The 144,179-nt window shown below is 41.6% G+C and overlaps 3 protein-coding genes across 6 annotated transcripts in view; 2 read left to right on the forward strand and 1 right to left on the reverse strand.

Annotated features, from left to right (window-relative positions):
* Window positions 1-44,284: 44,284 nt before the first annotated feature.
* ap1ar (adaptor related protein complex 1 associated regulatory protein) lies at window positions 44,285-56,720 on the reverse strand. Of its 2 annotated transcripts, none has more exons than XM_023990125.2 (10): window positions 55,326-56,720; window positions 49,863-49,911; window positions 49,729-49,755; window positions 49,547-49,572; window positions 49,336-49,432; window positions 48,929-49,027; window positions 47,574-47,638; window positions 47,383-47,456; window positions 47,051-47,173; window positions 44,285-46,850 (listed from the first exon to the last, which is right to left on the reverse strand). In XM_023990125.2, the coding sequence occupies exons 1-10, from the start codon at window positions 55,394-55,396 to the stop codon at window positions 46,555-46,557; spliced, it is 927 nt and encodes a 308-aa protein (XP_023845893.1). In that variant the 5' UTR covers window positions 55,397-56,720; the 3' UTR covers window positions 44,285-46,554. The 2 variants fall into 2 exon arrangements, with proteins under 2 accessions (XP_023845893.1, XP_023845894.1); XM_023990126.2 differs by having other exon boundaries at window positions 47,574-47,632; window positions 55,326-56,719.
* Window positions 56,721-82,811: 26,091 nt separating this feature from the next.
* Window positions 82,812-103,640, forward strand: LOC111965809 (gamma-aminobutyric acid receptor subunit alpha-6-like). Its single transcript, XM_023990127.1, has 9 exons — window positions 82,812-83,194; window positions 83,428-83,546; window positions 84,566-84,633; window positions 87,776-87,996; window positions 88,216-88,298; window positions 90,007-90,150; window positions 90,458-90,610; window positions 98,077-98,333; window positions 100,059-103,640. Exons 1-9 carry the CDS (start codon window positions 83,109-83,111, stop codon window positions 100,611-100,613), a joined length of 1,686 nt encoding a protein of 561 aa, XP_023845895.1. The 5' UTR covers window positions 82,812-83,108; the 3' UTR covers window positions 100,614-103,640.
* Window positions 103,641-118,711: 15,071 nt separating this feature from the next.
* LOC111965810 (gamma-aminobutyric acid receptor subunit alpha-2-like) overlaps window positions 118,712-144,179 on the forward strand; it is a 58,076-nt gene continuing 32,608 nt past the window's right edge. Inside the window, exons 1-7 of one of the 3 annotated variants that reach the window (XM_023990128.2) lie at window positions 118,712-119,027; window positions 119,548-119,632; window positions 120,625-120,740; window positions 132,667-132,734; window positions 138,012-138,232; window positions 140,900-140,982; window positions 144,072-144,179. The exon at window positions 144,072-144,179 is cut by the window's right edge and continues 36 nt beyond it. In XM_023990128.2, coding sequence (XP_023845896.1) covers window positions 119,562-119,632; window positions 120,625-120,740; window positions 132,667-132,734; window positions 138,012-138,232; window positions 140,900-140,982; window positions 144,072-144,179 — 667 coding nt within the window. In that variant the 5' untranslated portion in view covers window positions 118,712-119,027; window positions 119,548-119,561. Of the gene's footprint in view, window positions 119,028-119,547; window positions 119,633-120,624; window positions 120,741-125,329; window positions 125,536-128,488; window positions 129,454-132,666; window positions 132,735-138,011; window positions 138,233-140,899; window positions 140,983-144,071 lie in introns of those variants that run through there. The other 2 variants (XM_023990129.2, XM_070444236.1) reach the window with 2 other exon arrangements.

Consider the following 144,179-nt stretch of genomic DNA (forward strand, 5'->3'; position numbering starts at 1 on the left):
ACAGTATAACTTTTACCCCCCTCGCCCCAACCCGGGCGCGAACCAGGGACCCTCTGCACACATCAACAACAGTCACCCACGAAGCATCGTTACCCATCGCTCCACAAAAGCCACGGCCCTTGCAGAGCAAGGGGAACTACTACTTCAAGGTCTCCGAGCAAGTGACGTCACCGATTGAAAGGCTATTAGCGAGCACCGCCGCTAACTAGCTAGCCATTTCACATCCGTTACAGTAGCACCAGTAGTAGTACTAGTAGTAGTAGCAGTAGTAGCAGTAGTGGTAGGCCTAGAAGCAGTAGTAGTAGTAGCAGTAGTAGCACCAGTAGTAGGTGTAGTAGTAGTAGTAGTAGTAATAGCAGTAGTAGTAGTAGTAGTAGTAGTAGTAGTGGTAGGCCTAGTAACAGGAGTAGTAGTAGTAGTAGTAATAATAGCAGTAGTAGCAGTGGTCGTAGTAATAGCAGTAGTAGCAGTGGTTGTCGTAGTAGTAGTGGTCATATTAGTAGTACAGTATTATTATTATTATTATTATTAGTAGTAGTAGTAGTAGTAGTAGTAGTAGTAGTAGTAATACTAATACTAGTAGTAGTAGTAGGCCTAGTAGTAGCAGTAGTAGTAGTAGCAGTAGTACTGTAGTAGTAGTAGTACTAGCAGACATTATTTCGTTACAGTAGTAGTAATCAAAATAAGCATAAATCCACGTGTGCACAAATCTGCTCTTACAAATTCACTTAGCCATTGATTTAAACACCCTCCCATAGATCAGCCAAGGAGAAACACAATGGGTTTTAAATCCTTTTTTCGAATGGCTGACTTGACATGGGGGACCCACCGCTGTTGTGTTGACATACATTTATTTCAACAACCCAGGCCCGAGAGGAGATCACACCCCATCCTACGCTAATTAGGTGGCAGGTAGACTAGCGGTTAGAGCGTTGGGACAGTAACTGACTAGATATCCCTTTACTTTCCTCTTAATTATTAACTAGCATGCTGGGCTAATGGTCTGTGTAACTTCACATTACAACCATGAATATGAATGTCAGGGAATACATTTGATCTATTTTCCAATTGGTTGTGGCAATTCTAAGCCTATGCATAACATTTTACAGATCATTGAGGCTGACAATGTAAATCAGCTATTTTTAGTCATGGCTAGTACAAATGCATCGAGAGATTTGTGAAGATGGCAATGAGTAACACATCTGATATCGAATGGATAAATAGGATAAAAATACATTTAAAAAAAGGCCTGTCACTTCTTGCTGGAAGCAACATGGTTCCAAAATCTTGAGATGCTATTTACATATTTCCTAACAATATGGAACACTTTATCTTGGCAAGACATCTACCTCTCTTCCAGACACCTGTCAGTGATACTGTAGTTCTACATGTCCATATGCATAGGCATGAGATCATATTTTTGACGTCTGTTCAAATATGATAACTTTTCATCACCCCTCTCTCTGATTGAGGAATGTATAATCATGAGTTGAGAGAGATTGGGTGGTACACTAGCTAACATTTGCATCTAGATTGTAGAACATGAAAAACATGCAAGGCAATAACCCACTCACAAGCCAAACGCTAATTGGATAATAAATCAGTCCCAAATTACAGTGGCCCAAGGCTGGAGACGTGGGCGGGGTGTAAGGGTTGTTCTGTCAATGACAGAGTCTCCAGCTTTACCCCTGTCCACGATACACACCCCCCCCCCTCACCCCCTCCTCAATTAGGGAGACTTTGCCGTGAAGTTCAGGGGTTTACGGTGGGATATTCTCTGCCGTATCTCTTGTGGTTAGGGAGGGGGGGAAAAACGTACTCTGGAGAAGACATATATGAATTGGAGATCACAGCCTTTGGCGAGATTTATATCTTTACAGGAGGGGTTCCCTGTGGGAATGGCACTGGCTCTGATTCTATGACCTCTGAACATTCAGCCTGAGTTTTTTTACAAAGTATCTTGTCAGGAGCCCGGGAGACTTTAATTCAGCCTGTTCCTGCCTTAACTGCCTSGGCAGATGTTTATGAAAGAGTCCGGGTCCGCCACTTAGCACACTGATGGAATACATGTGGCAGGCACCTAGCTGCTAACATACATAGTAACATGTGGAAAGCCCATCAGAGACTGCATGCATTAGCTCCCCCTTCTTAGCCAAGGCATGTTTGCAGTATTTCTTTTCAAACTTGGACGTGGCACCCATACTGTATACCATACTGTGTATCTTTACCCAATGGAATACGAAGCATGTTGGACGTGTTTTCCGCTGTGTATGTGTGAAAAGCTAGGAGATGTAGCAACCTAACATCTTAATCTACAAACATAATGATAACCACTGTAGAAACAGCTAACTAGCTTGTTGACATTCCTAACAAGTTCGGATTGTCTGCTTTCGGAGAGAGGAAGTGTACATTGGGACAAACATGAATTGAACTGTGCACTCAGACTATACCTACAGTACTGTGCGGTTTGAAGGCTTTTTGACATTTGGACTCTTCCTTTCCTTTCAGTCCCTTTCACTTTTTCTTTAAAAAGGGTTGGTGTCATTGGGAAGGTAGCACTAAGAAAACCATGGAGGATTTTGCAAGGGTAAAGTTGCGAAAACGGATTAAACCCGAATCCTGATTGGCATAGAATCATAACACACATCATCCATGCTTTTCTAACCCAGGCCGCTTTACCTCAAATCCAAACGGATAACAATGGCTGTGCTACCATTTGAAAACTCGTATCTGGGACTCATTTACATCCAGGCACAATGTAAATGTCAAACTGCTCTCTGCCTCATTAATTATAAAAGAGGAACATCATTTAGATCCCCCAGCTTGTGTGGCATTTTTCTGGCAATTAAAGGACGAGCAGTTATAATTTGAAATGGTGCTCTTCAGGGTGTAATATGCATATGATGAATATTTAAATGTGATGTGGTATGACTGCAGTTAACAATCAGAGACAAATTCCAATTGCGGCTCTGACTATTTAACCAACGTCTTTCACAGTTAACGTTCAAGTCAGGACTTGCCTTCCCCTTGGCTAAACAAGATTCATCAACATAATTTTACCCAGATCACTGTCCTCACATACAGTGGGTGATTGGGGGTAATAAGTTGTCAATTCATAAGGCCTCATTCATTAACCCTCCTGCTGTGTTCCAGTCAAATTGGACCGGTTTACAAGTTTTCTCTCTGAAAAATGTAGTTCATTTAATCTGATTGTCATAAGTTTCCATGACTTTGTCCACACAGGGCATCTGAACACACAAAATACATTTTGATGATTTTCATGACATTTTGGGTGTTTTATTTAACTTTTGTACACCTGTGGTGTCACCTGGTCAAAAATGACCGGTCATTAGAAATGAATGGGTGAGACAACAATTAGTGTATAAAATTGATTTCAGGCACATGCCTATTCATCAAATGGACACACTTCCTCTCCCAGACCCCCACGTGCATGTGTGTTTGAGCGCACACACACCTCACTCCCCTTCTTGACTTCCATGGCAACCCCTACGGGAACCTTTCCCCAATAGAATCTTTACCCCACGGGAACCACACCTGTTGGCATTCTCACAAACAATCGCAAAATTGTTTCAATAATATATAGAACTTTTCTCGCAGCTCTGGTATATAAAGCTTTTTTGAGGCCTTGCTCACAATTCATTCTGTGGCAGCACAATGATCAAATGATATACTGTATGTGAGGCTCTTGATCATATCTTTGATCATGAGACTGGTGAGGAGGGGAAAGTCCTTGTTAAACTTTGACACAAATCTGTCTGTGATAAATAGCACAATATGCTTCATCTGAGTATTTGTTATAGTCAAAATAATCCATACATTATGCTTTTTTTACTCAAAAACAAGTTGTATGAGCTCAGGTCAATGAGGCCTACAGGCCATAAATAGCGAATAGAAGTTCAAAACTTGTAATGTTCACAAGAATTTAAGATGATAAAAAGATCTAACACAACATTAGGTGATAATATATGTATTAGTATGGATTTATAATCAGCTATAATGGGGAGGTCATTTTGGACCGGGAACACAGAATTAATTAACATGAAACGAACACAACAGGAGGGTTAATCTTGCAGCACACAAATTGTCAAAGTGTTTACATCAGATACATTTTTTGGGATGTGGACAGAATTGCGTTGTTGTTCACCTAGAAATATAACACAAAGTATGCCCATGTTGCTTTGCAATTTCTTCTAGTCTTAATGAAGCATTTCTAAATCACTCCCAATGAGCTAAGGCATATTTCAGAAAGAGATTGTGTGGGCCTCTGGGAACTGTAGTCATTGTTTGTGGCCCTTTTAAGGTAATGGTGCCCCAAGACATCCCATGATCTGACTATGGCCCCGGTGTCTGCTATTGATACAGCTCTTATTGGTTAAGGTGAAGGTTAAAGTATAAGTAAAGCATAGTTGATCCATTGAAAAGAAAGGGAAAAACATGGAGCGGTGAATCAGTGAATACCATTATCAATGGTCTCTGCGTATTGAGAGGCACCAAGGGCATCAACAACAGCTTGTTGTTTATTGTTGCCCCACTGTGAGCTGCTTTAATAAAGGCATGTAAGGGGCTGCATAGATGGAAAACAATATTCTTAATAGGCCATAGGCTAATGTTTTTTCTCTGCTGAGAGCCAGACTGTTGTGACCTTTAAAATTCACTGAGGAGCGGCAGTACTCCTGGGGCCCTTGAGAGTGGCGAAGCCTGAGGTCAATACAACACGAGCCAAGCATAATTTGACAACGTTGCGGGGGGCCATACATTTGCAATTTCTGGTATTACCTTTATGGAAGTTGCACAAAAACATGCTGTTGTATGTTATGAGGAGCCGTACTCAAAATCTGCCTTGCATAACAGCCTTCTGGACAATACTAATGAATGTGAACAAAAACATAGTACTGATGCAATAAATATAGATAAACAAACAGCTCTCAAAAATCTGTTTAGAATCTCTGTCATTGGACCAATCGAAAATATCAGACTTTACATTTAAGCTGTGGCACATGGCTTCAGACTGTGTAGTAACAGCATTGCCAACCATTTGCCAACTTCTTCCTACAGCATACTGTATATGATCCTCCAGCCAGTCAGATCATTTCAGCCATGGCTACTTACGCAGGAATGGGCATGCCCTCCTCTTCTAGGAAGATGTCATGGATCTGTGATTTCTGTACTAACATGATCTTCGTTAGCATTCTCTGACTCTGAGGTTGTTTAATTTAGTCTGCTACTGTACATCCAATCCCTCAGACAGCAAGTTGATGTCAGGTAGACCCCATCTCTTTATTAATGAGATACGGATAACTGGAAATCATATGGATAACTGGAAATCATATGGATAACTGGAGGTCATATGGATAACTGGAAATCATATGGATACCTGGAAATCATATGGATAACTGGAGGTCATATGGATAACTGGAAATCATATGGATAACTGGAAATTATATGGATAACTGGAGGTCATATGGATAACTGGAAATCATATGGATAACTGGAAATCATATGGATAACTGGAAATCATATGGATAACTGGAAATCATATGGATAACTGGACATCATATGGATAACTGGAGGTCATATGGATAACTGGAAATCATATGGATAACTGGAAGTCATATGGATAACTGGAGGTCATATGGATAACTGGAAATCATATGGATAACTGGAAATCATATGGATACAAAATAAATAATTATTTGTAACAGAAAGAAGAGCTAGAAAGCTCAGTGACACACAGAGAGAGAGTGAGAGAGAGAGACAGAGACAGAAAAAGACAAAGAGAGAGCGACATAGAAAGACAGAGAGAGAGACAAAGAGAGAGAGACAGAGAGAGTGACAGAGAGAGACAGAGAGAGTGACAGAGAGAGAGACAGAGCGACAGAGAGAGACAGACAGAGACAGATACAACCCAAATGTATGCTTATTTATTTTCACTTTTGTACTTGAACTATTTAACTACTTTAACAGTTTGCACATAGTCACTACACTGTATATAGCCATAATGACATTTGAAATGTGTCTATTCCTTTGGAACATTTGTAAGTGTAATGTTAACTGTTCATTTTTTATTGTTTATTTCACTTTTGTTTATTATCTATTTCACTTGCTTTGGTAATGTAAACATGTTTTTCCATACCAACAAAGCCTTTTAAATTGAAATTGAATTGAGAGAGAGAGACAGAGAGAGAGACAGAGAGAGACAGAGACAGAGAAAGAGAGAGAAAGTGAGAGAAAGTGAGAGAGAGACACTTAGTGAGGAGATGAATAGTGTTAATGCTGCCACCATCTCCTCATTATCCCGCCGAAATCTAAAGCTTGATAAAAAAGTAAATCAAAACGGTGGCACTGTATAATACATGTCATTTATACATTAAATGTAGTCATAAAAGGCAATCTCTCATGCGTTGGGTCATATTGAGGGAAATCGAAAAAAGTATTCTTGCATGTTTTGTCACAATATTGTTTTGAGTGTTTGTTTTGGACTGATGYCTGACTAAGCATTCCACTCAACGCATCGTCAAAGAGTGCGGATTAAGATTTCATCAAAAGTGCACGCAGTGGCTTGGAAATAWAGTGACGTTCAAAAGGACGCAAATAACTAGTAGGAAAACCTTTCGTCATCATTTTGATGTCGCTACATTGACTTTAAATTCAGTACAACGTTAGCTAGCTAGCTAGTATTGAGGGGAGGCCAACTGTATTGAGGGGAGGCTAACTGTAACGCTTCTCGTGGGCTGAAGGCAGAGTGGACCAAGGTGCAGCGTTTAAAGTGGTCATGATTTAATCCCAAAAAACAAATCGAACAAAAACAACAAACAGGAGAACGAACGAAACCGAAACAGTTCTGTCTGGTGCAAACACAAAAACAGAAAACAACTACCCACAAAACACAGGTGGGAAAAGGCTACCTAAGTATGGTTCTCAATCAGAGACAACGATAGACAGCTGCCTCTGATTGAGAACCACACCCAGCCAAACACACAGAAATAGAAAACATAGAACACAAAACATAGAATGCCCACCCCAACTCACGCCCTGACCAAACCAAAATAGAGACATAAAAAGGATCTCTAAGGTCAGGGCGTGACACTAACGTTAGCATTGCTAGCTAATTTTGACAAATTTTGCTAGCTAATGACAACATTGCCATCTGTCTAAAGTAAATTTGACAACATGATAATGCTGGCAAAGTTGTTTCCTACTAAATATTTGACTACTTTAGCAATGTAATTGTATTTCCAGGCACTATTGTGTAATTTAGACAAAACAGAATGACTGGGTTTATCATCAATTTAGGGCACCATAATGGCGCCGCCTGTAGAGGGCGGCTTGAGAATGTTCATAACAATGGCATGACGCGGCTGAGTGACTGAGGTGCAACCTATGAATAAGCATAAGTGCTGATTAAATGATCCCCCTACTATGAACTAAGTTTATAATGAAATACTTTAGTCTGTGTCTAAAAATCATGCAATACACTCTACAATGTCTGCAAAGCGCATGTGAATTATTTTCTTTCTAATATTTAGACGCTAATATGGCCTTAGAATGTAAATACAGTATACCACGTTGCTGATATTAAGACAACATATGACTCAGTACTATCCCTCAAGCGTAGCCATTTTCCAAAAAGCACCTCCAACAAAGCATTTTTATCACTAATCTTTGTTGTCAATTAATCTTTGATCTGGTTGAAGTTCAAACTGTACCTGCAATGTGCATTAGCATTTTCCTTTGAGGGAGCCTTTACCTTCTTCCTTTCCCATTTAATCCAATTCATTATGGAGGGCCCCTTTGGTACCCTGGCGCTGTCAGGAGAGACAAAAGCACTGCCGAGTATGGATGTGGTTTTGTTCCCCCAGATTTGAGCTGCCATCCCCCGGGAAGTCGTATCCCCTGGAAGAAAAAAACGACCTGGAGCTATTGTGTTCTCATCCTCCATGGGAAGAAAGGGAAAAATATGAGCACTGAACTACAGCAGATTGAATGACACACACTCAGCATGGCAAGACAATATGCTGCAATTATGCTGTAATTGAATAGGTTGGGCAAAGATAGTTAAATTAGGGACTTGAAAGTCTTTAACCAGAGTTTTCTTAGCTCAAATATCCTACAAAGACAAATGAAAACTTAAAACATCCATRCTCATAGATTGTAATATCAAATTAGATGTTTGATATTTAAAAACATATTGTCCATATAGAAATTGAATCTCCTTGAGAAATCTAAATTGTACCTTTCAGAACCCAAATTCCAATTTGTTAAACTCATAACCATTAGCTTAATCTAAAAGAGCAATGGCTTGCAATGAGTCCACAACGCTCAAGGCCAAACCAGGAAGGTTGGCAACCCTCATCTGCAGACTGCACTCTTGCACAGGGGGACATGCATGAGTGTTGGAAAATGATGACTCCAGGGTGGGCCGTCAAACATGCAGCCTTCATAATCAATACAACAAACCATGACACCGTACAGTTACATCGTTACCTCAGCAGAGGGCTGTCAGTCACTGCCCTCACACACTGATACAGACGTGAGCCCCCAGTGTCTTACCTGTCATACTCTCTTTCACTATACCAATTACTCAGTGTGAGTGGTAGATGGAAACATGAAAGGGTCGGATAGACACAGAGGTCATTGGTATTGGGGCTCAATTAGCAGCAGAAATACACATGGGATCTGCCATCGCCCACATCATGTATAAATAGAACCACTTACCTCTCTGTGCATACTGTACCATCAAGAGGGCTGACCCTGGTGGTCTGAGGACAGTCTGTGTTGTTACGGGGGGGAGGTGGGAGAAGACATGCAGCTGGTGAAGGGAGGGAGGGTAAGGGGAGGGGGGAGAGATATGAGTACTATAAATCAGTTATGAAGAATAAGGAACTTGTTGAGTAGGAAGGAATAAAGGTGCTTGTTTGTGTAGCATAGGTGGTTAGGTAAGCTACGCTCACATGATGAGTAATCTTGCTTGAGACCTGAAGACTAATATTTTCTCCCAGAGCCATGGTTTTAGCTCAGGCTATTGCTGTCTTTAGGCAAAAGGACAAGCCTGATACCCAGTTGGTTGTAAAGATAGGCTTGTAGCAGTTATGGGAAATCATTTTTATTGGAACATTTACTAAGCAGAGGTACAAAAAAATGAAATATATTCTGTACCAGCAAGATAACAAGGCCAGAACACCGTGGTATAAAAATTATGTGCCACTAACACAGCAATCAAATGTGATCTTATTAAAGGGCACTAATGGCTTTGAGATGTGTCTCATTGTCCCTTCAGACAGGCTTCTGAGTTTGTTAGGACTGACATCAAAGGTGGGCATGACTATGAACATCAGTGTTCTGTTCATTGACATCTCGCATAATTCCACTTTGAAATAGACTTAGAGCTTACACATCAAATGTGGGGAAGCAGCTTTTCACTGTCGGCTGCAATTCCTTCCAGCGTGGCGGATGGGTGGATGGGTTCTTGTGATGGGAATTGCTTTAGTATTTAATCCCAGTGTTAGAGGACACCATCTGGCATTAAATAATTCAGGCCCCCACACTACCATCGAATATCAAGTCTAGTCGTCACTGCATCTCTAAAGGAGGGTGACAGCTACTCCTGATAGGGACAAACTGATATGGGCAATTCCATGGTAATGGAGACTCAGATACTTATCTTAAAATGTATGCTAAACAAAAATCATTGATTTCAAAGTTTAACAAACCATACAACTCTATGCACAAAGACCAATTGAACAATTTACACTGAACATTTTACAACAATATCTTAATTAAGATTCAGCGATATCTGCAGAAGAATGGGGTGTCAGCTATGACATGACACATTGACTTTAAAAAAATCTATTTTGGTTATTGAACTACAGTAAGTGAAGGAGATGTACAGCCGGACCAGACCATATCTGAACAATTCACAGACATCTATGTTTCACAAGTTTGGACATCAAAGTAGAGCTCAGTAGAGTTCAGTACTGTACAGTAGAGTTCAGTGGAGTACAGTAGCATTCAGGACAGTACAATACTGTACTATATTCTACTTTTCTTTACTGTACTGTACTGAACTATATTTTTCTTTACTGAATTCTACTCTCCTTTTTTTACTGTACTGTACTGTCCAAACTTGTGAACACAACTGTTGGCGCCATTTTAGAGAGGGCAGCCGTGCTTCTAGCTCTTAGGAAACTTTTTTTAATGTATTATTTCTTACATTATTAGCCGTGAATTTATATTGTGTTATTGCATACAGCCAGGAAGAACTATTGGATATCAGAGCGGCAGTAACTCACCAGCACTACCAGCATTACGACCAGGAATACGACTTTCCTGAAGCAGATCCTTTGTTCGCGTCCCCCAGGGCAATGGAATTGATTCCAGAGGCCGACCCAAAACACAGCTGGCAGAGGAGGTACTCGGAGTGGTCTTAGAAGGCGCGTACACCACCCACCGCTTCCAAGTATATTATTCGCTAATGTTCAGTCCCTGGATAATAAAGTTGATGAGCTCAGGGTGAGGGTTTCTTTCCAGAGAGATATCAGGGATTGTAACATACGCTGTTTTACAGAAACATGGCTCTCTCGGGATATACTGTCTGAGTTGGTCCAGCCAGTTGGGTTCTCAGTTCATCGCGCAGACAGGAATAAATATCTCTCCGGGAAGAAGAAGGGCGGTGGTGTATGTTTCATGATTAACGACTCATGGTGTGATTGTGATAATGTACAGGAACTCAAGTCCTTTTGTTCACCCGACCTAGAATACCTCACAGTCAAATGCCGACCGTATTATCTCCCAAGATAATTATTTTTGGTTATAGTCACAGCCGTGTATATCCTCCTCAAGCCGATACCACGACGGCCCTCAAAGAACTTCACTGGACTTTATGCAAACCGGAAACCACATATCCTGAGGMCGCATTTATTGTAGCTGGGGATTTTAACAAAGCAAATGTGAGAAAAAGGCTACCGAAGCTCTATTAGCACATTGACTGTAGTACTCACGCTGCTAAAACACTCGACAACTGCTACTCCAACTTCCGGGATGCCTATAATGCCCTYCTCCGCTCTCCTTTCGGCAAATCTGACCACAACTCCGTTTTGCTCCTCCATTCCAATAGGCAGAAACTCAAACAGGAAGTATCCGTGTTAAGGACTATTCAACGCTGGTCTGACAAATCAGAATCCACGCTTCAAGATTGTTTTGATCACGCAAACTGGGATATGTTCAGGGTAGCTTCGGGGATTACATTGCTGAATATACTGATACGGTTACTGAGTTTATCAGGAAGTGTATAGGAGATGTTGTAGCCACTGACTATTAAAACCTACCCTAACCAGAAACCATGGATAGATGGCAGCTTTCGCGCAAAACTGAAAGCACGAACCACCACATTTAACCATGGTAAGGTGACTGGGAATATGGCAGAATACAAACAGTATAGTTATTCCCTCCACAAGGCAATCAAACAGGCAAAATGTCAGTATAGAGACAAAGTGGAGTCGCAATTCAACGCCTCAGACACGAGATGTATGTGGCAGGGTCTACAGACAATCATGGACTACAAAAGGAAAACCAGCCATGTCCGGACAAGCTAAAGACCTTCTTCGCCCGCTTTGAGGATAACATAGTGCCACCGACGTGGCCCGCTTCCAAGGACTGTGGGCTCTCCTTCTCTGTGGCCAATGTGAGTAAGACGTTAAGTGTGTTAACCCTCGCAAGGCTGCCAGCCCAGACGGCATCCCTAGCCACGTCCTCAGAGCATGCGCATACCAGCTGGCTGGTGTATTTACGGACATATTCAATCTCTCCCTATCCCAGTCTGTTGTCCCCACATGCATCAAGATGGCCACCATTGTTCCTGAAACCAAGAAAGCAAATGTAACTGAACTAAATTACTATCACCCCGTAGCAGTCATTTCTGTCATCATGAAGTGCTTTGAGAGACTAGTAAAGGATCATATCACCTCTACCTTACCGGTCACCTTAGACCCACTTCAATTTGCTTACCGCCCCAATAGACCCACAGACGATGCAATCGCCATTGCACTGCACACTGCCCTATCCCATCTGGACAAGAGGAATACCTATGTAAGAATGCTGTTTATCAACTATAGCTCAGCAGTCAACACCATAGTACCCTCCAAGCTCATCATTAAGTTCAAGGCCCTGGGTCTGAACCCCGCCCTGTGCAACTGGGTCCTGGACTTCCTGAAACAACACCTCCACTTCGCTGATCCTCAACACTGGGGCCCCACAAGGGTGCGTGCTCAGCCCCCAAGAAGGCCAAAAAGATCATCAAGGACAACCACCCGAGCCACTGTCTGTTCACATTGGTTTTTGGTAATGGAATTTCAAGGCATAAGCAATTTTTCTTAAACATTTCTCCAAAACGAAATATAATTGTTGATATTAGTCAGCAGGGGTCTTTACTTCAGTAGTATTGCATTGTTATGTATTTATAATACCTTTTAAGACTTTTCCTGGTAGATGACTAGACTAGAAATCAAAGCCTTTGCTGATTCCACATTTGTCGGATGGAAAATGGTTAAAACATTTATTTATGCCTTAATTTATTAAACATAGACTCCTAGCTTTCATTTGACACCCAACTTGACATGTTCCTATGAACTGGTATTGGGTCCTTTTACATGGAAATGCACATTATGCTATAAAACGCAGGCAGTGGAACACACATATACACAAGCATGCCATGGATCATTGCTGCACATGCTTCTCAAGATAGTAGAACAAAGACTATAATACAATACATTCAATTTTGCACGTCTCCTCTTGACTGTACAGTACACTATTAAACGTGCTTAACTCTAACTAAAAGGTATCAGTCAGTGTATTGCATCTTGAGATGGCTATCACAGATGTTTATGTTTGTTGGCGCCAATCTACCCCATCCCTTTGACAGTTTTAGCAAAACAAAAAAACACTATCACAAATAAAACGACATTCAATCCGTTAGGTTATCTTCCGAATGCACCACAGACACAATCAAATGAGTTAAATTAAAATGGTAATCCATCCACTAATGGCGTATATTTTTTCAGTTTTTATTCATTATGGAGATTTAATGCAGGGGAACAGCGATGGGCGATCTTTCTTTATTAAAACACAAGCATAAAGATGCTTTTTAGGGACCTCGGAATTGACTTTGGTATGATTCAATGTGTCATAAATTCAGACATAACAGAGCAAAAGGCACCGCGTATACTTGTCTAATTTAAGCATCTTCCCAGCTTAAACATATCTTAATGAATATTGCTATAACTTACACTATGTTATTGTAGAGTAGGAGGGAGGATATGAGAAGAGTGGTCAAGACCTATAGTCTTCCTATTATGGCAGAATGCAATGGGCTCACTCTGCACAGAGCATTGTAATTGAGATGCAATAAGTATTTAATAGCGTATGTGACTGGTGGATGTGCAGGAGGATTCTTTAGTTGATATTCATCCCACACACAAGGTTACGGCTTTTTTTATAGAGCGATTCAAATTTCATAATTGAACATTTGCTTTCATCAAACTCATTCCATTGTCATAATTATTCCTGTTGCTGTTCAAAGCTACTGGAGAGACACAAATTACTTTTCAGATCGCATGCAGTATATTGGCATGATGAGSAAGAATATTGTGTTGATACACACAAATAAGATCTGCTGCAGTTATGAAAAAATGTAAGTTGTCGAAACAATCGTGAATGAAGACATCCTGGTACCTCTCACTGGGAGTGGGCAGCCCTACAGTACTTATTTCTCTCTTCATTCAACACCCCTCACTGCCACACAAACGTGCCAGTCAACAATTACTCCAGCTTTAACAGTAATGGAGCTCAACATACCGTACCAGTCAAAAGTTTGGACACACCTACTCATTCAAGGATTTTAACTTATTTTTTACTATTTTCTACATTGTAGAATAATAGTGAAGACATCAGCATTATGAAATAACACACATGGAATAATGTAGTAACCAAATCAAAATATATTTTAGATTTTAGATTCTTCAATGTAGCCACCCTTTGCCTTGATGACAGCTTTGCACACTCTTGGCATTCTCTCAACCAGCTTCTTGAGGAATGCTTTTCCAACAGTCTTCAAGGAGTTCCCACATATGCTGAGCACTTGTTGGSTGCTTTTCCTTCACTCTGCGGTCCAACTCATCCCAAAGCATCTCAATTGGGTTGAGGTCGGGTGGTTGTTGAGGCCACGTTATCTGATGCAGCACTCCATCACTCTCCTTCTTGGTCAAAAAGCCCTTGCACAACCTGGAGGTGTGTTGGGTCATTGACCTGTTGAAAAACAAATTATAGTCCCACTAAGCCCAAACCAGATGGGATGGCGTATCGCTGCAGAATGCTATGGTAGCCATGCTGGTTAAGTGTGCCTTGAAATCTAAATAAGTCACAGACAGTGTCACCAGCAAAGCAAGCCCACACCATCACACCTCCTCCTCCATACTTCACGGTGGGAACCACACATGCGGAGATCATCCGTTCACCTACTCTGCGTCCCACAAAAACATGGCGGTTGGAACCAAAAATCTCCAATTTGGACTCATCAGACAAAAGGACACATTTTCCATGGTCTAAAGTTCATTGCTCTTGTTTCTTGGCCCAAGCAAGTCTCTTCTTATTATTGATGTCCTTTAGTAGTGGTTTCCTTGCAGCAATTCGACCATGAAGGCCTGACTCACACAGTCTCCTCTGAACAGTTGATGTTGAGATGTGTCTGTCACTTGAACTCTGTGAAGCTTTTATTAGGGCTACAATTTCTGAGGCTGGTAACTCTAATGAACTTATCTTGTGCAGCAGAGGTAACTCTCGGTCTTCCTTTCCTGTGGTGTTCCTCATGAGAGCCAGTTTCATCATAGCACATGATGGTTTTTGCGACTACACTTGAAGAAACTTTCAAAGTTCTTTAAATGTTCCGGATTGACTGACCTTCATGTCTTAAAGTAATGATGGACTGTTGTTTCTCTTTGCTTATTTGAGCTGTTCTTGCCATAAGTTGGACTTGGTATTTTACCAAATAGAGCTATCTTCTGTATATCATCCCTACCTTGTCACAACACAACTGATTGGCTCAAAAACATTAAGATGGAAAGAATTTCCACAAATCAACTTTTAACAAGGCATACCTGTTAATTGAAATGCATTCCAGGTGACTACCTCATGAAGCTGGTTGAGAGAATGCCAAGAATGTGCAAAGCTGTCATCAAGACAAAGGTTGCTACTTCAAAGAATCTCAAATATAAAATATATTTATATTTATTTAACACTTTTTTGGTTACTACATGATTCCATATGTGTTATTTCATAGTTTTGATGTGTTCACTATTATTCTACAATGTATAAAATAGTACAAATAAAGAAAAACCCTTGAATTAGTAGGTGTGTCCAAACGTTTGACTGGTACTGTATAATTAATCAGATGTATATATGCTAAWACAAAATATCTAACAAAGTGTTGAGGTTAATTATGCGTGGACTTCTCTGTAGCACTGATTCAAAAGGCAAGTTATTATTACATGCTATTAACCCAGTCAAGATACAATGTTAAGAGGACATTTCAACATTGAATAAATGTTGCAGATACACTACATGACCAAAGTATGTGAACACCTGCTCGTGGACAACATCTCATTCCAAAATCATAGGCATTAATATGGAGGTGGACCCCCTTTTCTGCTATAACACTCTTCTGGGAAGGCTTTCCACTAGATGTTGGAACATTGCTGCGCGGACTTGCTTCCATTCAGCCACAGGGGCATTAGTGAGGTCGGGCACTGATGTTGGGCGATTAGGTCTGGCTAGCAGTCTGCGTTCTAATTAATCCCAAAGGTTTGCGATGGTGCTCAGGTCAGGGCTCTGTGCAGGCCAGTCAAGTTCTTGCACACCGATCTCRACAAACCATTTCTGTATGGACCTCGCTTTCTGCACGTGGACCTTGTCATGCTGAAACAGGAAAGGGCCTTCCCCAAACTGTTGCTACAAAGTTGGAAGCACAGAATCGTCTAGATGGTCACTGTAGGCTGTAGCGTTATATTTTCCTTTCTCTGGAACTAAGGGACCTAGCCCAAACCATTATTCCTCCTCCCCCAACCTTTATGTATTCGGGCAGGTAGCTTTCTCCTAGCATCCGCCAAACCCAGATTCATCTGTCAGACTGCCAGATGGTGAAGTGTAATTCATCACTCCAGAGAACACGTTTCCACTGCTCAGGAGTCCAATGGCGGCGAGTTTTACACCACTCCAGCAATGCTTGGCATTGCTCATGGTGATATTGAGATTGTGTGCAGCTGCTCAGCCATGGAAACGCATTTCACGAAGCTCCCGACAAACAGTTCTTGTGATGTTGCTTCCAGAGATAGTTTGGCACTCGATAGTAAGTGTTGCAAACGAGGACAGACGATTTTTACTCGCTACGCGCTTCAGCACTCAGTGGTCCCATTCTGTGAGCTTGTGTGTCCTACCACTTCGAGGCTGGGTCGTTGTTGCTCCTAGACATTTATACTTCACAATAACAGCACTTACAGTTGACGGGGACAGCTCTAGCAGGGAAGAAATTGGATGAACTGACTTGTTGGAAAGGTGGCATCCTATGACAGTGCCAAGTTGAAAGTCTGAAGTGTTCAGTAAGGCCATTCTACTGCCAATGTTTGTCTATGGAGATTACACCTGTCAGCAACGAATGTGGCTGAAATACCCAAAGGGGTATCCACATACTTTTGTATATATAGTGTATATTTTAATATTTTAATTACTCTTGAGAATGCAATTAAGTATGTATTATTCAGAGTCCCACTACTCCCATACACAAACACATCTTCCAGAATCACGGTAACATTTTGAAGGATAATTGTATCCCAAAAACCACATAGGGGTCCTGAATAAGAAGATGTATGATGGCAGTAGGCAAAAACAAGTAGGAGGTTGTTCAAATGTACTTAGTTGATAGCTCTAGGCGGTTAAAATTGATAACTTGGCACTTTGTAGGAATCCTGGAGGCTACAGGGTGTCCCCATTACATAATTTGCTTGGCAGTGGCCTTATTTTAGGCAATAATCCATACCCCCTCCCTCTTAGATTCACCGCCCTGGGTATAGTGTTGAGGATGTCAGGCAAAGATGTCCTTCTTTAAGAACTTTTAGTTAAAAACTGGATTTTTTTTCTTAAATTCCCACAGTACTTTTCTCAACTTTTTGCCCAGTGCAGCATTTGCAGTCAAGAGCAGTAGCTCACTGTGCTAGTAGTTTACTGTGTTAGTAGTTTACTGTAGTAGTAGTTTACTCTGTTAGTAATTTACTGTAGTAGTTTACTGTGTTAGTAGTTTACTGTAGTTGTTTTCCTGTAGTTAACTGACTCTCTGTAAACAGTCGATCAGTTGATGCAGCATGAAATCCTAGTCTTTCCATCGTACTAATATGAACATACTACCCCACATGCATATTCTACATACTAAAACGACCACACACTCATTATACTATAGGCATGTAAGGGATTACAAAATTGTAATCCATTACGTTACCAGCTAAATGTATTGTAATCAGATTACAGATACTTTTGAAAAACTAGATGATTACTTTGAGGATTACTTTTAAATTCAGAAAGGATGTTTGCGAAAAGAATCTTTGACACTCATTTTCAATCAAATCAGCATTGAAAAAAGTTTAAGTGTGTTCCACCTGAGCGAGTCTGACCACATGTCAGAGACCACTATAATGACACACCAAATGTATTTCGATGAATCGCGGGAAAAGAGCAGGAATAGGCTTTTGTTGGCTACAGTCCAAGCTATGTCTTCCAATGGTGCGACTGCTGTCGGCATCCAAAGATTATCCAAGTTGAATAAAGGCATGGAGGTAAGGATGACATCAGTGGTGTAGTCTACGGCGATACAGATATCACGTATTATTGATATCTACAAAGCGCATTGATGTGAATCACACTGCTGCTCTCTCATTTAACTATTTGTGTTTTACGGATTGTGGTTGTTGTGGATGGCTGTTCACAAAACTAAATGTGTATTTCAACCCAATAATGGTGGAATTCAAGAAGTTTAAGCTGCCTATCAATCACTGTTTTTGAAACCAGTGGACTGCCAGTGAAAAATGCGCTCTTGCAACAGCTGCATAGTGCAGATCCAAGCCTATGGAATAACAGTGGGCCTTTTATTGCTCAATCTAATTCATCCTGATAAATAAAAATCCATAGGCCTCATGGACACATGATCAAACTTCCATATATATATATATATATATTCATTGATTCTTGAAGAATAGAACATATAAATGCCTCATGAGCTTAGTTCAACTGTCGAGAACGAGTACCCAAAATATAAGCTTGTTTTATTTCTAATGTTTGTAAACATTGTAAATGTTAATAAAGACTGTATAGCCTCATAACATGGTTAAAACAATCATTTGTTTTTCATGGATGGTCAGTCCTTGCATCCATAGCTCTGTTAAGTAATCTGAGAGTTTTTGCATTTCTCCAGGCCCATCCCTCAGCTTTTTTACCAAAATAGAGACGGGTGCCATTTTGCAATTGTTTCATCTGTGTATTTGCCCTTTAAACAGCTGCATATTATCAATATATCAAAGTGTCACGAACAAAAAGATAAACAATAGGCAGCATATGGCATTGATTTTTCACATGTAAATAGCATTTTTCAGTAGTGCTCAAAGCATGTCATTCCATGAGCACAACATTTATTTTTCAACTCGAATCAATGAGCCCAATCAGTCCTCAATGACAACAAAATCATAGACAGCAGAGTAGGGCTGGCTAATAAGTTCTTAGTTTTGGGGTCATGCTCAGGTAAAACAATTTGGATAATCTATACTTCCAAGTCCTATTCTTGAAGATCAAGGGGTTTAACATTTATTGGAATAACTGGAATTCTGATAGACTTAGTTTTTTATTGTAAAGATATCATTTAATCGTATCATTATATGTAGTAGAAAGCGATGGGTTAGAAGAAGCCTACATAACCAATCCATAAAGTACAATTTAACATCCATATATGGCCAGCTATGTAAACTTTAACATTGGTTTATCCTGAAATAGATGTCATTCAATTGGTAACATACATTTTTGTCTTCTTCTAATGTCTCTTAAGGGGGAAATAATCTAAAAGTAACGGTATGTAATCAGATTACTTTACTGAGTGTGGGTAATCCAAAAATTATGTCACTGATTACAATGTAGGACAGGTAACTAGTAACTGTAACGGATTACATTTAGAAACTAACCTACCCAACTCTGGCCATAGAGATAGTATGGAGTTATGCGATTCCGAACAAAGCATGAATGTTCTACAGCTCCTCAAACTCCAATTCTATAAGTGTGTGGTTAATGGTTTGTAAACGTATATCCCAAAGCGCTCATTTTGTACTACCGTTCAATGTGTGACCGGCTATATCAAATGAGCACCTAAGAGGCAAGCTAAACAAAGCACCTAATTCTCCTAGGCGTACTGACAGAACACTAGGGAGAAACAAATCACCCAGCTTTAAAATGAATGTGGCAGATTACATTTGACTTTCAAGAAAGGGGAAAATCGATTCCCTTGATGAAATTCTGCAACCGAGAGAGAGAGAAAATATTCCCATATCATAGGAAATCTAAGAAAAAGCTAAATGCTAAGAGAAAAGGAGATAGCCCAGGAATTCGCCAGAGACCATAGAATAGAGAACAGAGAAGGTTAAGACAGCCACTAGTTGGCACATCTACCATGTTCATTAGGCACTGACAAGTCAAGAAGGTGCCATATTCAACCATAGAATATGATGCTTTTCTCAGCAAGCTCTCGGAGTCAGGTGATTTCCCCAACCATAGACATCACACGCGCATCAATGTGGCAGATGGCAATGTGTTAGGATTTTGAAGACAACCAACCCGTCTATAAAAGCTGTCAAAGTTATATCTGCCATGTAATGCACTCCCTATTAGCCATGATGCTGGGAATTGCTGCAGTGCACATCTGATCTGAGGCCTGTCAAATCTGGACCTGACAGGAAAAAAACATCAAAGTACCTCATTTTGGCACTTCCACAAAAACTGGATGAATCATTGTCTCACTTATGCAGTGGTTACACATCCATCCTAAGAATCCAGATCTGATTTTCTTTCAACATTCCAATATTTTTTCTTGACTGCACACTCAGTTTTACATGTGACCCATATAAGATTTGCGCATTCACACTGATGTAGTAGCCTCTGAAGTAGCACACGGATGCAATGCTAATTTCCTGTCACTGTTGGGGTGGTTGTCGTGGTTACGGCAGGTAACGTGCAACAAAAAATATCCACTTCAGAGTTGAAATAATCTGATCAGAGCGTCCAGACAGAGGTCGCATATGGAGGATGGGGTTTGTATCAGGAGTCAGATCCACATATGTAGGTGGTATAAATTTGAAGTCTAAAGATCAGATTCCAGAATTCTTTGTCGTTGCTGTTTACACATTACGGAAAATATGGGTATCAGATATGCAAATAATTGGCAAAATTTCTGAATTGGGCTGCCTGTGTAAACGCAGCCTTAGGAGTTAAAAACAAATATCACTATGATACAGTTACACTGAAGACTGTTATACTTTCCCCTATTGTAAAGGTACATCAATTTAGGAAGAAAGGAAAAAGGTCAATTTTTGTTCTTTGCCTTTGCCTGTCTCCTTTGCCCATTATTCTGTTCAAAATTCTTCACGTTCTGTCAAGGTGTTAGTTATAGGGATCATGGCTAGACAGCAGTTTTCAAGTCTTGCCATAGATTTTCAAGCAGATTTAAGTCAAAACTGTAACTTGACCACTCATGAACATTGGTAAGCAACTCCAGTGTCGATTTGGCTTCGTGTCGTAGATTATTGTCCTGCTGCAAGGTGAATTCATCTCCCAGTTTCTGGTGGAAAGCAGACTGAACCAGGTTTTCCTCTAGGATCTTGCCAGTGCTTAGCTCCATTCTGTTTATTTTCATCTGCCCCAGTCTTCGCCAATGTCAAGCTTACCCATACCATGGTGCAGCCACCACCATGCTTGAAAATAAGGAAGCAGTTACTTAGTCATGTGTTGTGTTGATTTGCCCCAAACGTTAGGTTTTGCATTTAAACCAAAACATGTACCCCTTAGCATGTTTTATTTGCAGTATTACTTTAGTGACTTGTTGCATACAAGATGCATGTTTTGKRATATTTGTATTCTTCTTTTCGCTCTGTAATTTAGGTCATTATTGTGGAGTCACTACAATGTTGTTGATTCATCACCAGTTTTCTCCCATCACAGCCATTGAACTCTGTAGCTGTTTTAAAAATCACCAATGGCCTCATGGTGACATCCCTAAGCAGTTTCCTTTCTATCCTGCAGCTCAGTTCAGAAAGAAAACTCCATCTTTGATGTGTCTGGGTGGTTTAATACATAATCCACAGCATAATTATTAACTAGATCATGCAAAATAAAGAGATATTCACTRCCCTTCTTTGAGGCTTTCTAAAAGCTCCCTGGTCTTCGTAGTTGAATCTGTGCTTGAAATGCAATACTTGACTGAGAGAACTTACAGTGTGTGTGTGTGTGTGTGTGTGTATAGGGGACAGAGGAAGGGGTTTTCATAAAAAAAAGTCCATATAAGTCCATATAATTTATGTGATTTGCTATGCCAAATTTTACTTCTGAACTAATTTAAGCTTGCCTAAACAAAGGGGGTGAATATTTGAGTAACGACAATATTTTAGTTATTACATTTTTATTAATTTGTTAAAATAAGTTGAATTTTCTTTTCACTTTTCACACGTTATTAAAGGTTGCAAGATCGAATCCCTGAGCTGACAAGGTAAAAATGTGTCGTTCTGCCACTGAACAAGGCAGTTAACCCCCTGTTCCTAGGTCGTCATTGAAAATAAGAATTTGTTCTTAACTGACTTGCCTAGTTAAATAAAGGTCAAATGTAAAAATAAAAATTAAATTAAATGATGGAATATGTTGGGTTGATCAATGACAAAAATTACACTTAAATCTATTTCAATCCCACTTTGTAACGCTACGAAAAGGGGTGTAGACTTTCTATAGGCACTGTACATCCGAATATTAATCTGTAATAACCTCATTGTGATTTGAGATAACCGTTGTGGGGTCTCTAGTGTCAGGTTGGAAGAAACTTGCATGAACCATAAACTTGACAGAAATAAAAGATTGGGGGATGTGGTCAGTGAAAAAATTGTATATTGGCTATAACAGTATGAATATCATAGAGGTTCAACATAAGCAACAAAATAATGATTCAAACATAAACAAATTAATATTTTTGTCAGAGCCAACAGTCCAAAGAACAAATCCACAAAACCTTAGTCATACCAGATCCTCCAGTTTGGGTCTTTGACTTTTGAAAGGTACTTCAAGTCCAAATCCAAGGAAATGTCCCCCAAAGCAGAGTGGAACATAGGCGAAAAGAGGCCAAAAATCCCGAACAAGTAGAAAACAATGCTCTCCCCAAACAATGGACCTGCAGCCTAAATTCAAGATGGCATCGGTAGGTTGGACACGCCTCCAACCACACCCATACCTGTTGCCGCCTTCTTCTTCTTCTTCTTCTTCTTCTTCAGTATAATGGCGTTATATGCGCATTCCGCCACCTACTGTACATTTGGAAAATTATTTATTTTGCCTTTATTTAACTAGGCAAGTGAGTTAAGAACAAATTCTTATGTTCAATGACGGCCTAGAAACAGTGGGTTAACTGCCTTGTTCAGGGGCAGAACGACAGATTTTTACCTTGACGGCTCAGGGATTCGATCTTGCAACCTTCCAGTTACTAGTCCAACACTCTAACCACTAGGCTACCTGCCGCCCCATAATAAAGATCCAAAAAGGAAAAAGTGCGGAGTAAAAAATTTAAAATAATAAAAAAATCCATACAAACTATCAATAACGAAATGCTAAATAAACTAAATCAGCCTGATTTTCTGTTTTAATCAGGTCCCTACACAGGCTCAGAAGGACCCTGTGATGGCAGGACATTTCCTGGCAACAGTATTCCTTGCAGTGATTCTGCCTTTAAGTCTTGGAGGCTCAAAAACTTATTGGCTGCAGATATAATGATGTCCAGCTTCTTGGACTTCTTGGACACTTGTGCAGTACAATTAATAACTCTGGCTATACAGTGCATTTGGAAATTATTCAGACCCCTTGACTTTTTCCACATTTTGTTCAGTTACAGCCTTGTTCTAAAATGGATTAAAAAGTTATTTTCTCTCATCAATCTATACACAATACCCCATAATGACAAAGCAAAAACAAGTTTAAAGAATTTTTGCAAAGCTATATAAAAAAAAAGGAAATATCACATTTACAAAATTATTCAGACCCTTTAGTCAGTACTTTATTGAAGCATCTTTGGCAGCGATTACAGCTGTAGATTTGTGTTCTTGGGTATAACGCTTCAAGCTTGGCACACCTGTATTTGGGGAGTTTCTCCCATTAATTTCTGCAGATCCTCTTAAGCTCTGTCAGCTCTGTCAGCGGCACAGCTATCTTAAGGTCTCTCCAGAGATGTTCGATCGGGTTCAAGTCCGGGCTCTGGCTGGGCCTCTCAAAGACATTCAGAGACTTGTCACGAAGCCACTCCTGCATTGTCTTGGCTGTGTGCTTAGAGCCGTTGTCCTGTTGGAAGGTAAACCTTCGCCACAGTCTGAGGTCCTGAGTGCTCTGGAGCAGGTGTTCATCAAGGATCTCTCTGTACTTTGTTCCGTTCATCTTTCCCTCAATCCTGACTAGTCTCCCAGTCCTTGCAGCTGGAAAACATCCCCACAGCATGATGCTGCCACCACCATGCTTCACCGTAGTTTGGTGCCTGGTTTCCTCCAGACGTGACGCTTGGCATTCGGGCCAAAGAGTTCAATCTTGGCTTTATCAAACCAGAGAATATTGTTTCTCATGGTATTATAGGCTGACCACACCGCTCGTGTCGCGTGCGCGAGCGTTGCAAAATCATTTTTGAAATCTATGTTATTCAATTATTGCACCCACACTGCTCGCGCGTGCCAACGAGCGTCTGTGTTGCCAAGGGCTAAAATAGAAGTCATTCCTATTTCTGACGCAGATCGCGCTGCAAGTCCTGCCTCTCCAATCTCCTCATTGGTTTATAGAAGCAGGTACCCACGTGCCATCTCCTCATTGGTTATACCCACGTAGATGATTGAAAGACGAACTGTTGCCGGTTGTCGTGGTAATACTGTGAAAGTTTAGATGCCAAACACCATAAAAGTTAAACGATGAAAAAGCCTGAAAGGAGGAGAGATGACTAGAAACGATTCGGTTGACCGTTTTATGTGGGGATTAATTGTCGGAGTAGAGGACCTTGTGCATTTCAGGTAAAATAACAACCTAATGTTTATATCCCAGGACAAATTAACTAGCAACAGCATGCTAGCCAAATAGAACAAATTAGCTAGCAAGTGCAAAGCTAACTAGCTAAATTGCCATAAATGTTTAATGCTTTTCGAACTGTCCCCAAATTAATGTCATTGGTTCAGAGTTTGTTTTGATATTTTAACCTGCGTGTCGTGATCGCGTTTGGTGTTGGGGGACAAAATAAATGTATGCACGATGGCGCACGCGCGCAGCCGGTTTGGGTTCCGTGTCCGAGTCCTTTAGATGCCTTTTGGCAAACTCCAACCGGGCTGTCATGTGCCTTTTACTGAGGAGTGGCTTCCATCTGGCCACACTACCATAAAGGCGTGATTGGTGGAGTGTTGCAGAGATGGTTGTCCGTCTGGAAGGTTCTCCCATCTCCACAGAAGAACTCTGGAGCTCTGTCAGAGTGACCATCGTGTCCTTGGTCACCTCCCTGATCAAGGCCCTTCTCCCCCGATTGCTCAGTTTGGCCGGGAGGCCAACTCTAGCAAGTCTTGGTGGTTCCAAACGTATTCCATTTAAGAATGATGGAGGCCACTGTGTTCTTGGGGACCTTTCAATGCTGCAGACATTTTTGGTACCTTTCCCCAGATCTGTGCCTCGACACAATCCTGCCTCGGAGCTCTTTGGACAATTCCCTCAACCTCATGGCTTAGTTTTTGCTCTGACATGCACTGTCAACTGTGGGACCTTATATACAGTGGGGAGAACAAGTATTTGACACACTGCCGATTTTGCAGGTTTTCCTACTTACAAAGCATGTAGAGGTCTGTCATTTTTATCAAAGTACAACTTCAACTGTGAGAGACGGAATCTAAAACAAAAATCCAGAAAATCACATTGTATGATTTTTAAAGTAATTAATTTGCATTTTATGGCATGACATAAGTATTTGATACATCAGAAAAGCAGAACTTAATATTTGGTACAGAAACCTTGTTTGCAATTACAGAGATCATACGTTTCCTGTAGTTCTTGACCAGGTTTGCACACACTGCAGCAGGGATTTTGGCCCACTCCTCCATACAGACCTTCTCCAGATCCTTCAGGTTTCGGGGCTGTCGCTGGGCAATACCGACTTTCAGCTCCTCCAAAGATTTTCTATGGGGTTCAGGTTTGGAGACTGGTAAGCCACTCCAGGACCTTGAGATGCTTCTTACGGAGCCACTCCTTAGTTGCCCTGGCTGTGTGTTTTGGGTCGTTGTCATGCTGGAAGACCCAGCCACGACCCATCTTCAATGCTCTTACTGAGGGAAGGAGGTTGTTGGCCAAGATCTCGCGATACATGGCCCCATCCATCCTCCCCTCAATACGGTGCAGTCGTCCTGTCCCCTTTGCAGAAAAGCATCCCCAAAGAATGATGTTTCCACCTCCATGCTTCACGGTTGGATGGTGTTCTTGGGGTTGTACTCATCCTTCTTCTTCCTCCAAACACGGCGAGTGGAGTTTAGACCAAAAGGCTCTATTTTTGTCTCATAAGACCACATGACCTTCTCCCATTCCTCCTCTGGATCATCCAGATGGTCATTGGCAAACTTCAGACGGGCCTGGACATGCGCTGGCTTGAGCAGGGGGACCTTGCGTGCGCTGCAGGATTTTAATCCATGACGGCGTAGTGTGTTACTAATGGTTTTCTTTGAAACAGCTCTCTTCAGGTCATTGACCAGGTCCTGCCGTGTAGTTCTGGCTGATCCCTCACCTTCCTCATGATCATTGATGCCCACGAGGTGAGATCTTGCATGGAGCCCCAGACCGAGGGTGATTGAACGTCATCTTGAACTTCTTCCATTTTCTAATAATGCGCCAACAGTTGTTGCTTCTCACCAAGCTGCTTGCCTATTGTCCTGTAGCCCATCCAGCCTTGTGCAGGTCTACAATTTTATCCCTGATGTCCTTACACAGCTCTCTGGTCTTGGCCATTGTGGAGAGGTTGGAGTCTGTTTGATTGAGTGTGTGGACAGGTGTCTTTTATACAGGTAAAGAGTTCAAACAGGTGCAGTTAATACAGGTAATGAGTGGAGAACAGGAGGGCTTCTTAAAGAAAAACTAACAGGTCTGTGAGAGCCGGAATTCTTACTGATTGGTAGGTGATCAAATACTTATGTCATGCAATAAAATGCAAATTAATTACTTAAAAATCATACAATGTGATTTTCTGGATTTTTGTTTTAGATTCCGTCTCTCACAGTTGAAGTGTACCTATGATAAATATTACAGACCTCTACATGCTTTGTAAGTAGGAAAACCTGCAAAATCATCAGTGTATCAAATACTTGTTCTCCCCACTGTAGATAGGTGTGTGCCCTTCCAAATCATGTCCAAACAATTGAGTTTACCACAGGTGGACTCCAATCAAGTTGTAGAAACATCTCAAGGATGATCAATGAAAACAGGAAGCACCTGAGCTCAATTTTGAGTCTGATAGCAAGGGGTCTGAATACTTATGTAAATAAAGTATTTCTGTTTAAAAAAATATATAAACTTGCAACCATTTCTAAAAACCTGTCATTATGGGGTATTTTGTGTAGATTGATGAGGAAAAACATATACTTAATCCATTTTAGAATAAGGCTGTAATGTAACAAAATGTGGAAAGAGTCGAGGAGTCTGAATACTTTCCGAATGCACTGTAAATGCTACAAAATCCACCTTCTTCCCAACAAGTGTATCTAGATCACTTGATTGACGTATAACATTTGCATCCACCGCCATATCTTCTTCAGAACTGTGGCCTCTTGCCCCTTCAACTCTCTTCACCGTCTCCACATAAGAGATTTTTTTGCACAGCCCTGATACTTGACAACTCAACCTCTTTCACCCTGACAAAACACTCAGGCAATTCAGAAATATGATCCCGACCCACAGTTGCAACATTTTACATTCACATACTCTTCAATAACATATTCCTTCCGTCTGCAAAGACTTGACACATGGCCAAACTTTTTACACTTCTTGCATTGCATCGGGTTTTGCACGAACACTCTTACAGCGTATCTTATATATCCCAGCTTTACATGGGGTGGTAAATACTCATCAACATCAATAATACAGATACACGTTGCTCCTTTTTCCAAGTCTCCAATTGGGTCACGTGTACTAACTACTCCTGGACATGTTTTGTCTAAGATATTGATCATCAATGTCCAACGGGACAGCAGGGAACACCTTTCACCTCTGCCCTTCTCTGAAAATCAAAGATGTCCACTTCATGCGTCGATAATTTCACGAGCCACAATGCGCACTCTTTTTGCTCTTTAGATACACACGATATCAACACCATACCACTCCTGGTTACTTTTACTGCGTCCACTTACACCAACGCCTCTTCACCATCCTTGTGACGTCAAAAGGGTTTCCCAAATAAACATCCTTATCCAAAAAACATACTCCAACAAGCAACAATCAGACTCATTTTCCACAACAGTTGTCCACTAATCTTTCTCGCTAAATGTACTCTACGTGCATTCAACTTCAAATTACACTTCTGCTTCTGCCATCTTCCCACCAGTATTTTCCTTTGATTGGACTAATACCTGTAGCCTTAAAGGCGTACTACCTAATATACAATTATCAGCACAATATAGGCTGTTAACATACTGTAGTCTTGGTAAAGTACATACATCAAAACATAATTTTCCTAGTTTTATCATTTTATTTATTTTAGGGAAAATGTTTCATTTAATTTTCACTTTATGCTTTCAGGATAATAAAAGTGTAGTGTTGGCAAGACTCATCTAATAAACTGGATGATAGGGCCATAAATTACCGCACATCTCATTAACTGAAATGTTTCTGAGCAATGATATTGAGATGTGTCCATTCTTTGGACCCCGTCCCCTCCTTTGGAACCTATGGTGTTTTCTCTATGAGTATGTCCACGATGGGCACCACCATTTTGATGGACAGTGTCCTTTGAGCGCCACAGTGTCCATTGAGCTCCACATGAGATAAGGGGGCTCTCTCTAAATTAATCACGAAGTTCCAAGCATTAGAACAGTCCAGAGAAGAAAAGACACTCTCCTGTCAAAACACCATCCATGTGGCCATTCAGGGAGACGTGCATTTGAGTGGCAGTTTCCCGGGAGACGCAGTCGGGGGGAAAAAATAATGAAGCTGAATGGGGAAGAAATACTCCTTTAAGTCTCAATGGACTCTCAATGAGATGTTGAGTGTCGCCTCCTACGCTCTGAGTCCGTCCCAAGGAGAGTTCTTCTCCCATTCCTGCCCTTTAATATTGGATTTTGGGTTTACTGGGGTGATATGAGCTCCTCATACTGTAGGGCCTTATTCATCAACATTAGATTACTTAATAAACTATGGGTTTAATACATTTATCTAATTTTATCCATGCCTCATGGCAGAGGTGTGTCATAAGAACAGAGGTTTTCACTCAGCAAATGTCAATTATTGTATTTTAACTCAATGATGTCAATAATATGGTTCTGGTGAATTGTAAGGACTCTGATACACATTGAAGAGTTCCAAAACAGCAATCATACCTCAAATCCTTTCTACAAATCCCAGTGGACTAAACAGAAATTGCATTATTTTTTACTCAAAACACATGGTGGCATGGCCAACAGAAAAAATACTCTGTGGATTTTTTATTTAACTTCTTGTCACAGATGGCCCCATTGGAGCTGTGCCTGTCAGAAACAAAAGAGCTACACCATTTGAGATGACAAACATTTCTGCGGTGCTCCGTCTACCAAGGAGGCCGCCAGAGCTGATGAGGTACCTATTGTGCTTCGAGGCATTCATATATCTATGGTTGCTCCAGCAATAATAGACTCCAGGGAAATAATCTCTGCAGCAGCAGTCCCATAACCTTTTCCGTTGCACCCGTGGCAGCCCTCAAGAATTGCATCCTCATTGAAATAAGATAATTACTTTTTTTCTCTTTACACAAACAAGGACAGAAAATTAAGCCTAGTTCAGTCTGCAACTGGTAACTGGTTTTTCCACTATACATTCCCTCATTAAATCCAGAGATAAGTCTGTGTGTATGTTTGTGCCTGCAAGTATGTGTGTGTATGCAAATAATTATTATTGCAGTAATTTGGTCCTTTTGTCTAATAACAAAGGCAATGGGATCTATGAATACACACTTTTTAATCCACACTGGACTTCCCCTCACAGGGCCGTGTTAACCCATCATGAAGACAACTGAACCTTTAATAAAACTGTGTGCTTCGATCCACACTAGCCAGCGATAGAGGCAATTGCTTCTGGCTAAAAATGGACTTGGAAAATTACCCCTGAATGCCTTTTTACCCTCCACATTGTCTTGAGCTGGCGCTTGGATAACATGTAAAAGGTCAAAAATAGAAATTTGTTGTAATGTCAATATTTGTCAACTTCCTCATCCGTATCTAAATTCAATTAATTGACCTTTCATGGGGAAAATAGTCCAAGCTATCCTATTGTTGTCACCCCATGTGCTCTCTCTCTATCTCCCTCTCCAATGCCTACAGCTGATTTCATTATACACATTCAGCATACCGCAAACCGTGGCAGTGAGGGAGGTATTTGGGTCTATCTTCTATAACTGTTGAAGGTGACATTAGTATTGTTTTGGAACCAGATGTGATTTCTATTGACAGCAGTAGTCTGACATGACAGTGCACCCTATGGTATAAAAAGGAACTACACTTTCAAATACATGTTCTGTATTGGACCAGGAGTTTTTCCCTGACCATGTGACCATAGCTTGAGAAGGTAGTCTCAACCTATTGGAGGTAATAAAGACCCACAGCAAAGAAATCTGTAATTTCTTCTATTTATAGGGCATTATATAATTGTGCTTCATAATGCATTATACAACCTGGCCAGAGGACTTTATGGGTATAGTTTTGCTAGACGTTTATGAGCAGTTATAAACCCCCATCTTTTATTATGATGCATAGCTTATAAATCATTATGAATACAATTATAATGCACAGGAAGTGTGCAAGTGTATTCTTTTAAATGAAACACATTTTTCTTTTACCACATCCCTTGCCTCCACACTTGGTCAGACCAAAGGTCTAAAATGGGAATCATTATGTGGGAGGTCTCTTTATCCTGTGGCAGACAAGTTGCTGCCTCCAAATCCATTAAGCAGAAAGCCCTCTTAAGACCTTTGGTTTGCAGAGAGGCCCAGTTTCCCTGTGTCTTTCTGGAATAGGAACACTTCACGTTCTACAAATCCTGTCTGAAGATTGAAGGACGGCACTTTAGGGATGTTTTTTAATAGAGCCAGCACTATTGTCATCCTCTACCATTATGAAGGACAGCCATTAAAGGAGACAGTCATTTTGTTTTTGCAGTTGCATGATGTAATGCAGGACACAGATATGAAGGTGAAGTAAAATGAAAAACAACATTTTATTTGTCACATGCTTCGTAAACACAGGTTTAGACTAACAGTGAAATGCTTACTTAACCGGTCCTTTTTCAACAACTCAGAGTTATTCAACAACTCTAAACTATTTTATTAAAATAGTTTCACAAGGAATAAATACACAGTGAATAATGAATAACAATGACGAGTAAAAAGGAAAATACTGGGGAGTACCAGTACCGAGTCGATGTGCATGGTGCGAGGTCATTGAGGTAGCTATGTACATATAGGTAGGGTTAAAGTGACTAGGCAACAGGATAGATAGTAGACAGTAGCATCAGTGGGTAGCCATTTCATTCACTATTTAGCAGCCTTGTTTAGCAGTCTAATGGCTGGGAGTAGAAGCTATTCAGAGTCTTATTGGTTCCAGACTTGGTGCACTGGTACCGCTTGCCATGCGGTAGCAGAGAGAAAAGTCTACGGCTTGGGTGGCTGTAGTGTTTGACAATTTTGGGGGGGAGTGTCTCTTACACAGCCTGGTATAGAGGCCCTGGATGGCAGAGAGATCAGCCCCAGCGATGTACTGGGTCATACTTTGTTGTGCCTTGCGGTCGGGTGCCTTGCAGTTGCCGTACCAGGCGGTGATGCAGCCAGTCAAGATGCTCTCAATGGTGCAGCTGTAGAACTTTATGAGGATCTGGGGTCTCATGCCAAATCTTTTCAGCCTCCTGAGGGGGAAGAGACATTGTCGGGCCTTCTTCACAACTGTGTTGGTGTGTGTGGACCATGTTACCATCAGATTTGAAAAAAACAGGTAAATACACCTTATGGAACAACGGGAACTGTGAAGAGACACACACACAGGTACAGACACAAGCGCTAGCACACGCACTCTACACACATGTACAGTACATTGTAATATTGCTGTATGGTGGTATTATACATTTTGTATTGTAGATATGTACAGTAGTGGTGGAATAATGTTATATGATGTTCTGTTTTATATTTTGTTTGATATGTCATGTAAGTGTTATAATGTGTTTGGACCCCAGGAAGAGTAGCTGCCTTGGCAAAACGGAGAATACCATCGTGTTTGTGAGAGTCTCATCTTTTCAAACCGTTTGGAWGCTACAGACATTTGTGAGAAGACCAATTTTCAGGATGTCTCATGGTCTGAAATTTTTATTATGTTACTTAGATTGACGCATAGGTCCGTCAATAGACTCTTAAGGATTGAATTAACTGCATTAAAACCGTCACAACCCGCAAGCTGTTCTTTTCTGTGGATGTTTTATTTAGATATTGATACAAAACCATGCCATTGCTTAAAATTCACTGTTATTACATTATCTGCAAATGACAGAATTGGAGCCTTCTGTCGGTTCATTCTCGTCTGTCTTTATTTTACACCTCTCTCTAAAATGACGTGCAAACTTTGCTCCGATAGAATTATGGTTTTGCTTTTAGTGTTTTGAAAAGGGGTTTAATAAGTTCATCATTAGACTTCCCAAACCGTCCTCTTCGTGCCATAGAGGACTCCTTCTTCTTCCAACAGCTGTAAGGTATCAAGCTGACCTTGGGAAACTTTGAGAATCGTACTCATTTGCACCAAGGTCAGCACAGATGCAACTAGAAAACCCACACGCACAGGCATCACATCATCCTTAACCAACCCCCCTGCCCCTTCTCCCCTACCAGCAAAGAAAAAGAGAGACCCTCTTTTTGTGTTGTCTTCGTTGTCATGAGTGGCTTGAGAAAAAGGGACCCTTGATGGCCTCTTGAGGGAACAGAGAGTTGAAATAGCCTGCCGCCTCCCTCCCACCACCACTGTCTATTCATTATTGTGTAACACTGCGGCTGTCTGATATTAACAGAACAGACATCCAGTGTTCTTCTGACCATGCCTTAGCGTCCTACTTCATCCTTTATGCTTCAGCACTGTAAGGAGCGCATTCCATTTACAGTCCATGAAATGTTGCATTAACTGTCTTTGTTTGGTTTGGTTACATTATGTTCTCAAAACTGTGAAAAAATTATATATTATCTTACTTTCTCGTTATTTAAGCATGCCGATGCGTTGACTGGCATTGCTCAACCAGTCTAATGAAAATAAACAAGGCTYGCATACACTGGTCACGCTCTCGAGAAGCCTCCTCGTGCACAGAGCTTCACCTGTGAATTCTTCCCCAATGCCCCTGAGACATATGAGACAAATCCTACCGCTACCACCAATTTAACAGGAAAGAGTGAGAGTTGTTACAGGGAATTATACCGTAGCTCGTAGGTGGAGAAGAAAATGCTCTCATAACATGGCAATCCAGGTGAAAATGGTGGGGTTTTAGATGTTAGAGAAAGGTGACATGAATAGGAGTGTGGTGGTGCTCATCTTGGCATTGGAGATGGGGGTTGGGGAAGAAAATACCCTTAGCAGAGGCGTGCATCTGTGTGCAGGCATAAATATTGAACAGGTGGCTTGTGTGGCGGAGGGAACAGCGCTCCGAGGGGTAATTCTATTCCTAAAGACGCCATTCACACTTAATGGATGCCAATTCCCAATGCTAGTCCCTCGCCACTTATCAAATTCACCCTTCATATCCCACAGTGCTTTCCCTCTTGTGTGTTTGTCCAATAGCAGATATTGGGTGTCCCTTTCTGTTATGTTACATCATATCTCATTCCAGAAAGCCAATCTCATTCCAGAAGGCCAGGTTCGCTATCTCCACAAATAGGTTTTCCTTGGGATATCTGATTTTACAACAAGCCAAATGCATAGACCTAAATGTGCTGAGATAGATACAGTATGTTCCCTGTGGAGGTGTTGCACACACGGTTCCAGATGGTGGACAACCTTTTCATTTCAGGAATACATTGAGAAGTAGCCTACAACATCACAGATCACTTGAATGGACAATGCCTTTTTAAAAGGTCCAATACAGTCAAAATTCAGATTTCCTGTGTTTTATATCATATTGTTCAACAGCTGTTGAAACTAGCACTTTAAAAACGTGACAAAATTAGAGCAGTAGCTACAGTAGGTTTACACCCAATCCAAACAATCCAATCCATCCAATCCAAACAGATTTTTATGCAATGATTCTAAAATCCGCATTATGAAAATACGTTCATTTTCCTACCATTGGCTGTTTCCACCAAATGGACTTGTTGTGGATCAAAATCAATGCGTGATGACGTTGTGCACACAAAATGTACTTTTTCGCTCAATGTGTTCCAATGTGTTTCCATTCCATTTTCAACACTACCGATAGTTTTGTCACAAAAACTGTTGCGTTAAATAACAAATGTGCCTACTCTGGGCTTGGCACTTGCGCTCTAGCCAACAACTCAGGTAGGCTAGTCTACATGATGAGATTATTAGGGATAAGAGAGAGAATATTTGTCAAACGGCAGTCAAGCATCGATCATCATGTCACCAGAATCAGACCCTCAATATTTATTGGAAAGGAGTATCAAGATCACCAGTGAAGTTCATTATAATTTATTTCAACTGTAGCCTAATAAAATCCATTCGTAGTGGGAGGACCACTCCAAGTTTACTTTGATATGATGTCCCCATCTGCTAGCCTGCTAGCCGTGCCTCCAGCTTGCCTAGCTACTCACTGGACCCTATGATCACTCGGCTACACGTGCCTCTCTCTAATGCCAATATGCCTTGTATTGCTGTTTTGGTTAGTAATTTTGTCTTATTTCACTGTAGTCTCCAGCCCTGCTCAATATGCCTTAGCTAGCCCATTTGATCCACCCCCCACACATGCGATGACCGCACCTGGCTTAAATGGTGCCTCTACAGACAAAACCTCTCTCATCGTCACTCAATGCCTAGGTTTACCTCCACTGTACTCACATCCTACCATACCTTTGTCTGTACATTATGCCTTGAATCTATCCTTCTGCGCACAGAAACCTGCTCCTTTTACTCTCTGTTCTGAATGCACTAGACAACCAGTGCTTTTAGCCTTTAGCCGTACTCTTATCCTACTCCTCCTCTGTTCCTCTGGTGATGTAGAGGTTAACCCAGGCCCTGCAGCCCCCAGCATCACTCCCATTCCCCAGGCGCTCTCATTTTTTTACTTCTGTAACCGTAAAAGCCTTGGTTTCAAGCATGTTAACATTAGAAGCCTCCTCCCTAAGTTTGTTTTATTCACTGCTTTAGCACACTGCCAACCCGGATGTCCTAGCCGTGTCTGAATCCTGGCTTAGGAAGGCCACCAAAAACCCTGAAATTTCCATCCCTAACTATAACATTTTACAACAAGATAGAACTGCAAAGGGGGCGGAGTTGCAATCTACTGCAGAGATAGCCTGCAGAATTCTGTCATACTATCCAGGTCTGTGTCCAAACAATTCGAGCTTCTACTTTTAAAAATCCACCTTTCCAGAAACTAGTCTCTCACCGTTGCCGCTTGTTATAGACCCCCTTCAGTCCCCAGCTGTGCCCTGGACACCATATGTGAATTGATCGCCCCCCATCTATCTTCAGAGTTCGTACCGTTAGGTGACCTAAACTGGGACATGCTTAACACCCCGGCCGTGCTACAATCTAAGCTAGATGCCATCAATATCACACAAATTATCAAGGAACCTACCAGGTACAACCCTAAATCCGTAACCATGGGCACCCTCTTAGATATCATCCTGACCAATTTGCCCTCTAAATAAACCTCTGCTATCTTCAAACAGGATCTCAGCGATCACTGCCTCATTGCCTGTGTGCGTAATGGGTCCGCGGTCAAACGATCACCCCTCATCACTGTCAAATGCTCCCTAAAACACTTCAGTGAGCAGGCCTTTCTAATCGACCTGGCCTGGGTATCCTGGAAGGATATTGACCTCATCCCGTCAATAGAGGATGCCTGGTTGCTCTTCAAAAGTGCTTTCCTCTCCATCTTAAATAAGCATGTAGAAAAAATGTAGAACTAAGAACAGATATAGCCCTTGGTTCACCCCAGACGTGACTGCTCTTGACCAGCACAAAAACATCATGTGGCATTCTGCATTAGCATCGAATAGCCCCCGCGATCTGCAACTTTTCAGTGAAGTCAGGAACCAATATACTCAGTCAGTTAGGAAAGGTAAGACTAGCTTTTCCAAACAGAAATTTGTTTCCTGTAGCACTAATTCCTAAAAGTTTTGGGACACCGTAAAGTCCATGGAGAATAAGAGCACCTCCTCCCAGCTGCCCACTGCACTGAGGATAGGAAACACTGTCACCACCGATAAATCTACGATAATTTCAATAAGCATTTTTCCACGGCTGGCCATGCTTTCCACCTGGCTACCCCTACCCCGGCCAACATCTCAGCACCGCCTGCAGCAACTTGCCCAAACCCCCGCTTCTCCTTCACCCAAATCCAGACAGCAGATGTTCCAAAAGAGCTGCAAAATCTGGATCCCTACAAATCAGCTGGGCTAGACAATATGGACCCTCTCTTTCTAAAATTACCGAAATTGTTGCAACCCCTATTACTGGCCTATTCAACCTCTCTTTCGCATCGTCTGAGATCCCCAAAGATTGGAAAGCTGCCGTGGTCATCCCCCTCTTCAAAGGGGGAGACACTCTAGACCCAAACTGTTATAGACCTATATCCATCCTACACTGACTTTCTAAAATCCTAGAAAGCCAGGTTAATAAACAGATCACCGACCATTTCGAATCCCACTGTACCTTCTCCACTATATAATACGATTTCCAAGCTGGTCATGGGTGCACCTCAGGCACGCTCAAGGTCGTAAATTATATCATAACCGCCATCAATAAAAGACAGTACTGTGCAGTCGTCTTCATCGACCTGGCCAAGGCTCTTGAATCTGTAAATCACCCCATTCTTATCGGCAGACTCAATAGCCTTGGCTTCTCAAATGACTGCCTCGCCTGGTTCACCAACTACTTCTCGGATTCAGTGTGTCAAATCGGAGTTCAGTGTGTCAAATCGGAGGGCCTGTTGTCCGGACCTCTGGMAGTCTGTATGGGGATGCCACAGGGTTCAATTCTCGGGCTGACTCTTTTCTCTGTATATATCAATGATGTCGCTCTTGCTGCTGGTGATTCTCTGATCCACCTCTATGCAGACGACACCATTCTGTATACTTCTGGCCCTTCTTTGGACACTTTGCTAACCTCCAAACAAGCTTCAATGCCATACAACACTCCTTCCGTGGCCTCCAACTGCTTTTAAATGCTAGTAAAACTAAATGCATGCACTTCAACAGATTGCTGCCCGCACCCTCCCGCCCGACTAGCATCACTACTCTGGACGGTTCTGACCTAGAATATGTGGACAACTACAAATACCTAGGTATCTAGTTAGACTGTAAACTCTCCTTCCAGACTCAACAAAGCCTCCTTCACTCATGCCGCCAAACATACCCTCGTAAATCTGACTATCCTACCGATCCTTGACTTTGGCGATGTCATTTACAAAATATCCCCCAACACTCTACTCAGAAAACAGGATGCAGTCTATCACAGTGCCATCCATTTTATCACCAAAGCCCCATAAACTACCCACCACTGCGACCTGTATGCTCTCGTTGGCTGGCCCTCACTACATATCCGTCGCCAAACCCACTGGCTCCAGGTCATCTATAAGTCTTTGCTAGGTAACGTTCCGCCTTATCTCAGCTCACTGGTCACCATAGCAACACCCACCCGTAGCACTCGCTCCAGCAGGTATAGTGCACTGGTCATCCCCAAAGCCAACACTTACTTTGACCGCCTTTCCTTCCAGTTCTCTGCTGCCAATGATTGGAACGAATTGCAAAAATCTCTGAAGTTGGAGTCTTATATCTCCCTCTCTAACTTTAAGCATCAGCTGTCAGAGCAGCTTACCGATCATTGTACCTGTACACAGCCAATCTGTAAACAGCACACCCAACTACCTCATCCCCATATTATTACTTACCCTCTTGCTCTTTTGCACCCCAGTATCTCTACTTGCACATCATCATCTGCACATCTATCACTCCAGTATCAATGCTAAATTGTAATTATTTTTGAACCTATGGCCTATTTATTGCCTACCTCCCTACATTTGCACACACTGTACATAGATTTTTCTATTTTTCTTATCTTTCGTGTTATTGACTGTACGTTTGTTTAAGTGTAACTCTGTGTTGTTGTTGTTGTCGCACTGTTTTGCTTAATCTTGGCCAGGTCGCTGTTGTAAATGAGAACTTGTTCTCATCTGGCCTACCTGGTTAAATAAAGGTGAAAAAGATGATGGTTATAATATCAATATTTGCGCATAAAGACGTTTCCACCGCCATTTCCCGCATAACTTCCTGTTTCTATCACAGCTGTCGTGATTTTTTTTATATGCTATGACTTTACTCACATAAAAACTGTGGATGGAAACAGCTGATTTTTTATGGAATATCTACATAGGCGTACAGAGGCCCATTATCAGCAACCATCACTCCTGAGTGTTAGCTAATCCAAGTTAATAATTTTAAAAGGCTAATTGATCTTTAGAAAAACCTTTTGCATTATGTTAGCACAGCTGAAAACTGTTGGTCTGATTAAAGAAGCAATAAACTGGCCTTCATTAGACTAGTTGAGTATCTGGAGCATCAGCATTTTTGGGTTCGATTACAGGCTTAAAATGGCCAGAAACAAAGACATTTCTTCTGAAACTCGTTAGTCTATTCTTGTTCTGAGAAATGAAGGCTATTCCATGCGATAAATTGCCAAGGCCTCCAGAGTTCCTCTATGGAGATGGGAAAACCTTCCAGAAGGAAAACCATCTCTGCAGCACTCCACCAGTCCGGCTTTATGGTAGGATGGACAGACGGAAGCCACTCCTCAGTAAAGACACATGACAAGCCCGCCTGGAGTTTGCCAAAAGGACCTAAAGACTTTCAGACCATGAGAAATAAGATTCTCTGGTCTAAGAAACAAAGATATAACTCTTTGGCCTGAATGCCAAGCATCACGTCTGAAGGAAAACTGGCACCATCCCTACGGTGAAGCATTGTGGTGGCAGTATCATGCTGTAGGGATGATTTTCAGCGGCAGGGACTGGGAGACTAGTCCATATCGAGGGAAAGATGGGTCACTTAGAAATGTCTATAATTTGAAAGAAAAGCACATTTTTTGTCCATTAACATAACATCAAATTGATCAGAAATACATTGTAGACATTGTTAATGTTGTAAATTACTATTGTAGCTGGAACAGCTGATTTTTTATGGAATATCTACATAGGCGTACAGAGGCCATTATCAGCAACCATCACTCCTGAGTGTTAGCTAATCCAAGTTAATAATTTTAAAAGGCTAATTGATCATTAGAAAAACCTTTGTCAATTATGTTAGCACAGCTGAAAACTGTTGTTCTGATTAAAGAAGCAATAAAACTGGCCTTCATTAGACTAGTTGAGTATCTGGAGCATCAGCATTTTTGGGTTCGATTACAGGCTTAAAATGGCCAGAAACAAAGACATTTCTTTCTGAAACTCGTTAGTCTATTCTTGTTCTGAGAAATGAAGGCTATTCCATGCGATAAATTCGCAAGAGCTCCAGAGTTCCTCTATGGAGATGGGAAAACCTTCCAGAAGGACAACCATCTCTGCAGCACTCCACCAGTCCGGCCTTTATGGTAGGATGGACAGACGGAAGCCACTCCTCAGTAAAAGACACATGACAGCCCGCCTGGAGTTTGCCAAAAGGCACCTAAAGACTTTCAGACCATGAGAAATAAGATTCTCTGGTCTAATGAAACCAAGATATAACTCTTTGGCCTGAATGCCAAGCATCACGTCTGAAGGAAAACTGGCACCATCCCTACGGTGAAGCATTGTGGTGGCAGTATCATGCTGTAGGGATGATTTTCAGCGGCAGGGACTGGGAGACTAGTCCATATCGAGGGAAAGATGAACGGCGCAAAGTACAGAGAACCTGCTCCAGAGCGCTCAGGACCTTAGACTGGGGCGAAGGTTCACCTTCCAACAGGACAACGACCCTAAGCACACAGCCAAGACAACGCAGGAGTGGCTTCAGGAAAAGTCTCAATGTCCTTGAGTAGCCCAGCCAGAAACCGGACTTGAACCCATTCAAACATCTCTGGAGAGACCTGAAAATAGCTGTGCAGTGACACTCCCCATCCAACCTGACAAGGCTTGAGAGGATCTGCAGAGAAAGAACGGGAGAAACTCCCCAAATACAGGTGTGCCAAGCTTGTAACGTCATAACCAAGAAGACCCGAGTCTATAATCGCTGCCAAAGGTGCTTCAAGAAAATACTGAGTAAAGGGTCTGAATATTTCAGTTTATTATGCTTAATACATTTGCAAAAATTTCTACAAACCTATTTTTGTCATTATGGGGTATTACGTGTAGATTGATGAGGGGGAAAACAATTGAATCCATTTTAGAATAAGGCTGTAACGTAACAAAATGTGGAAAAAGTCAATTACTTTTTCCAAATTTTGTTTTGTTCCAACCTGAATTAAAAATGGATTAAATTTAGATGTTATGTCACTGGCCTACACACAATACACCATAATGTCAAAGTGGAATTACGTTTTTGAATTACGTATTCAAGCCCTTTGCTTGGTAAACCTACTTAAGTTCAGGAGTAAACCATTGCTGAACAAGTCACATAATAAGCTGTATGGACTCTGTGTGCAATAATAGTGTTTAGCATGATTTTTGAATGGCTACCTCATCTCTGTACCCCACACACACACAATTATCTGTAAGGTCCCTCAGTCAAGCAGCGAATTTCAAACACTGATTCAACCACAAAGACCAGGGAGGTTTTCCAATGCCTTGCAAAGAAGGGTAGCTAGGTAAACATCAAAAAGCAGACWTTGAATATATCCCTTTGAGCATGGCAAAGTTATTAATTCACTTTGGATGGTGTATCAATACATACAGTCACTACAAAGATACAGGCATCCTTCCTAACTCAGTTGCTAGAGAGGAAGGAAACCGCTCAGGGATTTCACCATGAGGCCAATGGTGACTTTAAAACAGTTACAGAGATGAATGGCAGTGATAGAAGAAAACTGAGGATTTTCAACATCATTGTGGTTACTCCACAATACTCAACTAAATGAGTGAAAAGACTGTACAGAATAAAAAATATTCCAAAACATGCATCCTGTTTGCAATGACCTTTATGTCCTGAATACAAAGGATTATGTTTGGTACAAATTCAACACATCACTCAGAGTTACTCTTCATATTTTCAAGCGTAGTGGTGGCTGCATCATGTTATAGGTATGCTTGAAGTCGTTAAGAAGTTTTTCAGGATAAAAAATAAATGGAATGGAGCTTAACACAGGAAAAATCCTAGAAGAAAACCTGGTTCAGTCTTCTTTCCAACAGACACTGGGAGATGAATCCTCCTTTCAGCAGGACGATAACCTAAAACACAAGGCCAAATATACACTGGAGTTGCTTACTGTACCAAGACGACACTGAATGTTCCTGAGTGGTCTAGTTACCATTTTGACTTAAATCGGCTTGACAATTTATGGCAGGACTTGAAAATGGCTGTCCATCAATGATCAACAGCCAACTTGGTTGACAAAGCTTGAAGAATTGTAAAAATAATAATGTGCAAATACTGTACAATCCAGGTGTGCAAAGCTCTTAAGAGACTCTAAGATGTAATCGCTGCCAAAGGTGATTCTAACATGTACTGTATTGACTCAGGGCTGTGAAAACTGATGTAAATTAGATATTTCTGTATTTCATTTTCAATAAATATGCCAAAATTTCTACAAACGTGTTTTCACTTTGTTATTATGGGGTATTGTGTGCAGAAAGGTGATTTTTTGTTATTGTATTTTTTTWATTTTATTCAGGCTGTAACACAACAAAATGGGGAATAAGTTAAGGGGTATGAATACTTTCTGAAGGCACTGTAATTGAGGACCATGTTTACATCCAGCCTATAGCTTCGATAATACAGAGCTGTCAGAGCACATCGTTGAGAACAAGAGAGAAAAGAAGTGAGAGCGATCATGGAGGGGGTGAAGGGAGAGGTTAGAGGGTGGCACAGGGTTGAGGGTTGGATCCCCGTGGAGGTCCATGTTCACATTGAGTGGAAGACCATTGTGTACACAAGGGCTACTCTTACACTTGGAGAAAGTATTAAATATTAATAAGGATCGGCATCCTGTCAACGGAACAGTTGTAAATCATGCAGCGCGTCAAGATCGCAGATTTTAGAGAAACAAGTAATGTCGGTACACATAAGTGTCTTATATCAGCTGAAAGCTTAAATTCTTCTTAATATAACTGCACTGTCCAATTTACAGTAGCTATTACKGTGAAGAAATGCCATGCTATTGTTTGAGAGCTCCTAACTAAATTCACCTCTGAAGGTGAAATGTGTACTTACATTCTGAAATCTTTCTCTGATTTATCATCCAAAGGGTCCCAGAGATAACGTTAAGTGTCGTTTTGTTAGATAAAATCCCTTTTCATATCCTAAAAAAGTCCATATAGCATGCACGATCAATTTTGTATTTCCACTCGTTCAATTTGCAAAGAAAGAAATCTGTGAAAATCTCACCCTAAACGTTATTTCAACGAGTCAAATCACGTTTGTATGTATTCCTCAGAGATCCTAGAAGGTAACAAGACTTCACTATATCATTAAGGGTGTAGTATATCCTATAGGACACCATATTTGGTCAGAGGGCGACGCCTTCATGGAATGCTGATGACGCGGGCGGCCATCACTTGAACGACTGTATCTTTGTCAAATAAGCACCAATCAGGGTCAAACAAAGATAGCTAGATAGCCGATGAACTGGGCTTTACGGGAGTCTCCATGTATATGTTGTAAAATGTAGCTACTAACCTTGTACGACAGCATGCCTTTTCATTTTGGACAAAATTTTTAAGGATATTCAGTTATGAAATTATGAAAACTGGTTGTTTTGCAAATGTTGAACTTATAATATGGCTACTAATACTTGGAAAGCTAAATCAAAGTCCAAGTATACAGATTTGATGATATTCTTGCAGAAAAATGCGAATGTCTCCCACGATTTGCCCAAATGTACCTGGGGACTTCACACTAAAAGTCTTGTAGTTCACTCATACTTCAAGTTATCCATCGGAAACTTTGCACACACACTGCTGCCATCTTGTGGACACTATTGGAATTACAACCCGTATGATAGCTTGAACTGTGACCTTTCTCTTGCATTTCAAGATGGTGATAGAAAAAAACAATAGTTTTTTTCTTTGTATTTTCTTCTACCAGATCTATTGTTATATTCTCCTACATTCACATTTCCACAAACAAAGTGTTTTCTTTCAAATGGTACCAAGAATATGCATATCCTTGCTTCAGGGCCTGCGCTACATGCAGTTAAATTTGGGTATGTCATTGAGACAAAAATCTGAAAAAAGGCTATCCCTAAGAAGTTTAAGTCACCTATGACATTTCAGGAATGATAGTCTTCAACTTTTGTATTGATTTAAAAAAGGCTCCAAACAGTGTAACATGGGTAACAATCAAAAAGGTGTATGCCATTTTTGTCCCATATGTCCCATATGTGACCCTTGAAGGGTCACAAAAAAATTGAAAGAGTAAGAAAATAATTGCTGTTGCTGTATGGACTCAATACGTGACTTTACAATAAGAGTCACGTCTGCTGTTGGCCAGAAGGAAAATGTTCTACTAGAAACCGTATTGCTATTTTTAGGTGCCATTTAAAATAAAGAACAATCTCTCAAAGTAATGATCATTAACAGTTCAAGAAGGTAAAGCATTTACTGTGACAGTACAGTACTTTCGTTATCCAGGAAAAGGAAGCTTTCAAAGTAATTCAGTAAAGCAGAGCTCTTATTGTCTGAGCTGTTCTCTCCTTTCATTTATCTCCTGCCAGCTCCCACAATCCTTTGAGGGAAACTAGGTTTTCGGGTGCAAGGCTTTGATTGTCTCTAGTCTGCCATTTGTCTTGATTTTCCTCACCTTCACATTTCCATGGTGGAGGTTAGGAAACAACATTTTGTCCGAGGCAAGGTGTTCCCACACTGGGTAAAACACACACACCATTTTATTTCATAATGTTCTGACTGGAAGATAGTGCTCAAAATTCCTTCCAGTTACAAGATTTGCTGGGGTACAGTATTTTGTCTGACATGTACAGTATCTGGTTGCCAAACAGTAATAAGTAATAGCTTCCTTCTAGCCACTTGGGACATTTTGTAGAGTGAGTAACTGGGATGTTGTTGATCCATGGACTACAGTTGTCTTTCAATAAGGGACTGTAATTCAGGTTACTTACTATATATATATATATATATATATATATATATATATATATACTTAATCTCACAGAATGCATGTAGCAATACTGCCACCTGCTGGAGATTTCACGACCCATATGTTTTTCGTGTTCTGTATTACATTGCATCAGAAATTGATATTTAGATAATTTGGTAAAAGACAAACATGTAACTAAAAATAACAATTATACAATACACTAAAACTACACTGTTTATACAGCATTGTGCATTTTGCCACATTACCTTCAATTATCACAGATTAAGGTTTGTAGGATTTATTTTAGTTGCAATCAAATTTAACAAAAAATGTCATACGGTATTAACAGAATGGCACAGGTGTTGATACATTCTGTTTGCAATAGTATTCAAATAATTAAAGGCTCATGACTATAGGTGTAATCCTAACCTGTGAACAATGAAACAAAAATCCGACAATGATATCAATGAGAGTTGTGTCCAATCTGTGTAAAACATGCTTGGATCTCAAATTAGGATTTAGGTCCTTTATCAGCAGTTTAATTGAAAATGGTAAATTGTCATAATCTGTGCTATGACTCAAAAGTAGCCAAATAGAACTGGTTCACTTCAGAAATCCCTTTACATTATTCYCAGTAACAAATATATTTCTAAAGAGTGGAATGATATGAATGAAGCACACGGCAGTATAATCCATCCTTGTGATTGCACCCGTAATGTACGGTGTCCGACCCTTATCACCATGCTAACTTACGTAAAAATAGGACAGTATCCTTGKAAAACACTACAAACACATACTATAAACCAGTCATTGATTGGACCCACCAGTTCCCGTAAATCAAACAGTGCATAGATAGATATGCTGCAATACAATCCCTCCAATTATTACAGTCTGAACACTTTCTGTGGACAAAATATTGTGAATTGAGTTTGATGCCAGACAAATAGAAGGAGGTCCGATTTGGAGTTGGGCCAATGGTGCAGCTGTGGTAATTCTTCACTCCAATTATGATAACACTTTAATTGCTAAAAATCWAATGGCTTGTGTTTCTAGGATGGTAAAGCTATAGGCAGTACAAACAAAGGATTCCCTCTCAATACGGTGAACCAACCTAAATGGTGGAGCTTAGGATTCCCCAGGTACGGTAGGGCTGAACTACGGGGGAAATCGCTGTTGTCACAAACGTCACAACAATTGCAAAATCAAGGTGAGACAGTATTCTGTACAATAAAGCAAAAGCCTCCAAAGTAGGCACATCATCTCCACATTGTAAGGGTGTAGTGAGAGGGTCTCCTTTTGCAGTGAGGGAAGACAAAAACGAATTTACTAGTGCACACAAAGAAATGATATATACACGTATTGGTCCATCTCTAGAAACCTCTTAGAGCATACTGTAGTCCCCAAACAGTTCCTCGTTATTCCTAGCCATGTCTTCACATCAACCATTTCAATGAAATCAAACCATGTCCAATTCCAGTGATCAGGGTTACATTCTTAAAAGGTCTTGAAAAATGTCAGATTGTGCTAAAACAGAAAATAAAGGCGAGATTGAAGAGTTGGAGCCCAAGTTGTACGCTATTGGCAGTGCCATTGGAAGGAGCAGTACTGGAGACAACAGATGCTCGTTTATCCATGTTCTCTTGTAATCAGCTGGTCTTGAGTGTAAAATAAACAATTCACGAGCTACTCACCATGACAAATCAATCCTAAACTTGTTTTAAAAAGAATAGAAAAGTCTGACGCTGTAAGATTTAAATGTGTACATAGGTGTAAGGAATTCTACAAATGTGATGTAGCCAACCTTCACTGTATATAATACAAATAAAAATGTTGGGCACACAAACCTGTCCATAACTTGAGCAGCATTTGACTAACAAACACATTTCGTTTYAAACTAACAAATAAAATGTAGTACTGTGTGTCCATGATGAGTCACTTGTTAATTGGAACTGAGAGGATAAACAAAATAGCAAATCTTAGGACTTGCATTTTTCCAATTAAAAACACATTGAGTGTACAGACAAGTTGCTACATGATATACTCCACTCCATTAGGGGTTCTCTACATGTTTCATACCAGAGAACTGGCAAGCTATGATCCTTGGAGAACCACTTTGATTAAAATATTCACTTGTTAACAGAGAAAATCCTCATCAGCTAACTATCCTATGAACTGGTCAACAATTGATGRAAGTTTTATTTCCTAGTGATTCAGGCACTGATAGGTTGTTGTTGCTTTTATTGTACGTGTCCCGATGTTGTTTTCAGTTCATTCTAACTGTGAAAACACTATAGCCCTCTCACAAATAAAAACACAATCACTATCACACCAAACTAGATCTGGAAATTGCACTTGATTCAATGATGCACTGGATGACATGAAAACGTTGCCAACTAAGGCTTAATTAACACAAGAGAAGATTGTCAAATCAAAACTGGTCCACCAGCCAATGAGGACAAACAAACACATTTGAAGTTGATGAGGTGTATAATCAAACATTCACAATGTGGTCTAACATTAGGATTTGACTCTGGTTCCCCAGGCGATGGGGACTATCTCTTCTCAGTCTCCGGTGCAGTTATCTCTACCGGTGGTGTTACCTCAGATGGGGTGTGCATATCCATGACAGGGTTGACAAAGCACTCGTATTCAGAGTCCTCTGCATTGTCCTCAGCATTATCTTCGCCRTGAGCGCTCACAAAGTCGTTCTCCCACTCCAGGGCGTTGGAGTCCTCAGAGGCGGAGGCCGTACCGCTGGTCGTCTGCTTCTTGCCCGGCCGGAGTGCTGCCCGGAGTATGTCCTCCTCSGTTTTAGACCTCTCCCACGCTGGGACCACCTGGTTCATCCCTGAAGACAAGGACAATTTGATACGTCTAGTTAAACATCACATGGCCATTCAAGTGGTGGTTTTGAGAGGGTTGAATTCAACAATTACTGTTGTTGTTCAATGAAACTGCACAGTATGTTCAGGGAATGTCTTTTTTGACATGTGACAAAACATTCAAGGGGACAACAAAAAGACAATAAGTAATTACACAAGCCCCCACCTTCCTCGTCCTCCCACTCCAGGTCCAGTGAGGTTCCGTCATCGTTGGTGGAGCGGGTCTTGGTGTTGAAGTCCCAGCTGCTCTCCGTGTTGGGAGTGATCACATTAGTCTCAGAGGACAGCCCTGATTACACAAACACTGGCTTATCAAATCACAGATGGTTTCAAAGAGCAAGAAGTCTCAATGAGGCATGACGATTAACTTTCAGGGATACAGAAAGTGTTTTATCTTAACATAGAATGTTGGTATGCACAATTTGAGAGGAACCGTTTCAAACACGGAATATAATATATAGGCTACAGAAAATGGTTGTGCTGAAATAGCGGACTCACTGCTACTCCTGAAGGCTTCTGACATGACTTTCACATTCTGTAGGTAGACATCAAAGTCTTCACCTGAGCCATGCCTAGAACAGAGTCCAACCAGTGGAGGAGAAACAGTCAACAACTCAATTTCATGGTCATACCATCACTGACACACATGGACCATGAGGTAGCCATTTTTACTTGGTTGATATACTCACTTTCTTGGATGGGCTGCGCCACCTTGGACTTCTGCCTTGCTTTTTTTCCGTTGTGCAAGCTGTTGCTTTGAAAAATAATTATACCTCAGAAAAACACTTGGTCGAAAATGTAAATGTAAATAATGATCACTTGAAGATTTGTTAGTTACATGCTGCCATTACCGACTGTGTTAAAATTAAGGTGGCAGATAGGCAAACAGATGAAAAAAATGGAATTAACCAAGGGAAAAACTGTGGAATGAATACAAAAAAAGCACAGCATTGAGAAACAACTCAAATATCAAAAGAATGGAAATGAATGGATGCATAGACTAATTTGAGGTTAAGAAATGAAGTGTAGACAAATGCCTTTCCCTTTTTGTGTGAATTAACTGAGGCAAATCACTACTTCAAAAGGACACTTGCCTGGGGGTACGATTTACAAATTCATATTGAGAGACTTACCATAGACTACAGTTCTTTAGATTGACAAAGGATTGACCACCAATTTGTGATATTATGTACTTGAAGTGGTTATAAAGACTAGTGTTTTCACGATACCAGAATTATGGCTTCTATCCCGATACCAGGTTTAGTATCACGATACTCGATACCAAAACGATACCACACCAAAAAAAGAAAAATGGGGAGGACTGTGSTCACAAATTTTTTAWATAGAACATCCAATTTCGTTTTTCTAAGTCCATAACAATGCTTAAACCACATTAGGGGACTAGTTTTGAAGTCTGGGAAAATTCTAAGACGTTTAGATTTGAATGTCGTTACCCTTTAATTTAAGTGCTCATGCAGTTGGCATGCTTGTTTGGTTAGGTTGTTTGGTTAGCGGTGTTTCTGTAGCTCACGTGATAGAGTTTGTAAAACAAGCGTCCACTGGATTGACGCAAATAATCATGATTCTGCCAGGTAGGCATAAACTTTTAATTTAGAAAGGTTTTTGGGAAAGCCTTTCCATCTACACAAAGACGCTCATTATTAGTATCACTAATGGCTACACACGCACCGCACGTATGGCTACCACACACAGACRGGCATTCTCATTGCCTCTTCAGAAAGCGGCAGGGAATACAAATCACTTTTGCGTTCTGTTCAGGTCTTATGTTAAACTTTGGCTAATTAAATCATTTAATAAATGCAATACATTTAGTTGATTTCCAWACGTGAGACACATAGAACGACCAACCGAACAATTCTAGAACCGAACTGTTTGAAATGTTGTAATATGGACAAAGTACAGAAGTTTTGGTGTACTGTGCAACACTAATCAAAAGAAGCAGGGGTAGAGCCAAGGAAAAGGTGGGTGATGCGGAACAAGGTAGTGAAGGGACGACAGGCGTACTCAATAATGGCCRCCTCACCTCCTTTAGCTTTCGCTCGCGTGCCAGCCTGGCGGCCTCACGCTGGGCAGCATTTCTAGCCTCCTCTTCTAGCCTTAACTTCTCCTCTTGTGCTAATAACTGAGCAGAAATGACAAAACAAAGAACAAAGTTGAGAACAGAAAACCAAAATTGCAAAACAATTCTGAAAAGCAAATAAATAAATAAAATCTACCAAAATTAAAATATAAGGCTGCTATGAGCATGTAGGCTAAGCATAAACTTATCTTAGATACTCTATCTTGCTACATGAAAGGCAGTACAAAGTTCATAAACGAGGAAGTGTAATGACCTTTGAATTGAACCTTCCATTATCTGAAAGCAAAAAAAAAAAAAGGTACTAATATTTCTCCAGCCCTTTCAGAGGCACTGTTCTTGTGTAAGCCTACCTCTGCTTGCAACTTCTCATCTATCAAGGTCTGCTGATCGGAAATTGCAGCATACCGGTGCTCTTTGAGGTGGATGATCTCATCTTCACTGATAGGCCTGGTATCAAAATGAAACAAACATTACCTCAAGCTCATCTTGGTTCAAGCCCTGATTAACATTATTCTTCTGATATGCATTCGTCTGTCCCCCAAAAAAGTTTCAAAGACGTACCTGGGACAGCTTTGTGGGCTCTCTGCCTGAAATTAAAATAAGACAATTTAAATACCAAAAGTGGGCAAAGAATCATACAGAACAGGCCCACAGTCATCGTGTCTTCTGTGTATCGTCAGCCAATGGCACACTTTCGGATTGTTTCAATCTAACAAATATGGTCTACATGTTCACACACTTACCTCATCACTCTCAACAAGGTTTTCAAACTGTGGGGAGACAGAATTGCACTGTAAGTACATCATGTTTTTCCAACCAAGTGATGCATGATGAAACATGACATAGGCCTACTTCCAGAAAAATGTAAGTATCATACCTCTATTGTGTAATGTTCCCCAGTTGTACTGCTTCTAAAGTATTTTGACCTGTATGGACAGAAATGTGACAATATTGACATCCATTTAGGATGCTTTCGGTCACTGCCATGTCATAGCTAGTTCTTTCAACAGAAGAGACGGGCAATTGATGCTGAGACTCAGATTGTTATGAAATAGTTTCTGTAGTTATCTTATGTTTCTTAGCATTCCTGAAACATTCATTTGTTGAATTATAATTTGATCTGAGATATGAAGCCATTTGTTTGCATGCAAATTGGCCATTTGAATGAATAGGACTAATATAATCTTCAATAAATATAGTACCGTACATCCGATTTGGACCATAATTCTTCCTAACATTGACTAAGACATGAGGAATCCAATATAATTATCAGAGCTACCCACAATCCCATCCCGGACAACCAGTATACAGTATCCATTCTGTCTGACGAGTACAAGTAGTATGGAGCTGCTGCTTGGAGTATTGCGTCTTCATCCTATGTAATTTATTCCTTGTGAATCTGGTGTTTTTTTTCCATGTTCAGAGAAATTAGCCATTGAAGTCSCTTGCATTATTTACCATACATTGTTAAAGTACCACGTTCTGCCCACTAGAYGCCGCTGTTACCGCTACTGTCACCACACCGTTTAATCAATTTTGCTGGTCTCTTGTGTTTATTAAATGGATCACATCTCTATCTTTGCAACTTTGGGTAGAAATCCCCCAAAAATTGCCCATGATGAAAAAATAAATTGTGGTCATTCTCACAATTCAAGCCAGTCCCCCAGGAAAGCAATTCAGTTTGTCCTTCTCTTAGGCTTAATTAGTGTCTAGGAAACGGACCCTCCGTGTGTGGTTTATTTCCATTAAGGTCTGGATTAGTTAGACCATTACTGGCAAACAAGCAAACCATTAGGATACAGCAGTTCTAATGGTTTCAATGTTATGGTCTCTAATGGTCTTCAATGTTAAAAGTCCCAAACACACATTGCATAGTGTTTTGTAATGGTATTGGGTTGGACTGTGTTTAATGGTAAATGTCACTTATCCCATGTTATTGAAAAAAGACTGCCATGAATGATTTATAATTGTATTATTTTATTAGGATTGTCACAACATTTTAGTCACTAACCAATTTCTCCATCAATGTTCTGGGCTTGTAGGATGTCTAAATATCAGAATTGCATGATGGGGATAGCCCTYTCAGAGAGCTGCCATTTGTTGGACTATTCAAGGAGAGTTGGGTTGAAGCATTAGGTTGCTGAGAGAAGAACAAAGAAATGCTTTCATCGAGGACTGGCTTGGCCACACAATTTATTTTCATCATGAGCAAAAGCTATTTGTTTTCTACACAAAGTTGCAAAGAAATGAGACCAGCGAAATGGATAAATGGGTGTTGGCACAAGCAGGAACAGTGGCATCTAGTTAAAGATTAGTTCATCTGTTCTAGTTTGAACGTGCAGCCTGGCACTAAGAACAGCGGGAAGCGTTTCCCTAGTCAGCTCCATTATTTGTGCAATGCCCCTTAAAAGTGTTGCTCTGTGCTACTAAGTGTGCCCCCCCCCCCCCTTCCCCATGGGCTAGGTCTGTCTTCTGTGCGCGGCTTTGCGGCCCATCCACGGGTGAAAACAGAGTTGGGTGCTGTGGAATCGGTGAGGGTAACCAGAAGTGGTCTTGTGATAATTGTTTGTGTTTCTGCTGGTCCGAGGGAGAAGGCGCTCCACGTTAAACGAATGGGGGCAAGAAATGTGAATTGTTTTGATCTCAAGAAAAGGGCGCCATTGAAAGGAGTGATAACTGGGGTAGCAGTAAATGTAAAAGTTGACCAATGATTCTTTGCCCAAGTGAAAGATTTCCGGTGTTTGTGACGCTCGTCGTTTGGTGCAATGCAGACAAGGTGGTGTGAGTGGTGAAACAGAAGAGTGATTGTCTGTTCTTTTAAGTTTTGATGTTGAGCCATTGCCCGACAAAATTATGTTAGGATATATAAGTTATCCTGTACGAGCTTTGTGATGAATACGTTACGTTGTTACAGGTGTCAAGCTTATGGGCATGTGGCAGCAGTGTGTAGGAGGGGGGTTCCTAGGTGTGAGAAGTGTACAGAAGGGCATGAGACAAAGAAATGTGTAGTATTGGGGAAAGTAGTGGTATATGTTAATTGTAGCGGTGCCCATGGGGCTGGGGATTAAAAATGTCCCGTGCGAGAGGGGCAGGTTGAGGTTTACAGGGCTAGTGTAGTGCAGAAGTTGTCAAATGCTGAGGCAGTGAAGAAAGTAGAGGAAGGTGGGTCAAGGGGGAGGGATATTATGTTATGTGCTCTACAATGCTCTACTTTCCGGCTACCCGGATAAAGCAATAAATAAACTTCAGTTAGTGCCAAATACGGTTGCTAGAATCCTGACTAGAACCAAAACATTTGATCATATTACTCCAGTGCTAGCCTCCCTACACTGGCTTCCTGTTAAGGCAAGGGCTGATTTCAAGGTTTTACTGCTAAACTACAAAGCATTACATGGGCTTGCTCCTACCCATCTTTCCAATTTGTTCCTGCCGTACATACCTACACGTACGCTACGGTCACAAGACGCAGGCCTCCTAATTGTCCCTAGAATTTCTAAGCAAACAGCTGGAGGCAGGGCTTTCTCCTATAGAGATCCATTTTTATGGAATGGTCTGCCTACCCATGTGAGAGACGCAGACTCGGTCTCAACCTTTAAGTCTTTACTGAAGACTCATCTCTTCAGTAGGTCATATGATTGAGTGTAGTCTGGCTCAGGAGTGTGAAGGTGAACAGAAAGGCTCTGGAGCAACGAACCGCCCTTGCTGTCTCTGCCTGGCCGGTTCCCCTCTCTCCACTGGGATTCTCTGCCTCTAACCCTATTACAGGGGCTGAGTCACTGGCTTACTGGTGCTCTTCCATGCCGTCCCTAGGAGTGGTGCGTCACTTGAGTGGGTTGAGTCACTGACGTGATCTTCCTGTCTGGGTTGGCGCCCCCCCTTGGGTTGTGCCGTGGCGGAGATCTTTGTGGGCTATACTCGGCCTTGTCTCAGGATGGTAAGTTGGTGGTTGAAGATATCCCTCTAGTGGTGTGAGGGCTGTGCTTTGGCAAAGTGGGTGGGGTTATATCCTGCCTGTTTGGCCCTGTCCGGGGGTATCATCGGATGGGGCCACAGTGTCTCCTGACCCCTCCTGTCTCAGCCCCCAGTATTTATGCTGCAGTAGTTTGTGTCGAGGGGCTAGGGTCAGTCTGTTATATCTGGAGTACTTCTCCTGTCTTATCCGGCGTCCTGTGTGAATTTAAGTATGCTCTCTCTAATTCTCTCTCTCTCGGAAGACCTGAGCCCTAGGACCATGACTCAGGACTACCTGGCATGATGACTCCTTGCTGTCCCCAGTCCACCTGGCCGTGCTGCTGCTCCAGCTTCAACTGTTCTGCCTGCGGCTATGGAACCCTGACCTGTTCACCGGACGTGCTACCTGTCCCAGACCTGCTGTTTTCAACTCTCAAGAGACAGCAGGAGCGGTAGAGATACTCTTAATGATCGRCTATGAAAAGCCAACTGACAWTTACWCCTGAGGTGCTGACTTGTTGCACCCTCGACAACTACTGTGATTATTATTATTTGACCATGCTGGTCATTTATGAACATTTGAACATCTTGGCCATGTGTTATAATCTCCACCCGGCACAGCCAGAAGAGGACTGGCCACCCCTCATAGCCTGGTTCCTCTCTAGGTTTCTTCCTAGGTTGTTTTTCCTAGCCACCGTGCTTTTACACCTGCATTGCTTGCTGTTTGGGGTTTTAGGCTGGGTTTCTGTACAGCACTTTGAGATATCAGCTGATGTAAGAAGGGCTATATAAATACATTTGATTTATGTGATATTATGTTTCAGTAAGATTGCATTTTTAGGGTGCATAGCAATGGTTATCAACTGTACCGCAGGGATGGAACGTAAGTCACAGAAAATTGAGGTTGTCGTGGCAGCTGCAGAGGCACAGTATTTGGTTGTGCGAGACTTTACATCAGAAGAGTTACAGGGTGTGTTAAGTGGTGGTGTCCCATCCTTTCAGGTTGTTGGCCTGAGGTTGGACTAAATAGATTTAAATAGTGGAGTAGGGTGGTGTTATTTTTGTATACATTTTTTTGTTAGTGTAGTGTTAGGGTATTTGTTTATTTATATTTTTTTCAAGCAAAGTATAAGGGAGTGGTACTCCAGTCTAGTAGGTGGCTGTAATCCAACATTTATTGGATGCCATCCGCCCTTAAAACCTCATCGAAGAAACATTTATACTGGTTTTTGGAGTGGGGGGTCCCGTGGGTGACTTAACCATCTTATTGGTTCCTCATGTCTTACTCAATGGTAGGAAGAAGTTTGGTCCAAATTGGATGTTGGGTACTATGTGTTGAATATTTTGTGAACCCTATCAATAAAAAAAAAGTCACATCTGCGTGCAATCAATTAGCTTAATTTCTCAATGATCAAATTATATTTAAACAAAATAATGTTTCATGAATGCTAATATCGGTTTCTTACCAACAGAAACAATTTCTTTACAATCTTAGATGGTGGGTGTCATGGCTTGCTGAAATGACACGGAATGGTGGTTAGTGCAGTCATGCTGTTACCAAACTTTGCATCTGCATTGTTCAAATAAATGTGTTTTTGTCAAATGTTCAGTGGAAATTGCTAAGTTGTCCTTGTGCATAGAGTTGTATCGTTTGTTTAGCTTTGCAATCATTGGTTTTTGTTTGGCATACATTTTAATGTGAAAAATCTGAGTCTCAGCATAATTCTTACCATGGAATTGCTCAGATACAGCCTGGCATCACAACTGTAACGTTATAGGCCTAACTGATATCAATAACATCAAGCCTACAGTTTATAACCTACTCAGAAATGTCATTTTCCTTTAAGGAAGCTGGATGCAATGAGTCTGTCAACAAAATGTTTTTCCATATTAGTCAATTGTAATTGAATACAGCATAAAATGCACCATACATTTACAAAGCCGTGTGTCAGTGTATGGCAAAACCCACATGAAGGGGTGGTGTGAGGAACGCTTCMGCTTGCTGCGGGAAAACCTAGCTAGTTCGCAGGGAAAGGTAACGTTATTTGACATGCGACTCTGGCTCGTAGCTATAATTCCGCTTTCAGAACAACTGGGAACTCGGAAAAATACGAGGTCAAATTATAACGTCAGTGATCTTAACGTCGTGAAGTCAGTTCCCGAGTTGGAATTCCGAGATGCATGACCGTCCAGATTTTTTCCCCAGTCGGATCGCGGTTGAGTTCCCAGTTATTTTTAACACAATTCGAAACTCGGAGATTTCCGAGTTCCCAGTTGTTTTGAACGCGGCATAAGCCTTGACACCGTGGATCTTTTTACGCTGATACTGTATACTTGTGCCTAGCTAACCTTTGCTAGCCAACGTTGGTTTAAAGGGCGTATCACTTACCCGCCTCCTCGTTGTATAATGTTTGCTTCTCTTCTGAAGATTCCAGAACAATAAGCCCAACAGTTTCCCATCGCATTCTGTCAAGATATACCTTCCTTGGGTTGGGTGATAACAAGCTACTGGCGTACTGGATATTTTCACAAATTAATGGATAGCTAGCACAGGTGTACGCTCTTCGACCCGTCGCCGTTAGACACAGGTATTAGCCAGTAGCTAGCTCATACAATTACAGGGTGACATGACAGCTAATGAGCGATCAAAGTATGGACTTTAAAGACGCATTGTATATTTATATGTACAGACGCTTGTTGCAACATCAATATTCATCAGAAAAAAATGTGGCTAGATGGCGACAGCTGTGGCTTTCAGAATTCTCATTCAATATTTCCTCTTCCTCGCACGTGACTCATGTTTACTAAGCTACGGAGACTCATCTGGCTCAAACGACGTGGACATGCATCAGGTGCAAAAACACAATAGCCATCATCATCTTCTTCGATGAGGTTTAACGGCGGTTGACATCCAAAACATGTTGCATTACCCCCACCTACTAGACTAGAGAACAACTCCCTTATACTTTGCTTGAAAACATAAATAAACAAATACCCTACCATCTAACACAACACTCACATAAAATAACAAAAAAATCTTCCGCTTCAGTTGGTCAACTTTTACATTTACTGCTACCCCAGTAATCACTCCTTTCAGTGGCGTCCTTTCTTGAGAGCAAAACAATTCACATTTCTTTCCCTCATTCCTTGAATGCGGAGCGCCTTCTCCCTCGGACCAGCAGAAACACAAACAATTATCACAAGACCACTTCTGGTTACCCTCACCGATTCCACAGCACCCAACTGTTTTCACCCACCCTGAAACCACAAATGGATCAGCCAAAAGGCAAGGGTCCACTTTTTCCAAAAACTTCACTCCTACAATCACAGACTCATCTTCATCCTGACCCTCGGTGCAAGCCTCGGGCTCCAAGAACATCACTACACCTACCACCTCCGATATGTCGCCCTCATTCACTTAAATTTCTCCTCAAGGTGATATGTAGATCAGTCAGTCAGCAGTCGCCTGCACAAGCCTCTTGTTTCAAGAAATCAACAACTTTTGGGGGGCTTATTACTTATTTTTTGTTTTCACATTAGAGGCATATATTTTGTACAACATTAAAGTAGCCCACATGTATTTTATAAAAGTGTTTGCTCCATTGACAAATGGCTCCCTCTGCGTAATTTTGGCAGGTTGCGTAGAATGGCATTCTTACCTAAAACTATGGATTTCAACACTCAATAACTACGTTTCCATGAATGTGTCCAATTATTTTTTGTCGACATTTAGAAATTCGCATAGAAAATAAGAGACAATTGCCTGCTACTGTGCGTTTCCATTGAACGGTCTTGTGTCAATAAAAACATTTAGCAAAAACCTAGTCGCAAATAAAAAATGAAGGGAGCAAACATACCATTTTGTGGATGAACATTTTGGGGAAACGTCATTCTGTAAGTACAAAATGTTCCGCAACGTAGCAAATGTTCAAGCGAAGTGAACGCACTCAGGCGTGTGTGATTTTTAAATGGCGGTTGAGAACCAAAAAGGTGGATTGCCACTACCAACTGGACTGGAGTGTAAATACCTTACACTTTTTTGCGATACAAAAAGGGTACAAGAAAGAAAATTACCCTGCCAACCACCACATACCACTACTTTGACCCATAAAACCTAGCGGTCAAACAGGGAAATTGTTCCAATCGTTTTTCCACCATTAATTTTTCACATAGGGGATTTTAGTAACACTGAATAAGGTCTGTTTCGTGTAGGTTTACCCTGGCATGACATTTTGATAACTGTGGAAATCTCTCTAGGACAAGGTAATTAACAATATATTCACATGTATATACCCCCCAAATGAAATGCCAATTAGCTGCTAATGTGGTTAGAAAAAATAACTACAAATGCCATGAGCTGGACGAGACTGCCGAATCAAGGCAAAGGTAAGAATCTCTGGATTAACCATCTAATGTTAGCTAAATGTAGTAATGACGAAATTGGCTACATTTCTTTAACATGGACAATTCTGTTAACTGTCTTGTGTAAGTTTTAAATTGACACAATCTGTTAGCAAAGGTCTCAGCTAGAGATGACGTGCAGGAGCTTGCAGGGTTTTGTCGTTTTGCATRATRCCTACTTTGATGCTAATTAGTATTTTCAAATCTGAGAGTAAACAGAGCCGAATATATTGATAAGTCMCTTGTCCGAGAGAGACTTAMTGTACRTGGTTATCAAAACGTCACGCTAGGGTAAACCTACATGAAACACAGGCCTTATTTTAAGTGTTTCTAAAATCCCCTATGGGAAAAATGAATGGTGGGGAAACGATTGGGACCATTTCCCTGTTTGACCGCTAGGTTTTATGGGTATTATGACACCTCCACTGTGGGGCTCTAGCTGCCTTTTCCATTACATGTTGGTTGCTATATATATATATATTAATCTTAATATATATATTAATCCGATTCTGCAACAAAACAGTTTACTCCAAACGCTGGGGCCTATTCATTACTGTTGCAAAACGTTTCTTAAACAGCAGGGGAGGGACCTACCATACCTGAATTTATCCAATAGAAACTCTTGTTTTGCTCTGTTTGCTTCCGTTTGGTTCTTAAACGGTAAACTGTTTCCATAATGAATATACCAATGGAAACGTACCTAATGTAAACCTGCCTACTGACAATGCCTGGACTGCACGAGACAAACATATGTACACGGTAAGCATTAAAGAATGTAAATATTTTAAAGTATCGAGGAATAGTTGGCTTCTGAAGTAGCAGCTTGAAAAATCAAGTTGRTTTTAATTAAGAGTAGGTAGACCTATCTGTTCCCTGCAGTGCAGCAGTACGCATCTCACGTGACCTTCCAAACCTTGTGTGTGAGAAGCCACGATTTCCTAGACTAGTGCTACGTTCATAACCAAGTGGTAAAGTGGTAATTAGCAGTTATGAAGTCGTAAATTAGTGTTGGGTGCATTCAACTAGGAAATACCATCCAACATGGAGGTCATTAGAAGGCTTGTGATARTTTTTTGTCTTTTTTCATTAAAAAGTATATTCAGATCTGCTTCAATTTCTAAATCAAAAGGAATTTGAACAGAAAACATTTCGTAACAACAACTTCTATTTTGTTCTTATCATTAACAACAACCGCTGAAGATACCGCCATGCTTGCTGTCTTTTTTGTTGACAAATTACGTCCGAGAGGTGGAAGTGGGAACTTGGAACCTGAGTTTAAAGGTCATGTTCCCCTGCTCAGATGTTACATGGTTGCGTACCATGTCGTTGACTGTGCTGTCGTGCACCAGATTGCTATAACATGTGGTTAGCTTATACATAAAATACCTATCTGGGCATTGTACGATCTGGCATTAGTCAAAGTCTGAGCAAGGCAACGTGACCATTAYGAACATAAGGATTTTGTGTAAAGCTTCCTATTGGTTGATTCTGATACTTCCGAAGTGGGAAACTCCCGTGTCATCTTTCTACAACAAGTTAGCAAGTCAAATGTTAAGAGTTTGTTAGTTCTGACTAGCACGTGAACGCGGAATGATAGCCGAGTTAACCAGTAGTAATTACGAGTTGGAGGGGCGTTCAAGTGGATTTTACAAATTTACGAGATGTTATGGATTTAGCATTAGTGCTGCAGTAATGAGGTGATATTCATCACACGTGTTAGTTTTTACATAGCCAAACAGTATTGAACAAATTCACAAGTGCATACACATTATCACCTCCAATACATATGTCTTGCAAACACTTGCAAGATATTACCTTATTGCAAAGACAACATTGCATGTTGTATTGTGGTTTCAGGTTTATTGAGGCAATTTTTCCTATTCCGTTATTGCACTAGGGACTAGGCATACAGCTGACAGATTCTGATAAGGCCATAAATGCATGCGGTTTATACTTCAGCCTACCAATCTAGAACTTTCTCTCGGACCATAAAACAGTGGAACATTATTAGGCCAAGTAGTCACAGAAAGGGGGCCAGTACTTTCTTTTTTTTTCATGCTGCCATTCATAAACATCATTCAACTTCAATCGCCACAAGAGGGCGATAAGCACCTCCCTCTTGAGCAGGAAGAGGACTTCTTTCATAATAACCAGTTMTCCTTATTAAAAACATAACTCACTAGGCCTTTCATCCCATCACCATGTGTGTTTACGGATATATTCAATCATTCCTCATCCCAGTCTGCTGTCCCTACATGCTTCAAGAGGGCYGCCATTGTTCCTGTTCCCAAGAAAGYTAAGGTAACTGAGCTAAATGACTACCGCCCCGTAGCACTCACTTCCGTCATCCTGAAGTGCTTTGAGAGACTAGTCAAGGACCATATCACCTCCACCCTACCTGACATCCTAGACCCACTCCAATTTGCTTACCGCCCCAATAGGTCCACAGACGACGCAATCACACTGCACACTGCCCTAACCCATCTGGACAAGAGGAATACTTACGTGAGAATGCTGTTCATCGACTACAGCTCAGCATTTAACACCATAGTACCCTCCAAACTCGTCAGCAAGCTCGAGACCCTGGGTCTCGACCCCGCCCTGTGCAACTGGGTACTGGACTTCCTGACGGGGCGCCCCCGGGTGGTGAGGGTAGGTAATAACATCTCCACCTCGCTGATCCTCAACACTGGGGCCCCACAAGGGTGCGTTCTCAGCCCTCTCCTGTACTCCTTGTTCACCCATGACTGCGTGGCCATGCACGCCTCCAACTCAATCATCAAGTTTGCAGACGACACTACAGTGGTAGGCTTGATTACCAACAACGACGAGACGGCCTACAGGGAGGAGGTGAGGGCCCTTGGAGTGTGGTGTCAGGAAAATAACCTCACACTCAACGTCAACAAACAAAGGAGATGATCGTGGTCTTCAGGAAACAGCAGAGGGAGCACCCCCCTATCCACATCGACGGGACAGTAGTGGAGAGGGTAGAAAGTTAAGTTCCTCGGCGTACACATCACGGACAAACTGAAATGGTCCAACCACCCAGACAGCGTGGTGAAGAAGGTGCAGCAGGGCCTCTTCAACCTCAGGAGGCTGAAGAAATTCGGCTTGTCACCAAAACACTCAAACTTTTACAGATGCACAATTGAGAGCATCCTGTCGGGCTGTATCACCGCCTGGTACGGCAATTGCTCCGCCCATAACCGTAAGGCTCTCCAGAGGGTAGTGAGGTCTGCACAACGCATCACCGGGACAAACTACCTGCCCTCCAGGACACCTACACCACCCGATGTTACAGGAGGCCAAAAAGATCATCAAGGACAACAACCACCCGAGCCACTGCCTGTTCACCCCGCTATCATCCAGAAGGCAGTACAGGTGCATCAAATCAGGGACCAAGAGACTGAAAAACAGCTTCTATCTCAAGCCATCGACTAGGCTAGGACTAGGCTAGGGGCAGTATTTTCAAGTCGCGATGAAAAGTGTGCTCAAAGTAAACTGCCTGCTACTCAGGCCCAGAAGCTAGGATATGCATATTATTAGTATATTGGATAGAAAACACTCTGAAGTTTCTAAAACTGTTTGAATGATGTCTGTGAGTAAACATAACTTATTTGGCAGGCAAAATATATATAACGACGGAATTAATAGAACAAAAGGATCAGTTGTGATGTTTATGGACATATTGGAGTGCCAACAGAAGAAAGCTCTTCAAAGGTAAGGCATGATTATATTGTTATTCTGAGTTTTAATAATAAAATAAAATTTGATTTGATGTTTGACAGCAAATGAATGGCCTCGCTGACAAAAGGCACCCTTGACACTATGCCGAGCCCTTAAGGTCAAGTGGATTCAAATCTGATAATCCGAGTTACTGCAACACTTTATTTCACGGGGAGCAAATCACGTTTCACACTATGGAGCGTGCGACGCACCAGACTATGAGCCAGGTAGAGGTACTTCTTTATCCCCCCGTCCCCTCTTACCGTTCCACTACCGCTACTCAACCTCAACTGCACKTAGCACTACTATACAAACATAAACACACACACCTGCTCCAGACAGCAGRGTGACTAGGTTCTTAATGAAAAGTTGATTTTACCTGGAGACTGTGGCTATTGTTCCTTTGACTCATAGGCACTCACAKGTGGGCCTCGCTGTAAGGTAGACAACCAGGTATCTGGCAGGAAGGATGGAAAGACATTCATGTGTCCATATTGGACAGGCACGTCATAAGCAATGGGGAAGATCTCAATTGCATACTCCTCACGTCCTCTCTCCTCGCCTCTCTCAAACCCATTGGATGAGAAAKCCGGWGGTCCCGCCCCTCTGACCTCCTCCAATGGGTTTTGAGAAGGAGACAAGGAAAGAGGACATAAGGAGTATGCCATTGGGAGAATCGCAATTGCATACTCGTGTCCTCTTTCCTCACCTCCTTGTCAACACCCATTGGTGGAGGTCAGAGGGGAGGGACCTCTGACTTTTTCATCCAATGGGTTTTGAGAAGGAGAGAGGATGTGAGGAGTATGCAGTTGATATTCTCCCATCGAGCTCTTCCCATCACTATTAATCTTTAGGTACAGGTAACTGCCAAAATAATGGTAACACTTGAGTGAATGAGTGATACAAAGTATATTGAAAGCAGGTGCATCCAGACAAGTGTGGTTCCTGAGTTAATTAASCAATTAACATCCCATCGTGCTTAGGGTTATGTATAAAAATGCTGGACAGGCCATTATTTTGGCTACCATGGCTATGCCCCCATAGGATCACAATGCCCCCATCCACAGGGCACGAGTGGTCACCAAATGACTTGATGAGCATGAAAACAATGTAAACCATATGCCATGTTCATCTGTCACCAATCTCAACCCAACTGAACGATTATGGGAGATTCTGGAGTGGTGCCGAGAGCGTTTTCCACCACCATTGTAGAATAATAGTGAAGACATCAAAACTATGAAATAACACATATGGAATCATGTAGTAACCAAAAAAGTGTTAAACAAATCAAAATACTGTATATTTTATATTTGAGATTCTTCAAAGTAGCCACCCTTTGCCTTGATGACAGCTTTGCACACTCTTGGCATTCTCTCAACCATCTTCACCYGGAATGCTTTTCCAACAGTCTTGAAGGAGTTCCCACATATGCTGAGCACTTGTTGGCTGCTTTTCCTTCACTCTGCAGTCCAACTCATCCTAAACCATCTCAATTGGGTTGAGGTTGGGTGATTGTGGAGGCCAGGTCATCTGATGCTCAAATAGCCCTTACACAGCCTGGAGGTGTGTTGGGTCATTGTCCTGTTGAAAAACAAATTATAGTCCCACTAAGCACAAACCAGATGGGATGGCATATCACTGCATAATGCTGTGGTAGACATGCTGGTTAAGTGTGCCTTGAACTGTAAATAAATCACTGACAGTGTCACCAGCAAAGCACCGTCACACCTCCTCCATGCTTCACGTTGGGAWCCACATCCGTTCACCTTCTCTGCGTCTCACAAAGACACGGCGGTTGAAACCAAAAATCACACATTTGGACTCATCAGACCAAAGGACAGATTTCCACCAGTCTAATGTCCGTTGCTCGTGTTTCTTGGCACAAGCAAGCCTCTTCTTTTTATTTGTGTCMTTTTAGTAGTGGTTTCTTTGCAGCAATTTGACCATGAAGGCCTGATTCACGCAGTATCCTCTGAACAGTTGATGTTGAGATGTGTCTGTTACTTGAACTCTGTGAAGCATTTATTTGGGCTGCAATTTCTGAGGCTGGTAACTCTAATGAACTTATCCTCTGAAGCAGAGGTAACTCTGGGTCTTCCTTTCCTGTGGCGGTCCTCATGAGAGACAGCTTCATAATAGCACATGATGGTTTTTGCGACTGCACTTGAAGAAACTCTAAGTTCTTGAAATGTTCCGGATTGACTGACCTTCATGTCTTAAAGTAATGATGGACTGTCGTTTCTCTTTGCTTATTTGAGCTGTTCTTGCCATAATCTGGACTTGGTCTTTTACCAAATAGGGCTATCTTCTGTATACCACCCCTACCTTGTCACAACACAACTGGCTCAAACGCATTAAGATGGAAATAAATTCCACAAATGTACTTTTAACAAGGCATACCTGTTAATTGAAATGCATTCCAGGTGACTACCTCATGAACCTGGTTGATAGAATGCCAAGAGTGTGTAAAGCTGTCATCAAGGCAAAGGTGCGGCTACTTGTAAAGATTCTCAAATATAAAATATATTTTGATTTGTTTAACACTACATGATTCCATATGTGTTATTTCATAGTTTTGATGTCTTCACTATTATTCCACAATGTAGAAAATAGTAAAAACAAAGAAAAACCCTTGAATGAGTAGGTATGTCCAAACATTTGATTGGTACTATATATATAGTCAATAGCCCATTCTTCCTTTGGGTTCTCTTCACAATCTGGGTAGTCTAAACTGTAGGCTTTTAAGGCAGCCACCATGTCTGTCCTCAAGAGGGCATGGTTTATTATTTTTTTACAGGGGTCGAAAGCTCAAAGTAGAAAATGGTTGTTAAGTGCTAAGAGTATACTGGTAGTACTACTTCTTATCCTGCCAGGTATTTAGAGATTTGTTGCTGTCCTAATTGGCTAGGAATGCCTGTGTTACAGAACGGATGGAAGGAGATATGACTAGGTGGAATAGACATCCAGATCTAGGATGTAACTTTCTACATTTACAAATCAAAAGTTACCTTTTTACCTTTACAAATCAAAAGTTACCTTTCTCATAACTTCATATTCTCATCCTATGTATTTACTGATAATGTAATTAGTATTAAGCACTCTTGTTATAGCATTCCCTCTCTGAATATGACAGATTATGAAAGCTAGCTATCTCCCTCTATCTTAAAGCTATTTCTTGTATTTATCTCCCTTATGGTATTGAATGATGCTGCAAAGCAGTGTCCCTTCAGTCACTCAGAGTCCAGTATGCATAGGCCTATTGTTTTTTTTGTGTGTGTTTTAGTTCTCAAAGCAATGCAGAAAATCCAAGAAAATCCCATGGAGTATCCCCCCCATCCACCGACTCAAGTATCCCCCCCATCCACCGACTTACCTCCGCAGCTTCCCTCCTTCCTCTCACAATGGTGTCTGACATCATCATGGAAAACTGAAAGCAGAGCCAAGACAGATTTTCCATGATGCTAGTGAGTTAACAAAACAAAAATCACTGCTGTCCCAATTTTTTTTACACAGTACCCTGTAGAGGAGATACTGCCAATGAGTGGTTCTCCATTCAAATAAGTCAAATAAAGTGAACATATTATGATAAATGGCTATGGTGATTATACAGCACATCTCAAATGACCTTCATTATCTTAGGGTTACTAAAATGTAAAATAGTGAAGTTGAGGTTAAAAGGAAATTTGCTGTTTGTAGGCCATCTTGTCAGTAATAGTTAATGAGATAAAACTCACTCACAAACACACACACACTACAGGAAGTGACTTTACACCACAAATAGTAGCAGTAATTGACATCTAATAAATGCTCCCCTTCAACATGTCTCTAGAGTACTTTGCTAATTTCCCATTTCCTCACACTGACGTTGGAGTCACCTCGACCATATGCGTGCTGGAGCCTGCAGGGCTTCATAGTGTCATAAAGAAATGACTCTGTCTGCAGCCCAGAGGAGTGACATTGTAGAGTAACCTTTAAAATATACTGAACAAAAATATAAACGCAACATGCAACAATTTCAAAGATTTTACTGAGTTACAGTTCATATAAAGAAATAAGTCAATTGAAAAAAATGCATTAGGCCCTAATCGATGGATTTCACATGACTGGGCAGGGGTACAGCCATGGGTGGGCCTTGGAGAGCAAGGGGGAGCCAGGCCCAGCCAATCGGAATTAGTTTTTCCCAACAAAAGGGCTTTATTACAGACAGATATACTCCTCAGCGTGAAGCTCAAAGGCTATGTGTCCTAAACAAAGTCAACTTTCCACCAAGACAGGTGGAAAAAAGGGCTACCTAAGTATGGTTCTCAATCAGAGACAACGATAGACAGCTGCCTCTGATTGAGAACCACACCCGGCCAAACACAAAGAAATACACAACATAGAACATAGAATACCCACCCCAACTCACGCCCTGACCAAACCAAAATAGAGACATAAAAAGTATCTCTAAGGTCAGGGCGTGACAACGTGAATTTCACATGTGAACTCTTCAAGCTGCCAGCCCAACTCTTCAATCTGGGGCTACATCTCCCTCTATTCAGTACATTTGAAACAGCGGTATGGTAGCCATKTCAGTAGAATCTGGTTGCCATGGTTAATGTCTGACCTACACTGGGCTGGTGCTGGTTGGTTTTCTAGTGGCAGGTCCAAATTAAGCGATTTGCCTTAGCTGGTGGGGGGACGGAGTGTGAGTGGCCCCCTGTGGAACCRTGTTCCGTTTTAGCACTGCCTATAAGCCCCAGTACACTAAGTTGACAAAGACAGACACCACTCCTTCTGTATATAGGTCATTTAGCAAAGTTTCCTATGCAGGGCAGACTCCTCTGTAGCTCCATGGGGAGTGATGGGTGTAAATTGCTTMATCTTCATTTTCAACACTCTCTGTAATAGATATGTACAGTATGGCTTCATTGATCCAACATCTGTTCTAGCCAATCCCTGATCAGAGATTATCACTACTGCTTTGTGCCCTTCAGTAATAGGTTCGTTGGGCTACACAGGAAAACCCCATTTCAATTCAGAGGACATGGAAGTGGAAAGACCCTGGTTTCCCAATGTTGTTATACACTACTTTCTGGGAGTGTGCTGGGTGCAAACCAGTTTCCTGCTACTAGGACATTCTCTCTCTCTCTGTCTCTCTGTCTCTCTGTCTGTGTGTGTTTGTGGAGGGAAGGGTTGTGTCATTAATCCAAACCATGTGATCTAATTTCATGTTCCCTTCTACTGTGTATAACCCAAGTGTAAACTTTGGGCTGCTGTTCATAAGAAGTAAGTAGATCCGGCCGGGTATCATCAAATGTTATTATTGCGTCAACGTTTTGGAAATGGATACCTTCTCAGCGTTACCTCCTGTCTTCATTACATCCAGATGCTGAAATCCGGTCCCCAGCAACTTGGTACTTCAACCCAGATCAGCAATGCCTCCCAGCCACAGATCCATAGTGATCCACCAGATGGCGTAGATACTAGAGGTTGACCGATTATGATTTTTCAACGCCGATACCGATTATTGGAGGACCAAAAAATGCCAATACCGATTAATCAGACGATTTTTTATTTTATTTGTAATAATGACAATTACAGCAATACTGAATGAACACTTATTTTACCTTAATATAATACATCAATAAAATCAATTTAGCCTCAAATAAATAATGAAACATGTTCAATATGGTTTAAATAATGCAAAAACAAAGTGTTGGAGAAGAAAGTAAAAGTGCAATATGTGACATGTAAGAAAGCTAACGTTTAAGTTCCTTGCTCAGAACATGAGAACATATGAAAGCTGGTGGTTCCTTTTAACATGAGTCTTCAATATTCCCAGGTAAGAAGTTTTCAGTTGTAGTTATTATAGGAATTATAGGACTATTTCTCTCTATACCATTTGTATTTCATATACCTCTGACTATTGGATGTTCTTCTTTGGTATTGCCAGTGTAACAGTATAGCTTCCATCCCTCTCCTCGCCACTTGAACCAGGAACACATCGACAACAGCCACCCTCGAAGCAGCGTTACCCATGCAGAGCAAGGGGAACAACTACTCCAAGTCTCAGAGCGAGTGACGTTTGAAACGCTATTAGTGCGCACCCCGCTAGCTAGCCATTTCACATCGGTTACACCAGCCTAATCTCGGGAGTTGATAGGCTTGAATTCATAAACAGCAGAGCTGCTGGCAAAACGCACGAAAGTGCTGTTTGAATGAATGCTTAYGAGCCTGCTGGTGCCCACCATCRCTCAGTCAGACTGCTCTATCAAATCATAGACTTAATTATAACATAATAACACACAGAAATACGAGCYKTAGGTCATTAATATGGTCGAATCCGGAAACTATCATCTAGAAAACAAAACATTTATTCTTTCAGTGAAATACGGAACCGTTCCGTATTTTATCTAACGGGTGGCATCCATCAGTCTAAATATTCCTGTTACATTGCACAACCTTCAATGTTATGTCATAATTACGTAAAATTCTGGCAAATTAGTTCGCAATGAGCCAGGCGGCCCAAACTGTTGCATATACCCTGACTCTGCGTGCAATGAACGCAAGAGAAGTGACGGAATTTCACCTGGTTAATATTGCCTGCTAACCTGGATTTCTTTTAGCTAAATATGCAGGTTTAAAAATATATACTTCTGTGTATTGATTTTAAGAAAGGTATTGATGTTTATGGTTAGGTACACGTTGGAGCAACGACAGTCCTTTTTCGCGAATGCGCACTGCATCGATTATATGCAACGCAGGACGCGCTAGATAAACTAGTAATATCATCAACCATGTGTAGTTATAACTAGTGATTATGATTGATTTATTGATTGTTTTTTATAACAAGTTTAATGCTAACTAGCAACTTACCTTGGCTTCTTACTGCATTCGCGTAACAGGCGGGCTCCTCGTGAGGCAGGTGGTTATAGCGTTGGACTAGTTAACCATAAGGTTGCAAGATTGAATCCCTGAGCTGACAATGTAAACATCTGTCGTTCTGCCCCTGAACAAGGCAGTTAACCCGCTGTTCCTAGGCCGTCATTGAAAATAAGAATGTGTTCTTAACTGACTTGCCTAGTTAAATAAAGTTTTTTTTTTTTAAATCGGCGTCCAAAATTACCGATTTCCGATTGTTATGAAAACTTGAAATTGGCTCTAATTAATCGTCCATTCCGATTAATCGGTTGACCTCTAGTAGATACGGGTACGCTCTGCACATTTCTGTTAAGTCAGTATCTCTCTACAATAAAACAATAAGATACAGTAGTCCAATAATGTAGTGGTCTAACCGTAAAAGGTGGAAGAGGGTTTCTGGGAAGACACAAGAAGCATTTGTATTGATTGGTATTTTATAGGTCCAATTTGCATGTGTACAATGCCATGATAACAAAGTGTGATTTGGTCTAAGTTGATTTGAATCGCCCACTCTCTCTTGCATTTTGTGTAAGGCTGAAAATGCTCAGAACCATGCATCTCCTCCCACCCATCCACATATGACCCTGCACATCTTAAATCGTCAAGACAGCCCACACACACTCTCTTGTGAGCAATCCCAATATCAATGGGTCAAAGAGCCTTCGTGTAACGCACATACAGTCAGGTCCGAAATTATTGACACCCTTGAAAAAGATGAGCAACAAATACATGAAAATAGAGCTCTTTGGCCACGCACACCAGTGGTGGGTTTGGCGYGGAAAGAAAGATTCATATTCAGAAAAGAACCCCATACCTACTGTAAAATAGGGAGGTGGATCTTCGATGTTATGGGTCTATTTTGCTTCCACTGGTCCTGGAGCCCTTGTTATAAGGTCTACGGCAACATGAACTTTACCAAGTACCAGGACATTTTTGTTAAAAACCTGGTTGCCTCTGTCAGGAGGCTGAAACTTAGCCGCAAGTGGATCTTCCAGTGAGACAATAACCCCAAGCACACATCAAAATCCAAAAACAAATGGTTGACCACAAAATTAACATTTTGCAATGGACTTCTCAGTCTCAGGACTTGAACCCCAATAAAAACCTGTGGTTTGAATTGAAGAGGGCAGTCCATAAGCGCAGACAAAGGATATCAAGGATCTGGAAAAATTCTGTGTGGAGGAATGGTCTAAAATACCTCCCGATTCTCATAAAACATTTTAGAAAAAGTATCAGTGCAGTTATCCTCACAAGGTGAGTTATTGAAAACAGGGGTGCCAATAATTTTAACCTCTTTTGAGAAGAAAAACAAATATATTACTTGTTAAAAGAAAATTCTCTAAGATATTGTAGTAGTATCATTTCCCCCATTCCCCCCCCCCCCCCCCCCCTTTTTTCGACATTTTTTTTTGCATACAATATACACTGCTCAAAAAAATAAAGGGAACACTAAAATAACACATCCTAGATCTGAATGAATGAAATATTCTTATGAAATACTTTTTTCTTTACATAGTTGAATGTGCTGACAATAAAATCACACAAAAATTATCAATGGAAATCAAATTTATCAACCCATGGAGGTCTGGATTTGGAGTCACACTCAAAATTAAAGTGGAAAACCACACTACAGGCTGATCCAACTTTGATGTAATGTCCTTAAAACAAGTCAAAATGAGGCTCAGTAGTGTGTGTGGCCTCCACGTGCCTGTATGACCTCCCTACAACGCCTGGGCATGCTCCTGATGAGGTGGCGGATGGTCTCCTGAGGGATCTCCTCCCAGACCTGGACTAAAGCATCCGCCAACTCCTGGACAGTCTGTGGTGCAACGTGGCGTTGGTAGATGGAGCGAGACATGATGTCCCAGATGTGCTCAATTGGATTCAGGTCTGGGGAACGGCCGGGCCAGTCCATAGCATCAATGCCTTCCTCTTGCAGGAACTGCTGACACACTCCAGCCACATGAGGTCTAGCATTGTCTTGCAATAGGAGGAACCCAGGGCCAACCGCACCAGCATATGGTCTCACAAGGGGTCTGAGGATTTCATCTCGGTACTTAATGGCAGTTAGGCTACCTCTGGCGAGCACATGGAGGGCTGTGCGGCCCCCCAAAGAAATGCCACCCCACACCATGACTGACCCACCGCCAAACCGGTCATGCTGGAGGATGTTGCAGGCAGCAGAACGTTCTCCACGGCGTCTCCAGACTCTGTCACGTCTGTCACATGTGCTCAGTGTGAACCTGCTTTCATCTGTGAAGAGCACAGGGCGCCAGTGGCGAATTTGCCAATCTTGGTGTTCTCTGGCAAATGCCAAACGTCCTGCACGGTGTTGGGCTGTTAGCACAACCCCCACTTGTGGACGTCGGGCCCTCATACCACCCTCATGGAGTCTGTTTCTGACCGTTTGAGCAGACACATGCACATTTGTGGCCTGCTGGAGGTCATTTTGCAGGGCTCTGGCAGTGCTCCACCTGCTCCTCCTTGCACAAAGGCGGAGGTAGCGGTCCTGCTGCTGGGTTGTTGCCCTCCTACGGCCTCCTCCACGTCTCCTGATGTACTGGCCTGTCTCCTGGTAACGCCTCCATGCTCTGGACACTACGCTGACAGACACAGCAAACCTTCTTGCCACAGCTCGCATTGATGTGCCATCCTGGATGAGCTGCACTACCTGAGCCACTTGTGTGGGTTGTAGACTCCGTCTCATGCTACCACTAGTGAAAGCACCGCCAGCATTCAAAGTGACCAAAACATCAGCCAGGAAGCATAGGAACTGAGAAGTGGTCTGTGGTCACAACCTGCAGAACCACTCCTTTATTGGGGGTGTCTTGCTAATTGCCTATAATTTCCACCTGTTGTCTATTCCATTTGCACAACAGCATGTGAAATTTATTGTCAATCAGTGTTGCTTCCTAAGTGGACAGTTTGATTTCACAGAAGTGTGATTGACTTGGAGTTACATTGTGTTGTTTAAGTGTTCCCTTTATTTTTTTGATCAGTGTACATCAGTATTTGTATTATTTACTCAGTAGCCTTTTTTGCTCATCTTTATCAAGGATGCCAATTATTCCAGGACGTACTGTATATCATATATGGGGGAGTGTAAATTCTCACCGCAGGAAAATGGAGGGCTAGCTGCATAAGGAGGGAAAGGTTGAAGCGAGTTGATACTTGTGTTCTGAAATAAGTTGCAATGTTTAGAAAAAAAGGGAAAGGACTGAAAATGGACCCATAAGCTGTTGATTCAGTACATTAAATAATGATTTTGGCCTGCACCTTGAAAACATGCAGAACACTACTGTATGGTCGCTGCGTTGGTGTCAGAAGTGGGATGGCACCACTCCACTTCTGACATCATGTTAACTAAGATGCTTTGTCTACTGTTTTGATAGCATCTCACTCCAGGTCTAWCGTCATTACATGAAAGTATTGACAGCAAAGTTCTCCCTTTAAATTTCAAGGTACTCCATGATAGACATGGTTGTTCCATACAACCRAGGCAAGATGCTACACTCCCAAGGTATGTTAATGATAACCAAGGTGTATAAAATTGAAGCTGGGGGCCGAAAATTCTCAATCAGAGTTCCACAGTTATTGAACAGCTTGTCAAATCAGGTAACAGGGGTAGTGGGGAACATACAAGATGCTTTAGGAAAATATTCTCAGTGGTGGTGTGCAGACCTCTCAATACTTTACTGGAATCGTCATTTCCACACACTGCTTCTATAATTGGCCCCATTGCTTCTAGTAGACTTGGTCCCACTGTCCCAGTGAGAGCATTAACACACATACTCACTCATATCAATCATTTCATAGTATCCCCATAACCTCCAAACAATTCCCAATGATTCTGCACTTAATATAACAATGGCAAATCTCTACGCTTTTAATGTGATATTCAATTAATTTTTTCAGCTCAGCACATGAGGTTCTGCTAGGATCCTTATCAGCATTCCATTGCTAATGGCGGATTGACTAGGAGGTACCGCTGTTGTCGGTGGATTTTAAGATGATAGATTTTTTTTCTCTCCGAGAAATCACACAGAGGGTGAACATGATTTTACATTCACAGGTCTTTCTGAATGGCAGGCTCACTGTCGCCTCCTGACTATTCATGTAATACATCAATATATTAAGTAAATGCAGTCAGGTGAATTAACAGACTTCTACACCTCCCCCTCAATCTGTCACTTTAATGACTATTCCTCACAAAGTCTGCTGTTTTTGAGTGAACAGAGGGAGCCAAAGTACAAATTTAAGTGAGCCATAGAGAATATCATTCAAACCAATGTGTTTTTAGTCGTGGGGGGCTGTGTATTTGCTGCTATTAGCCCATAGAAATGCATTAAATAACAGATTCATGGATGGAAAAACAGAGAGTAAAAAAATCTATCAAAAGGAAGTTTGTTTTAAAGTGTCTGTCCTATAACTGAGAGTTATGAGAAAGATCAGAAAAGTATTTATATATATTTGTACCCATACTACAAGTCCAAAAGTATATGGACAGCCCTTCAAATTAGTCGATTCGGCTATTTCAGCCACACCCGTTGCTGACAGGTGTATACAATTGAGCACACAGCCATGCMATCTCCATAAACAAACATTGGCAGTAGAATGGCCTTACTGAAGAGCTCAGTGACTTTCAATGTGGCACCAACAGTTTGTCAAATTTCTGCCCTGCTAGAGCTGCCCCGGTCAACTGTAAGTGCTGTTATTGTGAAGTGGAAACGTCTAGGAGCAACAATGGCTCAGCCTCTAAGTTGCTCACAGAGTGGGAATGCGGTCTGTCCTCGGTTGCAACACTCACTACCGAGTTCCAAACTGCCTCTGGAAGCAACATCAGCAGAAGAACTGTTCGCCGGGAGCTTCATGAAATGTGTTTCCATGGCCGAGCACCCGCACACAAGCCTAAGATCACCATGTGCAATGCCAAGCGTCGACTCGAGTGGTGTAAAGTTCGCCGCCAATGGACTCTGGAGCAGTGGAAGTGCGTTCTCTGAAGGGATGATTTACGCTTCACCATCTGGTAGTCCGATAGACGAATTTGGGTTTGACGGCTGCCAGGAGAATGCTACCTGCCCGAATGCATAGTGCCAACTGTAAAGTTTGGTAGAGGAGGAATCATGGTCTGGGGCTGTTTCTCATGGTTCGGGCTGACCCCTTAGTTCCAGTGAAGATAAATCTTAACATTACAGCATACAATGACATTCTAGATGACTCTGTGCTTCAAACTTTGTGTCAGCAGTTTGGGGAAGGCCCTTACCTGTTTCAGAATTACAATCCCCCCCATGCACAAAGCGAGGTCCATACAGAAATGGTTTGTCGAGAGTGGTGTGAAAGAACTTGACTGGCCTGCACAGAGCCCTAACCTCAACCCCATCGAACACCTTTAGGATGAATTGGAACGCCGACTGCGAGTCAGGCCTAATCGCCCAACATCAGTGTCCGACCTCACTAATGCTCTTGTGGCTGAATGGAAGCAAGTCCCGCAGCAATGTTCCAACATCTAGTGGAAAGCCTTCCCAGAAGAGTGGAAGCTGTTATAGCAGCAAAGGGAGGACCAAGGATTTTGGAATGAGATGTTCGATGAGCAGGTGTCCACATACCTTTGGCCATGTAGTGTACTTATACATGTAGTGTACCATATAATATACACTGCATGACCAAAAATATGTGGAAACCTGCTCGAACAGTTCTTGTGCTGACGTTGCTTCCAGAGGCAGTTTGGAACTCGGTAGTGAATGTTGCAACCGAGGTCAGATGATTTGCATGTGCTATGCGCTTCAGCACTCGGCGGTCCCGTTCTGGGAGCTTGAGTGGCCTACCACTTCGCAGCTGAGCCATTGTTGCTCATAGACGTTTCCACTTCACAATAACAGCACTCACAGTTGACATGGGCAGCTCTAGCAGGGCAGGAATTTGATGAACTGACTTGTTGGAAAGGTGGCATCCTATGACGGTGCCACGTTGAAAGTCACTGAGCTCTTCAGTAAGGCCATTCTACTGCCAATGTTTGTCTATTGAGATTGCATCATGTCCTGTGATGGAAAACCCCATCGTGTTTGTGAGATTTTCCTCTTTCCATAGAGTAGGCCTAACCATTGTAAGCCAAACCATTCGGCTGCTACAGACGTTTTTGTGAGAAGAGCGATTTTTGGGATGTCCCATGGTCTAACAAACACCACTGTAGCTCGGTCACCTTCCACCGCAGATGCAGAAGGCCGCCATTGGCCGATGCGGTGGATTGAGATGCAGCCCATACAAAAGAACAGGTATCTCTACTGTAAACTGATTTTGATGCTAATTACATTTCCGCCGGGGGCGCAGATATCAACTCTAGGGGGTTTTAAGAGGCATGTGTGGCAAATTCACAACCCGTGGTTAACTGTGTCGGTCTGTGCACATGAACAATTCTGCGTCTTTCACATAGCAGTGGGGACTGTAGGCATATTGGTCCTCAGACAGAAGCAATACGTTTTCTAGACTATGCCAACTTGTATCATACATTTGGATCATATATGGTTAAACTAGTATTCAGGGTCAGTAATTGAAAGGCACGTCCCACTATATAAACGGTACATTGTATATGTCTATGCAATCTGCTTCGCAGAAAGAATTGGAGTAAATGTAGGTTTCTTTTAGAAAGGCTAAATATAGCCTATTCAGAACCATGGCTAATGTAAATGAACAGGCAATAATTATTACATTTGCTGGGAGTGAGAGAATCCCAGGCTTGCCATGAAGCACATAATTCCCTAAATTTGCCCCAATGTTTCAGCAGTATAGTATGTCAAACGTATATTGTCCTGTCTTATTGATTTAAGGTATATGAAAGCCAAGTTTTAAGTAGTGGAGTATGTGGTTACTATATACAGTATGTCATTGTTGGATTGTGCTATGTTCTTCTGTCTGGAAAATGGCTTATACATAGTATGTACGATACCTAATAAAATCTCWAAAATAATGTAATGTGAAGCATAGAAAACAGGTTTCAAAATAAAGAAAGAAACTATTTATATACTATGCCACTGCAAAATGAAATGCCAGTGAGACTTACTGTGAGTACTGTGCAATCCACCATTCGGAGAGAAATTACTAAGAATAATGTACCTTTTCACCTTGGCCTCAAAAAACTATATTCGAGGACACCAACTCAATTATCATTTTTCCCAATGATGAAAAGCTCAGTGCATGATTTGAGTGGTCTCTGCCTGTTATTGACAACTCCTTTACATGTATGGTGTCATAAAGCTTACTTTTGGAATATAATTAACCGTGTATCATTCTTTATGATAGAGTGGTGATAGCTGGGTAATCAAAAGATGCCTGATCAAGACCTAAGGGTGGAAACGTTGTTAATAAATATCACCTGGGAGCATGAGCAGCAGTGTGCGGCGTTTTCCTTTCTGTTTTCCAATCAAAAGATCAGCCCATCAATGGGAAACCTACAGTATATGCTTGGTCCAAACACTCACTCTATCGTCACTTTATAGGAACCACTGCTTTGAAGCAGAGGGACAGGGTTCACGGTGTAGCTTTTGCCGCTGTACTGTACCGTCGGTCGCTCTGGATGTATTGGGGTGGAGCTGAAAAGTCCTCCAGCTCTATTTAAAAGAGGACTCTTCACAAAGATTGTTTCATCGCTGTGGTAAAAATAGATTGGGATTTCATCAGAGGAAATCAGTCTCCCTTAAAGGGTTGTGCTACCCAGGAGACGGAAATGAGGGAGATTTAGCTTGGATCTACTCCGCAGCCATTTTAGTCCTTTGGAATTCCTTGATTTTTCTTTCCCACACATAAAGCCATTGTGCTAATGTTAGCTATGAGTCACCATTAAGTAAGTACAGCATCGGGATGCCTTATTTATGTAATGGAGTTATTGTAGATAGTGGTAATGTATTCTACTCAAGATGACTGTTTGGGGGGGTAGAGGATTGAAATGGTTGGTACTGAGGAGTCTTATGTCAGCGTTACATGCTAATGTCATGAAGTGAACTTGACTACTCAGCTTTAACCCCCTTGACCACTGTTGACACTTCTCCCACTGGGAATAAGTTGGTCATTTTCCATGAGACAATGTTGTATCCATGTGGAAAACGTATTGAATTTGTAAGTCATCAACGTACATGCATTGTCATATTTTTTTCCTGCCAAACTTTAACGAACACAAAATGTCTAAAAGTTTTGCTGATTTTGCAAATTCACTTTGGTTGAGCACTTAAATCAAACAGTGGTCAAAAGTAGACATAGAACTGATGTCAGTGCCCAGTCAGTGGTCCCTTGCTTTCCAGAAAGATTGGTTCTGCTTTCATTCATCCGGCTGGCAATTATCAGAAGTCATTGCTCATCCAGTTCTGCTGTGATCTGCTGGACGGTCAGTCCACAGGAGGGATTTTACATTATGCTTGACTCCGGTTCCTGCAGCTTCAGCCCACTATCATAGGCAGAACGATGTGAATTACACCCCGATGGCTTTAGACTACTTAGCTACACTTTTTCAATKAAGTAAAAAAATATTTAGGGGTCACACTTGCATGCCACTGACCTGTCACAGCGGATGAAGGACACCACGGACACACACTGTGCTTCTCATGCCTCGGCCCCAGTTCAGCAGCATCAAATGAGGTCAATATGCACCAAGTCATCGCCATCCCAGAGTGTCAACAGCCCCGGTCTCTGTCAGCGAACACATCCCCTGCAGGGGCAGCAGTCATGTGGAAAACTTCACACGTCACATGCAAATAAATGACATCACGTCCAATCATTACTCATTAATTAATGTCTGCCCTGCTCAATTGAATGAGCTGAACCACTGTGTGTGAGCGAAGACAAGAATGACAGCGGACAAAAGATGCTTGATTAGAGTCTTCACAAGTTATCCCTGGGTGTTGGGTGGTCATTGCGAATTAGGAGGCGAAAGTAAGACTGCAAATTGTGTCCCGTGATAAGAGTGGGAAAATAAGAATGAATTAGCACCTACCGATTGTGCGGCGATGGAATGCTTGAGGGAGAATGTTAAACATGTCCGTTCACGTTTCCCTTCAATGAATGCTCAACATACTCACAGCAACAATATTCAAGAGGAAATTAGAGAGGAGTGCCTGTTAGCTGGAAGAGAGGCATAGAACCTCAAGTGGACAAGAGTAAATGTCACGTACACCCAAACGTACATGTAGATTACCTTTTGGTTTGCAGCTGGCAAAGACACTCATTCACAAATGGACAACAATGCATCATTTGGCTATTTCTGTCACCAGATTCAAGACATCAAACTAGGCTAGAATAAATTACCCTTCATTCCAGATGCCCTATATAGGCTATGCATGATTCAAAACAGGGTGTCTCAATTCCTGAAAGATATCAACACCCACTTCAAATATGTAATTTTAAAAAACAGCTTTGTGAAGTAAAAGGGGTCTCACGTCTGAATGTCTTACTGTTACAGTAAGCTCTATAACTCTATGTTGAGGGTAGCAATTGGGAATCTGGCCATGGGTCCAGCCATCTCCTGAGAGCCTCTTCTGAGAACCGAGGGCTATTTCCAGTGAACTAGTCTATTTATATAGTACTGCTCGCCTCAATAGAGAAGCAAAATTAGCCGGATCTTTCAAGCAATCAGAACAGTAATCTGTCTGACTAAGGGCCTTGTTGAATCAAAGCCATGGCTTGGTTGAGTATTTTGATGGTTCAGGTCAGTTTCAATCCTCAGACTTGTGAGATCACGATCACCTCAACAAATGGAGTGTACCACAACAGGAGGTGTGTATCATAAATTAACACCTTTTCAGGAGGAAGTGATTGAGTTCATTAGCCTTTTGCTGTGTGTCTGTTTGTGAGTGGGGTGTGTGTGTAGTCATTTTTGGTGTCAAGTCCCCAACTGTGCTGGATGTGTTTGAAGCCGCTTCAGGGTACAGATACTAATGAGATGGAGTCCTCCAAGGTTATGGAATGCAGCGCACACTAATTCACAAACAACATTAATATTGAGGCATTAAGGAAGACGCTAAAACTGACTTCCAGAATTAAAACTTAACAAAGTCACATGGTATGATATTCAAAGTTATATGGAAGACATGTACCAAACAATCAATGAAATGCATAAAAAATATTGCAGAATCGAGCTTGTTATTACAGTAGAATGTTTTCTGGCATTTAAGCAGCTGGTGACATTTCTCTTTCTCCCGTGTCCTCTCTCTCTCATTACTTGGTCTAATGGACATTGATGAGCCTCGTTGATGCATGCTTTGTTTGCTGTACATACAAGCTAACACAGTATACACTGGCACTTGTAGGCAGCAGGTCTTTATTTCTTAAACAAGGGCGGAAATTAGGCGTTCTTTTATAAGCCATTTCTGGTGATGATTTTGCATGCGTCTCCGGGGTACGGGCTGGTGGGAGATGTAAGGAGAGGCGTAAAATAACGTTGGTGGGAAAACGTTTGCCCCAGAGCTTGTGTGTGCAAGTGTAGTGTTCTCTCATTCTCTCTCTCTCCGCTTTTCATGAATACATTACTCCTCTGGAGCATCAACTGTGCGCTTTATGAAGCACCCCCTCTCCAATCGATTGGTGTACTACTGGAAACAGTAAGACTGGAAACGGACTATTGTTGCAATGCAGTCTTGTCTTCCTCTCTCTTTCTCCATTCAGATGCAGTCAAATAAAGAAAGCCCCTGATTCTCTCCTCCAGTGAATATAGTCTGATATAGAGGGGTTTGAATGTGAGGCACCAAATGATGTCATCTATGGATGCATGTATGCTGTACAATGCCCCACTGGTGACACTTGCTTGATGGTCTACTTGCTTGATGGTCTACTGGTCCAATGGTCTACTTGCTTGATAACTTGATCCTCGTCATCCTATTATGAAAATGTAATGGTTACATTTTAAAATGAAAGAGAATGTGAAAGGCAAAAGCAAAAYGGTCTGATTAGATTTGAGCTTTCTCCTTTTAACAGAAATTCAACAATACCCTGGCAGTTACTGTTCATTTCAAAAAATTAATGATAAAGAGACTACTACTGCTTTTCCACCATGTATTGGTCCCTTGGGCTTTCAAGGTGCATCCATAACACTTTTCTCCATGAAGTTGACAAGAAATCTACTCCTTGTACAACTCCTGTTTGGTCTGTATGAGTTCAGCAGACTACCTCATGGCCTCTGCAATACTCCTGGCTCCACCATGAGAAGGTAACCTTTGCCCCTTCAGAGGAGAAACTGGAGAGACTGTAGACCAATGGCCTCGATCCTTCTGCGAAGAATTGAGTTCAAGTGCGTCTCACTCACGTTTTCCTACGATACATGTAAATACTTGTGTGACAATAACTCTAAACATGCATTTCTAGTGTACAATTTCTAGTAGTTTCCTAGCAGGATGAATTCATGTTTACCTACATTTCAATATCTGGTTTAGTCAATCCCCATCTTTATTCCCAAATCTCTTTTAATGCAGTGGTTCCTCTATTTGGAATAAGAAACCACACCAGATGTATAAAAGCCTGTTACAGAGACTAAAGGATTTGGGTCGCATGGGTTTGCAAAATGTCTTATTTTATAACTTGGACATTGGCAGGATACTTGTCCTGTGTGGGTGTCTATGTGAATATTGTTATGCACTCCTTTACCCTTAGCAACTACTACGCACACCACTAAGTATTTCAGTTTGGGCTCAATTCAGGAAATATTTTGGTCTTTAACGATGATCTTTTTCTCCCCTCTTTGGAAGATTGGGTATTTGATGCTCATGATGGACAGGATCTTTCCTTTATCAGTCGGCTTGAGAGCTGTGACCTTCCCAAGGCACAATTTATAATTTTGATATCTCGATCGGTGCTTTGTTCAAAGTCACTATGCGTTGTAGGTTATGGGTAAGGTAAACAAATATTTTGGGTTCATATCCTCATCCTTTGATAATGTACTGTAGTTTTATCAGACTGCTTTGTGGCACAGAAAGCTGCTCTTTTCTCCCTCTCTGTGATCTCATCTCCTTGCCCCCTCTTGAGGATGTCATGGAAAGATAGTCACAGTTTGCATCCTGCATCACTTCCTCATCCGTCGCCACGGCAGCCCATGCCCCCCACCAGCAGCAGCAGATGTATGCACAACACTTGTGCTGGGCCTTTTTGCTGAGCCGCAGGCAAATGGGACGGAAACCAAGTGACATCACCATAACCTTGCATTAGATAAAGCATTGACACACCAAACTCTGCATGTTACAATAACTGTGTCATCGTTTTGGTTCCTGAAGCACCATGATGTGTTGCACCATCTGGAGCCATGTTTTGCCTGTCATGAGATCCGATCGGAAACTATCATTTAAAATAAGGTTAGCCAAATAATCATGCCAGGCTGTAATTTGCAGCAATTGTAAATCCCTTCAAACGTTTGAAAATGAATTCAAATCCACTAGTCAACAAGATGCGCTGCAATTCAGAGAGTATGGATACATTCCCAAATGTATTAACATGATATAATGTGGCTCTATTGAGATATCAGCCAGCTGTTTTCAAAGCTCATGGGCTTGTGCTAGGTTTGGGGATTTACCTTTGTCACTTTGTTAAATATGTCGTCACATTATGAAATGCATAAAAAGCCTAAAATAGCAAGAAACATAAATAGCAAGGCTTTAACTGATGATGACGACGGTGAGGAAGATGACTATCAATCATTGTTCACCCAGTCAAACACCTAGGCATTGATGCAGTGGAGGGTTTAATGCTGCAACATACCATCTATCATGTTATCTCTTTCCCTATGYTTGATGTGCCTCTGTTTAGCTAAGATGTCAGTCTTTGGCTGGGGTGTGATTACTAGACAGCTTGACTCACGGTTCTGACTCATTGGGTTCATGTGCCAACACCGCCGTGTAGCATCATCAATCCCAGCCCCAGTGCAAAGGGGCTGCTTTCTCTCTCTACCTGCCCATTACACTCTGTGTACTCAACGCAATGACCTAAAACAATTACACACAATGACATGCTTAATATACAGCTACAATGGCATTTGTATGGCTTCGTTTTCTGTTAAAATACCATAATTTACTGTAAATCTGTATTTGAGGGGATACTAACTGAGCATGTCAGGAAAATGTCTGGGTATGAGCAAAATGTTATCATTCAAATATTTGTTATTTTCTTCGGCATTTAGGTTTTAAACCAGCATATTTCAGGATGGATGTACACACACACAAAGCCAGTCTTATAGCCACACACACACCACACACAAACCTACACACACGCCTGCACGTACTGTACACATGCTCACACTCAAACATGTATTCGCACACATGGGCACACGCGCACACACACACACACACAGGTGAGAAACTAGGTTATCATAGCAGTAATTTTGCTGCAGGGTATATAGCTTACAGAGCAAGAGAACCTGTTTCAAGGAGTCCTGGGACGTGGACTACCAAACACACACAGACAGACTAAAATATGTTGATTTCTCTCATCACCGTCCTGTCCTCATTGTAAAGCAGCACATTATTATATKAATTAAGACTAAAACAACATCCCTTATTTGAAGGCTACAATACATGATGTTCTCTCTAAGACAGAGGTCAGGTTAGACTATGAACGGTCAAGATAGCATAATAAGCTTTACATGCCTTTTTACTAAAACACTTTATGACATTCCATTGCATACATTTATGAATACTGTTACATATATGTCCAATTATTTTCTGTACATACCCAGAGTCCTCATGTGAAACATACACATTCTAATTGAATAACATACATAAGGTGTTATAGTTGGAACAAAGGCCTCCCCATAAAGAGCGTGTGCATTACTCATCCCCCACAAAGAAAGCAGCGATGCTTCAGTGTGTTGTGGGTGGACTTGGGTGGGTGGGAGGGTTATGGGTAGAACATAGGGAACTGTTGTTACCACATGATTCCAGGGCTGCATCCTAAATGGCACCCTATTCTTTATGTGGTGCACTATTTTCCCTATCAAGTGCACTACYTTTGACTAGACTAAAATAAGTACACTATGTAGAGAATAGGGTACCATTTAGGATACCAGGTTCACTCTGACTGTTCACTGTGTGCACGTTTCCAGCTCCACATCAACCTCCTGTGTTGCCAGCACATTGTTCAGACTCCCAACAAACAGAGTTCTAATTAGCTTCTCCTCTGTTAAAGCCAATACTGTGTAAGAGCCTAGACAGTTATGTTCTGTCTGGTTGCGGAGCAGGGATTTTACCCGCAGCCCACCTTCAGGGGCATAGGCTCAGAGGGGCACACACACGGACCTGGGCACACACAAACACAGACTTTTCCTCTACCTGTTAAGATTTAGGACACACACACCCACATACACTGTCTCTCTGAAGTTCCTATCTCAGGTCCAGAGAAATCTGTGAAGCAGCATGTGGCTTGTCCCAGTTCCTCTACTCTACCTGTGTGCGTGCGTGCGTGCGTGCGTGTGTGTGTGTGTGTGTGATTGCATATTGCGACAAGACTGACCCATTTGAATCTAGAATGCAGTCGTATACAGAGTTCCACAAGCAACATGACTCCTTAAGTCTCATCAATTGCTTTAGATAAAGTGAAGTGATGGACCGACGCAGAACATTTWGATTTTGCACGGAAAACTGAATATTTCACATGCACACACACACAGATGTTTTTTTCTCAGCTTATATGGCTTAGCATATGGTCCACTCTAAATGAAAAAGTTTAACAGCAGTTTTGTCACCATAGCTTTGGGGCAGGGGTGTAACTAAATACAAGCAGTCACATCCTGATTTGAAATCTGTTGGTCTCACCACTGGATTTATTGCGCGGCAGACGCACAGCACAATTTTGCCATACAAAATGTAAACGCAGAACAGTGCACCGTGCACGTCTATTCTATTCATCTCTCAAGTCAAACGATGGTGTGAGACTGGGGGAGAGCATACATACTGGACTTGGGGTGGATGGATGCCAACAACTGAGAGAAGAAGGTGTTTGGTTAAGTCATCGAGCGACAGCCTGAAAGGTGCGCGCGTTCAGATGCTCCGCTGGCACGGGCTTTTTTCCCTGGCAAGAGAGAGATAACGGGAGATGCTGCTGGAGTTGCTTTTGTGCCGTTCCGCTCTCTCTGCATTTGCCTAAGGGAGATGTGAAGAGGCTTAAAGTATGGCATGCAACGATGGTTTCTGCCAAGAAGGAGATGGTGACTGCGATGTACCCCAGTTATATTTCGACTCTCTTCTACCTTTTCTGCCTGACTGCTTGGTGAGTTCCTAAAATACATGATCTGGGGGGCTGATTTTCTCTTGTTAGATTGGCGAAAGCTGCTCTGGTGCCGCTGTCCATGGTCCTGAAGACTCTAGGTGCTGAAATCCAAAAGTGCTCTAACTGTGTCATATGGTTGTGACTCCCAATGTTGTCATCCATAGCCTGGGTATCGGGGAGGCTGCTGTCTTTCACGATAACAAACTATTTTGATTATTTGTGTCGTTTTTCAGTGTAAAGAGAATCTCTGGAACGATAAAAAAGGATGAGAGAATATACCCTGAGAATTTCACACGCATTTTAGACCGACTACTGGACGGGTATGACAACAGACTGCGACCTGGATTTGGTGGTAGGTACCTATCTGAAGCAGTGATAGTTTTCTGCTGTCAAATGAGTTTCTATGTGGCTCAGAGATGGTTGAAAATTGTTATCACTATTGTGCCAATGCTATTGAATAGTTTAGATAGGGTATGAGGTTGCAATCAAAATTGCATTGTATTTTTCAACCAGAGCTTTTCAATACTGTTGTGAAACATGTTGCTCTACTGAGTTACGAGCACGACCTCCCACAGATGTGCAACGACATTCCATGTTTCAAAAACTGAATTAACACTTTCTTATATTCACTGCTTTGACTCTTATGTGCGACTGAATGTTTAAGTGAGTTTAGTTATGTCATCGCTGTGGAAAAAGCCGCTTAATGCACAATTTAAGTAGAACGAGTGCAGATGTACTTTTCGTGTCTGTCAAATCCTCCACGAGCTCAAAGTATCAGACGCACGTTTAAAGACTATGCATTTAATGAGAAGCAACCTCTTTATCGTTCATTAGGCCTACAGCAGTGACATCTGACATGCATGCCGTTGTGCTTGAAAATACCTTGGGCTACGCTCTTCAACTCAACCCTAAAAAATATTACACCTCAGTAAACTTCACAACTCACCCTTCAAGTGTGCATAGCATAGGTTAGATACTGATCGGCTTGTTCCAGAGGTCTATGTTTTAAACCTATTTAGCTATTTTGCATTCCATTATATGCATGCTTAGAAACTGGTGCAGGTTGTTAGGTAGGCATAAGCTATAGGCTATTGCATACAGGGCATTGCCGGCTATTTGGGTTAGTCGTTTTGGCACACATCCACACAGCACTACCAACCCAACTTTGGGCCCATGTTAGGCTGTTGCTGGGGTTTCATGTTTTACATATTATTCCAGGCCTACAGGTGAATACAGGTCAAATGAGGGTTGATGCTTAAAGGGTGGCCTAGCAAAACCAGAACTACTAGTCTAAGGTCTATTGGGGCTGTAATGGGATATGCCTAGGATATTATAGGGATTGTGAAACTGATTAAATTGTTCTCTCAATAGGTCCAGTGACAGAGGTGAAAACAGACATTTATGTGACAAGTTTCGGGCCTGTCTCTGATGTTGAAATGGTATGTACCAAATCAAGAATTTGAAACATATGAGTACCCGAAAATAAGTTTGACTGACCATGCACTTAACGTTTCATTTTATTTATTTTTTTATTTTTTTTCACCTTGATTTAACCAGGTAGGCTAGTTGAGAACAAGTTCTCATTTGCAACTGCGACCTGGCCAAGATAAAGCATAGCAGTGTGAACAGACAACACAGAGTTACACATGGAGTAAACAATAAACAAGTCAATAACATGGTAGAAAAAAAAGAGAATCTATATACAATGTGTGCAAAAGGCATGAGGTAGGCAATAAATCGAATAATTACAATTTAGCAGATTAACACTGGAGTGATAAATCATCAGAGATTGATCATGTGCAAGAAGAGATACTGGTGGCAAAAGAGCAGAAAAGTAAATAAATAAAAGCAGTATGGGGTGAGGTAGGTAAATTGGGTGGGTAGTTTACAGATGGACTATGTACAGCTGCAGCGATCGGTTAGCTGCTCGGATAGCAGATTTTTAAAGTTGTTGAGGGAGATTAAAAGTCTCCAACTTCAGAGATTTTTGCAATTCGTTCCAGTCGCAGGCAGCAGAGAACTGGAAGGAAAGGCGTCCAAATGAGGTTTTGGCTTTAGGGATGATCAGTGAGATACACCTGCTGGAGCGCGTGCTGCGGGTGGGTGTAGCCATCGTGACCAGTGAACTGAGATAAGGCGGCACTTTACCAGCATAGCCTTGTAGATGACCTGAGCCAGTGGTCTGACGACGAACATGTAGCGAGGGCCAGCCGACTAGGCATACAGGTCGCAGTGGTGGGTCGTAATAGGGGCTTTAGTAACAAAACGGATGGCACTGTGATAAACTGCATCCAGTTTGCTGAGTAGAGTATTGGAAGCTAATTTGTAAGTGACATCGCCGAAGTCGAGGATCGTAGGATAGTCAGTTTTACTAGGGTAAGTTTGGCGGCTGAGTGAAGGAGGCTTGTTGCGGAATAGAAAGCCGATTCTTGATTTGATTTTGGATTGGAGATGTTTGATATGAGTCGGAAGGAGAGTTTGCAGTCTAGCCAGACACTAGGACTTATAGATGTCCACAATTCTAGGTCGGAACCGTCCAGGGTGGTGATGCTAGTCGGCGCGTGCGGTGCAAGCACGAACGGTTGAAAAGCATGCATTTGGTTTACTAGCGTTTAAGAGCAGTTGGAGGCCACGGAAGGAGTGTGTATGGGCATTGAAGCTCGTTTGGAGGTTAGATAGCACAGTGTCCAAGGAAGGCCGGAAGTATATAGAATGGTGTCGTCTGCGTAGAGTGGATCAGGGAATCGCCACGCAGCAAGAGCAACATCATTGATGTATACAGAGAAAAGAGTCGGCCGAGAATTGAACCCTTGGTACCCCCATAGAGACTGCCAGAGGACCGGACAACATGCCCTCCGATTTGACACACTGAACTCTGTCTGCAAAGTAGTTGGTGAACCAGGCAAGGCAGTCATTAGAAAAACCGAGGCTACTGAGTCTGCCATAAGAATATGGTGATTGACAGAGTCGAAAGCCTTGGCCAGGTCGATGAAGACGGCTGCCACAGTAATGTCTTTTATCGATGGCGGTTATGATATCGTTTAGTACCTTGAGCGTGGCTGAGGTGCACCTGGACCGGCTCGGAAACCGGATTGCACAGCGGAGAAGGTACGGTGGATTCGAGATGGTCAGTGATCTGTTTGTTGACTTGGCTTTCGAAGACCTTAGATAGGCAGGGCAGGATGGATATAGGTCTGTAACAGTTTTGGTCCAGGGTGTCTCCCCCTTTGAAGAGGGGGTGACCCGGCAGCTTTCCAATCCTTGGGGATCTCAGATGATTACGAAGGAGAGGTTGAACAGGCTGGTAATAGGGGTGCGACAATGGCGGCGGACAGTTTCAGAAATAGGGGTCCAGATTGTCAAGCCAGTGATTTGTATGGTCCAGGTTTTCCAGCTTTTTCAGAACATCTGCTATCTGGATATGGGTAAAGGAGAAGCTGGGGAGGCTTGGGCGAGTAGCACGGGAGGGGCGGGCTGTTGGCCAAGGTTGGAGTCGCCAGGAGGAAGGCATGGCCAGCCATTGAGAAATGTTTGTTGAAGTTTCGAATTATCACGGACTTATCAGGGGTGACCGTGTTACCTAGCCTCAGTGCAGTGGGCAGCTGGGAGGAGGTGCTCTTGTTTTCCATGGACTTTACAGTTATCCCAGAACTTTTTGGAGTAGAGCTACAGATGCAAATTTCTGCTTGAAAAAGCTGCCTTTGCTTTCCTGACTGACTGCGTGTATTGGTTCCTGACTTCCCGAACAGTTGCATATCGCGGGGGCTCTTCGATGCTATTGCAGTTCGCCACAGGATGTTTTTGTGCTGGTCGAGGGCAGTCAGGTCTGGAGTGAACCAAGGGCTATATCTGTTCTTGGTCTGCATTTTTTGAACGGAGCATGCTTGTCTTAATATGGTGAGGAGAACTTTTAAAAATGACCAGCATCCTCAACTGACGGGATGAGGTCAATATCCTCCAGGGACCCGGGCCAGGTCGATTAGAAAGACCTGCTCGCAGAAGTGTTTTAGGAGCGTTGACAGTGGATGAGGGTGGTCGTTTGACCGCGCGACCCGTGGCGGATACAGAGCAATGAGGCATGATCGCTGAGATCTTGATTGAAGACAGCAGAGGTGTAATTGGAGGGCAGGTTGGTCAGGATAATGTCTATTAGGTTGCCCATGTTTACGGATTTAGGGTAACTGTGTGGGTTCCTGATGATTTGTGTGAGATTGAGGGCATCAAGCTTGGATTGTAGGACTGCCGGGGTGTTAAGCATATCCCAGTTTAGGTCACCTAACAGAACAAATTCTGAAGCTAGATGGGGAGCGATCAATTCACAGATGGTGTCCAGGGCACAGCTGGGAGCTGAGGGGGGTCGGTAGCAGGCGGCAACAGTGAGAGACTTATTTCTGGAGAGATTAATTTTTAAAATTAGAAGTTCGAACTGTTTGGGCATAGACCTGGAAAGTATGACAGAACTTTGCAGGCTATCTCTGCAGTAGATTGCAACTCCTCCCCCTTTCCCCCATATAAGAATGAAGTCCCAAACTTAACTGTTTATTTCTGACATTTGCCAATTTCTGTCTTTTGCTTCCTCAGGAGTACACCATGGACGTGTTCTTCAGACAGACATGGATGGACAGGAGGCTGAGGTATGAGGGGCCTATCGAGATCCTCCGCCTCAACAACATGATGGTCTCCAATGTGTGGACTCCAGACACCTTCTTCAGGAATGGCAAGAAGTCTGTGGCCCACAACATGACTGCCCCCAACAGGCTATTCCGCATCATGAAGAACGGCACCATTCTTTACACCATGAGGTACTACATTTGCCAAAATGCTTTACACCCTGATGCCTACATTACCCAGCATGCCAGTGTTACAATGCTAAGTGCTATTCAGCCTACCTACAGTATCCATCCTAAAAGTAGGGCTCCACTGTATAGATATGATACATGTTTGAGTTCTGTTTAGACGGGTCCCAACTCTCTCCAACTCCCATTGGTTTTAATATGTTTGGGTGTATGTGTCCCCAATAGGTTGACTATCAGCGCAGAGTGTCCCATGAAGCTGGTTGACTTCCCCATGGATGGACATGCATGCCCTCTCAAGTTTGGAAGCTGTAAGTATGATATGACACTGTACGTCTTTTCTAATACTGTATCAGGAGTGACTTGATAAAGTGGTTCTTCGTCCGTGTTATGATGACATGCATACTTCGGAACACTGTGTATTTATTCACATACACCCCAAAGCAAATCCACTTGTACTGTTTCTTAGTAGATCTTAAACCTGACACTGTTTACGTGTTTACATGCTTTCATAGTAAACTCATTTGTTCTTTGTCTTAATTAATTTAGTATGCAATGTTTAAAAAAAACATATTTATACTTCAATGCACTAAATCTGTCCCAGTTCATCACATAAATGAAGTTGACTAATTGGGTTAGAAAAATATACCATTCTATTGTAATACCATTACCATATGAATTGTCAAATTCTTCCAGCTTTGTCATATTTGAGGATTTCAGACATATTCCCAGAGTGAGAAGTAATTGCTTTTCTGACTAAAATGCTAATAATACATTACATTCTTTTTGTACCAAAAACAGAACAAAGAAACCCAAAATCAGCACTATTATTCATAATAAGAGGTCAGCAAAACAGTGACTTATCTCCGATGAAAGGATCTCTCCAATGAGCCTTCTTTCTTGTCAGAAAACAGTAGTGATTCAAGATAACATCTGCTGAGGGGAAAACTAAAGAAAGGAACGAGGAATGAAGGATGGTTTTCCCATGCACTTCCCAATCCTCCCCCAATCTGTTATCAGCAATTGTGACATTGTAGAGGTAGAGGACAAAATAGATTCCTCTGTTATCATTCTGTCACATTACTCTTGGTTTAAGATAGTACCTTCCCATCCCATCCTCCCATCCTGGCCCAGAGTCAGGGAAGTAGATGTTGGACCCGATGGTGTAAAGGTCAGAATCCCTCTCCTCGCCCCTGGTTAGCTCAGACCTATTCCGGTTCTCTCCAGAGCTGGTGTGTGTCGGAGCGCCGCGCAGCTTTCCGCTCCACAACATGCCCCAGCTGGCCCATTTTCCCGGCGCAGTTGGTGTCCTGCCGACTTCGAGTCCCCTGTGGGAAACGGCAAATGAGAACAACGTAAGGGGGCATGCCTAGCCGGAGACAGACCCTAACATAAACCCAAGCCTGTGTTCTCGTTTTTCTTTCAGCCCTGTCTTATAGGAACTCTCATGTCACATTTCACCGTTTTTGCAACATCTTTGCAACGTTGGATATGCAAAAACATTGTACCAGAGAGCTCGTGAGACCGGGTAGTTTGTTTAAAAGCCAACTCATTTGAGCACACAGTAGACACCCATGCCATCTAATACCATGCTATTGTACTACTAATTTTCAATCAAATTATGAGGAAAAGATCCAGAGAGTGTACCATTTGAGGTAATCTTCAACATTTGCATGTATTAAGTCAGTGAGTGAAGTGCAGATCAAGTGGGGAAATCATGTGTGACTGGACTGCACACCATCACGTAAATATGTCTCTTTCAAATGCATTGTGATCACCTGACTAAATGGGGGAGATAGAAACATTTCTCATGTTCACAGAGCTTAGAGTTATGAAGAGGATGTCACTGGCTTACAGTAGTCATTCTCTCATAAACTTAAATGTGACATTCTCTCTATCCTATAATAAAGCCTCTCCTCTCTCTCTGTCTCACTCTACAATTTAGAATTGGCCTCAACCCCCCCCCCCCCCCCCCCCACTTGAGGGTTTAATCCAAATCTTTTCCTTCTCCACCCTCAGATGCATACCCTAAAACAGAGATGATCTATACCTGGACCAAAGGACCACAGTATTCAGTGGAGGTTCCCCAAGAATCCTCCAGTCTAGTGCAGTACGATCTCATTGGCCACACTGTCAGCAGTGAAGAGGTCAAGTCAATCACAGGTATGATGGGCTGGTGAAAGCTACCTACCATTGGTTAGATATAGTAGATATCCCCAACTCTGACGATGGTGATGCCATTCTTTGTTAATAATCATTTACATTTCTTCATCGGTTCTTACTTCAGTTTGGAATGTTTTCTCTACAGTGGCTTTGTCCAAATAACTGTTTGACACCATTTACCTCAGAGAACAGAGAAGACACAATAAAAACTCCATGCCACCAGAAGTCCATTAGTTCCTGTCCTCTTACTCATTGTCTCCTGCCAGTCATGAACTAATCAACTGCGATATCTATGGCTATCCGCCAGGTGAATACGTGGTGATGACAGTGCACTTCCACTTGAAGCGGAAAATGGGCTACTTCATGATTCAGACGTATATCCCCTGCATCATGACAGTAATCCTCTCMCAAGTATCCTTCTGGATAAATAAGGAATCAGTCCCGGCTCGAACAGTCTTCGGTAAGTATTACTCACAAATCCCGCCATTCTGTAGAATACGTCTGTTGAGAGGCAGAGAAGATGCAAATGTGAAGAGGGAAATGCCTCTTCTGTGCATCTCTCAGTCTCCATTTTTGTAACTGTGTAGCCAGAACATTCAACGTTCTGTCTTTAGCCTCTCACACAACCATTAAGGTCTACGATTAATTAAATGTGTGTTAAACTTCTATTTTTGTTATCCATCAAAGTGGCAGTTGCATTTGCAAATACGCCCATTTGTTTAGAAACAGAAGTGTTAGGTCCCCACAGTGGGTGGAGTCAGAAATTGAAGAGTACACCTCTAAGCTGGGAACCTTGTGCACCTTTCATGGAATTAGTGTACTTTACTTTACCAGATGTTCATAAAATATCCTCTGTCTGTTTGCTTGGTCTCCTATCAATTCCACAGCACTTTTCCCTTCGTTGCGTAATCAGGCTTTTACAAGTACTCTGTGTAAATCGGCATTTCTGTATTGCATAATTGAGTATCCATTTCTTGTATTATAGTCTTCAGTCTTATTCTTTTTCATGCCAAATTTAGTTTGCGGAACTGAAATGAACTTTAGCACTTAATTAACCTCTCTTGGCATTTTTTTTTGCGAGTTGTAGACACGGATGGAATTTTAGCTAGCTCGTGGCTAGTACTTTTTAGACGGGACTAGTAGAAAATGAGCCAAACTAGCCCGCCGGCTAGTAACATTTTTATCTTTTGAAATATCCYATAGCACAGATTTTGGACACGGGCTAGTAAAAATTGCTGTCTACTAGCCTGGCTGGCCAGTGCCCAAAATCCTTAAATTCCATGCCTGTTTGTAGAGGATTAGCTGTGTAGGATAGTGTCCTTTTAGGATAGAAGAAATCTAGTGCATGTGGCTGAGTAATTTAAGGTTAGTGGTTTCTGAGGCGTATTGTTGCCGTCCTGCTAGCTTCTTCTATTCCTTCACTATTGATTGCTGGGATGTTGGTTTTATGGATGGTTGCTGGGTGTTTTATGAATATGGTGCTGGGTGAGGTATATCGAGATGGGGGTGTCGTAGATCGCGAAGTGCTGGGTATTCGGGGGTCGATGATGTGTGGGGAGTGTGGATGTAAAAACACCCGACCGCCAGCCCTCTGCGCAAAACTTCTGATTAGTTATTAACTCGGTTTAACTTCAACTAAAGTTGTCATTCTGTTACATGCCACCTGTCGTCTCTCAAAAGCTAATGGCACTCGCATAGAGTCCAGAGTCAGCCTAATGGATCGTTGATGACTTTCTTTTACTGCGCTATCACAAATCAGAGGGTTCGCCTCAGTTGAGTTGGCGCGTCTTTACTATTACTAGCGTGACCGACTCGCTAAGGCGCTGTACAATGCGCATCGGCGCCCACACACACATCCACCCAAATTCGCCAATGGGCTTCTGATCTTAGACCCAACTCTGTGCCTCTTAGCTTCAATCAATGTTGCTCCCTCGCCCGGGTCTTCAGTTGTCTGATTGTTTCCTACCTGTCACCGGTTGACCGTGGGGAAGCATTACGCACTGTCCGGCTCCGCGCAGGCGAGGACAAGATCGTCCCTAGCTTATGATCCTGGCGAACACATGGTTTTTCTCTGGGATTGGCTTAATTGGATTCGGCGATTTTGATTGTAGGCCTGGTTTTTTCATACCAGGGGCTTAGTACGTGTGTTTAAAGAGTTCCGGCACAAACCGAAAAGCCTTGCGCCGTTTGGTATCTTGGTGCACAACCTTTACGCTCCCTCGGACGATGCTCTTGTGGCCTTCCCCATACTTAAGCTGACGCCGATATCCGCTCGGACCACCTCATTCATCCCTAGCCATTACGCCCTGTTTGACTATCCGACGGTTGCGCCTCGAGTCGATCCCCCGTTTACTCGGTGATCAAAGAATCCAATCAAACCAATCCGCACTGTAATTAAAACTTTGTGGATTCACGCGACAGCGACCAGCCCTTCTTGTAGTACCCAGGACTTTACAGAAATCAGTAGTCATACCCTAACGATATGCCTTACCGATTCTGGTTGTGATCACTGTAAGTCCACTGCGGGATTGGCCGTAGCCGAGATGCTCAACGATACAGCTTATACTTCGGCAATAGGTCTGCTGCATCATTGATCTTTTCACATAGTTCCTGTCGACATTTCCTACATAATTGATTCATGTCCGCTCCACTTCTCGGATGCACGTCATGTTAATGTGAGCGTCTGACGTGACATCTGGCGATGACGTATCCTCAAGACACTAACCTAATACTCCCGTCCCTTAGGCCAACATCCCGAGGTCAAACCCACACAAGCAATTGCGCCGCACACGTCTGTCGACATCGAAGCGCACAAATTCCACCTTAATGACGGTGAGATCCCAATTTTTGGTAACGGAAGCGCTCTACGTAGTCGTTCGGGATCGGCTTCACGTCCGCGCCCTACGTTCACCTTTGGCAAGACCAGCGCATTTATATCCATCCCCGGGCGCTTCGGTACATCGTCGTGCCGCGTGCTCACGAAGTGCCACATACGGCTGCTTGTCCGTACCATTCCATTGATTCCTCGAGGTGACCCTTTATCCCTAATTATTAGCCGTTATCCCCCTCTGGCGTGTAAACTTCTCGGATAGTATCGTTAGTGACTGATAAAGATCTCGTTTGTGCCCACCATCCAAGGGCCAATGGCGCTTTAAACCTTCACACTGCCCCATCGTTGTTGTTGTCTGGTTACCTCCACTTCTGTGCTACCCGGCACCTCTTCCTCCTTACCCTTGAAGAAAATAGGAATTTCGTCCAAACTCTGCCACTTACATCCTAACGACCAGGTTAGAAACACCTGCCGTCACCGGATCATTGGTTCCCCACAGTTTTCTTCATCAACTGATGTCCATCCCGAGATGTGTCGGCCTCTATGCGTAGTCTGGCAAACCCTGCCTTTCGCCCCGTTCAATTTACAACCTACTCACGTTCTGCCGGACGATGACTACCGCCCCCGTATTGTGGTATTGACTTACTTCCCCCCGTCACTCGTGTACTGATATCATGATCTAAATTCCAGTGCATACCCATTCTACGCCGTTTGTCTGTCCATCGTGAACAGGACACCCAAAAAAATGTAACCAAATCTCCACGCTTCATCCGTAGCAAGAAAAGTACACCTACGTGGTATGCCGGCCAATCTATGAATACTCCGTAGAGGGGCACACAACTTCCTCCATAAACGCTTCCGCTGTGGTCAGAACTATCAACCGAGTATTACATACGACAAGGGCAACGCGACAGCTCTCCTTAAGGAGACAGTTATGGGCGTCACCAACCCAATGCAGCAAATGTAATCCTCGTATCGCCTGTTCCCCTCATAAAGAATCACGCTCGTTGATGTATTCGCTCTACTGTACTGTCAAGCCGCCGTCCCCACTGAATCGCAGGTCTACGTACTGTCTCATCGTCTGGATTCATCCGCGTATCTCTACGCCGCTCCCTAAGCAAACAACATCATGCCGTGCGCCAGTCGCCACCGTTTCAGCTAGAGAATCCGTGCAGGATCTTGAGCTATCCCAGAGAGGTCAGCCCTATCATGCATCTGCTCGATCAGCGTGCCCACTAAATTGTGTGAATGTGTGGGATGGCAGTCTTATAACCAACAACCCCAAAAGCATGTAACTCTCATAGCTATCTCTCGCCGGATAGCTTACATCATGAATACATTGATAGAGTCCTTTTCTGTTCCCCCAACTTACAACACTCCGTGTGAGATATACCTGTGATTACTGTTAAACCGTGTCGATCATGGCGTGAGACTAGTGTCTCCTCCTCTCGAGCTCTCGCGAGCAGTGTGATACACCACTCATAGTCATCTGCTCGTCATATGATCTAACATGAGTGCTCGTCGCGTAATAGCGTTGGACTCAATTCCACCGTGTCCATACTCGGGGCAACGGCGACATCACAGATCTAGAATTCCCATCCACATCGTACCGCCGCTCGCTCCTCTATACTGCGTAGTAAACTGCCACCACTCCCGGCTAATCTATCTGTACTAGAGTCGTTAAATACTCTTACGGTTTATCGCATTTGGTAGGTATAACCCATGACATGCTATTCCATCTCCTTGACATCATCATACATCCCGTTTCCGATAACCGATTCGTGATCAGAGATCCTCTCAATCCCACTGGCTTACACAGCCGAACATAAAACATAAGATTGCTATTTAACCACATCCACACTCTCGCAACTCTGGCTCAGCTGTCAATGTCCGTGTCCGGTGAGATGCACTGCCACTCCATCGTGTGTGGTACCACGTGCGATCTCTTCTACCATCTGTGTTCTCTCGCTTTTTCATGGCTGATTGCGGGTGTTGCGTTTTGCAATTGTGTTGTCCCTGGTTGTTTGTTTTTATGGCATGGTTGCTGGGATTGTTGGTTATCATTGGGTGAGGCTGGGTGCTTGTTTAATGTGATGGTTTGCTGAGGGTTAGATCGTTTATCGTGGTTATGGTCTGCACTTGCTGTTATTTGTGAGAGTCGGTGGTTGCGTGTTTATGGAAATGTGCTGTGGCGATCGCTTGTAAACTTTTTATCATGGCATGTTGCTGGGATGTTTGCGTTTATATGGTGATTGTTGGGGTTGGTTTCTGATGTGGATGGTTGCTGGTGCAACTGCATTTATCGGTGTTGGTTTATGGATTGGTTTGCCTGGAGTACTTATCAATCTAGTGCTGCGTTTCTCTCTGCCATATGGCTTGCTGGGGTGTTGGACTATCCACCATGGGTGTGTGATGGGTTATGTGTCCGGTATGTATGCATCCCTCTCTGGCCTGACATGTGTTGGAGTTTATTCGAGCTGCTGTCTAGACGTGTGCGTCGACGTGTTTTATGTTAAAGTATGGGTAGTGATCTCGCTGCGAAGGTTCACTCTAGATTATGTGTGATCTCCGGTCGATTCTGGCTAGTGATTGTGGTTTTATGGATGGTTGCTGGTGTTTCGTTTTATGGATGGTTGCTGTGGTGGTTTATTAAATGGGTGATTGCTGGAGCCTTGTTTTCTATGATGGTGCGTGGTGTTGGTATCGTGTTGCGAGGGTGAGGTTTATGTGGGTGATTTGCAGGGGTGTTGGTCTATTGTGGGTGATTGCAGTGGGTGTTTGGTTATGTGGTGATTGCTGAGTGTTGGTTAGTGGGTGATTGCGTGGAGTGTTGGTATTTGTGGGGTGATTGCTGGAGTGTTGGTTATGTGGGTGATTGCTGGAGTGTTGGTTATGTGGGTGATTGCTGGAGTGTTGGTTATGTGGGTGATTGCAGGCGTGTTGGTTATATGGATGATTACTGGGGTGTTTGTTGTATGGGTGTCTATGAGGATGTGTGACTTTCATGAGCACCACTGTAAAATAATTGGAGGATTTTCTGTTTGGGAAAAGTACTGTTTTGGCTGATCCAGTGGGGTTGGTAGTTGAAAATACAGTAGGTTTAATATCATGAGTAGGTAATTGCTCTTGCATGTGTTGATGGTAATATACATTTCTTTATGAGCACCCACTTTTTGGCACGTTGTTACATGCTAATCCACACGATGTTGGTTACTGCATCTGTTGCATCTGTGGGCCTATTCGTTTAGCCCGCTGACTTTCTTTCAGGGACACACATATCGCTGAGTCAATGGGTTCTACTCATATCTCAGCAGCTGTAGAGGCCAGTGTGTGTTATTCCACAGCCACATTGATTCACACAACGCCCCAATGCGTCCCCTCAGTCCCCTCCCGTCTCAGTGGCAAGCTAATGAAACTGTCCAATATGTGACAGGAGGGTGTCGTGGGAACATAAATATTGTTGCATTGGCCAATCCCCCGGGCTGTGGGGCTGTTACAGTACTCTCGTCTCTCGAGTGTGCACTAACGCACAGGCTGACTGGCATTTTCTTCCCTTCTCTCCTCTTTCCACGATATAATGTTCCATTTTCTGACTCTGTGACTCCAAGCTTGGCACATATAATGGTTGTAGGACTATGTTTGGGAGGGAAAAAATACAATGACTTGAGGTATGATTAGCAAAGCTCCCCCTGGAGGCTCAAGATGTTATTGTCTGGTGATGTTGGAAATTGACATTGACGTCATATAAAACTAGCTTGGTCTCAGATATGTTTGTCCAATCAATGTCTGGCATGACAAAGGCCATGGGGGTTGGCAAAACAGCACAATCAGATCTGGGACCAGGCTAATGAAACTGGCTCTGCCTCTTGAACATGAACATTAACCATTATGTCCTAATCCAAGCAACCTTAATTAAAGCAATGAGACCCATTCTGTCCTAATCCAAGCAATTTTAAAGCAATAACGCCCATTCTGTCCTAATCAAAGCAACCTTAAAGCAATGAGACCCAATCTGTCCTAATCCAAGCAACTCTAAACCAATGAGACCCTTTCTGTCCTAATCCAAGCAACTCCAAACCAATGAGACCCATTCTGTCCTAATCCAAGCAACTCTACTCCAAACCAATGAGAACCATTATGTGCTAATCCAAGCAACTCCAAAGCAATGCGTTCTAATCTTAACAATGTGTCACAAGATGAGGATTGAAAGTGCCTGTATTCCAATAGAAACAGGCATTACTCAAAAATTGGATTGTAATAGCTCATCTGATTAAATCAGTCACACCTCGTTAATCTGTACCAAGAACGATTGTGCCTCTGATCTCGCCAATTAACCCAATGAAAGACACGAATATGAACTAATATCCTAATATTAAAGCTAATATCTACCTCTGAATCATACATTACAGAATTGTCCGGTGGTCGGCTGAGTTTAGACAAATAATTATGCTGCGAGTCACGTCAGAGCAGGTGGCCTGGCGGTACATATTGTGTCATATCTCGAACATAAAGGTGATTTTCTCTAAATCACAGTATAGCTATTTGCTAATAATCCCAAGGACAAGTGACCTACAAGTTTACTGTAACTCCCCAGTTATTGTAATGGTATGATCCTTGGCGCAGGTCGGATTGGTTATTGTTTAAAAAGGAATTAGAGAGGAGGGAAAGTAGGTATGCTACGTGGTCGCTAGGGCAACCTCATTAAGAGGGAACRCATTGGAAGCAAAGGTCAATAGGTCATTCTAGTGTCACAAACATTCCGTTTACTGTTTTTCATATTTAGCATTAAGGCTGTCATGCATTGCTTTGTGTGCTGAATTTTCTAAATCATTTTCATAGATTTTCTAAGAAGTGTAGACCTGAACTAGCACACCTGATTCAATTAGTTAAGTGATTGATGATTAGTTGATCAGTTGAATCAGGTGTGCTAGCCCTGGAACAGATCAAATACATTGAACAGCTGGGGGTCCCTGTGGAAAGGTTTGAGTAATTCTGATATAGAGGATGGTTAGGCCTACTGTTTTAGTAGTTTAGTGTGTTGACATAACTTGTATTATTTTGCCTACAGCCAAGGTTAAACTTTTTCTCGTTTTCAGGCATCACCACAGTCTTGACCATGACCACGTTGAGCATCAGCGCACGCCACTCCCTCCCCAAGGTCTCCTACGCCACAGCCATGGACTGGTTTATTGCCGTGTGTTTCGCCTTTGTCTTCTCCGCCCTCATCGAGTTCGCTGCCGTCAACTACTTTACCAACGCAGAGATGGAGAGACTGAAAAGGAAGCCGKCAAAATGCCCKCCGGCGCCCCAAACAACCCCAGTGAAAGTGAAGGATATGGAGGAAGTTCTGCAGGTGAGACTTAAGACTTATTCTCATTCCCTTTACCCTTCAGAGACTGAAGTGTGCACTTGTGCACTCCACTTGCTAATTTGTTTGCTAATCTCATCAGATGGAGATTCAATTCAAGTCTAAAATATCAGAGATATTGAAATGCCATGTTTTTCAAACTTTCCGACTTGCTTTAAAGACTCTATTTTGTGACAGGGATGAGAATTAAAGAAGCGTTTACAATGACTGGCATTTCATTAATCACATGGTGATCACCCATTCAAAGAAATGCATTTGCCTGTATTGGAAATGTCAGACAAAACCGTAACTGAAAGTTACTTTATCATTGATAGTTTGAAGTATCTCTCTCGCTTTCTCTGTACCTCTCTTTCTTTGTACCCCTTGTACCATGATGACGATTCGCTTCCTGAAGGCCAAATAAGAATAGTAAATGGTGGATACACATTAAGTCTGGCCTGTTTAGAGTACAGCTGTCTGCTTAGATCAATGCACGCCATTTGTAATCCAGCGCAGAGGCTTAGCAATATTATCCCTAAAAATTCTAAATATGCTCTGAATGTCCTACATGTGCTTGCTTTCTTGTGATTTAAAAAAAACTCTCCAGCATTTTAAGATAAATGTGTTTTGAAGACGTGCGTTATAGAATGGGTAATGTGTTAAATAGTTATAATAATTGACCTATAGTTGCAATGTGATGCAAACATGTTATTGTTGTTAAGCTTTTTACAATCTGTTCTCTTGAAAGCATATGCGGGCCTAAGTGCGTGTAATGGGGTTTGACCAAACACATTTTTCTTGAATTCATTACTCCATACATGAGGGATCTACCAGAAACACAGGCCTACTGTAGTAAGAACACAATCCTTCATTTGAGGGCATTACGTTGTGCGGTGCTACATTTCTTGTCACAGTCSAACTGTTGATTGATGACTGATACCCACCAGAAAACAGCCATACATTCCCCTGTATGGCCCGAAGACTACTTAAAGTTTCCCTGTGGATCTCAAATCCTTGTGTGGAATAATCTCGCCTGAATGCAGTTTAGTGACAACGGCACATCAATGGATTAGCAGGTTGCCACGGCAACGCAGCCGGGTCACGTGTATTTTTCGAAGCCTTTTACCTTCCAGCCATAGTGTTGTCAAACTTGGCCTAGAATCCACAGTTCTCCGCCTCACATCTCTCAGACAGGAGGCCATATGCTTAGCTGTTTAGCAACATTCCATTGGGGAGTCAATGGGGGAATTATCACTGGTGATGCTGTGGTTAGAGTGCAGCAGCTCCCTCTACTGGGGTTGAAATGCTATGATCGCTCTCAGGAGATGAGCTCTTTTGATGTTTTACTGTACTGCCTCACCGCCCCATGGAACCGTGCTTGTGACATAAGTTTGTGTGAAATTAGGGAAGGCCTACCCAAATAGCATCTTTGAACTGGGTTATTCTACCATACAGACTAAAGTAAGCCAGTCATATTCAGGCCCATAGGCCAGGTTTAGAATGGGAGGTTCCTGGCTGTTTTTAACCTGATAGACCTCCAGCACTGAAAGGGCTATATAGTTMATATTTATCAGCACAATACAATTGTCATATTTTTCCTTACCACACAGAATTAAGTGAAAACCTAATTTCAGTCAAATGTCTCCTCTTCAAGGTGTGTGTGCTTGTTGTTGCACAGTTCATTCACATCACTGCAATATGTGTTTCTTGCTTATTTTTCCTCCTCCACAGCATAACCCTGACACCAACGGTAACGCAGACACCAACGGTAACCTTCGAAAACGGATGAACTACATGTCCCAGCAAGACATCCAGAAAGCTGAGTCCAACAGCGAAGCAGCTACAGGGGTAACCAGGAGACAACCCCAGTCTGGCCAATCGTCTTCATCCACGGGGTCGACTGGGGACGCCATCATCCTACCACACTCCAGCCCCGGCCCTGCCAGCCAACCGAACACCTCCTTCACCACCCTGTCCGTCAAGAACACGCCCCCAGCTCCACCCACCACCCCGACAATACCAGCCAATCAGAGCCAGCCCAACGCTGACTCCTCCCTCCAGGACCTCCTAGGACCTAGACTGGAGCACATTCAACTGATGGGTAAAAATGAGCCCAAGCAGTCGCCATGCTCCCAGCCGACCACCACCGGTATGGGCGGGACCAGTAAAATCGATAAGTACGCTCGCATCCTGTTCCCAGTGTCCTTCGGAGCCTTCAACATGGTCTACTGGGTGGTTTACTTGTCCAAAGACACCATGGAGGCCAAATTTCGAGGCCAAATCTAGTTTCTAGTGGTGATCTTGGGAATCATTTTCTACACAATGTATAGTGACGGGATAACAACAATGGGTTCTCTTGAATCCTATCAGAGCTCTGGAGAAACGGAAGATGACATGACAAGGAAACCAAACATGCTGGACAAGAGCCTTAAATAATTACACCTAGGAATACTAATCTCAGAACATCTGTTTGTTTCATTTTCTAGAGGGCTTCTGAGAATGAGCATGGGAACACAACCATTCCAAATATGTGATATTTGTTTGATTCAGACAACTAGGCCATACCCTGAGTGGCCATATCCAATATGCAATACAGTAACGGTTTGATGGATTGGTTAGTTGTTTTAATGTTAGTAAGTACCCTCGCTGAAGCAAAATACAGTAATACCTGATCTTAGCGAAACCTGCTAATAGATCCCTCTAGTCTTAGCAGGCGTTGCTACAATGACAAAGGATTAGGAGTCACAATATCGCTGAGGGTGAGCCGGACACACTACAAGTCACAAGGTGTCAAGAAGAACAGAGATGCATTGACAAGCAGATTTGGGGTGTATTTTCTCCCTTACCCAGATATCTACTGGTGTTTATCAGTATGTGGTCATTTTGTTCTGGTATCAGAAGTAGATCCATTTTGTCCACTCCAATCTACTTTGCACTCCCAAGCCTGTACAGCGAACCTCGACCAAGCTTTGTTAACAAGCGTAGAATGAGGTTACCATACATGCTGGCCTACTTTGCTCAGTACCCTACAAACAACATTTCCAGGAGAGGTTCCTCTAAGCCCAATTAGTTCAATATTTTGAGTACATTCCCTCCAACAACATTCTAGGAAGTCTTTGGTTGAATGTTCAACTATGAAATTGTGTTTTTCTTTTACGTAGTCTGTTTCTGGAACAGTGTATTCATTAAACATGAAATAAGAATATTGATAACTCACAAAGGAATATATTGTAGGAATCTGGTGAAACCCTTTGTACCCTTTCATGTACAGTACGGTACCTGTTAATGTCCATCATGAGGTCAGAGGAAGGGTCATTCCCCATATCAGAATTTGTTACATTGGACGCATAGTAGTTGCATTCTACACCATCAGAGACCACAAGTTATGTTGGTTAGGGACTTGAGAGATGGGGAGGAAAGTGTATAGTGCCTATGCAATTCTCTCTGGGCGTTAGGTATMATTTCATAGTGCATTAGCCTTGAGTGCTGAGGGTCTTTAGGGTCCTATACCAACTTTGGACAGCTTTCCACTGATAAGGTACAAAGTTCAACATTTCTCAGTCCTAAACGTGCTATGTCCATTGCATCTATGCAACCTCTTATAGTAAAAGTATACTGCTGTCTATCCCTGAGGACAACTCATCTCTTGTTATCAGCTGAGGTGATGTCATCTACAGAGGCATGGTTAGTGACTATCCTGATGCCTGGTTTCCTGCTAATGGCTATTATCACCCAGACAGGTCTTACATAGTTGGCCCCTCAGTCACTGTTGACATAATAGTGCATTCATTTCCTGCAGGTGGGGCTCAAAATAGAGAGGCTGATAGACAGATCAAGATGTCTGCCTCAGCCTCATGTCTCCTTGATGCACTCATGTGTGAAATTGATTCTGCACTCCCAACTACACACACACACAATCACACATACAACAACACACACACACTCTTTAAGGAACTTTCGCAACAGGTGAGATGGTGTTTTTTGATGCATTTCTGTGTGTTCTATTTCCCAGCTGTCCCCATTTATTTTCTCCATCTCAATAAAACACCTTGCCTAGTGATTGATTGTGGGTGTCACGGGCAGTTTGCCTTGCTTGTTGAAATAATTTCAGGCTAGACGGCGGCCGGCTAATGAAAGTTGGGTCTTACCTAAAGAGTTCCTGGTTGCTGTTTGGGAGCAACAGAACAGAGGAGAAGTGTAGCGAGTCTAGTGTATATATGCAGAGAGCTCTTGCAGAGGATGTGGTTGACTGGTTACGTCTGATACAAAAGCATCCCCCTGGGTGTTCAGCCACACTACAGCAGAGGGGGAGGGAGGTCATTATGCTGACCCAGTAAAGGAACACATCGACATCACTGTTTTATTCGTACAGGCCCTCAGTATGTTGTTTGGTCTATGTCTTGAATATCTAAATGAGACTGCTTAGAAGAAGACCTGCGGATATGATGTGTTAACTCACCGCAAACCTAGGCCTAATCTGTCCACCGCTTAAGCACAATGGTTGAAGTTGAATAAATGTGGCCCCTAAAGAAGTTCTCAGAGACATGGTCCTGAAGGTCAGTAGATCAATTTATGGGACATAAGTTAGTTATAAAAGCAATGTACTTTCAATTCAATAATATGTGAGATTACTTTTCAGTGTAATTGTGTCTTACACGAAAGACTTGTGGGGTTTGTGTTTTTATGCGGCAAGCATCATTTCAGCTTGGAAATCACATTAGGCTTTCCTCCACCAATTTGAACATGTCTGTCATACTGGACTCAGCTACTGAGCTTTGTCTTTGTTTTCTGTTTTAGGGATGATTTCACAGACCTAGATAAGCCTATTCCTATCTACTGCCACTGGAAGAGAGTCAGATTTGGTAATTGACTTAGCAATGTAAGTCTTTGTCTCTGAGAGTAACTGGAGATAGATTTGTTTTCATTGTGCAAGCAGTTATGTGAGCAAATATCCATAAACGCTCCTTGGACTGCCTCCAGAACCAAGCCCAGGCGAGGAATAAAACAGCAAGAAGGATTGGGATGGCATACACGTAGGTGGAATAAAAAAGGCATTGTTACTTCTTTCCAAGAGGTCAACCCTCACACAAAATGGTGAACTCCTCCTGACTGTACATACTCACAACACTAACCGAATGTCTTTGTACAAAATACTGACGTTGTGTGTTTTTGTAGTCAAGAGAATATTTACCATTGCGATTGGCTATGCAAGACTAACATGTTAAAATTGTGATATAGTGCAGGTGCCCATTCTGGGTCTTCTGAGAGGAAGTGACATCACTCTCAGCCAAATAAACAGAGTGCATAATGTGACATTGATGGGTCTGGTTTCTTGATCTTCTCTTTCTATATTGTTAAAGTAATTCATATGTTATATGAAATGTGGTGCATAAAAAAAAATCTGAATCTCTTGGTGTAAATGTTTAATGGCATCCATGTTAGTACCACTTCAGTCATGGTCCTCAAACCTCACCCCTTGCTCAGGTAAAAAACATCAACCATCCAGTTCAGTTCTCTGTTTTTGGACTTCCTAACCCTTATGGCTAAAATGTTAGTAACGGCAGTGACAGCCCTGGCCTTAATTTAATATAATATTGCCTGTAAATAACATGAACAGTTTGTTGGTGCTCGACTCGAGAGGTAATTTCACAAAGCAATTAAAGCATAATTAAGAAAAATGACAAATGACTTCATAGATGGTTAGCTGAGGGCTTGTCATTGACAAGTGCCAGGCAATAAGCTGAGGGGCTATGACTCATGCTTGTTATGTCCTGCTGCTGCTCTCCCAATTTTACACAGACACATCTCACTGGTTAGCATGTCACAGCAGTCAATGATGTGTAAGCAACTCGGCAGCATCCCAAACTGGAGTGAAATGAGAACATTTCTCAATTAGCGGAGTATTGTGTCTGAGTACAGTCTTGGCATTTTTTTTCTTGACCCAGAACAGTTTTGACTGGTCATGTAGTCCTTTTGTTTTTTGGGGGTTATGGTAAGACCGTTATGCGTTTCATAATCAAGGGTTATATTTAATTTTCTTGAAATTATTGGAATTCTACCTTGTTTCCTACCTTTGCCAATATCAACACACATCCTCCTCACTCCTGCCCCTGGTACATAAAAAGGCATATCATTTAGGTCAATACACTAGTCTGTCCTGCTTTAAATATGTTTAGTATTATGCCCCCTGCTGACATTCAATTATGTTACACCAGAAACTTAAAATAATGTGGGAGTGGTCATTATGAAGTCTTACCAAGATTTTATAGTCAGAATTTTCTCAGTAATGTGTCTTGCTTTCTAACCTAAAAAAGGAGAATTGTGCATTGTTCTCTTACAAAAATGTAAAGTTCCAGGTGAAATAGACAATAGAAACTCATATTTTGATAGTTTGTGACCTCTGAAGTGACTAGGGCAGGGGTCTCCAGTGGTGGAAAAAGTACCCAATTTTCATACTTAAGTAAAAGATACCTTAAAAGAAAATGACTCAAGTAAAAGTGAAAGTCACCCAGTAAAATACTACTAGAGTAAGTCAAAGTATTTAAATGTACTTAAGTATCAAAAGTAAAACTATAAATCATTTAAAATGTATTGTATTAAGCAAACCAGACGACACGATTTTCTAGTTTTTTATTTATTTTTACGGATAGCCAGGGGCACAGTTCAACACTCAGACATAATTTACAAACAAAGCATTTGTGTTTAGTGAGTCTGCCAGATCAGAGGCAGTAGGGATGACCAGGGATGTTCTCTTGATAATTGCGTGAATTAGACAATTTTCCTGTCCTTCTAAGCAATCAAAATGTAACGAGTACTTTTGGGTGTCAGGGAAAATGTAAAAAGTACATTCTTTTCTTTAGAAATGTAGTGGAGTAAAAGTAAAAAGTTGTCAAAAATATAAATAGTAAAGTAGATACCAAAAAATAACTTAGGTAGTACTTTAAAGTATGGGGGTCTCACACCGGTAGATCGCAAGCTATAACAGTAGCTCGCAGCCCACCTATGAGTAGCTATCCAAGCAATTCTAAAAGGACATTACAAAAAAATGTATGTGTTCCATCAAAAACTGTCAAACATAAAGCTCCTGGCTACTATCCAATAAAAGCCACTGACATTATCCCATCCCTGGTTAGCCACTATTGCCAATATTGGTTTAAAAAGCCAAACGTAAAACAATATCTGCCAATTAATTTCCAGCAATATGGATGTCTGTCTGTTTGGTGCACACATTTGTCTATCACTCCGTATGTAGCCAGTTATGCTAATGATAACAGTCTTGTGGGTAGACCAGAAAGACTTTCCCCAAAAAYTCTCAATTATGTTAACTGCAAATAGACTTACCTGACAAAGATATCAGGAATATTTGTATTAATTGTGTGGCCATTGCAAACTCTGCTATGACATGCTGCAGCAGCAGGCCTAACAGCAGAAACATCACTAGACAGACACGTTTCTCTCTTGCTTAATGAGTAATTAAAGGAAAATTACACTCAAATCTAAATGTTTTTTTTCCCCCACACCTCAAAATTGGTCTTCTGATGTGATTTAAGCACTGACATGGGCTCAGAACATCCATTTTTGTTGTTTCTCTATGAATAATTGAAAATAGAGAGTAAAAATCTAAAACCAGGAAAAATAAAACTGAATATTGAATATTGGAAAATACAAAAAGCTATTTTATGGGGCCCACTTAGAGCTGTTTATTAACCATTATTTTATCAGGTATATTGACAGAAAATACACATATTATACACTAAGGACCCAGGGAAGAGTTGCAGGGTAGAGGAGAAGAAAATAATGATCCTATTTCAAAGCTATATGAGTAGCTCGCGAAATGTTTTAGTTGCTAGAAAAGGTTGGAGACCCCTGAATTAGGGAATATTCCTAGATTGATTCAAGAACAAGAGAGTGCTAGGGCACCTGCGGTTCTTTGACACCTAGCAAGTTCACACACATCCATACACTTTCCCTTGTTGTTCTGTTGTTCATATATTTAGGTTATTCTCAAACCTCTAAAAGTCCAATTTTGATGGGKATTTTTTTATGTTCATTCGATTGAACTGCCTGTAGCTCAGGACCTGAAGCAAGGATATGCATATTATTGATACCATTTGAAAGGAAACACTTTGAAGTTTGGGGGGGGGGGGTGGACACCGATCCCGTAGAGGTTAATTCACATACATGTGTATGATTCATCTGTGGAATTATAATACAGAAAAATAATACAGAAAATGTTTCCGTATGGATTTTATCGTTTCATTTATGATTTCACCTGCAAATCCAAGTGGAGTGAAATATGAACGTTTGGGAGTGTCACTTTCAGGCATGTGCCAAGCCTGTTCCCTAGTTGCATCTGTAAGTAATYCATTTTCTTTATTTTGTACCTCATAATTCAGTTGTTTCTATTGCTTCATATCAGGGGAAGCATTTGGGGTTGCCATTACACTTGAGCAAACAACAAAAAAGCTACACCTCCATTATTTCTAATTATATGCAAAACATGTTTCATCATTTAAACATCATTATTTCAGCGAGACCTATCCATGTAGGTGTGTAACCCGTTTTAATTAATTAATGTATTTACTCCTCCTAGAGTGCATACTTAATTGGAGTGCAATAAGCAACACCTGCAACTGAGGAAAAGCTATGCATTTGTGAAGCACGACTGAGTACATGTTACCATCTCGGTCAGGGCACAGTAATCATATGCATTTATTAAATATTGCAAAATGTTTAACAGATTCATGAACAACACAATAATAAGGTACGGTAACTGCCAAAATAAAGGAAACCCCCCCCCCAACATAATGCATCTTAATAGGGAGTTGGGCCACCACGAGCCAGAACAGCTTCAATACGCCTTGACATACAGTAGATTCTACAAGTATCTGGAACTGTATTGGAGGGATGCCACACCATTCTTCCACGAGAAATTACATAATTTGGGGTTTTGTTGATATTGGTGGAAAACGCTGTCTCAGGCATCGCTCCAGGATTTGTTCAATTGGGTTGAGATCTGGTGACCAATATAGGGCATGGCATATGGCTTACATCGTTTTATTGCTCAACAAACTATTCAGTGCCCTGTGAATGAGGGCATTGTCATCCTATGGGGGCATAGCCATGGTAGCCAAAATAATGGCCTGCCCAGGATTTTATACATGATCCTAAGCATCATGGTATTTTAATTGCTTAAGTAAGTCAGGAACCACACCTGTGTGGAAGCACCTGCTTTCAATATACTTTGTATCCCTTACCTGTATGTCAAATGTCATCATTGTATTTAACCTTTTTGTCACTTTTTTTTTTTTTACAGGGACAAGTCCTACATACTACCTTTCTCATCAGAGAAGGTTTCTCTATGGAAGTACAGGTTCTAAAAGGGTTTTCTGTTGGGTGAACAGGTTCTACCTGGAAAGGGTTCTACAGGGACAAGCCATAGAACCCTTTATGAAAGGTAGAATGTTTTTCCAAATGTGCCTTTGTGACCTCCTAAAGCAAATCCTTCAGTGATAGACAGGGACAGGGATAATAAGTCTTCTTCATTTTACATATTTTAAGACTAATGTAGTCGGAAAAGGAGACAATAAATGGTGAGAAATGAATGTATTACACCAGGGAACATCCTGTAACATTATGGTAATAATATAGCTAGCTACAAAGTACATTGAATTCATAAGCCAATTTTGTAACAAATTGAGCAATTATACATACTTCATTGAACCCATTAGCCTTGTAACCTCTCCATCTCTCTCATTGTTGTTCTCTCACACCCTCGCTCTCCCTCTCCCTCATACATAAACACACACACACACCACACAATCCTTGCTACCTGTAAAGAWGTAACACGGTTTGTCTTTTCCTCCATGGAGCAGTGTGGTCTTTATCGGTGTCACAGACCCTCGACAGCCTCTTCATCTGTATTCTGCAAGGCTTGTTGCTGAGGCAACAGGCGTGAGACAAGTCTGGCAGTTCCAGCAACATGTGTGGGATCAGCTGACCAAAACGATGATAATGTACGGCTGATTTAAGTGTATCATTTATATGTTCTCATAAATCAATGATTGATGTTAATTGCCCTTGTTATACATTTTCCTCATATTTCCAGTATGTATAGTTTAGATACACAATTACTGTAGCATCTTATCTTGCCATTTTATAATAATGTAAATGCATGAATGCCCAAAATCATTATGTAAGGAGAATATGTACAAATTGAGGACAGAGGATTCTTATGAGACATACCATGATGACAATGAGACCCTCCAGAATCCAGGAGAGGGCATGATGAGTGGCTGGTCTATTTTGAATGCACCATATCTTGACTGGTAACATTGCAATCTTCCCCTCACATATGATATACCTATATTATGTGAAACAATTTAGAAAATAAATATTAAGAGTAAAGATCATTTTATATAAAAATACAAAACAAACATGGGAAGTGATCTGTTGAGTTACAGTAATATGTGTCTCCAGCAGAGGACGCTGTCATCACCGTCATCATCGATAGTCCCACAGTCTTTATTAGAGAATGTCATGGCACCCTCAGGTTACCCCATTGGATCACAGCAAAAATGTGACCTTTTTCAAATACTTTTTTTTTGTTGTCTGCTTGTTGTGGTTAATTAAAAACTAAATTTAAGAAAAGTACAACATGTCTAAAGATGACTTTTCAACATTGCCTGCTCCCAAGCGTTCTCATTACTTGGAAAAACGTAATATTGTATGGCTACCCGCATGCCCCTTTTCATGGCGGCGCTAGAAGCCACCTGAGAGAATGAGTGCTAGCAAGCTACCAACCGGAACATTAAGCTAGGCAAGACCAACAACACAAACAAACAAACTATACAGCTACAAGTACTTAGTTGAGTTACAAACAGACTATACTAAACAAGTTAAGTCTTTCCTGTGATGAAATGTTTTCCACACACATAGCTACGTGTAGCCTTCTTGGACACTGAGTCCCAACAATTGCCACTCCCACATCGTATAGCCAAAAGCCACAGGGCTCTTCTCGCAGGCTCCATTTCCCTACATGGGAGCATTGTGAACCTTAGGTTGGAATGTTTGACCTAGTTACATGTAGACTGAACAATACAGCAGCTTTTTGGCATGCTTTCTTATTTCTGTATAACTAAGAAATAGATTATGAAGTTGTCTCTTTTACAATGGGGGTCAATGGGAAAGAATGTTGTTTCCCTAATTTGTGGGCGTGGTCTTCTTCTTCTTCTATGACATAATGGCGGTCCGCAAACAAACGTTAAAGCTGCATGCCGCCACCTACTGTGCTGGAGTGTGTGGTCAATCACGGTTTACGACATTTCTAAATCCTCCTACCTAACTCAGTACTTCTGAGAAAATAAAAAATAGCGCTACTAACTTCTAATAAATCCTCCCCATCCCCAAAATCCCTTCCAAACCTCCCAAACCCCATCCAATCTCATTGACCCCCCCCCTAATCTTTCCCTCCCTTTTAAAATACTTACAACAATATAACAACACATCCTCCACCGTTTCATCGACCATACACTCCAGACACAAACCATTCACATGCTTGCCAACCAGATGTAATGACGAGTTTGAATCTTGATTCAACAACCTTTCTTTGGAGGGCTCAGAGTCCCATCTTTTCTTCCACACGTCTATCAAAATGGCTTTGATCTTACATTTGGCCTCACCTCTACCCAGTGGAACATTAATAACAATCATATCTAATTTCAAAGCTCTTTTGGCTAACTGGTCTACAATTTCATTCCCTTCCACACCCGAATGTGCTGGGACCAGTGGTGGAAATAGTACTCAATTGTCATACTTTAGTAAAAGTGAAGATACCTTAATAGAAAATGACTCGGGTAAAAGTGAATGTCACCCAGTAAAATACTACTTGAGTAAAAGTCTAAAAGTGTTTGGTTTTAAATATACTTAAGTATCAAAGTAAATGGAATTGCTAAAATGTACAAAAATTATAAATCATACAAACTAGATGGCACAATATTATTTTTATTGGCGGATAGCCAGGAGCACACTCCAACACTCAGCCATAATTTACAAAMAAAGCATTTGTGTTTAATAACTTTTACAGATCAGAGGCAGTAGGGATGTCCAGGGATGTTTTCTAGATAAGTGTGTGAATTGGACCATTTTCCTGTCAAAATGTAACAAGTACYTTTGGGTGTCATGGAAAATGTATGGAGTAAAAAAGTACAGTATTTTCTTTAGGAATGTAGTGAAGTAAAAGTTGGCAAAAATATAAATAGTAAAGTACAGATACCCAAAAAAACTACTTAAGTAAAACTACATTAAAGTACTACTTAAGTACCACTGGCTGGGACCAAACAGTTTCTCAATTATACATAATAACATAATACATAATAACATAATACATAATAACCTCCAATAGTAGGTCACTCCTATTAGATTTACCAGATGATAAACTATTCAATAGAGACAGAGAATCTGAGCATACTATAATTCTAACAGGTTGTACGTCCTCCACCCACTTGAGGGCAATTACTATCGCCAACATTTCAACTGAGAATACTGACAGTTCATCTGTTAGTCATCTACGTATATGCACATCCTTGGATCCATCTGTGAAAAGCGGTAAAAAAAGCATTAAAACTTCTACTGATGTAATTGTCCACCATTTTTTCTATATCACTGACTTCTAACCAATCTTTCCTTTTCTCAACCAAGGTTTGATCAACAAAAGGATCTGGGAGCAACCATGGAGGAACATCCCCTATCACCACAGAAGGGCCAACCTCCAACTCCCCCAAACCACTCTCATCAGCAAGCTTTACAACTGTCCAACAAAAAAAAACCACCTTGTCTACTAGTATATTCCCAACAGTCATCTAGAACAGTAGCAGTGGGATGCTCAATCTCACAGCCTTTCAACCTAACCCAATAAGCGAATTAAATGTTTTTAAGCCGTATATTCAAAAGCATCTCACCTGCCTCCACTAGTAAGGCATATACAGATGTTGATTGAAATGCACCAATACATATCCTTAAAGCTATATACTGGATTCTGTCCAGCCTCTGAAGCCAACTCTTCGCTGCTGTTCCATAAACTATACACCCATAATCAATTGTAGTCCTGATCAGAGCTCTATAAATATCAATCAACGATTGTCTGTCAGCACCCCATTCATAACTAGAGACCGCGTGCATAAGATTAACTACCTTCTTTCACTTTGTTTCAACATTTATGACATGATATTTCCATGTATATCACTCATTGAACCATAGACCCAAAAATGTGTACTTAGAAATTGGCTGTCCATACAGAAACAACTGTATATTATCAGCAACTTTCCTCTTCTTCTACTGACAATTTAAAACCCCAGTCAATCGAACATCTTTCAACATCCATTATAGCTTCTTGAATAGATTTGATCACAAGAGACTTTCCTTTTCGTTTTTCCAAATAGCTCCATCATCAGCATATAGGGATGACCCAATACCCCTGCCTACATTCGAAAACACATCATTAATCATAATGTTGTACAAAATTGGACTGATAGCGCTACCTTGAGGAATACCATTGTCAACTCCATAGCCGTCAGATATAAAATGGATCCTATTTTAACTCTAAAAGAGTGATTAAATAAGAAGGCCAAAACCCAGTTATATAATCTCCCACCAATACCAAGTCATTCCATCTTAATTAGTAGGCCTTCTCTCCACATAGTGTCATAAGTCTTTTCAATGTCAAAAAAGACAGTAGCTATTACTTCTTTCAAGACCAGAGTTTTTTTTACTTCATTGCTCACCTTTACCAATGCATACAAAGTATATCTACCTTTACAGAATCCACTTTGAAAATTACTCAATAAATGTCTTTGTTCCATGAAATATGACAATCATCTTTTCCATCAGTTTACACAAGTTAGAGGGCAGTGCTTTTGGTCTAAAACTATCAGCACATGAAGGCTCCTTACCAGGCTTTACAAAAGGTAAAATTACTGCATGTTTCCAACCAGAAAGTAGAACCCTCTCACTCCAAATCTTGTTAAATAATCCCAGGAGAACATGTATGACCTCTACAGGTAGATGCTTAACCATTACATGGCACAACCTGGGGCTGTATATCCACAGCCTATTAACACATCTCATCTATGCTATAAACAGCATCCAAAGAAGAGTCAACTGTATTCCTTTTCTTATACACATTAAAATTATCATTTAAAATCTCTCACCTGCGTTGCTTATATACTTCATCCAAAGTAACCCCACTATGTACCCTAGCAAGCGTCTTCCCCAACAAGTCAGATTTTCCTTCATCAGTTAGACATTTTTTGACCCATAACCAAAACTGGAATTCGAGTTGACTTGCTTCTTCCAGTCATCTTTTTCAACATAGACCATACATCCCCCAGCTCAGTACCCCTGCCTATTATAGAGCAGAACAGTCTCCATGCATTTCTCTTGACAGACTGAATGACCCTACGTACTAAAGCCCTCTTCCATTGGAAATCAAGTAGATTCTCAGGAGTCATATTCCTACGCAACACTCTGTAAGCCCTATTTCTTTCTCCAATAGCCACAGTGCACTCTTCAGTCCACCAAGGAACCACCTTCCTTTTCTCACCCACTTCACTCAATGGTACATATAAATTCGCAGCACTCAAAATCAGAGAGGTCGCAGAGACCGCACATACATCAACCAGCCTCTCTAAAGACAACTGTCCAACAGACTTTACGCAATGATCACCAAACTTTTCCCAGTCTGCTTCATGAAAGCCCCATCTTCATGAATGGTACTCTATCTGGAATAGTATTATCATAGTTCATGGTATACCAAATTGGGAAATGATCACTTCCAACAGTAGAATCATTCATTATATTCCATTCACACWTACAGTTGAAGTCGAATGTTTACATACACCTTAGCTAAATACATATCAACTCATATCAACRAATTTTTTACAATTCCTGACATTTAATCCTAGTAAAGATTCCCTGTCTTAGGTCAGTTAGGATCTTCACTTTATTTTAAGAATGTGAAATGTCAGAATAATAGTAGAGAGAATGATTTATTTCAGCTTTTATTTCTTTCATCACATTCCCAGTGGGTCAGAAGTTTACATACATTCAATTAGTATTTGGTAGCATTGCCTTTAAATAGTTTAACTTGGGTCAGTCTTCCACAAGCTTCCCACAATAAGTTGAGTGAATTTTGGCCCATTCCTCCTGATAGAGCTAGTGTAACTGAGTCAGGTTTGTAGGCCTCCTTACTCACACACACTTTTTCAGTTCTGCCCACAAATTTTCTATAGGATTGAGGTCAGGGCTTTGTGATGGCCACTCCAATACCTTGACTTTGTTGTCCCTAAGCCATTTTGCCACAGCTTTGGAAGTATGCTTGTGGTCATTTGGAAGACTCATTTGTGACCAAGCTTAAACTTCCTGACTGATGTCTTGATATATCCACATAATTTTCCTTCCTCATGATTCCATCTATTTTGTGAAGTGCACCAGTCCCTCCTGCAGCAAAGCACCCCCACAACATGATGCTGCCACCCCCGTGCATCACGGTTCGGCTTGCAAGCCTCCCCTTTTTCCTCCAAAAATAACGATGGTCATTATGGCCAAACAGTTCTATTTTTGTTTCATCAGACCAGAGGACATTTCTCCAAAAAGTACACTCTTTGTCCCCATCTGCAGTTACAAACCTGAGCAGTATGACGGCTACGTGGTCGCATGGTGTTTATGCTTGMGTACTATTGTTTCTACAGATGAATGTGGTACCTTCAGGCGTTTGGAAATTTCTCCCAAGGTTTTCTGACGTCTTGGCTGATTTCTTTTGATTTTCCCATGATGTCAAGCAAAGAGGCACTGAGTTTGAAGGTAGGCCTTGAAATACATCCACAGGTACACCTCCAATGGATTCAAATGATGTCAATTAGCCTATCAGAAGCTTCTACAACCATGACATAATTTTCTGGAATTTTCCAAGCTGTTCAAAGGCACAGTCAACTTAGTGTATGTAAACTTCTGACACACTGGAATTGTGATACAGTGAATTATAAGTTAAATAATCTGTCTGTAAACAATTGTTGGAAAAATGACTTGTGTCATGCATAAATTAGATGTCCTAACCGACTTGCCAAAACTATAGTTTGTTAACAAGAAATTTGTGGAGTGGTTGAAAAACAAGTTTTAAGGACTCCAACCTAAGTGTATTTAAGTCTCCGCACCATATCTCTAGAGTCCAATTCTTCTGAAATTTCATCAAACATCGCAACAGAGACTTTACGACAAGGGTTGTAAAAATGTTGTAACTTAATATTACTACCTGCACTGTAGATTTCCAGCATCACATATTAATATTCAGATGGAATATTTGATCTATCACTTATTCCATGAGTAACCCCATTATTTTCATCATTCTGCCTAATAGTTCCATCAATCTGCCTTGCAGCCTCTGCATAAGAGACATTATGAGTGATTTTATATCTTTGGACCTCTCTAGCCTCTTTCTGCACCTGGCATCCACCAAATGTTGCTGTGTCCCCCCCATAATTACAGCAGTTAACTTTTTGGGGGTACTTTTACCCCTTTTTCTCCCAAATTTTGCGATATCCAATTGGTAGTTACAATCTTGTCCCATCGCTGCAACTCCCCTACGGACTCGGGAGATGCGAAGGTCGAGAGCCATGCGTCCTCCGAAACACAACCCTGCCAAGCMGCACTGCTTCTTGACACACTGTTCACTTAATCTGGAAGCCAGCCGCACCAATGTGTCGTAGGAAACACCGTCCAGTTGGCGACCGAAGTCACCTTGCAGGCACCCGGCCCACCACAAGGAGTCGCTAGAGTGTGATGGGACGAGGAAATCCCGGCAGGCCAAACCCTCCCCTTACCCGGACGACGCTGGGACAATTGTGCGCCGCCTCATGGGTCTCCCAGTCACGGCCGGCTGTGACACTGCCTGGGATCGAACCTGTGTCTGTAGTGATGCCTCAAACACTGCGATGCAGTGCCTTACACTGCTGCGCCACTCAGGAGGCCCACAACAGTTAACCTTGACAGTTAACCACATTCACCATAATCATGTTCCCCTCCACACTTGACACATCTTTTCCTTCCTTTGCACAGAACCGCTACATGTCCCATTCTGTGGCATTTAATGAAGGTGGGACAAGCTCTCTAACATTGAAAGCAAGGAAGCCCATCTGTACTTTCTTAGGTAAAACCTTCTCAAACATTAATAGTACTGACAGGCTTTCACTTCTCTGCCACTCTTTTTTACTGTACAGCCTAATGGCTTCAACCACTATGCCCTCCCCTACATTTTATTTTATATAATCTATGGACATAAATAGTGGAATGCCAGAAATGAACCTCAGCTTAGCCAACGCTCCAGGAACATGACATGTGATTTTCTTCCCATTGAGAGTTTTCATTTTCAAAATCTTCCCTTGCTGAACATGGTCAGCACAGAATATTAACAGTCTACAATTACCAAAGGACCGGGCTAATGTGATTTCACCTATCTCTTTCTTAACGGCATTGGTTAATTGAATAAGGTGTAGATGAGACCCCGTGGTCACATCAAATACAATTGCAACTTTCCACTCTGACACATCGTTACTTTTGTTTTTCACTACCTTCACCTTCTTCATGTTCTCAACACTAGAAGTGCCACTGCTGTCAGCAGCGCTTATAGCAGGGTCATTTATTTTCCTTCTCACCAGACCATCCAGGTCCATGACTTTCATCATCCCACCGATACCATTAGAACTATCATCCATGTCGACCACAGTCCAGCACAGCTGTTGCTAAAACCTCTTCCCCCAATATAGAACGATGGATTCTATTTCGCTTCCTAGTTTGAATTCGAACCCTCGAATGCATCTTCCCCCACCTCGAACTCCTGTGGGCGTGGTCGAGGGGAATTCCTTCTTATGACGTGAATATTGACTCTGAGTATTGTTCAAATAAAATAAAATTGAATTTGTTACATGGGCCGTATACAAGAGGTGTAGACCTTACAGTGAAATGCCTACTTACAAGCACTTCCTCAATGATGCAGAGATAAATGAAAGGGAACATTTGCTGTAAGTAGCAGAAGAAGTATTGTTGTCCGTTAGTTTAATCCAATTAGGGTAGGGATGGTAGGGTATGGGAAAAAGTATAGAAAAAAAAAATATATATATATATATATTTTTTTTTAAATGAGAAATAAAACACAAAAGAATGAAGCTACTGTATATACAAGGAGTACCACTGCCATTGCTGCACTGTGAAAAATCATTCAGGACAGGGAGGGGACATTTTGGCAGGTATTCCCAAACCGTGTCAATCACACTTTCAATTCCTATCCAGATTCATTTAACTTCATGAATCATCTTGTCGTGTCACTCAGTCATCTTTCCCAGAGATCAACCCATCAGTCCAGTGAGCTTAATGTGATGCATCACTTTTTTTCTGGCAACATAAAGTGTTCTTTGCCAGGGGCACAGCAATTGAGATAAAATATCTTTGTGCAGCAAATTCCAGTGGATTTTAAGATTTGCTTGACCTCAGACTGTATTCTTTCTATCAGACTGGTCTCCCTTTCATCCATGGAGGTCRTGTACACAGTTCATTCCAGGCTTGACTGGACGGTGGGACTGGGACCCTCAAAAAGGACATGGCAATGAGACTGAAAATGCCATTGATTACCTGTCACAGACTCCCAAGTTTGTCCAGTAATGGGATCAATGAAAGCAGCCTCCTGGTCTGGAATGACAACAGGGTGATGAGCTGCAGTAATGTCTCCGGGGAAATGGTTTTGTGATGAAAGAGGGGTATGGATTTCTAAGGTTAAAGGTTATAATTCAGTTATTGTAATATCATAGTTTTACACAGTACTAGTACTACACAAATGAACATGTGCTGTAATATAACCTAATCTTGGAACCCGGAAGCAAATCTCTGGAGAACAAGGAGATGACAGAGAGAATGGTGAAAGTAGCAGCATCAAGGAGAAAGCGTGGCAAACTATTCAGCAGATGGGAGGGGAGAAAGGACAGAGGGTAAGGAAGGGAGAGAGTGTGTGTTGTGTGGTGCCATCTAGATAGCAGTATGGATGGACACATTTGAACATAGATTATCTCATTGCAATGTGCTTGTTGACATTAAATGTAGTGACAGGGATGTCACTATGTAATCATACGGAAGTTATTTTGCCCCCAAAGCCTATATTGAATTGTGAGATTTCCTAAGTGCAATCTTAGGAAAAAAGTGTTCCAAAAGTGTTCTGGGAGAACCTTTTTTGGTTCAAGGTAGAACCCTCTGTGGAAAGGGTTCTTCATGGGACTCAATATGTTTTTTTCAAAGGGTTCCCCTACTGGGACAGCCGAAGAACCCTTTTTAGTTCTAGATAGCATATTTTCTTCTATGAGTGTATTGATTCATTGATTGAGAGGTGGTGTGTTTATTCCTTACCCTTTACAGCAACCATGTCTTTCCCTGTTGAAACAATAAGTCTTTTTTGGGGATGTCTCTCAGCTAAGGAGTTATGACTAGTTGAATCTGTCTGTAAACTTGTCAAGGTAACCATGTTTGTTGTTCTTCATTCACATTCCTTCCTCGCCATTCAAATGATTTCATGCACCCACTCACTAGCCACCTACATATCACTGTGCCACCATGGCTATTGATCTCAATTTGAATGTAGTTTTAAATAAGAAACTGGAGACATAATCGATGTATCCAATAGTATTATAGATCATATAGACTGAATGAGGCAATTCATGCATTTCAAGAAATAAATAAATAATTTAAATGTGCAAATATGTGTAGTTCAGATGGAAGTGGTTCCCAAGCACATTGATTTCCCCCCTTCTTCTTCTTTGATGTATCAACATTCCTTTTTACTCTGAAATATGGATCTGGTATGTGGAAAATTCAATTAGAGTAGGATCAAAATTCCACCTCCTTGAGATTGCCATATTTTTTTTGTTTGTTGCAGAAACAAGGTCTTTCTCCTCCTAAGCCCTTTTCTCTCAGGGGCGGTTACAGCTCATCTCATAGTGTTTAATTTAGCAGATTTATTTTGTTAAAAACAATAAATATGTAATAAAATGCCACGCAGTATACACAACACCCTTGTGTAATTACATATGTATTATGCTATTACTGTTGTGTAGTTACTGGGTTAAACAAGAATATTACAGAAATGTTTATTTTAAATGTATAAGCAAATATTGGTCAACCTTAATGTGTACTAATTAAATGTTTTTAATTAATTGGAAAATTGTTACATCTGTTTAAAACCTTAGTTTATAATCAATCTTTAGCATCCGCCTTTATAGTTGTGCGTGTGCGTGTGTGTGTGCGTGCGTGTGCGTGCGTGCGTGTGTGAGAGAGGAGCGAGAGAATCGCCTGAGCGTGTGTGCCTTTCCCCTSTCACGAGGTAAACTGAATTGGAAGCAGAATTGGAAAATATGACATGCTGAACAAGACCCAGTGACATCAAGGACTATGCATTTATCCGCTATTAAATTATTAAGACAGTGCATAATTTGCCATAACTGTGATCTATTGAATTTATGATAAGTATCACTCGTTATTTTCGCGCGGCKTGCTCATTCCATCTTGAGAGTCGGCACATCGTAGTGGTTCCATTGGGTTCAACTTTAACATCTGGCTCAATTTCTGTACGAATAATTGCTTGCAATTAGGCTACGTCCTGCATTCCAGGTGAGTCTCCTCGCTGATGAAAAGTCGTTTTGTGATGAGAAAGATATGAGAGTTCCTGTCTGTGTCTCYGCTGATCTCATACATCGTAAGTAGCCTAGCCTAGATATCATGTAGAGTTTATCTCAGTGGGGATACCCCTTAAACATTTCTGCACACGAGCAAGGGATTTTAGAACGGTGGTTGAGAAGGAGACGCTCTTTTGAACAACGCTAAATGTTTAGTGTTAGACAGTGGGAATGATTATTCAACAGAGGCATGTTAGGCCTATGTGTCAATTAATTMTAATTGCAGTCTCCCTAGTTAACATGGTGTAAATGTTAAATGTGATGTATGTTTTTTATACGCTCATTCAAATGAGTTATTTCCAGTAATACTGTATCTAGGTATTTATTCTCTGTGTTTATTGTGTGTTMATTTGMATATATTCCCATAGAAATAGGCCTACACCTAGAACAAGATACGCAAAATCAACAGCTGATCCATTATGGCACCATTATGTATTGTCTTCCCGGGTGTGTAGGTGTACATRCAGCTATGAGGAATAGAGACTACATTTTTCAATGTCTACTCATCTGCCTCACACTGACGCTCCTCTTGCAAACGAGGTAAGTCCTTGAATAATCTTTTTTTGATCAATTATGTTTTGCCACATTACACAGGAAGACTGAAAGTATACAACTATATCTGGSTTTTGGAATTGAATTATTTTAGTTTTGTACACTACAATAACCGAATGTAGGGATACTATGTTTTAGTAGCCTAACCTATGAATAGCCTATATATTTAGCATGGTGAACATCAATCAGGCTTTGTCGACGTGGGGGGCTTTGTGAGATTAATGAAGTGGGTGATTTTCTGATTATGTTCCTGTGGGTGGCGATAGAGTACAGTCACTACTCTCAGTCTGAAAAAGCAGCGCTCACTTCAGATGCCATTGAGCGTGAGTCACTAATATGTAAATAGCACTTGATTTCAATGCTCAAGGAATGACATTCCATGAGATCACTCAGTTATCTCAATTGTACCTATGTAACTACTATAGGAATGCATACGTTTGTTGTTGGGACACTTTGTAAAGTGGGACCTTGTACTGTATGGCCAACGTACAGTATCTGTAGTGTATAGCCTATACAGTGTAACACAGCTTATTTTAGTAAGGTGGTGTAATTCTCAAATTGACCAGGAAGTCTCATGGTTCCAGCATTTGTGGCACATTGCACTTATGTCACTGTAGCAAGAGCCCTCATGAATATAGCTTGTAGACTGATATTAGTATACAATCAATCAAGGATGCAATATGTCAGTCAATTGATTAACCAAGTAATTATCCACATCAATCACATGCAATGAGAGCACATTTAATGAATGTATGCCTCTTCCGATTATTGGATTCATGAATATACAGCTCTGATGACATTTGCATATTCAATTGTGTTCAGATGGCACACAAATGTTCAGCACAGAACTGGGTCATCTGGGAGGGTGCTTGGGAAAGGGGGAGTGTGTGTGTGTGTGTTCTTTTACCTTTAACTCCTCTTTCATTCCCTCTGGAATAACTATGCAAAGGCCTCATCAATCTGGCTTGTCTGTCTCCCAGGCCAGTGATTRCTGATCCTACAACAGATGCCTTCAAGAACAATATCACTCTCTTCACACGGATCCTTGACAGACTTCTAGATGGCTATGATAATCGTCTTCGACCCGGCCTTGGGGGTAAGGAATATCTCTTGGCTTCATTAACTATGACAAAACAAGCTCAGGGCCTGTATTCATAAAGGGTCTCAGAGTAGGAGTGCTGATCTATGATAAGTTTATCATTTTAGGTCATAATTCATAACATTACATGGACAGGGGAGACCTGATCCTAGATCAGCACTCCTACTCTGAAACACTATGAATACGGTTCCAGTTTGTGAACAAACATTTTAGAAAGACATGGCATAAATTCACATCACAGATTGTGATGACTTTAACTTTGTTGGCTTCATTTTATTCATTATCCAGTCAGGTTTAGTGGCAGTATTCCTCACAGTATTTCCGTCAGCATGCAGAAGAAATAGTGCCAGCTATGCRTCTACTTGTCTTGTAATGTGTGAAATAGTGTGATCATAAATCATGTAGTGTGGCTGTGTGCCTAGCATACATTTGTGTGGAGAAGCAAAACGCAGTTCAGACAATGTTTCCCCCATGACAACAAAGTGATTGTCATAAAAATAAGCTAATATTTTCTCATTACATTTAATGGTGCTGCACATTAACATATTGGTCATCAGTGGGCTTGTTATCCCAAATCCTCAGTACAAATCTGTGTCCTAAATGGTATCCTTTTCTCTACACAATGCCCTACTTTTGACCCGAGCCCTATAGGCCCTAGTCATAAGTAGTGCTCTATAAAGGGAAGATTACTATTTGATTACCCTCCTGCCTGTTTGTTGAAAGTAGTGTAGTCTAGGCAGCAGGAGGCTTTTCAACAACGTTTCCCCAGAGGAAACCGCATCGACACTCAGCTGCCCTTCACCATCATACATAGAAGGGTCCCCTTAACAATTTATTAGGAAACTGCCATGTCCTGTTACAGCTGCTTTCAATCCACACGATTAAGATGTTGTTTGGCGTCTTTTCAGATGGGCTATTTGCTGCGCTAGCCCATTGGCCACCTGGGAAAACCCGCTCTGTGTGGTGGCATGMCGGTCTAGTTAGGGATCTACACTAGACACAGACATGCTTTATAAAGGACAGATCAGTGCAGTCCACTCCATCAATCTGTGGTTACGATTATGCCTGGAAATAGAAGAATGAATGTCCGTTGATTTAACAGTATATCAGCTCCATATTGTTTTGTCAGTTCTGTTCTACTATGTGAAGGGGGGCAATCATCTGCCCATCCTTTTTGCTCTAGTATGTCTTAACCCTTGTTGCTTTCGGTCCTCCTCCTCAGTAAAMGTTGACCTGTGCACTTTGACAGTGGACCCCGACCCAGCACACAGCTACTGTATCACCAATATCAGACATCATAATCAAGCTAGTGTCAACTGAGATACTAGTAGCCTGATACCATGCTACTGTCAACAGAGATAGAGTACTAGTAATCTGATACCATGCTAGTGTCAACAGTGAGGGCTTGTAATTTCATCGTGAGACCAGCCGAGACCAGCGGAGCAAAAAACTCATAATTATCAGCTTCCATCTAGTCAGTGCATTAAACCACTTCACCAGGCCAAATGTATACAGTCCTTTATTGAAAAATGTATATCTTAACAGCCTTTATATCTATTAGAGCCATGTTTGCGCAGTGGCGAACTACAGGCCTTCAGTGTGTGACAGGTTCGTGATTCTGAAAGGACAGCAACCGTAATACCAGCGTGTAGGAGKGTGCACTTTTTCTCAAACACAAAGAGCCAGTGGTGTAGTGGAGGGTATACACAGGCATAAACCGTATACCCACATTTTTTTCAGTGGGCATTGTTTATACTCGCTTCTTAATACCTATTGATGGGTATCAAAGTAGTGTAGTGGAGCTATACGATGTACAGTTAAAGTCGGAAGTTTACATACACTTAGGTTGGAGTCATTAAAACTAATTTTTCAACCACTACATAAATTTCTTGATAACAAACTATAGTTTTGGCAAGTCGGTTAGGACATCTACTTTGTGCATGACACAAGTAATTTTTCCAACAATTGTTAACAGACAGATTATTTAACTTATAATTCACTGTATCACAATTCCAGTGGGTCAGAAGTTTACATACACTAAGTTGACTGTGCCTTTAAACAGCTTGGAAAATTCCAGAAAATTATGTCATGGCTGTAGAAGCTTCTGATTTGAGTCAATTGGAGGTGTACCTGTGGATGTATTTCAAGGCCTACCTTCAAACTCAGTGACTCTTTGCTTGACATCATGGGAAAATCAAAAGAAATCAGCCAAGACCTCAGAAAAAAAATTGTAGACCTCCACAAGTCTGGATCATTCTTGGGAGCAATTTCCAAACGCCTGAAGGTACCAAGTTCATCTGTACAAACAATAGTACGCAAGTATAAACACCATGGGAACACGCAGCCGTCATACCGCTCAGGAAGGAGACGCGTTCTGTCTCCTGAACATACTTTGGTGCGAAATGTGCAAATCAATCCCAGAACAACAGCAAAGGTCCTTGTGAAGGTGCTGGAGGAAACAGGTACAAAACTATTTATATCCACAGTAAAACGAGTCCTATATCGACATAACCTGAAAAGTCGCTCAGCAAGGAAGAAGCCACTGCTCCAAAACCGCCATAAAAAAGCCAGGCTACGGTTTGCAACTGCACATGGGGACAAAGATCGTACTTTTTGGAGAAATGTCCTCTGGTCTGATGAAACAAAAATATAACTGTTTGGCCATAATGACCATCATTATGTTTGGAGGAAAAAGGGGGAGGCTTGCAAGCCGAAGAACACCATCCCAACTGTGAAGCACGGAGGTGGCAGCATCATGTTGTGGGGGTGCTTTGCTGCAGGAGGGACTGGTGCACTTCACAAAATAGATGGCATCATGAGGGAGGAAAATTGTGGATATATTGAAGCAACATCTCAAGACATCAGTCAGGAAGTTAAAGCTTGGTCACAAATGGGTCTTCCAAATGGACAATGACCCCAAGCATACTTCCAAAGTTGTGGCAAAATGGCTTAAGGACAACAAAGTCAAGGTATTGGAGTGGCCATCACAAACCCCTGACCTCAATTTGTGTGCAGAACTGAAAAAGCGTGTGMGAGCAAGGAGGCCTACAAACCTGGCTCAGTTACACCAGCTCTGTCAGGAGGAATGAGTCAAAATTCACCCAATTTATTGTGGGAAGCTTGTGGAAGGCTACCCGAAACGTTTGACCCAAGTTAAACAATTTAAAGGCAATGCTGCCAAATACTAATTGAGTGTTTGTAAACTTCTGACCCACTGGGAATGTGATGAAAGAAATAAAAGCTGAAATAAATCRTTCTCTCTACTATTATTCTGACATTTCACATTCTTAAAATAAAGTGGTGATCCTAACGGACCTAAAACAGGGAATTTTTACTAGGATAAAATGTCAGGAATTGTGAAAAACTGAGTTTAAATGTATTTGGCTAAGGTGTATGTAAACTTCCGACTTCAACTGTATCATATATGTTGTGCGAGAAATCATGGCCAAAGTAGCCTATACAATCGCAAAGCACGTGAAATATATTTACATGCACACAGCTTAGTTTCAACGGAATATAATCAGCAGGCAGCAAGAGCGTGCAGCTCTCAACTGGTTTAGGCATGGAGGAGCTCACAGAATGACGTCGGTAGCCGGTAGGGTTGGAAAGACGTTTCAATATATGAGATCTACCAGTAACTGCTAACTAAGGCAACAATGGGTATGCAAACCAGGCATTGAAAAAGTTTAGTCTGAAGTGTTGGTTAGTAGGCTATTTATGATGCGCAATTGTCATGATTTGCTGTTTGCATCAGGGGCGTAGACATCGATGTGCCTGGGTGGATAAGAGGCCCACCCACTGGGGAGCCAGGCCCTGATAGGCCCAACCAATTAGATTGACGTGGTTTAAGCATTGTTGTGGATTTAGACCATAACATTTTTGTATTTTTTTTCTATAAAAAAAAGTTGATTTTGAGAGTGAAAATCAGACAAATCTATAGCAAAACTCATAAAAAACATAGGAAAATATAGGATTTTTAACACTTGGCGGGCCTTTTGGGAACGTTTGGGCAAAATTAGAGTTTAACCACTTTTCCTGGCACCACTACATCACTGCATAGAACCAATGGAAAGACAGCAGTCACACACAGCATGATGTTAAAGATAAGCAGTCCTTAAACTTGGACATTATAAGCCAGTAGGTCCCAATCATAATAATACAAAAACACAACCATTAAGCATATCCCAACTGACATTTACAACTATTACTTAATTGCAAAAAACATTTCACGTTTAGCACACAAAGTAACCGGTGACCAAGTTTAAAGTGGAACTGACAGCGTTTTAACTACTTTGCAGATATGAAACAAACAGACAATCATAATATCCTTTAAAAATATACAATTCCCAGTTTATGCTACAAAACCAAGTTTATACGTGGTTTTAAAATAGGTTCTAGGTTCTCAATGATCCATAACGTACACTAAGGCATTGTTGGCTGAATAGATGGATGCAGTTCAATGAATGATTAATATAATTCACCAATACATTTCTTGGTAGTCCAAAAAATTTTGCTATCAGGTTGTAAATCACAGGTGGCCTGGTACATTGTTTGCTGCCTCCATTCAGGATGCACTTGTTCAGATTCAATGACTCAATATTTTGGGCAAAAACGGACGAATGTAACTAAGGCTGGGAATGGCAATACAATCAAACTAGCAAGTGCGATGGTCACAAGTCAGCCATAACGTGGCTAATAGGTTAGCGTATCTATTTATGTAGCAAGCTAAAAACACAGAGCCTAACTTGAGCTAGATAGCTGCTATGAGGATGTCATGCCATTGGAGTAGTGGGTGAGTGACTGACTTTTTCCCCTCATATCGTTTTTTTGGTGGCTATACACAGCTAGAGATGCAGGTGTCATTTGGTTAGCTAACAAAAACTTGAATGACTGTTTTCATATCATATACAGTATCTCTTTTGTTTGCAAATTTACTTTGGCTATCTAACGTTACTCTGATTTCAGAGCACTCTCGTCTGAGTGTGCCAGAGCGCAGAACAACTGATGAATTTACGAACTCGCAACACCTGCAAAAAAAGTCATAGTTAGTCAAGAACACTCTAGATGACATGTATAAACAGCCTAACCAGCTCTGCTACGCAAAGTAGAATGGTCAGAGTGAGGTGTTTTCTCATTTTGGGTCTGGAAGTAGCTAGCCAGCAAGCTAGCCAACTTTAGCCAGTTAGCTTGGGTGCTTGGTTTGGACAAGCATGCATTGGCAGGCAAGCTGCAGAAGGACAAGGGGGCTACAGTTCCCCATCGTCTATCAGTGCAATGTTGATGGCCAAYTAGTTGAAAAAGTTTGAGGGTTTATCTAATGTTCCTTCGTTCGATTTTAGCTCATCTTGCTTTGTGTAGCATTAATGTTAGTTGTTGATCTTGTTGATGTGCCTGAGGGAGAGAGAGCTTACCTCTTCATAATTGTTAGATCAATAAAACTCTAAATTTCCCAAACGTAAGAAGACTCCCGTGGTGTTTACACATTCGCAGAAATCCATTCAGGTGTATTTTGTGGCTTTTGGTGATAATGATCTAAATTCGCGCTGTTGCGACTGCAAGTCTAGTTCAAAGTGAATGATGGCAGGCCAGTGTGGCAAATGGCTTGTTTGTATAAAGGTCTACTGTAGCTCTGATTTACTATTTTATTTATTTTTATTTTTATTTCACCTTTATTTAACCAGGTAGGCTAGTTGAGAACAAGTTCTCATTTGCAACTGCAACCTGGCCAAGATAAAGCATAGCAATTCGACACATACAACAACACAGAGTTACACATGGAATAAACAAAACATACATTCAATAATACAGTAGAAAAAGAAGTCTATATACAATGTGAGCAAATGAGGTGAGATAAGGGAGGTAAAGGCAAAAAAACGGCCATGGTGGCGAGGTAAATACAATATAGCAAGTAAAACACTGGAATGGTAGATTTGCAATGGAAGAATGTGCAAAGTAGAATAATGGGGTGCAAAGGAGCAAAATAAATAAATAAATACAGTAGGGGAAGAGGTAGTTGTTTGGGCTAAATTATAGATGGGCTATGTACAGGTTTAGTAATCTGTGAGCTGCTCTGACTATAGCGCACCAGTCTGGTGGACTCCTGTCTTAGACAAGACAGATGTTTTTATTCGGTTTTATTTACACCAGTGTCTATTAATTGTCCAAACGCACGCCAACTTTCCCATTCTATATTGCTATAGAATTTTCACAAATGCCTTAGTATACAGTACGTATTTCCCAAACATTCTAAGAATTTATGAAAAYGCAAAAATGACCATATCTAAGCGGTCGCTTGTCAGAATTTTTCTTTTTGGTTTCATATTCTTCCTGGGGGTGTATAAATGTATACAGATTTTAATAAGATTTCATGTTGCTGAAATATTGTCAGTTCCAATTTAAATGCAGCATTGTTTCACACAAGTAATTTTAAAAGAGATGGCTAATAATAGCAAGCGCGCTGCAAAAAAAAAACAMAGTTCCACTCACCAGATAATGWTAATTTAAAAATAACTTATTTTTTAAATGTATTCTTGAAAAGTGATAAGCTAACAAATTAGCAACAACATCCTCTTTGATAACACCTGCTGCAGCCGCTGCAAACTAGCCGACAACAAAAGCTAGCTAGCTAGACTGTGGGAAAAATACTGCTCGCTATTGCGCAGTGACCTGTTGGCCTTGAAGAAGGCAAAAGTTTCCATACATTTCTGTAAAAACGGTCCCACTCATTAAGTCAAAATGAGACTGCTTGATTCCACTGTCCCTCCAAAATGTTGCCCTAATACAGTTGAATGGCAGACGCCTTTATCTTGCATTTATCTTGATATACAGTACTAGTAACCTGATACCATGCTAGTGTCAACAGATATACAGTACTAGTAACCTGATACCATGCTAGTGTCAACAGTACTAGTACCTTATCACTATCTAGTCGTCAACAGATATCAGTATAGTAACCTGACACCCATTTGCTAGGTGTAACAGATATATCAAGGTGACTAATAACCTTGACAGCCAAACCTAGTGGTCAACAGAGCTCAGTACTTAGTAACCTGATACCATGCTAGTGTCAACAGATATACATACTAGTAACCTGAAGCCATGCTAGTGTCAACAGATACAGTACAGTAACCGACACATGCTAGTGTCAACAGATATAGCAGTACTAAGTAATAGACCTGAATACTGACACTCGCTAGCTTGTCAACAGAGATACAGTACTAGTAACTGACACATGCTAGTGTCAACAGACTATACAGTTACAGTGACCTGACACCATGCTAGTGTCAACAGATATACAGTACTATGTAACCTGACACACATGCTAGTGCAACAGAGATACAGTTACTAGTAACCTGAACCATGCTAGTGTCACAGAGACTTACAGTACGTAACCTGATACCAATGCTAGTGTCAACAGAGTATCAGTACTAGCAACTGACACCATGCCGTGTCCGACACAGAGATGACAGTACTAGTAACCCTGAACCATTGCTAGTAGGTCAACAGAGATAGTACTAGTAACTCTGATACCATGCTAGTGTCAACAGATTACAGTACTAGTAACTGACACCATGCTAGTGTCAACAGTAGTACTAGTATAGTAACCTGATTACCATGCTAGTGTCAACAGAGATACAGTACTAGATACTGATACCATGCTAGCTGTCAACAGAGATACAGTACTAGTACCTGACAAACCATGCTAGTGTTCAACAGAGAACCAGTGACTAGTAACCTGAATATCATGCTAGTGTCAACAGAGATACAGTACTAGTAACCTGATACCATGCTAGTGTCAACAGAGTTACAGTACTAATAACCTGACACCATGCTAGTGTCAACAGATATACAGTACTAGTAACCTGATACCATGCTAGTGTCAGAGATATTAGTAACCTGATACCATGCTACTGTCAACAGAGATACAGTACTAGTAACCTGAATAGTTGTGGCGACATCCATGTTTTTCTTTGTGTCATTTGTTTATAAATAAAATGTACCACAAAGGGTTCATATTTTCACAGTTTAGCTCCAAAATTTCACTGTGCCAATCTAAGATCTTTAAGGAGAACACGTTCCAGATGGGGAGGTGTTGTGTGATGGAACACCGGCCCTCAGGCGTCATCATGGACATTGGTTGATGTATCAGACGTCTCATTGTTGACCACCACCGGCTCGTTCCATGTAATTAACTATGTATGGGGCCAGTGGCTAGCTAGAYCCAAGAGTCATCTCTCACCCCCTGGACACCTGACGTGTGTGTTACATTCCCCAGTTTCTGTGTTGTGGGTTTGTTTGTATGTATGTGTTTCAGGATGGCTTCCTGAAGTCCAAAGCAGCTGATTGGTCGGCCCCATTGATAATTGGAGCTGTGACCCCGCCCTCTCATCAAAGGATACAGCTGTCTTCAATTACAGACTCCTTCTGCAGTTTTACAAGCCAGTGTTCCTTTGTTAGGAGGGGGAGCTTCTTGATGTTCTGTSTTGGTTGTTGCTCAGATAGGTTTTTGTAAACTATTTTGTAACCGGTCCTGCTGAAGTATGTTTTTGTCACAAGAACTGTGTTTTGATTATTTAAATTGATTACTTACGTTAGTAATTATTCTGTTTTTGTTCCCAGGGGGGAAGGGGAAGACACCTTAGGAGTGCTTAGGCAAGAAGACTGCGGGCATACATATACCCGTAGTATGTACTCTGTCTATGCACATTAGGTAAGACCTGGGCGGATCACCCCCTGYATTTTGGTTAGCACGCCAGGTGGCGTTAAGAATAGATAAGTAGTGGGTAGGTAGGTAATGTAGTAGAGGGGKCTCTTTAACTTTAACTTTCTTTGCTTTGGTTCCGTCCAGCCCCTTTTTCCCAAAATTACCGTGTGAAGGAATAAATTCCCTGTTAATGGTMAAATTCTCTGGCTCAGTCATCCTTACCCGCACCTACAGTCACATACCTCTTTCATTCCACGGGGAGTTGAGTGTAGCAGGGTGTTGTGTTCCCTCCTCCGAGAGGCGTGTGCGTAACTGTGTGTGTGTGTGTTCTAGCCTTTAACAAGCTCATAAAAATCCAAACACTGTCTGCAGAAACCTTCACATAATGATCATGCTGCCTTCTAGGGGAAGGTTGAGCTGAAGGTGAATGAGTCTCTAGGTGAGATGTTAAACAACACAGCACATGATGAATCAATGATGGGGTGGATTAGTGGCAACTGACCTGGAGAAAAAAGAAAAACGGTTACGATCAAATGTTATATATAGAAGCATTGGGAAGAAGTGGAATTGTAGGGCCAAATACTGTAGTTATTGCTTGAAGTGTAGTGTCTTTGTGAGTTGCTACTACTACTACTACTACTACTACTACTACTACTACTACTACTACTACTACTACTACTACTGCTAATACTACTATTACTACTACCGCTAATACGACTATTACTACTACTAGCGCAACTACAACAATTCATAAAATGATTTCTCTAAGTGTAATTATTGTATGGCTATGAAAGCATCTCCTTCCATCATGAAAAAATGCATCTGCCTCCCTCCTCCATCCCTCACCTCTCACTCCATCCCTCTGTATCTCATTTGATTTGATTTGATTTCCAGGTGGCACAGAGCCTGGGCCTCCCACAGGATCTGGTGTCATTTTACATTTAAACAGATATTCAAGGGGCCATCAGCCCAGAACAGCATCAGCCATATGGTGATAGTCTTTGGCGTCGGGGAAAGGCATGGATGGCAGTATGTGGTACAGTAGCACTGACATACTTTCTCTATGGGAAAAATGTCTTCATGCCTAGAGGTACGGAATCATCCGCAGACTTCTGCAACCCAAAATTGAGTGGCTTATGAAGAAAATATGAATTGATGCCTAAGCTGCATTTGTTTTGCCATCTGTTTGACAGACGTTGGATGCCAGAGAGTCATTTAACTTGTATTCGAAAGCGATAAATAACWGAATATTTTCATGATGCAGATTAATAGTGTCTGCCTTTCTTTAGAAAGTGCATTACATTTTCCCCACAGAATTTCTCCAAGAGTTCTCTTTGCTTTGTGTCCAGGTTTTCTTTAAATGTATCGTAACCACTAGCTGTAACAACGTCACTACTAATCGCTAAAACAGAAGCTGTGTGGGTGAGCTGTTGTTGAAGACTACCCAATCCAGCAGCAGAATAGCCTGCAAACATGCCCCTTTAATCCTCTGGGTTTCCAGTCTTATTTAACCAGGGCTAGCTGCTCACTGGTCCGTACGAGGGTCAGGAGCACACAAGCCCACCCCCTCACATGTGCACCTAGGGAATTGCCTGAATGACTGACACTCCTAACTAATGAGTTGTATCCTCTGTCAACACAGTATTGTGGAACTATTCATGTCATTCAGAGCAGCTATATTGGAGGATATCTAAAGTTTACCTTCCAGGCAGGTCATATACATGCTTCCTAGTTCATTTAGTTGTCCTTAATATAGAGTTAAAAAAGGCTGGGTATGATTGTCAACCCTTTTCTCTTAATTCAACCCTGTTCTATGTTAATTGAAAGAACAATATCTCACTTTATAGATGGATGCTATTTTTGTATTCAACTATAAATAGTGCACGCATCTTCAGTTTGGGTGTTTACTATTGTCATTTAGTTTAGTTAGACAATTGACAGCTCTAAATCACATACATGACAAGCTATAAGGAAACATGACTAAACCACTCGCTTTGGTCCGTCTGAGCTGAAGAAGTGAACCTGCACTACATGGTACGATAAATAAAGTGGCCTCACATCTTTGGGATTCAAATGCACTCTGGATTTTTTTCAATGTAATAAACAAGTGATTTGTCCCCAAGGGACGCTCCTTTTGTACTTGGGCTATTATTAAATATGCATCATTTGTACGTAACGCTGTAATTGTTTTGTTTTTTCACGATTTGGTTTAATGTTCGATCGAATATGAACACGCAGCATGTCTGCTGTTGTGTCCACTGTTATGGGTGATGATCTGGTTCTATGGAGTTATTGACTGTAGGTATGACCATAGAATCATAGAGCAGTGTATTATAGGATCTCCATCCACAGGATAAACATGGTATTACTGCATTGTAAAGGCTTCACATTAAAACAGTGCATTAAGATGGGGTACATCGGGGTCACTGTCACTGTCACTGGTGTCATATTTCAGATTTCTACACCTCCGTTGTATTTATTAATCTATTGTGTGTCTGCACGTGTTTGGTTTACACACGCAAACACCTACTTTATAATGCAATCCAGTGTATGTATTGCTACATTTATTGCACACATTACCCACCGATCCGCCTGTTCCTCTCAATATGCACAACTTCATAAATAACTAAGCATATCCATTACATGTCTGGATGCATTTTGTCAGCAGACGCAGTGAACAGGGAGTGGTGAGCGCACTGGGCCTGTTTTGCCTCGCCTAGTCACCTTGTATGAGAGCACTCACATTATTTTAGGCCAATGAGAAGCTCTTTAGAATACACGTGAGTTACTGTGTGTGTGTCTGAGTTACTGTGTGTGTGTGAGTTACTGTGTGTGTGCAGCAGAGAGGGGATAACATAGTCGTAAAGTCTGAAAGCTTTTTAAAGAAATTACCCAAGCATGTTAGAGATTAACTTAATGAAAGAAGAACTCGGGAGAGAAAGCAAAATGTGTGTACTGTTTTCACTCGCTCTGAATAAAGGTAGGCCTAATAGGATGGTGTTACAGGCAGGCCTGATAGGATGGTGTTGTTAGGAGTAAAAGTCTAAGTGATATTTTATTGCAAGGCAGGGAAATACCCCTCAAAAGATGAGCTACAGTCCTTCTTAGATCTGTAATAATAGTATTTTTTCCAGGTTTATTCATGTTCAGCCAGGAAGAAATGGTCTCATGATCAGCCTTTGTTTGTTCTTTATTAATTATCTTTGTTATGTTTTTCAGATCGTATAACAGAGGTGAATACCAATGTCTACGTCACCAGCTTTGGCCCAGTTTCAGATACAGACATGGTGAGACCACATTCTAATCTTAGTACCTTGTTCCCAAACTGAGCTGTGCTGGGCTGGCCTGGTTACACATTCATCATAGAAAGTAAACTTGTAATGTGTTCAAGATTTAAAAAGGATTCTAAAGTTTGTAATTTCCACTTAACAAAAATGTCCATTAATTTATAATCCACATAATAATTTCATTTCCTGTTGCTGCCGGATTATTTTCCTGCTATGAGAAACTTTTCAATTTAAAATAGCGTATCTGTATGTAGGGGAAATTCATTTTATCTGAATCATTGTACCACTATTCAGAAGTCTCTGCAACTGATAACCATGAAAACTCAATTGTGATAAACAAGATAGGAGGGTAAAGGACCAAATTGGTTCTTGTGATTAGTTTCTGTACTTTTTAACAATCAAAACGGGGAGTAAATAGCCTAAACCATTCTTACAACAGGATAATATGGTACTACACAGAACTTTGGTGGAACTGAGCCCTTAGTTTATATACTACACAACAACACAGAATAAACAAATCATGATTTTGTCATTACAGGTGTTTTGTTTACTGCTTCATTGCAAAACCTTGGCACCGTTTTCCTTTTTGTCACTTATTTGGACCACTTAGTCTTGGTCGTATTCATTAGGGCACACCATATCAAAACGTTTTGCAACTGAAAATGAAAAGGAGCGTTTCTTATTAAACATGTTCCGTTTGCCCATTCCTGTTTCGGTCTGTTTTCTTCAGTTTGGTGCCAAATGAATGGGACCGGTGTTTGTGTTCGTTCCAAGCAGCTTAGCTTGGCTCTAGTGAAGCATCAAAGCCCCAGTAACCCTGACTCCTTAAGATTTGGTCTATATTCACATTGTGTCTCTACCTTTGCTAACATGTTCTACTCTTTTTCATCCTGACTGCTATTTCACTGTCCGGCCTCCGTTTGGGACAGCAACATATACAGTGGGGAGAACAAGTATTTGATACACTGCCGATTTTGCAGGTTTTCCTACTTACAAAGCATGTAGAGGTCTGTAATTTCTATCATGGGTACACTTCAACTATGAGAGACGGAATCTAAAACAAAAATCCAGAAAATCACATTGTATGATTTTTAAGTAATTAATTTGCATTTTATTGCATGACATAAGTATTTGATACATCAGAAAAGCAGATCTTAATATTTGGTACCAGAAACCTTTGTTTGCAATTACAGAGATCATACGTTTCTGTAGTTCTTGACCAGTGTTTGCACACACTTGCAGCAGGGATTTGGCCACTCCTCCATACAGATCTTCTCCAGATCCTTCAGGTTTCGGGGCTGTCGCTGGCAATACGGACTTTCAGCTCCCTCCAAAATTTCTATTGGGGTTCAGGTCTGGAGACTGGCTAGGCCACTCCAGACCTTGAGATGCTTCTTACGGCGCCACTCTAGTTGCCCTGGCTGTGTGTTTCGGGTCGTTGTCATGCTGGAAGACCCAGCCACGACCATCTTCAATGCTCTTACTGAGGGAAGGAGTTGTTGGCCAAGATCTGCGCGATACATGGCCCATCCATCTCCCTCAATACGGTGCAGTCATCCTGTACCCTTTGCGAGAAAGCATCCCAAAGAATGATGTTCCACCTCCATGCTTCACGGTTGGGATGTGTTCTTGGGGTTGTACTCATCCTTCTTCTTCCTCCAAACACGGCGAGTGGAGTTTAGACCAAAAAGCTCTATTTTTGTCTCATCAGACCACATGACCTTTTCACCATTCCTCCTCTGGATCATCCAGATGGTCATTGGCAAACTTACAGACGGCCTGGACATGCGCTGGCGTTGAGCAGGTGGACCTTGCGTGCGCTGCAGGATTTTAATCCATGACGGTGTAGTGTGTTACTAATGGTTTTCTTTGAGACTGTGGTCCCAGCTCTCTCCACGTCATGACCAGGTCCTCGCCGTGTAGTTCTGGGGCGATAACTCACTTCCTCATGATCATTGATGCCCCACGAGGTGAGATCTTGCATGGAGCCCCAGACCGGAGGTGATTGACCGTCATCTTGAACTTCTTTCCATTTTCTAATAATTGCGCAACAGTTGTTGCCTTCTCACCAAGCTGCTGCCTATTGTCCTGTAGCCCATCCCAGCCTGTTGCATGTCTACAATTTTATCCCTGATGTCCTTATACAGCTCTCTGGTCTTGGCCATTGTGGAGAGTTGGAGTCTGTTTGATTGAATGTTGTGGACAGGTGTCTTATTACAGGTAACGAGTTCAAACAGGTGCAGTTAATACAGGTAATGAGTGGAGAACAGGAGGACTTCTTAAAGAAAAACTAACAGGTCTGTGAGAGCCGAATTCTTACTGGTTGGTAGGTGATCAAATACTTATGTCATGCAATAAAATCAAATTAATTACTTAAAAATCATACAATGTGATTTTCTGGATTTTTGTTTTAGATTCCGTCTCTCACAGTTGAAGTGTACCTATGATAAAAATTACAGACCTTACAAATTGCTTTGTAAGTAGGAAAACCTGCAAAATCGGCAGTGTATCAAATACTTGTTCTCCCCACTGTATATATATATATATATATCTCAGATTCTCCTATCATTCCCTTCTTTTAATGTTTTCTTAGTTTCTTTTCAAGGGCAGAATTATAAAACTTGGTAAAGGCAGAGATATGCTTGTTTTTGTGAGAAATCTTTGAAAAAATAACAGGAATTTCAAGTTCATATGAAAAGCGTATACAAAAATGTCATGTCTCAAAATCGATATCCATCTTACCTCTATATTGTTTTATGTCCTGTGGATTTCAGAGGAAAGATGACAAATTTAATGGGAAAGTGAGCCTGTCAGGTAGCCTTAATTCAGCGATGCAATTTTCCTGAGTTTTTACCACTTTCTCTCTGGCCTCCATTGATTTAGTCACCCTAAATCGGGCCACCCTAAAGCTCCAATAACTTTTAAACATATTATGATATAGACATGGGGTTTGGACGATTGGTTTTCTTAGACGAGTATCTACACAAGTAACATATTATTTTACCAATTGGTCAAAATATGTGTTTTTGATTGGACTCTCTCTCTCCCTCTTCCTTCGACAGTTTTGTCTTATGAATTATTGAAGATCTACTCTTTATTCAACTCACTACTTCATTTATCTCGGGCTTGTTTTTGAAAAAACACACACCCTTTAAAACGACAATATTCAGCACAAGCCATTCTGTAAAGGAACATTATGGTTCCGCTGCTAATGATTAAACATTTATGATGTTTGAAATGCAATGCAGAATTCAAAAGCTCATTAATGGAATAGCAAAATATACATTACGGACAACTATTAAGTATTCACTAGGCGAGTGTCCCATATCATGGCAAGGAGCATTATTGTAAGATGTGTACGATGATCTTGATGCAACACCATGACTTAAAATCCTAGGGAGACTAACTGTATTCTTATTTATTAAAATTTGTGCTTTGCATTTATACAATAAGGATTTGTGCATGGTTGTTGGTAGCTGGGATATATGAACGATAACTCAACATAGTAGGGAATTCCCAAAGATTGTCCAGTGGAGCTGCACGAGCTGCATATAAAATATATAAAGCGCATAATACATTATCTGTTGTTGCCATCAAATTGCTAGTGGCTAAAGTTAGAATGATGAATTGACCGTTTGCATAGCCCATATGGTCTCATAAGATGTAATATGCTGGACCTCACACCTAAGGCCTATACTGTATTTTATTTCAGCTCATATGATTTTGAACACCAAAACGCATACCTCTTCCAATACCGTTTGCCCTGGAGCCCTTAACAAGCCCGGTATCCTTTTGAAGGCATGATTTGGAGAAGGACGGATTAGATTCCTGGGATATGATGATCTAAGACAGGATAGTGTGGCATGTAAACATCTTATCCTGTTTACTGTTGCAGTCTGAACAGGCTGTTTTGCATTTCATGGGTGTTATGTGATGATGTTCTCATTTGATTATCAAATGAATCACTTCAAAATGTAGGCTACCTGCGCAGTTCGATCCACCATAATAATTTAGCCTACTATAATTCTCATACTATTATTTACTACTGGGAACTTTCACCCCTAATTTAGACAAGTTTCTGCTTACAATTTCGGACATTTGGTTGACATTTGTTTGTCAACTATAGTTTGATACATGCAGCTTCTCTTCTGTCATAACTTGTTGCCCCAGAAGACTAATAGACTGAATGCATTAGTAATCTAGGTAACACTGGTAAAGTTGTCTGTTTTGTTTAGGGGCCGTGAGGGAAAACGCAACAGTGGAAAGATTGGTCCTGTGCAAAATGTCCAAAATGTCATCAGTTTGACCAGTTTTAAGGAAATGAAAAGCTGAGAAAACGATGAAACACATTTCTGAAACGACTTCAAGTCATCTTGGGTGCATATTTTATGTGGTTGAAAAACTGCCTTTTTGCATAACAGTGTCRTAACACATTACACAAACATTCACATTTTCTAAAGAGATGCTGAAAGAAAGAAATAATATGTTTTCGAGACAAAATTAACATTTGTTGTATAATTTCACTGCAAGAAATGCATAATTCTGCAGGAGTTAATATTATATTAYGCTATATGTGAGAGATTATAGGCCTACAGCAGCTGTCCATATTACTATTCAATTTAACCCATACACTTAAATGAGGAATATTCTGTTTATTCATGGAAACAGGGATACTCATGAGTGGGATATCAAAGGTGCATGTAAACAGCTTATCCCAGATAAGACCTTAAGCGGGATATGAGCTACTATCTGGAACGATGTGCACATGTAAACATGGTCAGTGGGGTCGGAGAGGCGTGGTAGGTAGACAGTACACTAAGACCAGGGACCTCACCTTGTAGAGGCTGCTCCACTCTGAAATAAATCACCAGAAAAAAAAACATCCAGTGTGGATAAATGGCAGGCCCAAGTGCATGGAGGAGGCGCAGTGAGTCAGTAATGGATGTTATATGGGATGCACAGCCTGGAGTGGAAGGGAGAGAGAGGGTGCCATCCACCTTGGTTTACCACAGGATATCTTCAAAGCCTCTCGCTAGGCGCTGCTTGTGTTTGTTGTTTATCTGCTTCATAGAATTTTTCATATAGTAGGGATAGTACGGTGTCATTAGAAGTGCCACTTTTTTTTTAAATTAAGGAGCAGGTATTCCATATTCACAGTGCAGAAATATTACGTTTGCTATGTTTATGTGGAGATTAATTTATGGTGGCATTGTCTGTACCTGTGATATTCATTTGTGACATTGTTGATTGTAGCCACAATGTTATTTCTTCCCACAGGAATACACAATAGACGTGTTCTTCCGGCAAAGCTGGAAAGATGAGAGGTTAAAATTCGACGGGCCCATGAACATACTGCGGCTGAACAACTTGATGGCCAGTAAAATATGGACGCCAGACACGTTCTTCCACAACGGGAAGAAGTCAGTGGCTCACAACATGACCATGCCCAATAAACTACTGAGGATTCAAGACGATGGCACCCTGCTTTACACCATGAGGCAAATACACGGGGTCACTGGGTTGCCAGGGAAAATACAGTTTAATGAAATGTTATTAACGTAGCAGGTTTAGCTTGTGTTCTTTCAAGTAAAAGCCTTGTCTTGTGGGAGTCGGAACGGCTCATAGGAGCCCATCTCCTGTTTCTGTAGCRTGAGGCAGCTTGATGTTCAAGTATACCCCCTGGACAGGATGCTAGTCTATCTCAGGGCCTTACAATTAATGTGGAACAGGAAAATACAGGAATACCAGTCTCCCCAATGTCACCTCAACCCAAACACATCTCATTACATCTCAGTTTTATAGCTAATTGATTTTTTTTTTAACCTTTTATTTAACTAGGCAAGTCAGTTAAGAACAAATTCTTATTTCCAATGACGGCCTAGTGGGTTAACTGCCTTGTTCAGGGGCAGAACGACAGATTTTTATCTTGTCAGCTCAGGGATTTGATCTTGCAGCCTTTCGTTTACTACTCCAATGCTCTAACCACTAGGCTACCTGCCGCCCCACATTACACATTTTGCCATGAGGCTGAGAGAAAATGTTGCTGTTTTAAAGCTAATTTCCTGAAATTCTACACATATTGCCATGATGCAGGGAGAAAAATGTGCAGTTTTATAGCTCATCTATAGGTACACATTTTGTGATGAGGCTGAGAGAGGGTTGAATCTGCGCTAGTGGCTTTATTGCAAGATTTTACTCACTCGGTGCCAAAAGGGCCATTATTTTGACAAGCAAGTGCTTTCAGAATACCGAAGAAAAATATTGCCCAATCAGAGGCCATTTGAATTTAATCACTTAAATAAAGGTAAACATAATAATACATTTGGCAGGAATGGAAATAGACACGGAGCATCTTCACATAGTGCAATATATTTCAGAAATTGCCCACTATAATYTGGGGATGCTCAGTGTGTACCCTATAAGCATTTTTATCCCTTTACTTTCCATCAACCCTGGTCCTGCTTAATTATTGATTTAACCTTAGTTACATTTAGATTGAAAGAGGCACTCATGTTTGTTTGGTACAAATGCATTGCTTGTTCATTCTAACACTACCAAACACACTAAACATATACAGTTGAAGTCGGAAGTTTACATACACTTAGGTTGGAGTCATTAAAACTTGTTTTTCAACCACTACTCAAATTCCTTGTTAACAAACTATAGTTTTGGCAAGTCGGTTAGGACATCTACTTTGTGCATGACACAAGTCATTTTTCCAACAATTGGTTTAATAGATTATTTCACTTATAATTCACTGTATCACAATTCCAGTGGGTCAGATGTTTACATACACTAAGTTGACTGTGCCTTTAAACAGCTTGGAAAATTACAGAAAATGATGTCATGGCTTTAGAAGCTTCTGATAGGCTAATTGACATAATTTAGAGGTGTACCTGTGGATGTATTTCAAGGCCTATCTTCAAACTTAGCTTGACATCATGGGAAAATCAAAAGAAATCAGCCAAGACCTCAGACCCCCGTTGATCTGTACAAACAATAGTACACAAGTATAAACACCATGGGACCACGCAGCCGTCATACCGCTCAGGATGGAGACGCGTTCTGTCTCCTAGAGATGAACGTACTTTGGTGTGAAAAGTGCAAATCAATCCCAGAACAACAGCAAGGACGTTGTGAAGATGCTGGAGGAAACAGGTACACAAGTATCTATATCCACAGTAAAACAAGTCCTATGTCGACATAACCTGAAATGCCACTCAGCAAGGAAGAAGCCACTGCTCCAAAACCACCATAAAAAAGTCTGTTTGCAACTGCACATGGGGACAAAGATCGTACTTTTTGGAGAAATGTCCTCTGGTCTGATGAAACAAAAATATAACTGTTTGGCCATCGTTATGTTTGGAGGAAAAAGAGGGAGGCTTGCAAGCTGAAAAGAACACCATCCCAACCGTGAAGCACGGGGGTGGCAGCATCATGTTGTGGGGGTGCTTTTCTGCAGGAGGGACTGGTACACTTCACAAAATAGATGGCATCATGAGGCAGGAAAATGATGTGGATATATTGAAGCAACATCTCAAGACAACAGTCAGGAAGTTAAAGCTTGGTCGCAAATGGGTCTTCCAAATGGACAATGACCCCAAGCATACTTCCAAAGTTGTGGCAAAATGGCTTAAGGACAACAAAGTCAAGGTATTGGACTGGCCATCACAAAGCCCTGACCTGAATCCTATAGAAAATTTGTGGTCAGAATTGGAAAAGGGTGTGTGAGCAAGGAGGCCTACAAACCTGACTCAGTTACACCAGTTCTGCCAGGAGGAATGGGTCAAAATTCACCCAACTTATTGTGGGAAGCTTGTGGAAGACTACCTGAAACGCTTGACCCACGTTAAACAATTTAAAGGCAATGCTACCAAATACTAATTGAGTGTGTGTAAACTTCTGACCCACTGGGAATGTGATGAAAGAAATAAAAGCTGAAATAAATAATTCTCTCTACTATTATTCTGACATTTTACATTCTTAAAATTGAGTGGCAATCCTCTGACCTAAGACAGGGAATTTTTACTTGGATTAAATGTCAGGAATTGTGAAAAACTGAGTTTAAATATATTTGGATAAGGTGTATGTAAACTTCCGACTTCAACTGTATRTATGTTTTGGGATGCTACAGTGACGCATTGGGCTTTATGTGTTGTATCTAGGTTGACGGTTCAYGCAGAGTGTCCGATGCATCTGGAGGACTTCCCCATGGACTTCCACTCATGTCCCCTGAAGTTTGGCAGCTGTGAGTAATGCATGCCAAATACATAGACGCACGGGGTCACTGGGTTGCCAGGGCATTACTCTCATGAAAAGAACATGCGATTTGAAACGCGTGCAGGAATCAAAATGTGTCTAGTTTAAGTCGTACAATAGGCCATGTGTCGTATGTGTGTAGGTCCCATTGGTTTAGTTGGGGGGCCACCAGTTTTGAATGAATCACCACTGTGACCTTTGTGTTCAGTGTCGTTCAGCGCGGCTCCTCGCTCTGCTCCATGTCAACAACACTGTCATATTGTATTTTCCAAGAGGCAGAATTTGATCTTCTTGCTTCATTTGATTTGAGGAAGGAAGGCCTGGAGAGGAGAAAGATCAACTGGAGTGAGCTTTGGCAAATGGAGGCAAGCAACATCAGCTTCATCATAAGAGCTGTTTATGATGTGCTTCCATCACCAAAAAACTTACATCAATGGTATGGCGAGGACCCGACCTGCCCCCTTTGCCCAGCTCCAGCGACTCTCAGGCATATAATGACAGGTTACAAGACCAGCCTCTCACAAGGCCGCTACACCTGGAGGCACAATCGGGTCCTCAAGAGCCTGGCTGCAGCACTTGAGACCAAGAGGAGTGCAACCAATTCATTACCTCCAAAAACAAGCAATCCCGTCAAAACAACAACATTCATCCGGGAGGGACAGAAAGGCCCGAGCATCCTCCTACGAAGCCAGAAACTGGACACCTAGTCATGGCCGGGGACTGGAAGATGCTTGTCGATATTGGCCAGCAACTAATTTTTCCACCTGAGATTGCTTCTACCAACCTTAGGCCAGACATGGTACTCTGGTCCCCTTCATGAAAGGCTGTGTACATCATAGAGCTCACAGTCCCGTGGGAAAACTCTGTTGAAGAGGCCTACGAGCGTAAGAAACTGCGTTACACAGAGTTGGCAGCAGACGCAACTCAGCGTGGCTGGAATGATAAAGTCTGGCCAGTTGAAGTGGGATGCAGAGGATTCGTGGCTTCTTCCACCATCAGGTTGCTGAAAGAACTTGGAATCCATGGACAGGCTCTGCGGCAGACCGTCAGAACAGTGTCTCAAGCAGCTGAAAGAGGCAGCCAGTGGATCTGGATCAAACGGAAGGACCCTTGCTGGGCTATAACTTCATGACCCCCCACCCCCACCTGAGAACCCAATTCAGATCCCTCCAACTTGAGGAGGGCATATGAGGTATGCGGTCAGCTGTAGGGCTGGCTCAGGGAAGAGGACGCCCCTGCCTTGCATAGTCCCGTGGGAAATCTTAATTGGTCATGGGACACAAGCTAAGGCTTGATCACCMTTTAGCTGGCCACCTTTGATGAGGGTGTTTAGTGATTAAAGGCCGAAACACCCACTGATTCGAAGGCACACTACTGAGGATGTGTCCCAAAATTGACATCTTAACCCAGTCTAAGAAATAAACCTCCCATGCCACTCTGTCAACATCACGGCAAATCTCATGTGAGTGCATACCATCTATTGGCACAATGGACAGTTTTAACATCTCGTCCTGTGTTTTATGATTCTGAGTCTAAACCCGCATAGTCCCACTCTCGAGTCCCACACCATAACTAAACAAACCAAACAGGGGATACAAGACTTAACAAGACACAGGATAAGAATAGACTCTGYTTCTGCTGCTACAAACACTGAGCTTTAAATGTCAACTCTGCCAGTTACAGCAATAACCATTCCATAACCACTAAGGGTGTAGAATTAACCCCCCCCCCCCCCMCMCACACACACACMCMCACMCACACACACACACACACACACACACACTTTTCACTTGAAACACACGCTGTCAGCAGCAGCACATATTTAGAAAGGTTTTGGTTGAGAGAAATGGCCCCCATGTGATCTGCCAGCTCTGAGCTTCTGGGAAAAGATAAGAAGGTAGTGTTGATGGGTTTGGCTGCTGAGTTGAGCTCTCTGTTTTCATCCTAGTGTCGATGCAGCGCTCTCCTCTCCTTAGGCTGCTACTACCCATGGATGTTAGTTAGAGTGGCACATTGTGGGACAACAAAATCGTTTTATTAAATTTCTGTTGGCACTTATATTGCTCCATACCACAAAACCCAATTATAAAGACGTTCTTGAAGGAGCTCTAGAAGTTATGCTAATAGAAAAAGTGGAATCTGAAAATATTATTGTCAYACACAATGTGGATATGTTCGTTCAGTTGCATGATGCATTATTGTTCAGATGATAAACAAAACAAACTAATGCTTCATCCCCTAAAATCAAATAAAACGCTACCTGAGTCAGTATGTCATTGCATGTTGTGAAGTACACTGCAAGCCTTCCCCTGGCTATAAAACCTTCAGCCTATTAAAAGAAACTCAACCATTGCCAATGCCAATTAATGATACAAGCCTTACTTTAAATGTTTGGAGGAGTTAATACTGTATGTTAAGTGTTTTCATGGCGCAGCAAGACAGGCAGCGGGAGAAAATCATTCTCTAATGGTGTTGATGACTCACTGTGTCAATGTTTACTCTTTGAAATGTCTTAGCCTCTTCATATTTGTCTCTCTGCATGAAACCCCCATGGTTTGGAAGATATGTCTCTCTGTATAAAACACCCATGGTACGAAGATGTGATGGCTTTGTTATATATATATATATATACTAATATGGTGTGATATGGATCTTATATAATTTATATGGTGTTGATTTCTCAAGGCAGTAGTCATTTTCTTTCATTTGCCTAACAAAATGTAATGATCTAGCTTACAATGGGCAACATAGTCATGGAGTTGATTTTTTGGGGGGGTATTATACAACCCTTAAACAGTTACATGACATTAGACACTATTCTCTTGAATCATCAGAAATTAGAAGGAATCACTGCCCAAGAGAGAATGAATCACTGCCCAAGAGAGAATGAATCACTGCCCAATAGAGAATGAATCACTGCCCAAGAGAGAATGAATCACTGCCCAAGAGAGAATGAATCACTGCCCAAGAGAGAATGAATCACTGCCCAAGAGAGAATGAATCACTGCCCTATTTTCATATGCCCATTTTTCACATACCACACTGATGGTGTTAACCTCACTCCCTTTGTGATCTTAGATGCCTATACAATGTCAGAGGTGACTTATGTCTGGACCAGTAAGGCTGCCGACTCTGTGGTGGTGGAAGGAGAGAGCTCCCGTTTGAACCAGTACGACCTGCTTGGCC

This window comes from Salvelinus sp. IW2-2015, linkage group LG6.2 (assembly GCF_002910315.2).
Source record: "Salvelinus sp. IW2-2015 linkage group LG6.2, ASM291031v2, whole genome shotgun sequence".
Classification (NCBI taxonomy): Eukaryota; Metazoa; Chordata; class Actinopteri; order Salmoniformes; family Salmonidae; genus Salvelinus; species Salvelinus sp. IW2-2015.